At 43.7% G+C, this 121764-nt stretch overlaps 2 protein-coding genes across 4 annotated transcripts; both read right to left on the minus strand.

Annotated features, from left to right (window-relative positions):
- Positions 1–41689: 41689 nt before the first annotated feature.
- On the minus strand, positions 41690–102395 carry IL6ST (interleukin 6 cytokine family signal transducer). Of its 3 annotated transcripts, XM_073343962.1 has the most exons (16): positions 102287–102395; positions 87138–87218; positions 76973–77284; positions 75444–75576; positions 73850–74010; positions 72952–73103; positions 65884–66043; positions 63787–63869; positions 62306–62525; positions 53647–53823; positions 52542–52643; positions 50691–50837; positions 48904–49044; positions 48012–48108; positions 45969–46050; positions 41690–45093 (listed from the first exon to the last, which is right to left on the minus strand). In XM_073343962.1, exons 1-16 carry the CDS (start codon positions 102288–102290, stop codon positions 44362–44364), a joined length of 2784 nt encoding a protein of 927 aa, XP_073200063.1. In that variant the 5' UTR covers positions 102291–102395; the 3' UTR covers positions 41690–44361. The 3 variants fall into 3 exon arrangements, with proteins under 3 accessions (XP_073200063.1, XP_073200064.1, XP_073200065.1); XM_073343963.1 differs by lacking the exon at positions 50691–50837; XM_073343964.1 differs by lacking the exons at positions 63787–63869; positions 72952–73103; positions 73850–74010; ... (2 more) ...; positions 87138–87218; positions 102287–102395 and having other exon boundaries at positions 65884–66027.
- Positions 90021–97697, minus strand: LOC140911700 (uncharacterized). The gene is made up of 3 exons (XM_073345243.1): positions 97665–97697; positions 91558–91849; positions 90021–90579 (listed from the first exon to the last, which is right to left on the minus strand). The coding sequence occupies exons 1-3, from the start codon at positions 97695–97697 to the stop codon at positions 90218–90220; spliced, it is 687 nt and encodes a 228-aa protein (XP_073201344.1). The 3' UTR covers positions 90021–90217.
- Positions 102396–121764: the final 19369 nt, after the last annotated feature.

Consider the following 121764-nt stretch of genomic DNA (forward strand, 5'->3'; position numbering starts at 1 on the left):
ATATGTGCCAGTAGTAAGGCAAAGGAAGCACACTTAATTCTTCTTATCCCTTCCCTTCCAGTTTACTAAAACAAATTTATTTTTACCGTGACAGCATCCATCAGTGCAAGCAGGATGCTGATTTCCTTCTTGACAGTCTCTTCCTGAAGCTGGCTGTTGCTAAGGCAGTGCATGCTTACTCAAACACAGCCAGGATCTTCAAATCCCTTCCTTTCTTCTTTCTTAAAGTTACAAGATATAGAACTTCTCTCTTCCCATTCTTCCTTCCCTTAACTTTTTTTTTCAGTTCTGTTTGTAGTGTTCCTGCTATTTGTCAAATAATTGGAGGCTTCACTGTTCATCTTGCCACTTCAATCGTCTGGTTTGAATGTTCTGTTTCCTGTTTGTGTCTGACAAGATTTTATCTGTGGCCATAGATTTTACTGGATTCTCTGTCATGCTCCTGTTTCCTTTTCTCTTGGTTTTATCTTCTGTATTTTACTCTGTTTTTCATTTCTCCTGTTTGTTTGTCACTCATTGTCACTCCATGTGCCCCATCCTATCATCTTACTCCTTTTGTCACTGTAGTTCTCTCCTGGCCCTCCAGCTGCTTCTCCAGTTGATGCATTGACTTCCTTAACTGAAATGGCTTAATTGAACACAGCCTCTTGTGTAGAAAAGAGCACTGAATCTATATTCAACGCAGTATTTCTCCTCTAATTAAAGGAAAATGCTTAATCGAACTGAGTAGTCAAAGGAGTCCCTGGAAGATTATCACATTAAACCTAGACTTTCTGGAAATTACACTTGGAAATCCTAGAATCTTCTTTGAGTATGCCATCTTTAGAAATGTCTAGGCAAGTAGGACTCAGTCCTGAACTCAATTTTGCACTATATAACTTCATTGAGTTCAGTAGTGTTACTCTTGAAATGAGATCAGAATCAGTCCCATAGAGAATTCTGATAATTTGATGATTTGCAAAAACATTAAAAAATGACCCATCTCAGTTGCTTAATACCCAGATATGCACACTTGTAAGTGGATACTTCAGCACTTAATTCCAATTTCCCTTTGGTTTCTACTGCTTGTTTTTCTACCATCCCCATCTTCCTGTTCTTTGGGATGATTCTGTATGCACTCTGGTGATGTCTCAAATACTATTATTCAGGTTAGGAAGGTCGGTTAATTGTGATTAACTGAGATACAATATCTAACAGTTCTCAACCCCATGAACTGGAAGGAGTTAGTGGCAGATTTCATTTGTGATGGCTCGTTGACTCTAGACTTCCCTCAGCCTCTGCCCCTTGGTCCGATTTATTGACATCCCAAGACATGCTGCAAGGCCTACCTGTCTTTCCAGGCTTTCCCTGAGCAGGTTACTCAAACTGGTCTCAGTGAAATGTTTGAAGGGAAAGAATTTTTTTTGGATGGGTTGCAAATGTTGGAAATAATTCACCTGAATTTTTAAAATGTTTTTATTGTAATATGCCAAGTGTATTAGATGTTTTTGACAAATCAAAGTAAGCAAACCTATTGAGCATGGAAGAGGGAAACTCTTGTGGTTACACCAGAGGCACATTAAAAATCAAGAGAAAAATGTTCATAAGGGGACTGGTTCTTTATAGACCTGAAAAATGGAATCAAAAAGTCAGTTAGAATAAAGGCCAAGCCGCCTTCTGTATTTATATAGATCCAATCACACTGACAGAGCTCAGTAAAAACTATTAAAAGTTAAAATGACAGGTGTTCAAGTCCCCATTCATGGTTTGGGTAGCCAGGCCTAATGAGATACGTGGCTTGTCCATTGATTATTTTCAAGATATTATTAACCATTTTTATTTTCTTTGCATTTTATCCCAATAGCACAACGAAGGTGACTGAGGGTATGTCTACACTGCGGCTAAGTGTGTTCCTCCCAGCCCCCATGGACAGACAGATGTGTGCTAGATCTCCTTGAGCTATCAGGCTAAAAATAGCTGTGTGGATGTAGCGGCATGGGCTAGCTACCTGAGTAAAGATCCAAGCAGTTGGGTGGGCTTATACTCGGGTGGCTGTCCTGTGCGGCAATGTCCACACTGCTATTTTTAGCATGCTAGCTCAAGCAGAGCTAGAGTGTGTGTCTCTACCTGGGCTGGGAGGCATGCTTCCAGCTGCAGTGTAGATAAATTCTAAATGGTGTCAGGGACTGATAATGGGCTATAAAGCCATTAATTTTGAAATCAGTGAATTGAATGTAGCCCACAGAAATTGTTACAATGTGAAAAGGGTTGGGAGACCAATGTGAAATGAATTGTTGGGCTGCTGGCTACCAGAATTTGCATTAATTGGTATCCTAAGACTAGGACTCCTAGGCACTACAGTAATCATCATCATCATCCTTGCTGGCATTCTTCATCTGGGATACTGAATGTGCATGGAGAGTCAACTTAATCCTCTTACTCTTAGGGATGATCCCTCCAAATCAGAGCTGAGGCTGCTTATTGAGACTGTGGGAAAGTGTGCATTGCCTGTTGTGTATAATTAATGGATACTAACATTTACTATTTAAAAAAACTTTGAAAACATATTCCTGCAAACACCAAATTGCCTAGAACTTTGCTCAAACTTATTCAGTGTGAATGCAGAGATTGTCTCCTGGGCCATCTTCCCTCCCATTGACCATCAAATAATATCATTGTGGCATCTGTATCAATTGTTTACATGGGGAAGTGATATGAGGGAGGTATTAATGCAATTTAGCTGCTGGAAATAAGGCGACATAAACATGTGACCAGCTTTCTGAAGACCACCAGTAAGTGCTTCACAGATCAGCATTGGTTCATGGACCAGTTACAGAAAGTGGTCTAAAACGTAGGACACTCTACACTATAATCTTTATTAAATACTGGACTGCATGCATAAATGCATGTACTGCATGAACAAGACCAGTAATCTGTAATCTTTTCCATACAGTCAAATACTTGTGTATAAAAAAGCCAAGTGATTGCAGTCACACAACTGTCATATCTAATGCACTATTTTAATCAGATGTTTCCATTTATTTTTGAATGTATCTGCTCTGTATCAGTTATTTAAAAAATAAATCAGTAAGAGTTTTAAGGTAGTAGTGGGGTTTTTGTGTTTGGTAGGTTGTTTTTACTGCTCGAGCATGTGAATACACACCCTTAAATTTTCTAAGCAATGAGAAGTGAGGAAGGATGGGTTTTGGTGAGAAAGGCATAGGACTGGGAATTAGGACTGGCTCTGTTCCCCTTTCTGTGTAATCTTGGATGACAGGTTTCAGAGTAACAGCCGTGTTAGTCTGTATTCGCAAAAAGAAAAGGAGTACTTGTGGCACCTTAGAGACTAACCAATTTATTTGAGCATGAGCTTTCGTGAGCTACAGCTCACTTCATCGGATGCATACTGTGGAAACTGCAGAAGACATTATATACACACAGAGACCATGAAACAATACCTCCTCCCACCCCACTGTCCTGCTGGTAATAGCTTATCAAAAGTGATCATGAAGTTGGGCCATTTCCAGCACAAATCCAGGTTTTCTCACCCTCCACCCCCCCCCCCCCCACACACACAAACTCACTCTCCTGCTGGTAATAGCCCATCCAAAGTGACAACTCTCTTCACAATGTGTATGATAATCAAGGTGGGCCATTTCCTGCACAAATCCAGGTTCTCTCACCCCCTCACCCCCCTCCAAAAACCACACACATAAACTCACTCTCCTGCTGGTAATAGCTTATCCAAAGTGACCACTCTCCCTACAATGTGCATGATAATCAAGGTGGGCCATTTCCAGCACAAATCCAGGTTTTCTCACCCCCATACACACACACAGACTCACTCTCCTGCTGGTAATAGCTCATCCAAAGTGACCACTCTCCCTACAATGATGGATGAGTCTCTCCATACCTCAGTTTCCTCTTCTGTAAAATGTCTATTTGTCAAATGAGTAGTGAGACTATATTTTAAAGCACATTTTGATCCTTGGATAAAAAGTGCTAAGTCAAATATAAAGTAGCATTAATTTCCAGTGAGAAATGTAGCTGTACTGATGGTTTTTGAGGATCCAGGTTTTAGTGGTGGGACATATAAATTCGAATTAAGTGTCTCTAGTTCCTTCAGTTATTCTGGGAGACCTTACTTAGTCCCTACTGGTTAATGTACCATTCACAGGCCGTCTGGACTGAGGGAAGGGACTTTTTAATTGCAGACTCAGTAGTTGCAGAACGATAGTCAAGTATGCATTTGGCTGTCTGAAAGGGAGATGGTGCCATTTGTGTAATAGGTTGGAAGCAGCAGAAAAAAACATGCCAACCATTATATCACTGTGTTCTGCACAATATTCGTGAGAATATTTGCTCAGTGGTAAGAACAGCAGATGTCCCATTGTAAATGGAAACACAAGGGGAAATATTGTTAGGGATGCCTATTGTGAGTCTCATCCCTGAAAAATCAGCCATTAGCCCGTGGAGGGGGGTTTGGGTTCACTGTGTGCAGTGCTTATAGGTGATGCAAGTGAGGCCTTGTTCAAGTACTTTTTAAAAACTCTGCACATTATTTTAACTTTATTTAAGAGTTTCTGACTTTCATGCAATAATGAGTCATAATGTATGAATTTTAATTTTTTTATTATGAAACAACAGTAATGTAACAGACCAAAAATAAAGTTGTTATAGAAACAATACTAAAACAACTTTTAGTCAAACGTACATTTAACAAAACAATAGTGCAGCTAAAATTGACCATGCAAGGCAGGGCAGAACAACAGTTAAGGGGTGGAGGGCCTGAAAGTCCCAGGGAGTACGTGCTTCGGTTCTGCCTCTTGTTGTTCACGGGACCTCTAGGATTGAGTGGCACAGTGCAAAGTTATCAGGGGTGCTGGGGTCCCCAGTGCAACTGTCCTCTGTGTCCAGAGGTTGACTCTACAAGGAGAATGGCCTCTGGGACCACTGCTGCAGGGGTAGATCGGGGAGGAGTTGCGGGGTGGTCCCAATATTGTATTGTTGAGGGGCTGAAGAACATGGCTGGGTCCCAGTACACAGGGCTGCCGCGCCTGCTGTCCTAGCATCAGCCTGTGATGAAGCCGTGAATTTTGGCTTGATATAGCCTCCATAAACTGCTCTATCTCCCTGTCCATTTCCAAGCTCTCTCTGGCTATGGTAATGCTTTCGCTGGTTACTGCAGTGCTATCCTCGGCCACTGTCACAGTCTTGTTTATGAGCTCCATTTCTTTCTCCCTGTGGGTCCTCAGTACTGCCTCCACTTCTTACCCAGCTTTGATTTGGGGGGAAGGGGGGGACACTGCTATGGGAAGGAAGACACTGCTATGAAGTCTGAAAATGTCTCATCCCGACTTTCTTTTTTGCCCCCCCAGGTTGGCCAGGCACTCCAGGTTGGCCAGGCATTTGATAGAGGCCCTGTCCTTGATGGTCTGGCCATTGCAGGTGCTGTGGCTTTTGGAGTATGAAAAAAAAATCTGATTATTGTTCATTCTCCAGACAGGCCATGATAGCATTTTTGTAATATATGTTTGTGACTTTACCTCCCTGAGATTCTTCCCAGTCTTGGGGAACCTCAGAGATGGTAAGTGCTATGTGCATAGGAAAGGTACTGGTTTGAAAAAAACACCCCGTTTATTATTTTTAGCATGCTTGCTGAGATGAGACCCAGCACAAGTACATCTACACAAGCTGTGAATCACACTCATAGCTCACAGTGTAGATGTAGCCAGAGAGCAGCACCTGTCTTGATAAGAACAATGGCTCTCAACCTTTCCAAACTACTGTACCCCTTTCAGGAGTCTTTGTTTTGCGTAAACCACATTTCACCTCATTTGCTTACAAATTCAGACATAAAACTACAAAAGTGACACAGTACATTATTACTGAAAAATGACTTAATTTCTCATTTTTACCATATAATTATAAAATAAATTGGAATATAAATATTGTACTTACATTTCAGTGTATAGTATATAGAGCCCTATAAACAAGTCATTGTCTATATGAAATTTTGGTTTGTACTGACTTGTGCTTTTTATGTAACTTGCTGTAAAACTAGGCCAATAGGTGAGTTGATGTACCCCCTCCTAGAAGACCTCTGTGTACCCCCAAGGGTATGCATACCCCTGGTTGAGAACAACTGGATTAGAGCACCCTTATTCCCTTGTATAAAGACCAGGGAACTGATGAGCAGCTTGGTTTAAATCCCACTGAAAGTAATGGGAGATGGCCATTATTAACTAAAGGAAGTGTTTTGAGTTTGACTTTAGCAATTATGAGTTCTTGTGAAACTTAAAGCAAACCTCCAAACTGTAATAGAATGCTAAACTGTATTATACTGTTTGGCCAGTAGGTGGCACCCTGTGTAAAATATCTTATTTAAATGAAGCCTGGCCATACCCGGGAGAGCATTCCAGATAGGGTGACCATATTTCCCTATGATGAATAGAGGACACCTGGTAAAATTACTCGTATTCAACCACGTTCAACGGCAATCAATCGTTTAAACTTTCAAATTAACATAAAGTTGACTGAGCCCCTGTTAAAAAGAAATACTGTGTAGTTGGATTCTTCTTATCTTTAGGGTTCACACACAAAACCTACCTTCCCCCCCCCAAACACATGGGGAGAGGTGAGAGACATTTTCTTTCTCTCTCTCTCTCTCTCTCTCTCTCTTTTGTACACCTCTCTCACACACAGGGAATAACTGATTGACCTGACTTTCCCTGTCCAAAGCTGTCCGCCCTCTGTGCCTGGTTGGGCCCCTGGGACAGACCGGCCTCTCCTAGTACCTGGCACCTAAGTTCCCTCTAAGCTGTGTGGCTGCACAGTTGCCTATTAAGCCCCCCTCAGGGCTGTGGCGGGGAGAGGTGCCCCTCCCCGCCATCCCCAGCATGGACCTGCCTCGGCCAGGGGAGGAGCCCCTCCTTTAGCTCGGCCCAGGCCTGCCAGAGCTGCTGGGGAGAGGAACCCCTCCCTGGGCCCAGCCTGTCCCAGCCGAGCCCCGCTGGAGCTTCCGCGGCTGGGGAGAGGCGCCTCTCTCCCAGCCCTGAGCTGCTGCGGTGAGAAAGGGCTGGGGCGGGGAGTCATCTTTCCCCACTACAGCCCCAGGGCAGCCTGCACCCCAAATCCCTCATCCCTGGCCCCACCAAAGAGCCCCCCCCACTCCAACCCTCTGCCCCAGCCCTGATCCCCCGCCCGCACCCCCAGCCAGAGCCCTCATCCCCTCTGCACCTCAACCCTCTGCCCCAGCCCTAAGCCTCCTCCCACACTCCAAACCCCTCAGTCCCACCCCCACCACATGAATTTTATGTGCACCAACATGAAGGTGATGTCCACTATTACCTCCACACTGGTGCACATAAAATTAATTCCGCACATGGACGTAAAAAATTAGAGGAAACACTGCCTGTCACCGCATCTTCCCAAAGCAACACACTGGGGGAAGGGGGCACGTAGGGTCACATGTCCCCCATCCCCAGATTTCTGCCAGGATTCGCACCAGAATGTGGTCAGTAGCAGCCTTTTGGCACTGTGTTGGAAGGAAGGGACAGGAGCTGCTGCAGGGGCAGGGGCGGGAAAGGTGAGGGATGAACTGGCCTGTGTATTTGTAGAGCTCATCTCTTCTTTTCCACCCCCCTCCCCCGGCCCGGGCTGGAATCAGCTTGTCCCTTCCTGTCCACACAGAATCTAAAGGCAGCTAACACCTCCAGGCTGCCGCTGGCCACCAACATAACCCAGCCACCTCCTGTCCCCTGTCTACAGCGTGGGCAGGAAGGGGTTAAGCCCTAAGGATCCATTGTGCACCAGGGCCCAGGGAACGTGACTGCAGGAACTTCAGTGAACCAGGCCAGAGAGGTGGCTCAGCAGATGAGTGTGCCTAGGGGATGGAGCAGCCCCACGCGCCCCGGGGACAGGCCCCAGGGCAGGGGGAGGGAGATGCGGATGAAGAGGGTGCTAAGCCCCTGCTCTGGAGGCTGCTGTGGATCCTGCAGGGTCGGGGTGTGAACAGGCTGGAAATTGCTTCATCTCCTGCCACTCCAGAGCTTAGAGAGGCTTCCCTGTGCCAGTGCTGGGCGGGGCTTTGGGTAATGCAGGGCTTGGCTCTTCCTGGCCAGCACCCGAAGCTGGAGGGTCTTGGGGTTTCCTGGAGCACCAGACTAGCCAGAGAGGCAGTGAGGGAAGGAAGGAGCCTGCCATCCAGGCTGTTAGTGAGCGGAGTGCTCAGAACAGGGGCTGGTTCTCTGCCAATGCTGGGAGCGGGATACATCCTGCCGGAGGGGATATGGAGAAGCAGTGGGGCTGGTGGGGAGAGGCAAAGCAGGGAGTGGGGCGGAGCACATAAAGGGCTGATGGGTGGGCAGCAGAGGTGACACAGAACTGGCTGCCACCTGGTGCCTGCCTGAACTCACCAACCACTGCAGCTCGCAGCCTGTGCTGGCCGGAAATGGGATGCAGGGCAGGGCCCTGCTGGCTGAGAGCCAGCACGCAGCAGGGGCTGTGCTGATGGACCAGCAGGGGGAGCAGCTGGCCCCACACGCTGCATCTTTGCCCCATCACCAGCCTTGCACACCCACCCCCATTGTTGGCCAGTGGACCCACCCACTCACTGCTGGTGGGCAGACTGCTGGCGAACAGAGATCCAGCCAGCAGCAGGACCCACCAGTACTGATGGCACGGAGACAGAAAATACAGGACAATTTGCCCATTTTTAAGAAAAAGTCGGGACACCTGCAGGAGGGCTTAAATACAGAACTGTCCCTTTAAAAACAGGATGTCTGGTCACCCTAATGAAAGGATCTTACCTTATGAGGATCACATCTGCTGTGGATAAGCAAACTCTGAAGTGACTTACAATTGCCTTCAATCCCTCCAAGAGCTGAAGTCACCTGACACAGCTCTGACTTGCCCTGGAGGTACTCTGAACTGCATGGGCCAGTTCACCACAGAAATGACTTACGAAGACAAAAGCTAGGCGTTCAGCGAGCATGTGATCAACAGCCTCCTTGAGCATAGCATGGCAGTCATGATGGGCCTAGTGAGAAAGGGGGAAGAATGCGAGAAGGGATTTGGTGACATTGAACTTTTTGAAAGGAGATCCAGTGCAAATGAACTGAAGAGCCAATGTTGAAAACTATGGGGGTACAAACACACCTGCCAGAGAGATCTTGAAAGACACTAGCTGCAGATTTACACGGATTCAGAGGGCGACATTACCCGGTCGTTGGGGGCTGTTTTCCCAGCTGTATAGCAGTGATGTGTTTGAAAGCCATATTGCACGTTGTTGAGAAACTGAAGCACGTTTTCCCTCCTTTGGTACCTCCCGAACGACTAGTGATGGAGAACGGACCACAATTTGCTGCAGCAGTATTTAAGTCATTCCAAATGAAATAGGGTTTTGATCACATTACTCGTAGCCCACATTACCCATAAGTGAATGGAGAGGCTGAGAGAGCTGTGCAGATAGATACTCCTGCTGTAGGACTTTCTTGGCTATTACCTTATCTTCTGAGTTATGGATCAACACCAACAGCCGCTCTTGGATTTAGTCCAGCAGATTTCCTGATAGAAAGATAATTTAGGCTCTTTTCCAAAGTTGGAACACTAGTTTTCTCTCCCAATTGGCCAGATATGAAGAGAGTAGCCAAATTGGATAAAAACGGTGAAAGAGCTTTTACAACAGACATCACTCAGTTAGAGAACTGTTGGGTCTGGAACCTGGTGAGTGTGTTTGTCAAACTGAATGGAGAAAAGGGATAGACAGTTCCAATTGTTATGAAGAAAAAGAATTCAGCGCCCGGACCATCTGTGATCAAGACTGACAGTGGAGAGTTCAACAGGAACTGTTGGCATCTACAGTTTGTTCCTCAGAAAGAACAATCAACAGAGCAAACTCTACAGCTGGCAGATGCCGAACAAGGTGACTCAAGGATTCCAAACTGATCACAGCCAATCAGGGCTGTCCTTACCCATATGCAAACTATGCAGCTGTGTAGGGCACCAGGAAATTTGGGGCACCAAATTGCCCCAAATTTCCTGGTGCCCTACGCAGCTGCGTGCTGCTCCAGCGGCCAGCCTGATCCCCCGGCCGGCTAAGCCAGCCAAGCCAGCCAGGAAAGCTGCCCCTGCTCCCACGCCAAGCCCACTCCACCCTTTACTCATAGCTCCCACCCCTGCTCCACCCTCATCCTGCCTCTTCCCACCCCTGCTCTGCCCCAGCCCTGCCCCCACTCCACCCCTTCCCCTGAGCTATGTCCTGGGGGACTGCAGCAGGGGTCGGGCAGGCCCTGCACTCACCGGGCGGCGGGAAGTGGATTGACCCTGCCCCAACCCGCTCTGCCCCCCCCACAGACCTTGGGCACAGTCCCTGCCCCACGGAGGCTTGGAGATGCCAGCCCCCCCTCCCATGGGGGCAGTGCATAAGGCACCACAATGTCTAGGGACAGCCCTGCAGCCAATCATTGCAGCTAATGGACGACCAGATGACCAAGTTGTTTCATGTTCAAGTCATGTAATTTGAAATGAGAGACACTTAACAGACTGATACATACTGAACTTCAAAGACAGTGTGATAGCGTAAATATTGTAAACGGCAGGAATGTAGAACTTAACAAGGGAGATGTAACGAAATGCTAAATTGTATTACTGTTCAGCCATTCGGTGGTGCGGTGTGTAAAACACCTCATTTCAGCTAACCTCATCTGCAGCCTGGCAGAGCGTTGAAGGATCTTATGACGAACACATCTGGTGTGTATCAGGAAGCTCTGTAGCCACTCAATACCTGGTACAGGAGCATGACAACACCCACCACCAAATATCATAGGACTTTTAATATAATTGCAGGAGTTAACGACTTTGCATTTGCTGGAGAGACTGATCACCGCTAATTGCTCAACTGTAGGTTTCTTTCAGTGATGGCTGAGAAGCTGCACTGCAGCTGCTGGCTCTGTATGGTGCGTTTATCCCTCAGGGGATGGTCCATTTGTCTGTTTTCCCAGAAAGCTTTTTCCAACACTTCTGTTCTAGTGTAAAGTTTTATTTTTATATAGTTAATGGATTTTGTTTGGCAAAATCAAGCTCATCTACCTCATTCTTTGTGTCTGTGTCTAATTTTCTGAATTATCTTTGTAATCTAGTACCAGCAGGTTCTACCAGTGTTGCCAGCTCTCACAATATAGAGTCTTTCCTTAATGCCCCAGCTCCTGGAGTCAAGTGATTATATAAGAAGTTTTTTCATTTAAAAATTGTATGTTTCTTGTATTGTATGTTTCATTTAAAAATTGTATGCCCCATGGCTGTAATGAAAAGCTTGAAAACATGATCCTACAGATTCAGAAACCAGAAGTCAAAGAAAAAGAATCTAACACTATTTTTAAAAAAATCTTATGACTTCCAAGACAATTTTGTGATTTTTGAAGCCTGACTCAAGGTATTTGAATGGAAATATAGCGTACCATTCCTTTTCTATAGCAGGCTTTGGGTTCTCCCATGGCCCTCCAGCAAGATCTGAAATGCCTAAAATGTCTCATGCTCTAATGTCTCATGGTTTAGTTCCTTGTTCCCGCTAGCCCACTCTCTGGCACAGATGTGATTCCAAAGGAAGTGATCCTAGATTAACTCCTGTATATAAAGATCCTCATATTTCTTTAAGCTGACTTGTTTCCAGAGGGCATCCTGGGGGGTTGCCTTCACCTTCAACACTACAGCACCACTACTGAGCCCCTGTAGCTCTGTAGTGAAGATGCTCCTATGCTGATGGGAAAGCGTAGTTAATTCACCTCCTTGAGAAGTGGTAGCTATGTTGGCAGGAGAAGCTCTCTCACTGACATAGCACTCTCTACGTAGGGGTTTAGGTTGGTATAAGTAGGTTGCACAGGGGTGTGGATTTTTCACACTCCTGAGCAACACAGTTATACCAATATAGCTCTGTAATGTAGACCTGGCTTGGGTTTCTTTTTTTCAGATGACCTTTCCCTCAGATCTTTTCCTTTTGTGCATTGACAAATGCTCTTCAACCACCCAAAGCTCACAATCTACCAGAGCCAAGAGCACTGCTGTGAGGTGACTCAGTACGTCCTGCCATTTCTCTTGTTCTCTTTCATGTACATTTTGGAATGCCAAGTCCGTTGTCTGATGTGCTCCAGGCACGTGGGCAGTGGTTTCTTTTGCTGAGTTGAGGAGAGTTTGGGTTGCTTGCAGCCAGTAGAGTGTCCTTTCTATCTTTTAAAAATAATTTTAAAGTTCTGTCTTTCAAACAAATATTGTGAACCAGAATAGTTAAATGGAAATGAGGTCAAATGAAAAGTTTTGTTGCCTGCAGTGTAAGTTAATATGCATGAAATTAGGAAAGAAAATTGAGACTCAAGTACAAGACACTTCTCTTCTAATTCTGAGAAAAACATATGTTTAGCAAATATCAGGCATTTTTTAGAATTGCTGGTTTCCTTTGGAGTCTGCCTTTCATCCAAACCCAGATTTCTTTGTCCATCAGAATAAGTCTTGTGAATATGTGATTGTTCCAGTTCAATCATAGGACAAAATGTTGGCAGGTTGCCAGCAGTGCACTAGCATTTTTTACATACTACACGTTGCTCCCTTACTTGTTTACTCCACACATAGTACTCTAGACGTACCCTGGATGCCATTGTTCCTGAATACCACAGTTTTCCCTTTGAAAATCTCAGATGTTAGAAATGGAGAAAACAATTAAGTCATTCAGTCCAGATGTTTCTCTAACCTACATTGTTCCCCACAGTAACATTTCTAGTGTCTTTTATCTAATCTAGATGTAAACATCCCAGGTGACTAACCTTTGGAAGATTGTCACAGCTGGATACTTTCACTTCTAGGAAGTTTTCTCTGAGATTGTCTCTCAATTTTTCCTTTCATAATTTCATCTCATTACTCCCATAACACAAAAAGAAAAGGAGTACTTGTGACACCTTAGAGACTAACCAATTTATTTGAGCATAAGCTTTCGTGAACTACAGCTCACTTCATCGGATGCATACTGTGGAAAGTGTAGAAGATCTTTTATACACACAAAGCATGAAAAAATACCTCACCCCACCCCACTCTCCTGCTGGTAATGGCTTATCTAAAGTGATCACTCTCCTTACAATGTGTATGATAATCAAGGTGGGCCATTTCTAGCACAAATCCAGGGTTTAACAAGAACGTCTGAGGAAGGCGGGGGGGTGGGGGAGGTAGGAAAAAACAAGGGGAAATAGGTTACCTTGCATAATGACTTAGCCACTCCCGGTCTCTATTCAAGCCTAAGTTAATTGTATCCAATTTGCAAATGAATTCCAATTCAACAGTTTCTCGCTGGAGTCTGGATTTGAAGTTTTTTTTGTTGTAATATCGCAACTTTCATGTCTGTAATCGCGTGACCAGAGAGATTGAAGTGTTCTCCGACTGGTTTATGAATGTTATAATTCTTGACATCTGATTTGTGTCCATTTATTCTTTTACGTAGAGACTGTCCAGTTTGACCAATGTACATGGCAGAGGGGCATTGCTGGCATATGGTGGCATATATCACATTGGTGGATGTGCAGGTGAACGAACCTCTGATTGTGTGGCTGATGTTATTAGGCCCTGTGATGGTGTCCCCTGAATAGATATGTGGGCACAGTTGGCAACGGGCTTTGTTGCAAGGATAGGTTTCTGGGTTAGTGGTTCTGTTGTGTGGTATGTGGTTGCTGGTGAGTATTTGCTTCAGGTTGGGGGGCTGTCTGTAGGCAAGGACTGGCCTGTCTCCCAAGATTTGTGAGTGTGTTGGGTCATCCTTCAGGATAGGTTGTAGATCCTTAATAATGCGTTGGAGGGGTTTTAGTTGGGGCCAGGCTTAACAAAGAAAATAACAGAACGCCATTAGCCGTCACCTTCAGTCCCCAACTAAAACCTCTCTAGCGCATTATCAAGGATCTACAACCTATCCTGAAGGACGAACCTTCACTCTCACAGATCTTGGGAGACAGGCCAGTCCTTGCCTACAATGTGCATGATAATCAAGGTGGGCCATTTCCAGCACAAATCCAGGCTCTCTCACCCCCCCCCTCCCCCTGGAGAACACACACACACACACACACACACTCTCACTCTCCTGCTGGCAATAGCTCATCTAAACTGACCACTGTCCAAGTTTAAATCCAAGTTTAACCAGAACGTCGGGGGAGGGCGGGGGGGTAGAAAAAAACAAGGGGAAATAGGCTACCTTGCATAATGACTTAGCCACTCCCAGTCTCTATTTAAGCCTAAATTAATAGTATCCAATTTGCAAATGAATTCCAATTTGTGCTGGAAATGGCCCACCTTGATTATCATGCACATTGTAGGGAGAGTGGTCACTTTGGATAAGCTATTACCAGCAGGAGAGTGAGTTTGTGTGTGTGGTTTTTGAAGCGGGGTGAGGGAGTGAGAGAACCTGGATTTGTGCAGGAAATGGCCCACCTTGATTATCATACACATTGTGAAGAGAGTGGTCACTTTGGATGGGCTATTTACCATCAGGAGAGTGAGTTTGTGGGGGGGGGGGGTCGGAGGGTGAGAAAACCTGGATTTGTGCTGGAAATGGCCCAACTTGATGATCACTTTAGATAAGCTATTACCAGCAGGACAGTGGGGTGGGAGGAGGTATTGTTTCATGGTCTCTGCGTGTATATAATGTCTTCTGCAGTTTCCACGGTATGCATCTGATGAAGTGAGCTGTAGCTCACGAAAGCTCATGCTCAAATAAATTGGTTAGTCTCTAAGGTGCCACAAGTACTCCTTTTCTTTTTGGTAACTGTTTATGACTAGATTCCTCAGCTTTTATTGACTCTGGTAAGCACTAACTCATAAGGGTGGCATGACTAGCCTTTAGTTTGTAGCATGGTATCTCTCATAAAGTAGAGATGCACGTTTGTGTGCAGTAGGGGTCTAGGCTGAGTAAAGGATTGGGGATACTCATGGCTTCTATTTCTGGCACGGAGTTTGTGTTACCTTTGGTTAGTAGTTTAAGCTCTCTGTTCTGCAAAACCCGCTTCTCTAACTCCATTTTGCCCCAGTGATGTTGTGAGATGTAATGTACAGTGCTTTGAGGTCTGAAAATTAAAGATGCTATTTACAAATAGTTCACAGTCAACTTTAATTCTCCCCCAAGGGAGACTTAGACTGGGGATCCACCTCAATTACCGCCAGCTTGTAGCTGCACCATTATCACCTCTGCTGTAGACAGGTAAAGCTGCTGTTTGCACTGTGGATCTTACCTTGATTTCAAGCAGCCTGGATAAAAATAAAGATTTAAAAGAATTGGTTTTAATCAATTGATTTATTCACATTTTGCTTGTTCTTTACTACTTATATTCTAGTCTTAAATTAATAATATGGATATTCTGTGTTTGCTGCTTTAATTACTCCCCTAATTGTTAGTAGAATTTCAGATTTTACATAGAGCCTTTTCTCTGCTAGAAAGCCTCACACTTAATGCCCATCTGTACTGAAAAGGCCAGTATCAAGGCCTCAAGGAATCCTCTGGGGTGAGACCAACACAAATGCATATGTGAAACTGATAAGCAACCAGCTCGTGCTATCCTTGTAAGCAATACCACCTTCCAATATACTGAACATCCATAAGTCAAGACAGGTGAAATGCTTTGACCTAGCCACACACCTTCAGAATGTGCACTGGCAGGATGTCATTTGGATTAAATGTTTCAAGAGGAGAAATCTAATGGCCAGAGCCTCAACGGCTGTAAACTGGTGTTGCTCCACAACAGCGGAGAACCTGACCCGGAGTGGTGTGAGACACTGTCCAGGGAGGTGAATGCGTGCGTCGGAGCATAGGTGGGTGGGGTCACATTCACAATGAACCTGTTATGTGCACTACAGTAACTGCAGAGGGAGGAACTGTTTGTGCAACAAGCAGTTACACCCCTGGTCATCTTCATTCATTTGAGATTGTAAACTACTTAGTGTGTAGGCTTTTGGGAGCCGGGTCCATCTTTTTGTTCTGTGTTTGTATAACACCTAGCACAGTGGTTCATGAGGTCCTGGTCTATGACTGGCACTCCTAGGAGCTACCTCAATGCAAACAATAAATAATAACAGTACTAACAATAATAAAATCAGTAGCAATATATTATTTCTCACATCTTTAGTAAATGCCACATGACTAGTTTTTTGCTGAACAATGCAGCCAGTATAGCTAAGCTGAGGAGAGCTTGGCAAGCCAAAAGATTATATGAATGTAATAATGTAGGGCTGTTCTGCACATATTTTATTACTGTCAAAATACAGGAAAGGAAAGAACATCAGCGATCATGTTATCTATGGCCCAAATCCTGTGATGCGATGTACCCAATGTGTTCCATGAAAGTAGTGTTAACTGCTTCTGCTGGAGTTGATTAAGTATTTTAATTATTTGGTTTGGCTAATAGAAACCTATTAAAAGAAACCTCGCAGAAACAGATAAGAATGTAAAAGCTGCCATACTGGGTCAGACCATGGTCCATCTTGCCCAGCATCCTGTCCCCGACAGTGACTAGTACCAGAGCTTCGGGAGCATTTATGGAGTGATGGAACTTCTGGCAGCCAGAGGTTTAGGGTCGCCCCGAGCATGGGATTGTTTTTTGTCACTGACCATCTTGGCTAATAGCCATTGATGGACCTGTCCTCCATAAACTTCTCCAGTTCTTTTTTCAACACAGCTATACTTTTGGTCATCACAACATCCCATGGCAGTGAGTTCAACAGGTTAGATGCGCATGTGGAAAAAGTACTTCCTCTGATTTGTGTTAAACCTGTTGCCTATTAACTTCATTGGGTGACTTCTAGTTTTTATATTGCGTGAAAGGATAAATAACACTTCCTTATTCACTTTTTCCATACCATTCATGATTTTATAGATCTCTATCATTTCCCTCCTTAGCGTCTCCTCCTGTGGAAGTTGTTCCATACCCTGGATCACATTTGTTGCCCTTCTCTGATCCTCTTCCAATTCCATTATATCCCTTTTGAGATGGGGTGATCAGAACTGAACATAGTACTCAAGTTGTGGTTGCATCATGAATTTATATAGTGGCATTATGAAATTTTCTGTTATTTTCTATCCCTTTCTTAATAGTTCCTAACATACTGTTAGTCTTTCTGATTGCTGCTATTCACTGAGTGGAAGTTTTCAAGGAACCATGCATGGTGACTCCAAGATCTCCTTATTTGGTTGTAATAGCTAATTTAGAATCCATCATTATATATGCAGAGTTGGGATTATTTTTTCTGCTGTGCATTACTTTTCATTTAGCAATGTTGAATTTCATCTCTCATTTTGTTGCCCAGTCAGCCAGTTTTGTGAGATCCCTTTAACTCCTCACTGTTGGCTTTGGACATAACTATCTTGAATAATTTTGTATCATCGACACACTTTGCAACTTCACTGTTCACCCCTTTTTTCATATCATTAATGAATATGCTGAACAGCACAGGTCCCACCCAGTACAGATCCTTGGGGGACCCCACTGTTTACCTCTCTCCATTGAAAAAACTGACCTTTGTTTCCTATCTTTCAAGCAGTTACTGATCCACAAGACCTTCCTTCTTACACCATGTCTATTTAGTTTCCTTAACAGCCTTTGGTGAGGGACAGTATCAAAGGCTTTCTGTAAATCCAAGTACACTATATTGATCAGATCACCCTTGTCCATATGCTTGTTGACATCCTCAAAGAATTCTAATAGATTGGTGAGGCATGATTTCCCTTTACAAAAGCCATACTGATTCTTTCCCAACAAATCACCTTTGTCTATATGTCTGATCATTCTGTTCTTTACCATAGTTTCTAACCAATTTGAAGTACTGAAGTTAGGCTTTCTGGCCTGTAATTGCGAGGATCGCCTCTGGAGCCCCTTTTAAAAATCAGGCTTACGTTTGCTACTCCTCCAGTCATCTGGTGTTCTCATACTACATGCCACACTTACACACTATAGTTAGTGTTTCTGAAATTTCATATTTGAGTTCCTGAGTATACTTGGGGGAACACCGTCTGGCCCTGGTGACTTATAACTGTTTAGATGATCAATTTGTTTTAACACCTCTTCTATTGATACATCAATTTGGGACAGTACTTCAGATTTCTCACACAAAGAGAATACTTCTGATGTGGGTATCTTCCCCCACATCCTCTGCAGTGAAGATTGTTGCAAAGGATTCACTAGACTTCCCTGAAATGGTCTGGTCATCTTTGAGTGCTCCTTTAATGTGTAGTGACCCCACTGCCTTTTTGGCAGGCTTCCTGTTTCTGATGTACTTTAAAAAATTCCTGTTCATTTTTGCATCTTTAGCAAGTTGCTTTTCAAATTCTTTCTTGGCCTGCTGCCTTATACTTTTATATTTTACTTGCAAGACTTTGTGCTCCTTCCTATTTTCCTCATTAGGATTAGACTTCCAAATTTTAAAGGATGCCATTTTGCCTCCAATGGCCTTCATTACTTTGCTGTTTAGCCATGGTGTTATTCTTTTGGTCCTCCCATTTCTTTTTGATTTGGGGTATGCATTTAGTCCAAGCCTCTATTACGGTGCTTTTAAATAGTTTCCATGCTGCTTGCAGGCATTTAACTCTTGTGACTGCTCTTTATTATTTCCATCTAACTAGCATCTTCATTCTTGTGTAGTTCCCCTTTTAAAATGTTACTGTGATGGGTTTTTTTTTTGACTCCCTCCTCTCTCCACAAGGATGCTAAATTTAATTACTTTATGGTCTCTATCGATCAGATCACCTATAGTTACTGGTTGGACCAGATCCTCTGCTCTAGTTAGGACTAAATCAAGAATTGCCTCTCCCCTTGTGGATTCCAAGAGTAGCTGCTCCAAGAAGCTGTCAGTACTGGTGGGTAGAAATTTTATCTCTGCATCATGCCCTGCGGTGACATTTACCCAATCAGTATGATGATAGTTGAATTCACCCATTATTATTACATTCAAAGAACTAACTCTGATGCCCTTTCCCCAACATTGTAATTTCGAAAGCATCCTCAAAGAGTTTGAATAATGGGACTCAGTGATAATTGCCATGTGATTTTTGGATCATGGATTATAATTCTTATGTTTTAAAATGTTGCATTACAAAATTAATAATGATATGTTAATAGCACAATGTTTGTGAAATTGTGTATATGAAATGTGAACTATATTAATGTTTTGGAGTGCTAAACTTTTCAGTGTTAACACTGAAGTAATTTTTGGTAATGACAGAGTGTTTGCCACTTTGGATATAGAAGAGAAAACTCATGAATAAAAATACAATTTTATTATATTCCATATTTTGTTCTTTGTCAACAGCACTTTTAGTAAAATTGTAAAATTCAAATAAGCTACTCTACCAGCTCTGACTCTGACGTGAGACATTTTAAAAATATCATTTATAATTTAGTTTGTTATAAATTTTCATAAAGGGTGAAATCCTAGCCCACTGAAGTCCATGGCAAAACACTGGGGGCAGGATTTCATCCAAACAGCCTATGCCACCAATTACACAAGTGTCCTCAGACAGGGTGCTAGTGTATCAATGGAACCATAGTCTGGACCAGGAAACTACAGAATTTACTTTCCTCATCTTTACATGCTAAAATATTACTTCTTATCAGACACATTTATGTATGAAGCCAATTTTAAAAGTGATGAACTGGTTAATATTTGAAAAGCGTGACCCACAAATTATACAGTCCAGTGATTCTCCAGATGTAAGATGACGGTAGCCTGTGGCCAGGATTTTCAACAGTGAATAGGTATTTCCCATTTTTGGTTGCCCAGATTGACACCTGATTATCAGAGGGTGGGCACTGGTACTCTGCACTTTCTGAAAATCAGGCCCCTTTACGAAGTCTCAAGTTGGACGTCCAAAATTAAAGGCAGCCAAAACCAATACTAACTTTTGCACATCTTGGCCATAGGATATAGACTTCTCTAAGCCTTCAAGGGAAATGCCCTGGATCCAAAAATAACACCCTTACCAAGCCAGTATGAAGGGAAGATAGGGAGGCTAGCATCACCCTGGGAGCAGAGTTGAGGCTGTTTGAGCTGAGCTGTGGATTTCCTTACTTTCAAATGTTTGGGACATTTGGAATGATAATCGTAACTTATCTCCTATTGTTTTAATGTTTGCAAGACTAGTGTTCTTTCACGTTTCTTGTAACATTAATGCTGGATTTCCTGGTTTCCTTAGTGTCTCCTGCTTGCTGCCATTTTGTTTGGTCCTTCCTCTTCTTCACTTCTTTGTTAACATTTCAAGATAAAAGTTCCTCATTCTCAGTGGGGCTTTGCAGGTTCTAACACTCCTGTATAATCTTCCATTTCCCAAGAAAATTAGAGTTGCCAGTGTACCTTTCTAATTCCTGGTAACTGGACCCCTGAGGTCCTGCCTTCTTCTCTGCCTCTTCCCCCAGGCCCACCCCTTCTCTTCCTTTTCCCCCCAAGGCCCTGCCCCTGTCATGCACTTCTCTCCCCCATCTCCTCCCCCAATTCCTCGCAGGCTCATGTCAAGGAACCTGCCCTGCTGGTGGGAAGCAACCCTGGCTGAGCAGGGGCTGGTGTGAGTTAATGATCCAGCACCTCCCCCTGCCTCGCAGTAACCAGGTTTTTGGTTCGGGTGCCATTTAGGGTTGCCAGATCCCTGAAAACCGGGCACCTGGTAAATGGCACCCAGACACACAAGCCAAAAACTCCACTGTCTGGGTAAAAAACAGATGGGTGGCAATCCTAAAGAGAACTGTCACACAGACTATTCTCAGTCAGAACTCTGAGTTGTTATCGGAATTCTAATTCTGTACCTTTTTCAGATATTCCTTGTGCTTCCAACTGATTAGTTTGTTGTCTTGGTTCAGCTTATAAAGTAAATATTACCCATTTAATTCCTTTAAGTTACTTGATATCTTTACAATTTGATTACAGAATTTCTATCATGTAGCCAAAGTATACAGAGCTTGTGTGTCTTAAACTTCTGTATTTAAAATTTTAAAACTTATATGAACTTTTCCCATGCTTGTTTGATTATTTTATTTTCTGTTTGTTTACAAGGTTGAAAAGCCAGTGCATTGGCATTTTGCTATTTAATTAAAACCACTGTGTTATGTAAATCTCCCTTGAATCAAACCATGAAAATGAGCTCTGGAAACAGACTTTAAAGGCTCTCCAATAGGAGGGCTGAGAGGAGAAGTTTCCTCTTAGCTGATCCTCTTCTGTAAAGAGACTGTTTTGGAATCTGTTTAATCTCAACATATTGGCTAAAACATATGTGTAAATACATGGTGTAGACAGTTCCCAAAGCTTTACTCTCCAAATTGTATAAAGAATAGAAGCTGAATATGGTACAACTCTTTCCTGGTGTATCTAAAAAAAGCCATGGTCCTTTTCTTGTCTCCCCTTCCTTCATGAATTCTTTACAAAGAGTGTATCTGTGGAAAATACCTGCAAATTAAAGCAAGGTTTGATTAATGTGAATACTAAGGTGAACTGAGTTAAACTTGGTTTAAACACTAGTACCTGAGTGACCTGTGTGTTTCCTTAAGAAAGCCATAACCACATTTTCATAGTGTTGTTCAAACACTAACCAATCAAATTGCACAAAGAGGTCAAAACTTTCAGACTTGGTTGTTTGAAGTCTGCCAGCTAAACACATACTGCCACCCTTAACCAGGCCCCCAAATCAAGATCCTTTGACCCGACACACTGCAATCAATGAGAGTTGCAACTGCTCAGCACCTCTGAACATCAGGCCAATCTTTATTTAGGTGCTGATGTGGCTTTGGGTGCCTGACTTTAGCAACCCAAGTTGGAAAATTTTAGCCTGAGTTCCTATTTGTGAGAACACATTATTTATACTGTAGGTGCCTTCAGTGAGTAGCCTAGGAATCAGATTTCAGAGTAGCAGCCGTGTTAGTCTGTATTCGCAAAAAGAGGAGGAGGACTTGTGGCACCTTAGAGACCAACCAATTTATTTGAGCATAAGCTTTTGTGAGCTACAGCCGATGAAGTGAGCTACAGCCGATGAAGTGAGCTGTAGCTCACGAAAGCTTATGCTCAAATAAATTGGTTAGTCTCTAAGGTGCCACAAGTAGCCTAGGAATGGGGCATTTATGTTAGAGAAACATCTATAGGAGAAACATGACTCTGTGTGAAAGTGTGTGTCTAATGGAGCCTGGGACCATGGTAAAGAATATAAATAACAGTACTATTAATGTGACCTCAGGCCCCATAGGAAAAAAGATTGAAAACATGTGAGAGTGTTCATGGCATTGATTATAAGATTTAAATCAAGGGTCAAAATCTAAAATGATCACTCAGAATATATCCACAACACAAGTGAACCCAGAGTAGCTGTGTATTCAGAAAAGGGGAGTTAGAGCCCTAGCCTGCTGTCCAAGAGAGAGGCAGAGTCTATGCTAGGAAGTTTGACTGGCAAAATTTGCCTTGGGTTTGATACAACCCGGCATGTGTCCATACTTAATTTTGTGTCCTATTGCAACAAACATTCCTCCAACAACAATCCCACAATGCACCTGTCCCTTCAGCTGTGACCTGTCTGGTCAAAGTTTTGAACTCAGCTGCCAGTGTCTGAAAGCCAAGGTCCTATTTGAAATACCTAGCACAGTTGCAGCTACATGTGTTCCTGTAACCAGCTACCTTTCTCACAAATGATGCAAGCATAGCTCCCTCTCATCTTTGTGTTGCTTTGTGGTCTTGGACAGTGGTTCTCCAGCAGGGGTCCTGGGCCCCCTGGGGGCCGTGAGCTGGTTTCAGGGGGTCTGCCAATCTGGGCCAGCTGAAGCCCCACTGCATGAGGCTGAAGCCTGGGGCCCTGAATTCCACTAGCTGGGGTTGAGGCTGAAGCCTGAGCACTGTAGCTCTGCAGGGGCTCCTGTGGTGTGTCCTGCTTGCTACCCCCTCACGCAGGCCCTGGCTTTTATATGTAGAAAACCAGTTGTGACACAGGTGGGCCCTGGAGCTTTTATAGCCTTTTGAGGGAGCCTCAGAAAGAAGAAGGTTGAGAGCCCCTGATCCTGGAGAAAGGGTCTGGATTTTCTCAGCCTGGGGAGAGAGGAGAGCATGTCAGAGAGAAGGGCCGAGGCTGGGCAAAGGGCAAGGAAGAGAGGCTGGCTTACCAAGTCATTCCAAACTCAACCTGACTGCCTCTTGGTGACAACTGCACCATCCCAGGAGGATGGGGATTCTGATGGGTGCAACTTCTCATCACTCCCCTGGTTAAATAAACCAAGGGAGGTGGCTTGGAAACTCAGCATGCCCTTCTTCCACCCCATTCCTTCCACCGCTTCTCCATCAACCCTCCTGCCCTTCCTTCCTCCCTCCCACCCACACCATAGGCCCCGACTCTGTGGGTGCTCCGGGGCTGGAGCACCCATGAAAAAAAAATAGGGGGTGCTCCGTACCCACTGGGATGACCAGCTGTTGGCAGCCAGGGATCAACTGTTTTGTGGGTGCCTTGGCAGCTGAGCTGTTTCCTAGGGGCAGCCTGTGCACAGATGCGATCAGCTGTTTCCCACCTCCCTGCTCCAGCAAGGGCTGAGTGAGTCTCACCAAAAAAAAAAAAAAAAAAGTCCTAGCATTAGGTGTGGGCGGGAGTGCTGGGCTCTCAGCAGCAGCACTGCCAGCCCCTCCTCACCCTCTGCTGCCCCATATCATATCTCTTGGGCTGATGGCCATGTCCTCCACGTGTCTGGTTGCTCCCTGCCAGCCAGGCTCCACTCTGGCCACAGCAGGCACCAGGTGACCCAAGGGACCCCAGCTAGGCTAGGGCTGGGTGCAGTAGTGGATTAGGGGGAGGAAAAGCCTTGGACCCCAGTAGGAGTCTCCCTGAGGGGGAAGGGAGGGAGGAGAAGCCCTAGACACCGGCAGGAGCCATGCTGAGGGGGAGAAGCTCTGGCAGGAGACGTGCTTGCGGGGGAGAGAAGCCCCAGACCCCAGTAGGAGCCGTGCAGGGCTGGGAGAGGAGAAGCCCTGGATCCTGGCAGAACATGTGGGGCTGAAGTCCCCAGCTCGGAGCCCCAGCCACCCTAGTGGCAGAAGTGCAGAGCTGAAGCCCTGACCCTACTCTGTGAGGAGCTGGCCTGAACCCCTCTCTCTTCTATCCCCCCGTGGAGCTGGCTCTCATTCTCTGGCTGTGGAGAAATTCAGCCCAAATCTACCCACCTCGGTATCTCCATTTCCTCCATCATCACAGCCATGAATGGATTTAGCATAGGAGGCAGGGTCAGCATTAGCCCCATTTGGCAGGTGGGATCTAAGAGGTGACTTTCTCAAGGCTAAGCAGGGAGTCTGTGGCAGAGCAGAGAATCAAAGCCAGAACACCTGAGCCCAAGGCCTGTGCATTAACTACTAGGCAACCTTCCCACCCAAGGAGCAGGAACCTCCTCTGCCACTTTGAGTGGGTGGGTGGGAGCAGGCACTAGAGAGAGCTACCAGGAGGTGGGGAGCAGAGAGAGATGGGAAAAGGGACAGAGTGGGAAGCAAAAAGGGGGAAACATCAGGAAGGGGAGCAAGGGCTTAGAGAAGAAACAAGGGAAAGGGGTAGGGAGAGCAAAAGGAAGGGAGAGGAGAAAGGGGCAGGGAGAGGGGAAAGACTTTCCATTGCTTGGCCCTCCCATCCACCTTCTTCCCACAGCCATCAGTGGCCTCAGCTCCCAAACAGGCCCCAAGCAGGTGTGAAGCCCAGAGTGAACATAATGTCTTTAAACAAGGATGTTAGTGAAGACAGCTTGTAGCTGAGTGTAATGTTTTTAATATACTGTAATTCATGATAATGTAATGATATATTTCATTACTATTTTAATAATGATACATTGTTAAGATGCCAATGATAGACACATTCAATGACAGAATATAAAAGAAGTCTATAAATATGCTGAAAATTGCCAGTTTTGGGGGGAGGCTGAGCCCCCCCAACACACACACCTCGACTTCAAGGTGCGGGGGGGGGCAGAAAGGAGTGAGCAGGGGGCAGGAGATGCTCAGGGGAGAAGACCTAAGGGGAGGGGGCAGAGCAGGGGCAGAAAGAGGTGGCGTGGGGCAGATTGGGAGCGGGGCCTTGGGGAAGGGATGGGGCACCCACAGGCAAAACCAAAAGTCAGCACCTATGTCTCACACTCCAGTGAGTGCACTCATCTTTTAAATGCATCCCAACTAAGTGGATGGGAACCTGGGAGGCAGTGACCATGAGATGGTCAAGTTCAGGATCCTGACACAGGGAAGAAAGGAGAGCAGCAGAATACAGACCCTGGACTTCAGAAAAGCAGACTTTGACTCCCCCAGGGAACTGATGGACAGGATCCCCTGGGAGAATAACATGAGGGGGAAAGGAGTCCAGGAGAGCTGGCTGTATTTTAAAGAATTCTTATTGCAGTTAAAGGGACAAACCACCCTGATGTGTAGAAATAGTAAATATGGCAGGCGACCAGCTTGGCTTAACAGTGAAATCCTTGCTGATCTTAAACACAAAAAAGAAGCTTATAAGAAGTGGAAGATTGGACAAATGACCAGGGATGAGTATAAAAATATTGCTCGGGCATGCAGGAGTGAAATCAGGAAGGCCAAATCACACCTGGACGTGCAGCTAGCAAGAGATGTTAAGAGTAACAAGAAGGGTTTCTTCAGGTATGTTAGCAACAAGAAGAAAGTCAAGGAAAGTGTGGGCCCCTTACTGAATGAGGGAGGCCAACCTAGTGACAGAAGATGTGGAAAAAGCTAATGTATTCAATGCTTTTTTTTGCCTCTGTCTTTATGAACAAGGTCAGCTCCGAGACTACTGCACTGGGCAGCACAGCATGGGGAGGAGGTGACCAGCCCTCTGCGGAGAAAGAAGTGGTTCAGGATTGTTGAGAAAAGCTGGACGAGCACAAGACCATGCGGCCGGATGCGCTGCAGCCGAGTGCTAAAGGAGTTGGTGAATGTGATTGCAGAGCCATTGGCCATTATCTTTGAAAACTCATGGCGGTCCGGGGAAGTCCCGGACGACTGGAAAAAGGCTAATGTATTGCCCATCTTTAAAAAAGAGAAGAAGGAGGATCCTGGGAACTACAAGCCAGTCAGCCTCACCTCAGTCTCTGGAAAAATCATGGAGCAGGTCCTCAAGGAATCAATTCTGAAGCACTTAGAGGAGAGGAAAGTGATCAGGAACAGTCAGCATGGATTCACCAAGGGCAAGTCATGCCTGACTAATCTAATTGCCTTCTATGACAAGATAACTGGCTCTGTGGATGAGAGGAACGCAGTGGACGTGTTGTTCCTTGACTTTAGCAAAGCTTTTGACACGGTCTCCCACAGTATTCTTGTCAGCAAGTTAAAGAAGTATGGGCTGGATGGATGCACTACAAGGTGGATAGAAAGTTGGCTAGCTTGTCGGGCTCAACAGGTAGTGATCAATGGCTCCATGTCTAGTTGGCAGCCGGTATCAAGTGGAGTGCCCCAAGGATCGGTCCTCGGGCCGGTTTTGTTCAATATCTTCATAAATGATCTGGAGGATGGTGTGGATTGCACCCTCAGCAAGTTTGCAGATGACATTAAACTGGGAGGAGTGGTAGATATGCTGGAGGGTAGGGATAGGATACAGAGGGACCTAGACAAATTAGAGGATTGGGCCAAAAGAAATCTGATGAGGTTCAACAAGGACAAGTGCAGAGTCCTGCACTTAGGACGGAAGAATCCCATGCACTGCTACAAACTAGGGACCAAATGGCTCAGCAGCAGTTCTGCAGAAAAGGACCTAGGGGTGACAGTGGACGAGAAGCTGGATATGAGTCAACAGTGTGCCCTTGTTGCCAAGAAGGCCAATGGCATTTTGGGCTGTATAAATAGGTGCATTGCCAGCAGATCAAGGGATGTGATCGTTCCCCTCTATTTGACATTGGTGAGGCCTCATCTGGAGTACTGTGTCCAGTTTTGGGCCCCACACTACAAGAAGGATGTGGAAAAATTGGAAAACGTCCAGCGCAGGGCAACAAAAATGATTAGGGGACTGGAACACATGACTTATGAGGAGACGCTGAGGGAACTGGGATTGTTTAGTCTGCAGAAGAGAAGAATGAGGGGGGATTTGATAGCGGCTTTCAGCTATCTGAAAGGGGGTTCCAAAGAGGATGGATCTAGACCGTTCTCAGTGGTAGTAGATGACAGAACGAGGCGTAATGGTCTCAAGTTGCAGTGGGGGAGGTTTAGGTTGGATATTAGGAAGAACTTTTTCACGAGGAGGGTGGTGAAACACTGGAATGCGTTACCTAGGGAGGTGGTGGAATCTCTTTCCTTAGAGGTTTTTAAGGTCAGGCTTGAGAAAACTCTGGCTGGGATGATTTAGTTGGGGATTGGTCCTGCTTTGAGCAGGGGGTTGGACTAGATGACCTCCTGAGGTTCCTTCCAACCCTGATATTCTGTGATTCTATGATTCTAACCTGATTCTCAACATGGTAAACCTGGGCCCTGTTGTGCTGGCTGGGATGGGGGTGAGTGAGCGGTGTCCCATTCAGTGTGTGTGTGTGTGTTTGTGCGTGCGTGTGCTCTAGAGCACTTCACGGGGCCAGCAGCTGCCTGGACAAGGATTTGGAAAACTTTCCAGGTATGTCATTGTTGAGAAGGAGGGCGGGAGATAGGAAGGATGGACAGGTGCCAAGTGGGGGTTGAGTGGATGAGAGGCTGGGAGGGAGCCCAGCTGAGTGAGTGTTAGGCAGGCTAGGTGGGTAGCAGGAGGAGTGGGTGGATAAGAGCCTGAATGGCAGCTGATCAGCTCTGTGATGAGCCTGTTGGGGATACGGGGACTCAATGGTAGCTGGTTGGTGGGTACGGGGAAGGGCTGCAGCTTAGGAGATGGTGGTGTTGGAAAGGAAACAAGAGAAGGTCACTGGGTTGGGGGGAAGTCAGAGGGCTCTGCGTTGGTGGGTAGAAAGGGGGAGTCTTCTGTGTGGGAAGACGGGTTCTGGTGTGTGGTCGGGCCTGTGACTTTGGGCCTGATCCAAAGTCTGGTGCAGGTTGGAGGCTCCTTCACTAGGGAGAACAGGGTGAATTGGAAGGAGTTGCTGGTACTGTGAGTGGCAGGAGGCTCCTGCCCACTCCAGCTCGCTCTCCCGGCACAGCAGCTGCAGTGAGTAGGGCCAGGATCTTAACAGATGGGTATAGTGTCAGTAGCAGCTGCTCAGCACTTGTTAGCCAACACACCACTCAATTAGCTGCATAACTATGACTATTTCAGCCTAAAGCCAGGCTTCTATTTAAAAACACCCACCATGGCTAAGCTGTGCTGTGGGCTGAATTCATTTAGCCACCCTAGCTGGGATTGCAGCACCAGCCTTAAACTCTGAGAGTGCCCCAGACTCCAGGAGGCACGGTCACGTTCTGCAGGGGACTCCCATCCCCTAACAGCTGGTTGGGCAGGAGCCTCTTCCTGTTATCTCAGGAATGGAAGGGACCTCTGGTGGTTGTCTAGTCCAGCCCCCTGCACAGTGCCAGGACCAATTAAACCTAGACCAGCCCTGACAGGTGTTTGTCCGACCCTGTTCTTAAAAACTTTCAAGGACGGGGATTCCACAAGCTCCCTTGGGAGCCTGTTCCAGATATTAACTACCCTTATAGTTAAAAGCTTTTCCCAATATGTAATTTAAATTTCCATCACTGCAGCTTAAACTATGTCTTGTCCTAACTTCAGCCGACATGAAGAACAACTGATCATCGTCATCTTTGTTTCAGTCCTTAACATGTTTGGTGACTGTTATCAGGTCCCCCCATCAATCTTCTTGTTGCATGACTAAACATGACCAGAGGTTTTTTTTAACCTTTCCTCATAGGTCAGGTTTTTTCTAAACTTTGTATCGTTTTTGGTACCCTCCCCTAGACTCTCCCTAATTTGGCCACATCTTTCCTACCTTGTGGCACTCAGAATTGGCCACAACACTGCAGCTGAGGCCGCACCAGTGCCAAGTGCAGGGAACAATTACCTTGCTAATCTTTTTCACAACTGCATCATTTTGTTGGTGCATGTTTAATTTGTGAACCACTATAACCTCCAGATTGTTTTCAGCAGTACTACAGTTAGTCCCCAGTTTGTATTTTTTTCTTCCTAAGGGAAGTACTTTGCACTTGTCTTTATTGGCTTGGCAGCTTGTTATAGCCCCATTCTCCAGTTTATCAAGGTCATTTTGACTGCAAGTCCTGGTCCCCAAAGTGCTTGCAACCCCTCCCAGCTTGTTGTCAGATGCAAATTTTATCTGTCTACAAGCCAGGCCATGCCATTAATGAAAATGTTGGCCAGTACCAGACCCCCGCTGCAAGACCCACTAGCCACACCCACCCAGTTGACAGCAAACCATTGGTAGCCACTCTGAGTATGGTCTTTCAAGCAACGATGCATTCACCTTGTAGTAATTTCATGGAGACCATAGGGCTCTAGTGTGTCAGATGCTATAACACCTGTACAGCTTTCCCTCAGTAACCCTGGCAAAGAAGGAAATGAGGTTGGTTTGCATAATTTGTTCTTGACAACGCCATGTTGAGGTGGGGGTGCACCCGATCGCCTGGCACCTAGCCCTGCCCCCCGCCCCTCCCCAGTGCAAGCCCAGTGAATCATAGCCAGTGTCAGCTTTTACATGCTAAACAACTCACCCTTACTGGGGCTGGGTGGGTCCTAGCCCAAGCCCCACTGTGTTACCTGGCAGCCAAGGATCCCTGTTAGAGGATGACCACTGTACTTGCAAAAAAAACCAAAACTGTGCCTAGCTGCATAATCCCTAACTTTTCTCCCCAGCCTGTTGCAAAGCAACACCTTCCCCCAGCCCTACCCAGGCATGGTGGGCGGGGCCCTGGTCAGAGATGGTAGTGGGGGGGGGTTGTATGTCACCTCCCCCTCCTCCACGTATCTGCAGGTCATGCCTAGTGGGAAATGTGTGACCACAAGGGAAAAAGCTGCAGCCACTTTTGCAGGAAGCGTCTGAGTCCTGCTGCCACAGGCCGGAGCCAAAAAAATGGAGCCTCCACAGCAGGGACCTTGCTCCTTACATGCCTGACAATATTTTCAGCTAGCTACCGCTGCCAGATAATGCTGGCTCATTAGCAATGTCTGAGCCAGCGCTCCATGCTCGCAGCCTCCCAGTATGCGGGTCAGCCCCACCTGCCCCCCCGCTTCCACCTCCCCCCCAGGGCCAGGCAAGGCATGAGCCAGCCTCCTTGAACCAGGCCAACCACTACTGGTGCCACCCAGACCCACACAGAGGGGCCTGGACTGACTTATGCATTCGGGCGGGGGTTGGGGTTTGTGTGAAAGCTCTGACTGCCAGCGAGAGCAATTAATGAAAACAAAGGGAACAAAACACTAAGGGCAAAATGGCTCATTGTTAAATGTAGCGGCTGGGCTAGGCAGGTGCTATGCTGAGTGAACCGCTGCCACCTACTGCCAATGGAGGCAATAGGCACACCAACTCATTGACCAAGGGCACGACCACGCTGCCACCTACTGTGGCTGGTGTTACCAGTACAGAACTGACGTGAAAATTTCTGGTTCCCTAATCTTTGGGTTCAAAACGTAGTTGGGCGGGGCCGCTTGCCCCCCCCCCCTCCCCTGCTCTGACGTCAGTTCACTGCTCCGTAGTGCCTGCCCCCCAGTCTGGCACGCCCAGCATCATCCTGGTGAGCCAGTGCAAGCGAAGGCTTGGGGAACAAATTGAAAAGCTGCTCTGTGACAAAGTGAGCAGGCCCGGGCACGCACACGTGTGGGTTTAGAGATGGCAGTCACGGTGTATATTTGCTCCCGTCTCATTTTATGGTCCCCGGGGGTGGGGCGTGGGGGGGGGGTGCAACCCAGTCAGCGCCCTTGCGTGCTCTATGTAGTAAAGATTTAGGGCTAACTCTATGAAGGCATCGTAGCACCTAACGCCCGGTCACAGAGGGGAATTCCTAGTCAGGAGTTAGGTGCCCAGATGCTCTGTGCTTTGTATGGGGCATGTTCAGGGCATCTCACAAGGCAGCAAGCTGAGCTGGACATTACCCCCACCTAGGCAGCAGTGACGTGAAGAGGAATGGAGCAGGGCTTAGGCCCTGAGCCTCACACTTATTTAGGTGGCTGAAGGACAGGTCAGATAGAGGCTTGGTATGCTCTGCCATGAACCTTTGCCTGATGGTAGGGCTCTGAGCCAGAGCAGCCCTTTCTTATGACAAATGAGAATCCCAATGGCCAGGAGCCCCACAGTCAAAGCTCTGCACTGCCTGATTTGGACCAGAGACTTTTGCATAGATGCCAATACCAGAGGGGACCCTTGTCCTCGTTGAAACTGGCCTCCTACATGATACCAGCTGTAGCACTTCCCCAAAATAATTCCTAGAGCATAATCTTTTAGCCAAAAGACCACGACCCTCGGTAAAGTGTTCCAGCGGTTAATCCCTCTCACTGTTAAAAAGGTAGGACTTATTTCCAAGCTGAATTTGCCTCGCTTCAATTTCTTGCTGTTATAGGACACTCCCACCGCCAGGGGAATGGGCCATAGTATTTGATTTAGAGGCCAAGCTGTCTAATCACTTTGGTAATAAATAGAAGACAAGATTCCCTCCTCTGCAACGATTACAGGATAAAGACAAAAAGAAAAGGAGTACTTGTGGCACCTTAGAGACTAACCAATTTATTTGAGCATCAGCTTTCGTGAGCTGCAGCTCACTTCATCGGATGAGGATAAAGACATCATCGCCACCCCATTCCCTAGCCTCTCCATTTATTTTATTGAAATGTGACCCACATTCTAAGATCCTGGCACTGGCCCTGTGTGGTGCCTCTCATCATGACTTACATGGAGCCATACATGAGAAGCTGCAATATGCCCCTGGAGTTAGAACTCCGCACAGTCCAATTTTGCAAACAATGGGCCTGGACTCAAATTACTTGAGCACTGAACTTCAACCAGACTATTTGCCATCATCTGGTTAAGTGTTTTTACTGGAGCCTGGGAGCACAGCAATGGGGGAGAGGAGGGGTCTGATCCTTCATCTTGGTGAGGGTTAAGTTGCCATCTTGTCTCTTACAAAAGGGTGCATAGAAATGTGTCTCTAGAGCTAGGCACAGGATCTTCATTGCAACCTACAGGTTCTAGGTTGCTTTGTGCTGACAGGAAAAGAGAGAACAGCCCCCACTCAGGGTAATTGTGGTGTCTAGGCTGTTTAATACTCAGCACCACACATAAAACCAAGTGTTGTGTAGTGTTTGTAGGGACAGGTTCTGTATCCATTTGATGTACTGCAAAGTCCAAACAGTGTTTCCCCTGGTAGCCTGAGTCTGCAGAGTGCTGAACAACATCACAGTCGTGGGGAGAGACTGGCAGTAGGCAGGCTCAGTAACATGGAGTAGACCCGGGGAGGTATTCCAAGGCAACTGCTCTCTTTCCTGCTCAGCTGGCAGTAACTGTCTCATCCTCCCATCACGCTGAAGAACAACAGAGCCAGGTTGGCCTGGGATTTGCTAAATGTGCCGACCACTCTTAGGAACCCAGCTCCCCCTGACTTTCAAAGGGAGCTAGGCCTGTAATGCCATCATCTCCTTTGAAAAAAATCTCAACCTTCGAGTTAATTTTCTATACACTATGGGGCTGCTGGCCCAAGCTAGTTCTTGTTTTGTGAACATGAAGGACCAGGGAGTCATTTCGTGTATCACAGTGACTACCTTAAAAAATTATAAACAGTGCATCTATTTAGGAAAAATAAGTAGATAATATTACTGATGGTTTAAGATAAAAACATTCTTTGTGAATACAGCTATTTCAGTACTGGCCTGCTATACCAACTTTGTCCCTTAGAGGAGCTAAGGGTTACCTACTTGTACTTTGCTTGCCTGCTTCCTTTCTTCCACAATTATGTTAATGGAGCCAAATCTGTACTCCCTGAAAGTTGGCATGGTTATACTGTTTTGATGAGTGTTCTACATCAGTATGTATTTCCTGTAGAAAGCAAACCCTTCCCGTCACTCCCCGTTCACTTTCAGTTCTGTGGGTTCCAGTAACTGTTTAAATAAGTAGGTTCAAGTTTCCAGCACTCACTAGCTATTACCCTGTTCATTAAGCTAACTGCTGATCTTGTGCCTATGCAGTCAGAGTGCAGCTGTGTTCATCGTATGTCCAGATGAAGACTAACTGGTTTCACATCCTTCCTAGGAGCTGTAATGCTTCTTGAGAGTGGACGATGCCGATATACAGAATAAAAAGATGCCAGTGCAGCTACTTAAGGAGTCCCAGCTGGAACGAAGGGGTTATCAAGATGACATACTAAAAATACAGCAGCATTTTAAACCTGAAGACTTTCTCAGGAATTATCTATAAAGGGAAAAGGGTCAGAGTCTATTTGAATTATATGCTAATTAACACTGAAGTATAGACTGTGCCCCAATTTATGGTGAACTTTACTTACTGTTCCATTTTATTTTATTTGGTGGTGTAAGACATTTGGGAAATAGAAATAATACAAACTGTGGGGAAAGAGTGGTTTTCATGATTGGACTACATGTAACTCAAGTGTTAAAGATGAGTCAAATTCAGCTCTTGGTAAAACGTTACACGACCCCACTGAAGTCAGCAAATACCCTGCTAGAGAGAAAACTGCCACTTTCTCCCACCCCATACTTGTCCTCAGTTGCCACTCTTGAAAATGAAAGCCACTGACAGCACCTTTTGTCTGAGGATCACAAAATGCTTTGCAAACAATGATTTTAATCTCAGCATAGAAAGTAAGGGACATCCCCTTTTACAGATTGGGGAACTGAGATGTAGAAAGTTTAAGTGATTTACAGAAAGTCATACATCAAGTTGATGGCATAGCTAGGAGCACCCAGACTCCCTTTGTCCCAGTCGTGTATGTTAGCTACCATCTCTCTTCATATAGACTCTTTAGATTACATTCGCCATGTTAACTAAGTCTTAAGATACATTTATTTTGCCTCTAATATAATCCATTGCTTTTTGTTCTGCCCCTAGTTTCCATTCTCATGATATATAAAGCAAAATGTCTACCTGCCATGGCAATAGACACTACCATAGTAAAATACATTTTTTAAGGTTTTATCTTAACGTAAGAGGGTTCCCCCCCCCCAAGAAGCAGAAAAAGTTGTCTAAGAAAGGCAAGCTCAGGTATGCTGAGATTTGATCAGTCTTGAAAAGTCAATAGAATTGCAGCCACAAAGAATTATCTATTTAGTCCCAAATTCTTAGTGGGCAGGTAATTTAAGGAAGGGAAGCCTGTGGTCTTCCATGCATAGATATAAATTTTACAGTTGCAAGGGCTGTAACTGTGATTGCAAAGCAAATGGCTATTTAGTCTGCTTTGTGTGTCTCCATCACTTCATTTGCAGTGAGAGTACAGTAAATGCAGAACAAGTGGGTAAAAGTTTTAGCACATGAACACTGGGTCTAACTTTTTAAGAGCAGAATTTTATGAATAAGTTATTTTCTCGTTATTAGTGTGTTCAATATATTCTCCTCTGTATAAAGAGCTACACTCCTCAGCTCTTTATACTCACTCCCATTCCAGGTATTTTACGTACGTCCTCAACGCTGTTAGAAGTAGTATTTCAGCTTTTCATTTTTTTTCCTTCTCCACTTTATTGCACTCATAGAATCATAGACTTTAAGGTCAGAAGGGACCATTATGATTGTCTAGTCTGACCTCCTGCACAACGCAGGCCACAGAATCTCACCCACCCATTCCTGTAAAACCCCTGACCCATGTCTGAGCTACTGAAGTCCTCAAATCATGGTTTAAAGACTTCAAGGTGCAGAGAATCCTCCAGCAAGTGACCCGTGCCCCATGCTGCAGAGGAAGGCGAAAACCCCCCAGGGCCTCTGCCAATCTGCCCTGGAGGAAAATTCCTTCCCGACCCCAAATATGGCGATCAGCTAAACCCTGAACATGTGGGCAAGACTCACCAGCCAGACACCCAGGAAAAAATTCTCTGTAGTAACTCAGATCCCACCACATCTAGTGTCCCATCACAGTCCATTGGGCATATTTACCGCTAATAGTCAAAGATCAATTAATTGCCAAAATTAGGCTATGCCATCATACCATCCCCTCCATAAACTTATACCACACCCTCCATAAACTCTATTCCACTTCAGTCACCACTTCCCCATATCCGAGACCAACTTCCCTCTAATTTTTGACAGCCCGTGTGCACAAAAAAATTTCTTCTGTGCCAATTTTTGTGTGCGTGGTGTTTTGCTGTGTGCGCGGGGTTTAGGATCTGTGTGTGCGCGCCCAGCTTAGAGGGAACAGCGCCCCAGACCCTTCCTCAAAGGCCTGAGCAAACAACTGAGCTCTGAAAGACAACAGATTCATACAGCACTTAGAAAACCACAACGTGCTAAATCAGGGGTAGGCCACCTGTGGCACGCGAGCTGATTTTCAGTGGCATTCACACTGCTCGGGTCCTGGCCACCGGTCGGGGAGGGTGGGAGGGGAGGCGCCTCTGCATTTTCATTTAATTTTAAATGAAGCTTCTTAAAACATTTTTAAAACCTTATTTACTTTACATACAATAACAGTTTAGTTATATATTATAGACTTATAGAAAGAGACCTTCTAAAAATGTTAAAATGTATGACGGGCACGCGAAACCTTAAATTAGAGTGAATAAATGAAGACTCGGCACACCACTTCTGAAAGGTTGCCGACCCCTGTGCTAAATGTTCTCCACATTCCCTTTTATCAGTGTAGAGTGTCTATATAGTTCATATATAGACATTGTATATATTTGATCAGTTCCTTCACCTCTTGTCTCTGTATGCCACTGTGTTCTAGACTGTGCTTTCCTAGGGGGTATAGAAAAAAAAGGGCCACAATCCTGCCTGAATTAAAGTAGCACCCAGAGGCTACACATTTCAATAATTCACCATAACAGCGACAATTCCCTACCCAATTAAAAAGTAATTGTGGGAACCTATTGGGAGAGCATTTATTGTGAGCAGCACCAGTCATTTATGATGCAACACAAGGAGGCAGAACCTTCCTATGCCCCAAACCACAGTGATTTCACCCCATTTTCTCAGCAACAATTTAGCAGCAGCCCAAGCAGCTCAGACTCCACCAGCCTGGGCCAGGTTGATGCGGAGGATATGAAATATTACCAGACATTAAAGTCAGAGGGCACTCGTCAGGACGAATTAGAGCTCGTTTCCTGGGGCCGAGGCACAGGGCAGGGGAAGGATCTTGGGGTTTTTAAATCGGGTTATTTGCTTAATCACTAAACTTACAAAAAAAACAGTTTTGGCAGCAAGTGTCCCAGTCACTGCCCTGAACGAGCCAGGTCCCTGTGGCCACCCCACACACCTGGGGGGGCGCTGTATAACCGGACAGCGCCCTAAGGGTCCCCTCTCCGCCTCTCTCCACAGCCCCCCACCAGACCATTCGTCCTTGGCCACCTCTCCCAGCCCCCCCGCCCCTTCCCCCAATCGACCCTCCTTCCCCTGACCGACCCCCCTCCCCTTCCCCCTCCCAACAGTTTTGGCAGCAAGTGTCCCAGTCACTGCCCTGAATGAGCCAGGTCCCTGTGGCCACCCCACACACCTGGGGGGCCCTGTATAACCAGACAGCGTCCTAAGGGCCCCCTCTCTGCCTCTCTCCACAGCCCCCCACCAGACCATTCGTCCTTGGCCACCTCCCCCAGCCCCCCCGCCCCTTCCCCCAACCGACCCCCCTCCCCCGACCAACCCCCCCCCAGATCCCGTCCTACTAACCCCCCCTCCCCCCACATACGGTGCCGAGCCCCGGCTCCTCGGGCTGCTCCGAGGCAGAGGCAGCCACAGCCCGCCCGGCCCTGGTGCTGCTACGCAACCCCCTGCCTCGCCGGAAAAACTCTCAATAGGCCACACTCTGTCCTAAATGACAGCCATTTGCGCCCCCACCACATCGTTGGTCATTCATGAAGTCAAGTGTCAGAACACAATTTGGCTGAGGATGCATCGCATGTAGATCAGAACAAGTTAGATTTTACATGGACTATTATAATTCCTCCATGGGAGAAGCCCAACATGCTGGAAAATAAGCATATCTGTCTGTATTACTCAATTAGGGTTGTAGCCTTCCAGTAAAGGCCTGATTTTGACATCTTTACTCCCACTAAACTTAGTCACAAACGACGCTGCCTGGAACTCTATCCTCAAACTTTCAACAAGTTCTCTGCTAACTATCAGACAATGGCATATTCTTTCCTGACAATACCTAGTTTATTACGTGACTTGCCCCCACAGTGTCACATCTAGTCAAGTAAACCCACGAATACAACACAGGTTTTCTGACTCCCAGCCCATGACTCTTTTCACTAGGCTACACTGTCTCCCAGACCAGTTGCCACTGTCACATAGTACCAGAGTGGTAAAAGGCATGACATAAGCAACTAGAAAAGAGTTCAGTGCCCACCAGTCTAGCCGGTGCTCCAATATATACTCACATCCTTTTGCTCAATCTCATGTTAAAGAGACATCTCCACCTCTGGAAAGTTTTTTTGATTTTAGCCTATGGGTACAGTGGCCAAGATGCAATAGTTGCATAACAACTGTAGAAAACCAAAAAAAAGTTCAAACTTCTTTGTCTTCAATGTCAATACATACAGTTAATCTTAGGACAACACTGACAAATGCAAACAGAGTAATGGCAGGTTTGGGATTTTTTTTTTACTTTATAAAATATAGTTATAGAAAAGCAACGTTAAGGTACAATACAATAAAGAGGAGACAGACATTCAAAGTTACAATAAAAATTGTTGACAGCACAATTCACAACACTTACATAACAATAAACATGCAGTAGCTTGCAAAGGGATTAATACTGGAATGTGATTTCAGCATGTTGCTATACAGAGGAGGCTTAAGCAGCACTTATGAGTTTAAATTCTGGTTAAATGAATTATTGAGAGCTGGCATACAAAATCAATATTAGTTTTGCAAGCCATAATTACTCTGAATATATAAACAGTATTAAACTCCATTTGGTATTTACATTCACTGTCAAATGTTACAGAGGTCTTGAAATTGTGTTGGACATTTTCATTAACAAGAAAGCGTCTGTGGCCTATGCCTGAGGTTGTCTAGATGCCTATATAATCACCCACCAGTATTTAAAATTTAGTAGTCTTGCCTCTGGAACCCAATAAGAAAATATTACAGCCCGTTTGTTACTTAGTAACTCATTGCCATATCAATATTTTAGGCTACATTTTTACTGCACTGAGTATAGAGAAGCACAAGTATTGTGCGTGTGCTTTCACACCTAGATTTGAAATGCACTCCCTTCCTATCTACCTGTCAGAGGGCAGACAACATGCTAAAAGGAATAACCTTTAAAAAATCGTTTGATTTGGAACAATGAAGAGCACTAGAGTGGGAAAAAAAATACTTTGCATCCTCAGGTTCACAGTTTCCCCTTTTATTGCATTTTTTCACACATTCAGGAAAATATTTTATAATTAGGAAAATGTGACTGCAAAGTTTTAAGGGGTAGGTGTAGCACCTGTTACTACTTAAAACAAAAAAGAAAACCTCCCCACTAACTTGCACTTTGATAGTGTCCCCTTAAGGAATAAGTTTTGACACGGAAAAGACAAAAAAGAGGTGTGATCTGAAACAAAATAGCAGAGGCTGCTCATTTACTGCTTTAAAAGCCAGCCAGTAAGTTTGTAATTGTCAACAAAGAAATGTAACCATTACAGGTAATGCACTGCCTGGAAGACATCTAAGTCCATAAAACAAGATGGAAGTCAAACTGTTCTACTCATTATCGTTATCACAGCTCTAGTGTTATCTACTTATATTAAATCCATTGCAGAAGAAATGTGTTTCTAAAGTATTGACGCTTTTATTGCATTCCTTACTTGCAAAGATCTCTTTAAAGCAAATGTGAAATTGCTAAGGGCTCCATGCTGAGGAGCTCTCTGCTGTGCTGGCAACTGCGGACGCTAAAGTCAACAGGAGATGAGGCTCAGCACCCATTCGGATTGGGCCCTCACAAAGTATCAGCTTCTCAAGAACAGACATGTTGAAATTACTTTTAGATTAGATTCAATACAATGAAAATGGAGACTCCTTGCTTTCCCTTAAAGAATGGTTTAGTGTGCAAAATCAATGATAAATGAGGAAGCAAATATTGAGAATAGGCTGGTAGAACAATAGCTTCACCTTTTCCCTTACTTTATTTTTTTGAGTCCATAACCAAGATTTATGAATCAAGAGTCTCATGAGTCCCTGGCTTCAAAAACTCTTCTCACCCCTCCCCCACACTCCACAAAGTGCAGTTTTCTGTTTCATGAACCAAGTTTATGAGAAAATGTTAAGTTTCTGCTTGGCCCTTAATTGAAATGGGATGATGCCTAAAATAGAGACTTCAGCAATGCATTTTGTTATATTTAAAATGAATTGCAAGCCTATTATAGCCCAGGGATCGGCAACCTTTGGTACGCGGCCCGTCAGGGAAATCTGCTGGCTGGCTGGGACGGTTTGTTTACCTGCAGCGCCCGCAGGTTCGGCTGATCACGGCTCCCACTGGCTGCGGTTCGCCTCTCCAGGCCGATGGGGGCTGCAGGAAGTGGCGTGGGTGCGGGCCAAAGGCTGCCGATCCCTGTGACAGTCACAGAAAACTGAAATAGCAGCATTTTTAGTGTCAAATTTACTTTTGGTGCAGTAGTAAAGTTAGACGTAAATGGTTAAGACAAGGCTGTCAAAATGTTTGCCCGTTAGGAGGGAGCACATTTTAGCAAAGAGATTGGGAGGAATGGGGGTTCACATGACAGACAGTCCCAATGGTAGCAACTGATTATATGGAAAAATAATATCAGGAAATTTACTTTAGCCTTTTTTAATGCAATTAAATAACTAGAAACAAGGAAGAGCATCCCATGTTCAGTCAGGTCTCCATGGACCATAAACAGCTTGGGAAACTATTTTCGGTTGAGTCAACAGGGTTCAAGCACTGCAATGATGTGAATGATATAAGAACACAGACAATGATTAGGGCTCTGTACCCCCAAAGAGCTGCATGACAGCTACTACTGAAGTCAACAAGAGGGCTTGCAGCAGCAGGCACATGATATTCACACACTAAAAGGCTGATTTAGGTTTCAATCCTCAGCTGTGCTGCTGGTGCAGAAGGATTCTAAACCCAGCCATAGGAGACTCACTTCCACGCAAGCTGCAGTGGGGTCCCCTGGTGCTGAATAACTCATATAATCACCCCGTGCCAACCCTCTCCCAAATGCCAAAATAAGGAATCCCCAGACACACACTCCAATGTCCCAGCCACCCCTGACAATCAACCTTAGTGTGATCCTCAGGCTGCTGTAACTTAAGCCAGGCACCTAGCATGGTGCACAGCCAGCCCAATTCTGAGGAACACAAAGGTGGCTTAAAGTCACTTCTGCTCTGCTGCCCCCAGGCTATGCCTTGCAATCCTTGGCCACTGCCAAGGACTGGGGCTTTGTCTGGGCTGACTATTTAGACATAAAGGATCTCCAACAGATCCCAGCTGCAGCCGGACAGAATATTACCAAGCCATGGTTAAGTATGGTATTAAAAAAACATTTATAGTTGTAGGAATAAAGAGACAAGCAACTAGCTAATTTGCATCACGCAGACATTCGAAGTGTGCTGGTGCACAAAAGATGCTTATTCTTAACTCTCCATGTTCCCTGCTGTTGAACAAATAACATACTTTACAAGATTTCTACTTTCCCATCTGAGGCATGCCAGTCTAGGCAATTAATCAAAATGGGCACACAGCAATGTCAGTGTTAAGTGTAGTTTTATTTTAATAATGCCTTTATTTTTTCTTGAAGTGCACCATAATAAAAAAAAAAGTCTGCCTTTGTGGTGTATAGTAATAGTCAGAAGACTAGGTAGACTGTTAATGCACATCCACATTTAAAAAACTGCTTGCAAGATACAGTGTCCAATATAAAATTAAGTGTAAGGGTATTTTCCAGACTTAAAAGTACAAAACTAAAGTTAACTATTTCAGGTCAAAAGCTGAACACTGCACAGTGTATAATTTTGGCACAGACAAAAATGTCATGAACAGGCTGTAACTGCTCATTACTTTTACCTGTTGTGAATTTTATGAGTACATCTACATAGATGTGGATTTACTACCTTTTCCTTTTATTTCTATCTTCTGCATCAGTCTAAATACTGAAATTTATATAGTAATGAGAAACACAGAGCTTTGTTCCTGGAGGCGGGGTGTGTGTGTGCCTTTCACACAATAGCAAGACAACTACTATTAATCTGTAGTAATGCTGAATATAAGATACCACTAGTACTAGTTCAGAACTATCATTGCTGGGTGCTCCTCTTAAAAATGGGATTCTCTTTTCTTCTGAGATTACATTTAATTTTGGCAGGAGGTGATCTGGGATTTAAAACAATGAGTCTGAAATGGCTTCCATTTACATAAATCAGAGCATGATTGCAATGTTAAGAGTAAATAGTCATCCACTCTCATCCTTCAAAAACACTTTATGTGCTATGAAATAAAGAGCCTGTATCACTGGCTTGAGGAAAGAGCTCCTAAAACTGTATCTGAAGACACTCAGGTCTCTAAACGCTAGTAAAAAGAAAAGGAGGACTTGTGGCACCTTAGAGACTAACAAATTTATTTGAGCATAAGCTTAAAGCTTGTTAGTCTCTAAGGTGCCACAAGTCCTCCTTTTCTTTTGCGAACACAGACTAACACGGCTGCTACTCTGAAACCTAAACACTAGTGTTTGTTGAAAGTCAGAAACCAGCAACCTAATTGGTTAAGTCTCAGTATAAGTTAATGGGACAAGAGCACAAAGGATGCTGAGAATGTGGATGCTGAGGCTCTTAACACACATACTTTCAGGGTTCGTCTGATCCATCTTTTTGGCCAACATGTACTTTACCTAGGGAAACCCTCAAAACAGAATATACAACTTCAATTGCAAGCTTCACAGGACCCTTTGAAATGGGCAATTCTTCTACACATACCAGATGAAGAAGAATTTAGTTCCTAAATTCTAATTTATGTGCTACAAAGATGTATTCTAGTAAAGGGGTACAGTTTGGCCTTTGGAGTACTATGATTCATATTGCAGATTTACATCATCTGGGGAGCTCTAAAGGCTTGTTGGATGCTGTTGGGTCCTCGTCCCCAGAAAAAAAATTCAAGATGGGCAGACCACCCAACTGAAATGCTATGGAGGAGTTTCTGAAAAACAAAACCAGAGTGTGCTGCAACACCAATACTGCAACCCTTACATTTCTGGGTACCAAAGATATGATACATTATTACTGAGAGAAACATGTCAGTAGGATAAGGAATTTTGCAGCACTAAATGAATAAAACAAAAGGTTTTCCAGATATCCTAGTACAGATGTTCTTAAAGTTTCCACAGTGTGGAATGCATCTTAAAGAGAGTCTCAGGGACCATGTCAACACTCTCATTAACATTACTGTGTAACTTCTCTGTGGCAATGATAGCAACTACTTACATGGAGAGTTAGGTAAATTTAAACTTGCCCTTCAACGTGAGTTAGCAGATGGAGATGAGCAAAGTTAAAACTATAGCTCTCCACATCCCACCAGCAAGTACTCCGCAGACCAGTGGTATACGGGCCACAGTTGGGAACCACTGCATTTGAGGACCTACAGGAAGATGAATCTTTATGTACAGAGATCTTGTGAAAAAATAATTATTTTGTTAAATATGAAATGAGGTTTTATTTTTCCAAACACAGCCTGTAGTGTTTCTGAATTACCTGAGAATCAAAGATTTAGAGACGAGCATGACTTATTAATACCAGACTGAAAAACTAAATGGACTAGGTTCAGATATAGTTACAAGAAGATAATGTTGTAAAGCTCATCGGATGGCACCTGGGAAAAATTAAAAAAAAATTCTTTATCAGAGTAACAAGATCTATAAGAAAGGATATCAAGGATTGTTGTCTTCAGGAACTGTATCCTCTCTAGGATGAGAGAATTGGAAAGGAGAAGAATAGAAAAGAGGTAGGTGTCAAGAATTGTAGCAGCAGGATCTAGATATTTTGCTTACAGGCTCATAATGAAAAATGGAAGGATGTTTTTACCTGTTAACTTCCAAGTTCACGGTTCTAGATTTTTCTCGAAGTATCAGCCTTACTTGCGACAGCAAGGTATGGTTTTCCTTATGCCACTTTTGGTTTCAGTGAGCTCATTACACTGTAGCAAGGACAGCGTAGAATCCCAGTATTGGCAGCACAGCAAAAAGGAAGTAGTACTTTTTTTCTAAACCATTTGTAAAAGCTAAACCTACACATGCTAATTCATTTTAGAATATTACATTTTATTACTTCTTGCCTTTCCCTGCCCAAACCTTGTATGGTAAATGGGCAAATTCTAAAACAAAGATATATGGTATGGTTAGTCAGTGATTTGAGATAAACAGATATTCATTTTTAAATAAACACTTCAATTCGCCTACAGGGGAGTTTTTCTTACCTACATTTTCCTTCAAAGTTTTTAATGCTAAATATGAAACTTTAATTGCCAGGCATTTGGCTCAGATTACAAGGTCGGTAGTTTTTATGTCTAGTTTCTATATACGGATGAGTGTGTATATATATATATATATATATATATATATATATGGGGGGGGCAGAATACTGATGACTACACTAGCATTCATAGGGAGTTAAACAGTGATAGCATTTTGATTGCAATTTGTGACAAGTACTTCAGTCCTTTGTTTTACAGTTCTTTATATGAGGCCTAAAATACTTTGAGACATTAGTCTGATGCTATTGCATTACAAATATTGGCCAAATTCACCCCTTCTGTATCTCCGCTGAAGTCAACAGAGTTAGTCAGGGATGAAGGTGGGCCGAAATTGTTTGGTCACTGGATAACTTTTTAAAAATATAGAATACTGTACTTTCATTTTTTCCCTTTGGAGGAACAAACTCTGGTCTAAATCAAGCTTATCCAAAGTAGGCATCTTGATATCATGCACAGCCAGAAGGCTCCTCGTATTTTTCTCTTAGATGCCCCTTCGCCTATGCAACAAAATAAAACTTGCTACTTTCAATCCATCGAGTTTAAATGTGACATTACAAAGACAAACAAACTGCAAGGCAGCACAAAGGCCTGTTCAATTATTCAGACAAATAAGAGAATCTATGTAGTGCTTATAGGAGGACCTCCAGTAATTCTGGACTGGAAATATCCCAATGAAATATAGTACTCATGTACCCTCCATCAAATTCTCTTCACTAAATGAATCTGAATATTTTTATCTGAAATCAGATAAAAATACTTAGCTTAACTCATCAGAAACACAGGGGAAAAAGAAATGGATCAGGCACTAGTGAAGGCCTAACAGAGCCAGTCTCTCTCCTTTCACTGGGGCATATAGCCCCCTTGCCTTACAGTTTGTGGCATGTAACTTTTTGGTACCTCATCAACTGTTGCTGTGTTTATCCCCATCGTTTCCAGTCTCAGAATCTGTCCCTCAGTACTTGGGCTTAATACATCTGCCAAAGCAGATTCAGGTTTATTTTTCTCTTGCCCAGAGCCACACGGCTGTGAACTGTGATCTGATATCTGTAGTTGTGTAAGTCCAACAAGATCCTCCTCGTTTATTGGAGGAGTAACTTGCTTTGCTCTTTCAAAATGTGACCCATCTGTACTGGTTTCATCCTGACTACTATTTTGTTTGAAATACTGCTGCCTTGGAGTTGCACTTTCACCTCCTCCTGGGTTATCTTCTGGCTTCTCTTCTGAATCTAGCAGCGGCTGGGTGGATTCCGACCTTGAAAAGACTTGAACAGAAGGAATTTGGTCTCTGTAGCCATTGAGTACTACAGTTGAATACTGTACAGTGCTTGAAGTGTTTTGAGCAGATTCACTCTCATCACTGTCAGAAACACTTTGCCTAGGAGAAGACATGCATGAGGATCCTCCAATACCACTGCTATGCCCCTCTGAAGTATTTTTTTCCTTTTTAAGCAAGTTGAAGGGTTTTAGATCTTGCTCTGAAAATGACTTCTTGTCATCTGCTTCTATTTCAACCACGCTTACATCAGTAAAGCTGCCTTCTGGATACATCTGATCTTTGGAACTAAAATTATGCTGAAAGAAAAGAAAAAAAAGAAGTTAGGTGTTGCCTATGAGGGAAAAAGAGTCACGGTGTCTCACTTTCTATTCTTTATGCACTTTGAGACTACCACAGGCTCTGCTCACTGCAGAATTTGGCAGTTCCTCTTGAGTATTTGCCATAAGATGGAAAATGTGGTTTACGTTTCCAAGTATCAAAGTCTTAAGTACACAGACTCCCTGGAGCCAGAGTTTCATGAAGGGTCTACCCAAACCCTTAATTTTCTGTGATACTGAGAATAAACTGAGCACCATGCATTACATCCTGCAGAATTATTTCAGATTAACGCCTTACAACAGAAATGCTATCTCCTCTACCTGCATATTAAATATCTCATAGGAATTTTCATTAGAGTTTGTCCTGGTTTCTTGATCAGAATTCCCCCTCCTTCCCCTCCTCCACTACACACTAAAATACTGTGTAGCATGCCAGCTTGTTGCCAACTCCACATACAGATGGGAATATCTGCTGTACCCCTCTCTTTGTATTTATATTTCATTATATTTCCAATTCTCAACTCTCTAACAATTCTATTGATTTCCACATAGTTGCTCATGATTTACACATTTGGGGAAGTGAGAGAAGAATCAAGCCCTGAACCTTAAACCTACGAAACTTAAAATTAGCCCCATATTAACAGAAACCAATTTAGGTTGTGAGCTGCTTGTGACAGGGACCGTATCTGCCTAATGCCGAACACATTGATGGTACTCAAATAAAATTTTCCTCCTATATCTCAGGATTAACAGGTTGAAAATCCAAGTTCTCTTTGAATATCCATTTAGAGGGCTCCTACTGGTCAGTTTATTCTTAAGGTCTTTTATGTACTATCATAAAGATTCACTCTTACCTTAGTTGGAGTTTGAGGGGACCACTGAGCAATGTTACTTTTGGAAGGATCAGGAACATTAGGCCAGATATGCTTTTTAATTCTACAAGAGGATGAAAAAAAAAAAAGAACGGAAAATACATTTCTTGAACCCTCAAAACTTGCAAACATGGTTACAGTTGTGCTTTATATTCTTAATGTACAATTACTGGTCTTTTAAAATATTTGACAGAAGTGTTACAGATGCCGATTTTGTCCTGTCACATTTGACGTCTGATGTGCTCATTTGCAAAGTCATACCTAGAATGCTTCATGCTCACTGCCACTTCATTTCACGGCAAGTTGAGAAGATTGGCTTTATAGCCTAGTTTTGTGACATTTCTATTCGGGGCTCCCCAACCCACATAAAATAAGATGAAATAAAAGCAAAACAGAATAGTAGGGGGTTTGGGAGAGGTCATAAAATAAATCTATAGCACTTTTGAAGGCACAAAGTGACAGTTAAAACTCACTGGATGAGCATTACTCAATATACTGGAAAAAGTAAATATCTTTGGCTCTGTTTTTTTCTCTTTTCTTTTTTTTAGAACACATATATGGACCATGCGGACAGAGATGCTCTGATGCCATGGTGAGGAGCGTCACAAATGTCTAGACAGACTTTGCAATTAAAAATATAAATAAATAGAAAAAAATATAGAAAAAATGCACACACATTTAAAGACAATCCAACTGAAACTGGTTCATGACATTTTTCCTGATGAAATAGCGACAAGCTCCTTAAACATAACCAGCTATCAAAACCCAGTAATTTGTAAAGACCATCAAATATTAAAACAGTTATAGAATACAATGTGATGGCTGCTCCTAGCTGTTTAAACCTCTTTGCTAAAGAAAGGGAAGAGAATATGCCCTGACAAGTAAATAGTTTTAGTTAACAGGCATTGCCAGATAGTCTTTCAGCTAAGGCCCATTGAGAGGCAGCTCTAGGAGGGACAAGTAAAGGTAGATTGGTAGATCCCCATTATGAACATTTAATTTTGTTGGGGATATCTGCAGGGTACTCTTTAGCCAAGTGACCAGGCATAGAGACAGTTTATATATTTCCCCAGCCAAAGGCAACGTGCCAGCAGCCATAGGCGCTGACTCTGCGGGTGCTCTGGGGCTGGAGCACCCACAGGAAAAAAAAAAAAGTGGGTGCTCAGCACCCACTGGCAGGCTCCACTGATCAGCTCCTCTCCCTTACCCGCAGCGCCTCCCGCCCACCAAGGATCAGCTGTTCAGCAGCAGGCAGGAGGCGCTGGGGGGGGGAGAGGGAGGAATGGGGGCAGAAAGAGGCGAAATGAGGGCGGGGTGTGCTTGAGAGAGGGGGCAGAACAGGGCATGAAGAGGTGGGGTGGGAGCGGGGTGGGGCCTGGAATTGGATGGGGAGTCAAGCACCCCCAGGGAACTCAGAAAATCAGTGTCTATCCCAGCAGCTACTACTTGGAGCAGAGTTTTTGAAAGAGATAAAAGACAGGACAGAAAAAGCTACAACGAAGAGAGAGGGAGACATCTTCTAGTGGTGTGGTGCCTTTGCCTCCCCATTCAAAAAAAGCTGGCTTACGTTATTTAACTCATTTTATTACACAGACTGTGAAAAATAGGTTTTTTTGGTGGGATGTAAAGAATTCCTTAATGGTGTATTAACTATATGAAACTCAGGCAATCAAAAATTTCAGTTTATACTGAAAATCAAGAACTAGCAAGGAAAAGCAAGAATTTCCTATCACATTCAGTTAATAGGCTTGAACAATCGTTTTAAAAAGAGCTCTTTGAAGTATTGTTACAGCGTTGTTATAGCAAAAGTCTCCATATCTCGAAGAGGAACACGGAACCAATTCCTGCCCTCCTCCCAAACCTGTTTTAATATGGTGCAGCTTTACTTACTTCAAAGGAGTTTCTCACAGATATAAATCAGTGAGAGATGAGACTCAGGCCCATGATACGTAAATTACAGTGAAATATTACTGTCATGCTCACATATAGTAAAATGTGATAGAAATACATGCTATATGTACTTACAAGTCCCGTTTGTTAAAGCAGAACAATACTCCCAGAAGGATGGACAACAGGAATGCCAGACACACAGGTACAACTATGGCTTCTATTTCTCCTTTTCCTAAAAAAGGGAAAAAAAGCAACTTTAGTTTTTGGAAAAGGTGCTCAGCAGAACTTTCTCTGACAATCATTCCAAAAGGAAAAAACAGACTAGTACATACAGTGTTGTCTTGTCATGAGCCATAAAGCTTACAAGATTATACCCTAGTAGAATTGAACTGAAATATGATCTGTTTTGTTATCTTTAAAGTCTCAGTGAGTCTTTTTATAGCCAACATTCTTAGCTAATTTTGCTTATTGTATCATCCCTGCATACTTTACAAGAACTATGAACTTACATGAGTAGGGGTAACAAAGAAATCCCACTTTTAGCACCTTCTCATTATAGGAACATAGAGCAATATAGCAGTGAAGTGAGTCTGTGATATTTGGGGAGAATCTTCAATTGCAGTTTAGAAGAGTTCATAACATATTTAAAGCACCTAAGAAAGCAGTACTTGACATTTAAGTCACAGATCCAACCATCTGCCTGCAATAGAAAACGACACTATACCTACAAAACTGTGCACACAGCTAGTCTATGAAAAAAAATACCTGCATTACTCTTATGTGATCCTCTCCCCTTCTCAGCACCCCATTTGTTACATATTATTTTAAATTACGAACACAGAACATTTAGGGAAGAATGCCCTTTACTATATTTCTGTAGAACTCATTGTACAAAGAAGCTGTATAGGTTTGGGGCCTTAGGCATTACTAGAAGAAACAAAAATTGTTTGCATAAAATAAGAGAGCAACTGCATGACTAATCCGTTTTAAAATGAGTCCCTATACATTTTATCTGATCACTTCTTACCAAACTTTTGTGTAGTAAATGTAAATACAGGACCACTTGTGCCTCCTTCGTCTGTATGTGCCTCCATCTTCACCATGTATAAAGTGTCACTGGATAAGGAGGAGAGGGTATATTCTGTTTTGGAAGGGTCCACATTCACAGCTAGAAGAGAAAGGTTTATACAGTTATCTGGTACAACCTGTTTAATATCCACAAACATGTTAGACTAAAACACTACTATATATATATGTACGGGAACAAAGTACTCAAGACATAATTTAATGGGAAGTTACACTCTTCCATAGTATTGAAAATGGACTCAAAGACAAAAATTACTGAAATTATTTTCTATATTCCACATGCAAAAGTGTGTATGCCTAAATGCCTAACTCCCATCATTAAATCTTATCTTCCGTAAAGGCACTGAAAAGAAATTAAAATATGTAATAAGTAAGGCTAAGATTTTGTCACAGTTATTTTTAGTAGAAGTTACGGACAAGTCACGGGCAATAAACAAAAATTCACGGAGCCCGTGACCTGTCCGTGACTTTACTAAAAATAACCGGCGCAGGACTAAGTAGGGGGGAGGAATGGGGTTTCATGTGGGGGAGGGGGAACTGACAGTCCCAGATACAGCAGTCGCAGCAGGGAGCACAGCCCCTGCTCCAGAGCTGGCCGCAGCTGCAGGACAGGGGTGGGAGGAGCGCATGGCCCTTGGAAGCTGCGAGGGGGATACACGGCCCCTGTTGCAGCTGCAGGACAGGGGCACACTGTCCCAGCAGCAGCTCCTTGTAGAAGCTGCGGGCGCAGCCACAGGGAGTGCACAGCTCCCTCTCCGCAGCTGACTGCAGCTGCTGGACAGGGGCACACAACCCTGCAGGGTCTTGGTTCCAGCCATCCAGCCCCAGTTGCAGGACAGGGGTGCACAGTCCCGCCACTAGCCCTGACTTCAGCTGCTGACAGCTGAAGCGGAAGAAGTCACGGAATCCGTGACTGCTGTGACTAAATCACAGCCTTAATAATAAGTAGCTATAAAAGAGATCATGAGACAGAATTGGAGAGGTTAGTAGTGATGTTGTGGATAACAAGTCTTCTAATTACCTATATGTCATAAGGTTCAATAGACATTTAAACAAGTGTAGGTCTATAGTGACTGACCCCTCTCCATTTAATAGATTTTAAGGCTATCTGATCATTTAGTGGGACCTCCTGCTTAATACATGCCACCGAATCTTACCTAGAAATTCCTGTATAAAGCCCAATAATCTGTGATTGAACAAGAGCATTTCTTTTAGAAATACATACAGTTATGATTTAAAGACTTCAAGGCAACGGAGAAACCACTTTTGTTCCAAGGGTTAATTATCCTTACTGTTAAGTGTGCACTTATTTTCACGTTGAATGTGTTTAGTTTTGTTGTACCTTTGTCTGCTGGATAAAATAGCTCTCTAGTACCAAAGGTCTTTTCCACATGTAGACAATAAAGACTAGGATCAAGTCACCACTCAATCTTCTTTGATAAACTAAATAAATTGAGCTCCTTAAATCTCATTGTATGACATGTTCTGAACCAGACACTTGGTACTCTTATCAGGGACACTTCTGCTCTCAAATGTAACTAAGCTACAGGGGATCCAATGCAGAATCAAGTATACTTTCTCTCTGTAAAAGGTTTCTCGCTTTAAAAAAAAAAAAAAAAATTCTCTATCTTGCTTTGTGCAGTAGTCAGTAACTCAATATTTCAGAAAGTTAATATTCAAAGAAATACATTTTAATACTAAAAACTGGTATTATCTGGCCTTTGTTACCTGTTTCATTGCCACTGATAGTTCTGTATAATATAGTGTAATATCTGATAAACCCATTTTGCTCATCCACTGCAAGAGGTTTCCATACTAAAACGGCTTCAGCTTTTCCTACTTTTTTTGTCTGAACAGTGGGTCCTTTTTCAGGCACTATAAAAGGAGACCACAATTAAGAGTACATTATAGTCCTGTTAGGAAAAGCAGCATGTTAATACACAACACATTTTAACTCTACATAAAACCATGCTCAAACATTTTAGTGGAATAATATCTTGAAGATGTTATCTGCAAAGTCAGTTATTTCACTTCCAGAAAATACAAAAATATTTGTACAGCAAATTCCTCTAAAAATCTGACTTCTACATGAAAAATAAAGCAACACATTTTGAACAATTAGGACATGAGTAATACCTTAACATAATTCTTATAAAAAGCAAGTAAGGGATTACTTGGAAAATGTAAAACACAAACAAATCAGTGGATCCAGACAAAGTGGATTGGTATAGAAACTTTGTTCAACTGATGAACTTTAGAAGATCGGGGAAGTACCAGATGTTTGATAGATGCAAGGATAATACTAATCTTAAAACAAAATTAAAGAGGAAAGATCTTGGCAATAGCAGCATAATAATTTTAACTTCTATCCTTTGCAAAAAACAACACACTAAAAATATGGGGTGGAAGAGGGGAGAATGGGAATTGTCTCACTTAACTTCTGAGACAATTTAAACACAAGTAGATCTTGCCAAAGAAACTTAGTACCTTTTTTGTTATGGAATGGGTACAAGGAAAATGGCTGATATTTGTACTTCAGTAATAAAACATTTGTTGATAATGTCTCATGAAGTTTTACACTCAATTCAAATAAGCATGGAAAAAGTATAATGTCTTCTGTTTAACCACACTTCACACAAATCTGAGTTCATCTGATGCACGAATGTGTGAAGTATCAAAAGGATCTGCTAGGAGAGATTTTATTTATCATCTTTAAAGTTCTAGGAGGTGGTAAATGCTTTAATGAAATTTGAAGACTATTGCTATTAGTTGCAAGTAAAGAGAAATGGTGAAAGAAACCACAAGGATCTAGAGATAAGAACAGAAACGTGGGTAGAAAGCATTCACTGTGGACAAGTGCAAACTAATATCTGTGAAAGAGTGATCCAAAAATCCATACAGGGATTAACGGGGGAGAGAAAAATATGGGAAGCTGATAGGTTTAGGACCAATAATAGACAAGTTTGGACATGAATTTACCACTGGTGTGCCAAGGAAGAAGATCAATGCAATTGATAGTTGTATATGCAAAGGTATGTCACGCAGCAAGCACGTGAAAGCCCCCCTCTATACAGCTCTAGTGGGAATACTGCTTTTCGTTCTGGACACCTTATTACTAGAAAGATATCGATAAATTGAAGGGAGCTCAGATTCAGATCACCAAAATTATTAGGAAACTGGAGAGAATGATGTATAATGAATGAGACAATGTAACTTGCCTAAGGAATAATGGGAGTACAACATGAAGAGTGGAAATGCTGAGGAAAACCTTTTAGGGCAATGTGTGGGTATTACAAGAAACACTGGAATGAAGTTAAGAAAGGGAAAGTTTAAGCTGAATATCAGGAAATACCTCCTGATATTAAAGACAGGGGAACTGTTTCCCCAAGGAAGGCAGCAAAGTCATTTGAAAATTACAGACGGGATAAAGCCATTAATATAAGAAGTGTACAATAGGGGAAACTGCTGCATGTGCATGGAGATGGGCGACATGACCTAGTCGGTCTCTCTCCCACTTCTATGACTATATTATGTTAGCAAGAAAGGTCAATTGAAATAAGATGTGTATTTTGTACTTACTGCTTTGCTGAAGATATGCCTTTGTAGATTGTCCATTTCCTTGACCATTAGTATACAATGGATAAACAGTTATCAAATAACACTTGAATGGCTTTATATCTCCTAATTCAAAAATTATAAGAAAAAACATTGTTTTAGTAAAGATTTCAGTTAAAATGAAATATTTAGTTCTTTTACTTCAGTTTTGCTAAACAGTTTATCAATGTACCTTACACCTGGAAACACAGTTGAATTTCTTTTTCTGAAGTATTGCCCATCAATCATTCAAAAAGAGACTAGTTAGAGGATCAATTAGATAGTTCAGGTCCAAAATTTTAAAGTTAATGAAACAAAATGTATTTCAATGAATTTATAAAAAGAAGCACAAGCTATTTCCCTGCAATTGTTGTGTACAGGATTGTGCTGCTGTACAAGGATTGTGCTATCACTGAGAACCTGGAGGTGATACCAAGTCTGGATACCAAGTCTAGTTTCACTGTCCAAGCGAACTGAATTGCCAGAGTAAAACAACGAGAACAGACAGTGGACAAATTAGATTTTAAAGTTCTTTCGTTATTTAATAATACCAGATAATATAACATTGTTTTTTTGTCAAGTCTTAATCTGATGGTGTGCCTTTCAAAGCTACAGTTCCCTTCTTGAATTGTTTCAAACCCAAGGATTTATACGCAGTTTTATTCTGAGTTGCCAGTACACAAGATTATACCAACATTCATATTATCATGTGGTAATTTTTAACTTGTTTTAAAAAAAAAATTGAGGTTTTTCAGCAGTTTAAATGCCTGCAAAAGATCCACCTGGCACTTATGTCCTGTAGCAGATACCCACTGAGCATTAGCCACCAGCGGCAGCATGCTGTTTACAATTCAGCACATTTTCTATTTCTTACTGGTTAGCTCTCTGTTTTATAAGAGTATGCATTTCTTCCAGATCCTTTTTATTCACAAAGTGAGTCTGTTGCAAAAGAGCCACTGAAAACTTCCAAAATGTATGAAGGATGATAGGTTTTGACTATTCTAGAAACCTTATTGGGTTTGAAAGGTCTTGAAAGGTCTATAATAATAGGTACAATATTTTTAAATATGATATTGTTTGCTAAATATACCTTTTAAAAATGTGCCTTGAGAAGTACCAAGTTCCTGCTGCCATTCTGTGGTGCAGTCCGAGCTGTCAGACACCATGCACCATTCAATCACATATTTAACAACACTATTGTCAGGAGCCGTCCACTCTACCCAAAGCTTGCCATCTTTGGGATATGCTTTAATATCTTTCACAGAAGCTAGAATGAGAAAAAAGGAATGAGATTCCATTAATACAGAACATCTTCATTAGATAGCTCTCTCCTAGCACAAACGCACCTGAACTTGCTATTCTGTGGAATCATAGTTACTCTTGCTCTAAAGTAAATTAAACCATCAAAATTTCAACATGAGAAAGGTTTAGTGGGTATAGAAAGCCATTTTGATGCAATTCTGTAACATATGAACAGGGAGCAGCAAACAGGGGAGAGGGAGAAAAGGAAATCCCCTCCTGAAGAAGGAGGGGCATAGCGAGCAGATCGAGGGACGTGATCGTTCCCCTCTATTCGACATTGGTGAGGCCTCATCTGGAGTACTGTGTCCAGTTTTGGGCCCCACACTTCAAGAAGGATGTGGATAAATTGGAGAGAGTCCAGCGAAGGGCAACAAAAATGATTAGGGGACTGGAACACATGAGTTATGAGGAGAGGCTGAGGGAGCTGGGATTGTTTAGTCTGCAGAAGAGAAGAATGAGGGGGGATTTGATAGCTGCTTTCAACTACCTGAAAGGGGGTTCCAAAGAGGATGGCTCTAGACTGTTCTCAATGGTAGCAGATGACAGAACGAGGAGTAATGGTCTCAAGTTGCAGTGGGGGAGGTTTAGATTGGATATTAGGAAAAACTTTTTCACTAAGAGGGTGGTGAAACACTGGAATGCGTTACCTAGGGAGGTGGTAGAATCTCCTTCCTTAGAGGTTTTTAAGGTCAGGCTTGACAAAGCCCTGGCTGGGATGATTTAACTGGGAATTGGTCCTGCTTTGAGCAGGGGGTTGGACTAGATGACCTTCTGGGGTCCCTTCCAACCCTGATATTCTATGATTCTATGATTCTAAGGAGCAAGCACTAACTCTTGGGGGTGAGTGAGCTTGTTTGTCTGTTTGGTTTTTCTTTTGGCTTGCTTAAAGCTTACAGTGTAGTCTGTTGGTGATTTTGTATTTGGGAAGACTATGTGGGAGTAGGAGCGAGAGGCCTACTAAGCTGCTAGCTGACTGTTCACTATTAAGGCTCTAGCCTCCTGTCCTTTGATCCTTGTGTGTTACCCTGATCACCCTTCTCTTGTGTGTTAATGAGAGGGGTCGGTTGACCTAGGAGAGATGGGCTTAAAAGCCAGATGCTAAGCGACCAATGGGAGCTAGTGAACAGGGGGGTGCAGACAGGGGAGTTTGAGAGGAAGAAAAAATAAAATCACCATGGTTTGAAAAGGCACACATTGCTAATACCAACACTGCTCCTGACTCCTCCACCTGCACCTCTGTCCAGACAAAGAATCCAACAATGGATTCCTCTACCCAGGTCCTGGTATGGATTTGCAGAGACTGTGGCTTGCATTTCCTGGTCTCCTCACAGGCTGAGGAGACCATCTAGTGAGAGACGTGCCTACTGGTAGACTCTCTTAGGAGGCAGATAGGAGAGCTACAGGAAATGGTGGCTAGGCTGAGGAGCATCTGTGCACATGAGGAATTCATTGAAAATATGCATATGGAGACCTCCATGGTTGAGAAAGCAATCCAGCTGGAGAGGACTGCAGTATCACCACCAAGGGAGGAGGAAACAGCTCCTTCACAGGGAGGAACCTGGCTATTGGCTACTTCTAACAGCAGGCAGCGCTCCACTTCTGCTCCCAGCCCACCATCCATAGAGTGAAAAATTGGTATGGTGCCCTGGCAACAAAGTCTCCCCCAAAAGGTGAAGGAGGAGAAGCTATGTATGAACCAGGCTGGAAGGATCGTGGCCATCACTCCCCAGAGGAAATGAAGGGTGGTGGGTCTGTGATTCCCTTTCAAAGGGAGATGGAGGCATTCATCAGCCATCTGACCTGGCATCCCAGGAGATGTTCTGTCAGGGGCCCATATCTGAAACATTACAGAAGGATTGCAGAGGATCATGTGGCCCTACATTACCCTGTCCAGCTCATTCAAGTGGGCACTAATGATACTGCAAGGTATGATCCTGAGAAGATCAGAAACGACTACAGGGTTCTGGGAATGAGGGTGAGGGAGCTGGGGGGTGCAGGTGGTGTTCTCATTGATCCTTCCAGCCAAAGGTAGGGACCCAGGCAAAGACATCCTGGAGTTGAATGCATGGCTGTGTGGATGGTGTTGCCAGGAGGGCTTCAGCTTCGTTGGTCGTGGGATGCTGTTCTAAGGAGGACTGCTGAGCAGAGATGGGGTTCTACGTGCTAAGGAAAGGGAAGAGTATCTTCGGATACAGACTGGCTAACCTAATAAGGTGGGCTTTAAACTAGGTTTGACAGGGGCAGGAGACAAAAGCCAACAGGTAAGTCCAGAACATGGACACTTGGGGGTAGGGTCGGAATCTGGCAGGAACATGGGCAATCACAGCAGGGACAAGGGAGAGAGAAGAGGGAATAGAGAGAGGAAATCTAATTAACATCTTAGACGTCTGTATACTAATGCAAGTAGTATGGAGAATCAGCAGGAAGAACTAGAAATACTAGTGAATAATCACAATTATGACATAAGTGGCATCACAGAGACTTGGTGGGTCAATTTACATGACTGGAATATTGGTATAAAAAGGTATAGCTTGTTCAGAAAGGACAGGCAGGGAATGAAGGGAGGAGGTGTTGCCTTGTATATCAAAGATGTATACACTTGCACTAAGATTGAGATAGAAGTGGGAGTCAGACCTGTTGAAAGTCTCCACCTAAGGATAAAAGGGGTAAAAAACAAGGCTGATGTCATAGTAGAGGTCTACTATAGACCACTTAACCAGAAAGAAGAGGTGGTTTTTAAACTAACAAAACCATTCAAAGCACAGGACTTGGTGGTGATGGGGGACTTCAACTACCCAGACATCTGTAGGGAAAATAATACAGTAGGGCACAGATTATCAAGTTCTTGGAATACACTTTTTGGAGACAACTTTTTATTACAGAAGATGGAGAAAGCAACCAGAGGAGAGACTGTTCTAGATTTGATTCTGATAAATAGGGAGGAACTGGTTGAGAATTTGAAGGCAGAAGGCAGCTTGAGTGAAAATGATCATGAAATGAAAGAATCTGTTATTCTAAGGAATGATAGGAGGGAAAACAGCAGAAATAAAGATAATGGTATTTCAAGAAGGCAAACTTTAGCAGAACTCAGAACTGAGAGATAAGATCCCGTGGGAAGCAAGTCTAAAATGGGGGAAAAAAAGGCTCAGGAGAGTGGGCAGAGAGACTTTATTAAGGGCACAAGAGCAAGCTATCCTGATGCTTAGGAAGTATGGCAAGAGACCACCCTGGTTTAACCAGGATATCTTCAATGACCTGAAACTCAAAGAAGTTGTACAAAAAGTGGAAACTAGATCAAATCACAAAGGATGAATATAATAAAAAACAAGCATATACGAACAAAATTAGAAAGGCCAAAGCAAAAAAAAAAGAGATTAAACTAGCTAGGGACAAAAATGGTAAGAAGAAAACATTTTACAAATACACTAGAAGCAGGAGGAAGATGCAGGACTCCAGGTAAATTACTCAATGAGGAGGAGAAAATAACAGAAAACGCAGCAATGGTCAAAGTGTTACATGCCTTTTTTGCTTCAGTTTTCACCAAATTGATCAGATGACTAACACAGTGAACATCAGGGTAAATAGGGTAGAAACGGAGGCTTAAAAAACAGGGAAAGAACAAGTTAAGAATTACTTAGACAAGTTACATGTCCAAGTTAGCAGGTCTGGACTAAATACATCTTAGAGGAATACTAAATACATCTTAAGGAACTGGCTGAAGAGATGTTTGAGCCACTAGTAATTATCTTTGACAACTCATGGAGTGGAGAGATCCTAAAGGACTGGAAAAGGACAAATACAGTACCTATCTATAAAAAGGGGAATAAGGACAACCCAGGAAATTATGGACCTATCTGCTTAACTTTAGTACTCAGAAAGATAATGGAGCAAATAATCAAACAATTTGTAAGTACCTAGAAGATAATAACGTGATTAAGTATCAGTCGACATGGATTGGTCAAGAACAAATTGTGTCAAATCAAGCAAATAGCTTTCTTTGACAGGGTAACAAGCCTTGTGGATATGGGGAAGCAATAGGTGTGATGTATCTTGACTTTGGATAAGGCTTTTGATACCGCCTCACAAGACCTTCTCATGAGCAAACTAGGGAAATATAGCCTAGATGAACCTTCTATAGGGTGAATGCAAAACTGGTTAGAAAAGCATACACAGAATAGTATCAATGGTTCACAGTCAAGCTCGAAGGGCATATCAAATGGGGCCCCACAGGGATCTTCCTAGGTCTAGTTCTGTTCAATATCTTCATAAATGATTTGGATAATGGCACAGAGAGTACAGTTATAAAGTTTGCAGATGATACCAAGATAGGGGTAGCAAGAGCTCTGGAGGAGAAGATTAGAATTTAAAATGATCTTGACAAACTGGAGAAATGGTCTAAATAAATAAGATGAAATTCAATAAGGACAAAGGCAAAGTACTACATTTAGGAAGGCATAATTGTTAGGATATAGATATTCAGGCCTGTCTGTAAAGGCCTATACTCTAAGAATTTAGGTGTATTCTTATCACTTGGCTAGTGATAGAGGTATAAAAGAAAGAATCAAAATCACTGTCTGCTGGTGTAAGGGCCTTCTCTTACTGTGACAGTCTGAGGCCCTGTTCTTAGGCTAAGGCCTTTGGCTAAGCAGCAGAGGCAGCCATAAGCTGGGAAGCGAACGGTCACATCCTCACATTCCAAACTAGTCACATTGAAATAAGGTGCTATTGGGCTGTTAGGCACTATCAGGACAGGATTGTATTCCTATCACCTCCAGAGAAAGGGAAGTGCCTAGAAAATGTAAAAGGAAACTTAGTTTGATAGCATCCTGTCTGGCAAGAACTCACTTATCAATAGCTGGGATGTGAAATCCTCACTTCTGTATTGTTTTGTCATTATAGTTCCCACTTTGCTGTTGTTTGTCTGTATAATCTCTGTCTGGTTCTGTGATTGTTCCTGTCTGCTGTATAATTAATTTTGCTGGGTGTAAACTAATTGAGGTGGTGGGATATAATTGGTTACATAATCATGTTACAATATGTTAGGATTGGTTAGTTAAATTTCAGGAAAATGATTGGTTAAGGTATAGCTAAGCAGAACTCAAGTTTTACTATATAATCTGTAGTCAATGAGGAAGTGACGGGGTGTGGGTGGGGGTGGGCATGTGGGTGTGTGAGATGGGAACAGGGAATGGGGGTAAGAAAATTGGAATCATGTTTTGCTAAAGGGGGAGATGGGAACAGGGAACGGGGGTAAGAAAATTGGAATCATGTTTTGCTAAAGGGGGAAATGGGAACAGGGAATGGGAGTAAGGAAGTTGGAATCATGCTTGGCTAAGGGCAGGAATCGGAACAGGGACACAGGTGTAAGGCTCTGTGGTGTCAGAGCTGGGAAGGAGGATACTAAGGAAGGAAACTGGAATCATGCTTGCTGGAAGTTCACCCCAATAAACATCGAATTGTTTGCACCTTTGGACTTCGGGTATTGTTGCTCTCTGTTCATGTGAGAAGGACCAGGGAAGTAAGTGGGTGAAGGAATAAGCCCCCTAACAATAATCAACTGTACAGACAGAAAATGGGAAATGACTGCATATGGAATCAGTACTGCGGAAAAGGATCTGAGGGTTATAGTGGATCACAAACTAAATATGAGTCAACAATGTAATACTGTTGCAATAAAAGCAAACATCATTCTGGGATGCATTAGCTGGGGTGTTGTAAGCAAGATTTGAGAAGTAGTTCTTCCACTCAGCTCAGCACAGATACACCCTCAACTGGGGTACTGTGTCCAATTCTGGACACCACACTTTGGGAAAAATGTAGACTAATTGGAGAAAGTCCACAGGAGAGTGATTAAAGTGATTAAAAGTCTAGAAAACATGAGCTTTGAGGAAAGATTGAAAAAACTGTGTTTCTTTAGTCAGAAAGGGAAGTGTGAGGGGGACACGATAACAGTCTATAATGACCTTTTACATATTTGAAAAGAGGAGGGTGGTAAATTGTTTTCCTTATCCAATGAGGCCAGAACAAGCAGTAATGGGCTTAAATTGCAGCAAGGGAGATTTAGATTAAACATTAAGAAAAACTGCCTATCTATAAGGGTAGTTAAGCACTGGAACAAATTCCCTACTGAGGTTGTGGAATCTCTGTCATTGGAGGTTTTAAAGAACAGGTTAGACAAATAGCTGCCTGAGATGATCGAGATCAGAGGTTCTCAAACAATGGGGCAGGCCTCCAAAGGCAGGTGTGGGAATGTGTCAAGGTGTGTGTGGCTTTTTTTTTTTTTTTTTTTTTCAAAAGAGCTCTGGCCATTAGGCCCGAGTGGCTGGGGCTCCTGCAGAAGGGCTGTGCACACCTGGAGCCCTGCTGGGCTCTCCTTCTCCCTCCCACATTCCCTCAAAGGAGGCAACCCAGGCTCAGGAGGGCTCTCCTTCCTTCTCCTGCCCAATCCCTCAAGCTGGAGGTGGCGGGGCTCTGGCTGTCAGCCCCAGGGCAGCAGCAGCAGCATAGAAGTAAAGGTGACAACGGGGTGCTAAATCTGCTGTGAAAAGTGATATCACTTTTCACACTCCCACCCTTACTTCTGGGCTGCTGCTGGTGCGGCGCTGCCTTCTGAGCTGGGCGCCTGGTCAGCAGCCACTGCTCTGCATTCTGCCTTCAGAGCTGGGTGGCAGGACAAGTACTTGTGGGAGGGGGAGGTTAAACAACTACAGACACAAAGAAAGAACCAATCAAGTAAATTTGAGAACCACTCATCTAGATAATACTTAGTCCTGCATCAGTGCAGGGGACTGGACTAGATGACCTATCAAGGTCCCTTCCAGTCCTACATTTCTACGATTCTATGGACGTATGAGAGAAGACATTGAGAAATCAATGTTTTTCTGAACATTCATTAGAGACCAAAATTAATCTGCAATTTCTTGGTAGGATAAGAACACAATTTAGCATTCTGCACTTCCCCATATTCACAAGCACTTTTCAAATATCAACTAGTAAGTAACCCCATGTTATAAGGTAGTTGAGAAGAGGGAATATTACAAATAATGCAGAGACAGCAGTGTCTTTTTCCTAAAAAGCTAGGATCACAAGGTTGGGAAAATTATTTTTCTTCCTTATGTCCCTCCTCCACTAAGAACCCGAGCTAATATTCGTGTGACTTTCAGAGGAAGATAATCAGATCCTTTTCCCTAATGCTGTACAACAGCAGCAGAAGAATAGAAAACGCAGATGTTTTGCTCCAACCATTACCTTTCAGTTTGCTCAAACCATTACCTTTAATTTAAAGAAGTGGTTTTCAAACAGTGGTCTAGAGACTGCACCTTACCTTACTGATGGTGTGGAGAGAACTGGCAGGTAACATGATGCTGGCTCCACATTTCTAGCTGCTTGTACAGGTGACATCCAGGCTCTTCTATAGAAAGAAGAGTCTGGAGATCTCAATGGTTGGAAAAAGGAGGAACCAGCCATGCTACCTTTATTAGGGGGCATTCCGATACATTAAGAGGAGAGGGAACAGGTACTGGCGTGACCAGTAAATGGAAGGAAATAAGGGAAGCACAGAGAGATTAGATTACAAAATGCCTGGGTAGCATACACAGAGAAAAGGTGATCAGGTAGCACAGAATGATGTGGAAAGGCGATCAGAGAAAGAGTAACAGCATGGATGGGAGTGGAGGATGAAATGGAAGGGTTAAACCAGGGGTAGGCAACCTGCGGCATGCGAGCTGATTTTCAGTGGCATTCACACTGCTTGGGTCCTGGCCACCGGTCCGGGGGGCTAAGCATTTTAACTTAAATTTAAATGAAGTTTCTTAAACATTTTAAAAACCTTATTTACTTTACGTTCAACAATAGTTTAGTTATATATTATAGACTTATAGAGACCTTCTAAAAACATTAAAATGTATTACTCGCACATGAAACCCTAAATTAGAGTGAATAAATGAAGACTCAGCACACTACTTCTGAAAGGTTGCTGACCCTTGGGTTAAACTTTTCCACTAAAAACAAAAAGCTTATCACATTACATATGGCTAAAAATACACAAATAATTTAATATTATGACAGTTAGCACAGGGGATGTTATGCAGGAAGTAGTCTGCACAATCACTATGGGGAAGGGAGACTGATTTGTGGTCAATCAAGATGTGGCCATGCTGTGAAAGAGACAGAGGATCCCCAGTTGGAAGAGACCTATAACAAGGAGTGTTCACATTTATTCTCACAGTTTATAAATATAGTGGTAGTTTAAATACAAAGAAATAATACTGGAAGACCCTCAGTTTTCTATTGCAATTATGAGACTTAAGTTAACTCATTAAAAATAATATCTCAAGAGAGTTACTTTTTTTTTTTTTTTTTTTTTTGAGAATTCTTATTTGGCAGACTTTCCTGATTGTATAATTACAAATACATTTGATTTCTTAAAAATCAAGAAAGAAACTAACCTTTTGAGTTACTTGCTGGAATAAGCAAAACTGATGGGGGAGATCCACCAATCCTGTTATGAGCAGTTACTGTCACATCATATGTTCCATTTGTTAAATTTAAAGTCAGGTTTGTGCTATTAACACTGTATTTTTCAGGTGGACGTGACAGAGATGGTCTTGCTCTGACAGTCACTTCATATCTCAAGATTATTCCATTGGCTTCAGAACGATCCAATTCCTGTTAAAAAGTGGTTTAGTTTTATTTCATGTTTTATTGATGTTGACCTCTATCACCCGTGCCTTTCAAAAATAAAGATTAATTTCTTTACTTAGTCTTAAAAAGTTTGATTTCTTCTGCTGTGTGCATGTGATATTTCTACTCAATTATGAAAAAAGTGTGACAACAGAAACCAAGAGTCCAATCCCATAAAGCACTCTCTCACCAAAAATCCTTACACATGTGAAAAAGGCTTGCATGATTGGGCCTCAGGCTTTAATTGGAATGCAAAATGACATTAAATAGGTTTTCATTAAATGTACTATATATGAGCTAGGTATTATTATTAGTCAGAAAGAAGGAAAAAAGACACTTCTGTCTCTACATTATTTGTAATATTCCCTCTTCTCAGCATCTGAGCACCCTCCCACTTCTCCTTCATCACCACATATGTTCTCTAAATAGAGATAAGGAATCAGCAAATTTCAGTTCTAAATCCTCTTGTTGAGACTAGTGAACACACCCCCTTTGCAGATGTTAGGTAGTTGTGACATAGAGAAGATAATGGAGTAACCGAAGAGCTTTTCCCACCTTCTTTTTCCAGACAGAGCTAGCAACAGATGAGTGTTAAAAAGAAGAACTCTGGGTCTACCTTGTCCCCAGGTTTCTCAAATTTGGACTGATTAGTCCAAATAAGAAAGATAATCTCTTGCAGATGAGAGTATTGTAGGTGACACCATGGTCTTTAGTTTATGTACCAGTTACATTCAGAAGGTCAAATAACACCTCTCACAGTTGTTTCAGGCTATGACATGGGTAACACTGGGAAGGTGATACTTTTCTTTTTTAATGAAAGCTTGTATTTTACAGAAACTGACTCCAGTAAGCAGGCAAATTATGGTCTGTGGGCGGGGAGTCAGAATATGCCTGAACTAAAAAGAATACTCTGTTCACTGGTTATACCTAATATTTACATCATTTAACTTAGTTCCAATACAGTAAGACAGATGATAGCTATTTTTTCTATCCACACTCCAATGCACATGTAAATATTAATGGAAAAACTATTTTTGTTACACAACGTAAGTGTAGAGAACGCAATAGAGCATCATAAAACATGGACTATTTTGATTACATATTTAAGTTTTGTTAGAGATGAAGAAACTGTTTCACTTCCACACACACACAAAAAATAAATCTGATTTTAAAGCGTGCCTATAAACTTTTTCTATTGTGCCTTAAAGACTTGTGCAATCAGGTAATCATTTGTACTACTACTTACCTTCCATATCAGATGCACAGTCCAGGAGTTTGGAGAATGAGATATGTCAATCTTCCTCCACAGAGGTGGTCCCTTAGATGGTTCTGATATGAAAAAAAAAAAATTTAAGAGGGATACAGATTATTTTTTCATTGGTTTTAAATCATAATACTTTAGCATATCATTAGTCTCCTGCATCTCTTTAAAAAAAGTGTATCCAAGCTAGATGATGCTGTGTTTTAGAATTTCCTTGGGAACCCTTCCATACAGATACAAAAAAAATACTTTAAAAATAAAAGATTGTATATAGTGTTGTTATAGGCATGTTGGTCCCAGGATATGAGACACACACAAGGTGGGTGACCTGAAGAAGAGTTCTGTGTAAACTTGAAAGCTTGTCTCTCTCACCCACAGAACATAACAACGGCCATACTGGGTCAGACCAATGGTCCATGTAGCTCAGTATTTTCTGACAGTGGCCAATGCCAGGTGTTTCAGAGGGAATGAACAGAACAGATAATCATCAAATGATTCCCCTCGTCACCCATTCCCAAGTTCTGGCAAACAGAAGTTGGTTTAATAGAAGATATTAGTTCACTCATCTTACCCCTCCCCCCAAAAGAAAAAAAGAGATTGTTAACTGGAATAATACCATGAGCTTTCTTAGAGTAGAGCCAGTATCCTCCTGGTGTATAAGACAGGAGAATGCGCTCAATCTTTTAAAAGACCTTCCACACAGGGGTTACTATCGCTACAGAAATATGACTATTATCTTTGTTTACTATTTCTCCTGGCAGTTGTATTCCTTGGAATCTGAAATCTCACCTACGAATGTTTTAAAATAAAAATCAAAGTGATTAATAAAAAGACCCACAGACCAGTCATGATTTACAACTTTTGGCAGCTTTGCTGCATTTTATGGTTTTATCCAAGGTTCCAAGAACATCAAGGTAGAGGCTCAACAACGGCCACTTTCCGCCTCTCTTGTGGAGTGGAACGAAAACCAAGAGGAAACAATTTGTGGGTGGCAGGAGGAGATTTTTCCTCTTCTGTGCCTTACATTATGTTGTAAGTGAACATTTGGGCAACTGTTAGTAATTTGGAAAGTTTCTGGAAAAAGTGGAGCACAGACCTTTGATCATTAAAAAATACCACACAAATATTGCCATTCATAGACTTTAAGGTCAGAAGGGACCACCATGATCATTCAACCTTCTTATGGAAGAAGCAGAGATTTGGTTCCATTGGGAACCACCAACACATATTGCATTCATGTCACTGCTAGTATCAGACCAATTAGCACAGAGGAGCGACAAGTGAATGAGGTGAGCAAGAGAGAGTTTTTCAATCCCCACTGTACCATTACAGCAGCGAATGTGGAAAAGGAGCCTATTATTTCCCATCAACTAGCAAGACTGCTGCCAGTATTCCTGGACAATAGTATGTCAAATTATACATATTTGCTTTCTTTTAACCCTTAAAAATCAGGTAAGTGTAACTAGCTTGAAGGTGGAATGCACTTTAAGCATTATAAACTTACATCCACTACACTCCCTCTCAAAGAGAAGATTGCTCATGGATAATTACCCTCTGCTAAAAATTCCACGCAAGTCAAACTGTAACATCTACCAAAACTAAGGTACTTCCAGACTATTAACACAAAAAGGATAGCACCAAAGTGCTGCTTTAACTGCACCTTTATACTGCATTGTATTGCACTGCATTGCATTTAATACTGTATTGTTAAAAAAAAACCAACCTGACCCGGTTCTTAGGGTTTGGCTTTATTAACAAGCAAACGAAGATAGAGTTCAACTCAAGCCTTTTCCCCTGGCTTGGCTCCCACTAGGGTTACCACCTTACGCCTACTACTCAGCCCACATCCTAGATCCCCTCAATAAAGCTATTCCCACCATTCTTGAGAGTCACTGGCCACAAGGGGTAATTAGTCATGTGACCCAAGTCAGCAGAACACACTTAAATCTTTCCCAACAAGATCAACACCTGCTAAAAGGGGTAACATTTCAGGCAACCACAGCCAGACATCTGCATGTATTTTGGAGTATCACAATAGTTAACTCCTTAGAAAAATAAACATTAATATCAAATACTACTTACTAGCTTCAGATGTGACCCCACTCTTTTCTTTACTCCAGTCACTCCAGTAGCCCAACCCATCTTTCTTCATACAACGAAGTGAAAACACATACTTTGTATAAGGCTTAAGGGACTGAACAGTGAATGAAGTTCTGTGTGAAGCTGTATCTTCAGGAGGAACCTGCAAAGGTAAAAAAGAGGTCTTGAAAAATGTTACTAGCCATCCAGCAAGATCAGTTAAACCCTTGTACCACTACAATCCTCTTTTGAGTAGACTTTAACACTAGGAGCCCTGTGCCTTGGATTATTGATTTAGCACAGCACTGAATCAAGCCCTGAAACTTCAGTCAACTCTGCATTCTTTGACTTCTAGGAGCTTCATTTCTCAATCAGAGTGGAATTAATATATTTTTTTTGGTGCAGAATATATACATACAGGGTCATGATGTCCATATGAACAGGTGTATGTATTTTGCACTTCACTTGTATTATAATCCATCTCATGCAGGATTATTTTTATTATTCCAAAATTTCTGAGTAGTGTTTAAGTAATTCACATTTTTCGTTGTAATATTCGAAAAACACCTACTGCAGAAATCCCACCCCTGCCTTCTCATACATGCAGTTCCCCCTCCCACTGGTTAAGATTATTCTGATCCCAGCTTCAGAGGTAGGAATATTTGCTCTGGCCCATTCACAACCTTACTGTACAATATACTGCAAGCCATCCATGTTATGAACCCCTCATTCATCCAGTTTAAGAGCTAGGAATCACCCTGTTCCCAATGATGTAAAGTATTTAGGGTTTAGTCATGCTGATTTAGGATACATTTGACCTTAAATCATGACACCACAGTTTTCCATAAAAGCTATTTTTAGAATTTTACACAGAAATTGGCAAACAAAAAATCTAAACATTTTCTCCCTCTAAAGTCTGCACAATAGACTCATGGTAGTATACAAGTTTTTACAAGCAGAGATATTAAAAAATTACCAGAAAACAAGATTTATGTCATATACATGCAGAGAAAGATCAATGTGAAGAGCTATAAAGGTTTTATTCATGCTTGTTTAAGATGGCTCTTCATAACTCACTCATAAGCTTTGCCACTGTGATTAATGTGGCCATTCTAAAAACTCACACTAATCCAAACTTTACACTACATATTGTGTACGTGTTTTAGTTAAGATTTAGAAATGTTGTAGTAGGTAAAGACCTTTCTATAAAAGTGCCTCAGAATTGTCACACACACATTTTAATATTCATACTGTAGCAGTGGCAAACAAAATTAAACAAATTTGTATTTCATCCTGGAAATACAATCCTCAGAATTATCAGATAACAGGCCCAGAACCTCCAGATAAATAAAAGTCACATCTACCCTATGACTATAATATCCTACTATTATAACTTTCAGTCACATTTGTCATAGCAAATCCCTCACATGGCAACAAAAGTGGCTAACAGTTTATCATGCACAGTATTAACACCCTGAGAGTTCAGAGTAAGACCAGTAGAACACCTGACAGAAGACCTCTCAAAGTGCTCATCAGTGGTTTAGTCTTCTGGCTGAAATTCCTCAGAGGAAAAGAAATTAACCCCTCCACCTGAGTACAATGAAATAAATCACCCTGTGCAGTAACTGTAGTTCTTTGAGATGTGTGTTCCACTTTAGGTGCGCATGACCTCCTGCACCTTTGATTGGAGATTTTTGGTAGCAGTGCCCATTCAGCTTCTGCATGTGCTCTACCCATCTTTGTGCCCTATACTGAGGCTACATAAGGCTGCGCGGGTGAACCATCCTCAGCACTTTCTCTACTGCAAAGCCCCACAGAGGCAGCTCCAGAGAAGAAGGGAGGAGGGTTGGCTGTGGAGCACCCACATGGACATACATCCCAAAGAATTCCAGTTGCTGCAGAAAGCATATAACCTCTCCTTCTTTGAGAAAAGTGTCCCTGTGGATGCTCCACTTTAGGTGACTCCCTAGAAGTAACCCCTTAAGGAGGTGGGAGTTTTGGATCAGTCTATCACTGAAGAAAGAACTGTGTTGCCTGCTGCAGCATCTGATCTTGCAGCATGACCTAAGGCACAATGGTCGGAAAACGTGTGCACTGAGGGCTACGTTGCAGCCTTGTACATTTCAGCAACTGGAATAGGGCTGCAGACTAGATTGATCTAGAAGAGTGCATAATCAAATCTATGAGGAGGTGATGCCTCAATGAAACCATAAACAGGCAATAATGAGAGATCCATTTAGAAATTTCTGAGTGGAGACAGATGCTCCCTTAGACCTCTCTGCAACAGACTAAGTCTATGGATCTTCCTGAATGTCCAAGTAAAAGACTAACGCCCCCTTAACATCTAGTGTATGAAAGAGACTCCTACATAAATTGATGTGGCTAAAGAAAAAAAAAAAAAAAAACCTGGAAAGTGAACAGTTTGGTTAACGTGAAATTCAGAAGAAACCTTAGGCAAAATCTTTGGGTGGGACTGTAATGATACCTTCTCCTTGGAGAAGGCAGGAACCCTCATCCTTCCCAACCCTTCCAGCAGAAGTGATGGCCACCAAAAAGGCTTTGTTCATAGTCAGATGTAGCAGCTAGCACGTAGCAAGTGGCTCAGAGGGCTGTTTCACGAGATGGTTAAGAACCAGGTTGAAATCCCAAAGCAATGTAGGGGCCCTAATCTGTAGAGAAAGATTCATAAGGCTTGTTAGGAATTGCATTGTGGTCAGAGGAGTGAAAAATCGAGAAACCTTCTTCTGGCACATGGAATGCTGTTACTGCTGCTAAATGAACCTTGATGGAACTCATACAAAGGCCTGAAGTTTTCAATTCCAATGGGTAATCCAAGATTGTGGAAAGAGACAACTGGATATGAGAAAGATGGTACTGGTTACACCAAAGATTATATCTTCATCGTTTCTGAAGTATGTCTTGTAGATTCTTTTCTGCTATTTTGTACATTTTGTACTTCCAACGAACAGGCAGCTTTTAGTCCAAAGAGCCACTGATGAACCATGCTTGCTTTTGCAGAATGTTCAGACTGGTGTGAAGCATGTGACCTGCATCCTGATACAGCAGTCAAGGTTTGATCAGGAGCTGCCATGGACAAGAGTCAAGTTTGATGAGGTAAGGAAACCAAACTTGTCTTGGCCATGTTGGCGCAATCAAAATGACCTTGGCTTGGTCTGATATTGATAAAGACCTGTCTGATATTCATAAAGACCTTTAAGAGTAATGGAGTTGGAGGATAAGAAAAAAACCTTTTGTCCATTTAATGAGAAAAGCATATTGAAGAGACTGGGAATTCAGTCACTCTCTGGAAGAGAATTTCCTACACTTTGTGTTGAGAACCATGGCAAAAAGAAGGCTAACCTCTGGAAATCTCTAAGCTATGAATATTTTATTTAGGACTTGAGAGTCCAGCTCCCATTCATAATTTAAGGAGAAATGTCTGCTGAGTGTGTCGTATATCCAGGAGGTAAGAAGCCAAGATGACTATGTACCAGTTTCAAAAGATTTATCAGTTTGGCGCAAAGTGAGGGGCAATATGCTGTACCCTGATGACTGATAATACATGCAATCTACATTGTCTGTCATGATCCTGATGGACTTGTTTTTGAGTAACGGAAGAAAATGAAGGCAAGCATTTCTGACCACTCTTAACTCCAACAGATTTATGTGCAAGTGCTGTTCTTCTTGGGATCATCTTTCCTGGACTGTGAGAGGACATAAATGTACTCTCCATCAAAAGAGGGAAGTGTCTAATGTTAACATGACCATAGAGGGATTCTGTCTGAATGGGATTCCTGCACAAATCTTGGATAGATTATTCCACTAGGTGAGTGACTGTCGGACTTGACTGGCTACAGATACCTGCTTGTTCAGACTGTGTTTGCTGGGTACAGAAACTGTTCTGAGCTACCCCTGGAGACATCAAAGGTGCAATCTGGTGTTTTGTGTAATAAAAAATGCAAGATGCCATGTGTCCCAGGTGTTGCAGATGTGTCCTTGCTGCAACTTGAGGGCTGAGCTGCACTCTTTGGATAAGGGCCTTTAGAGCAAGGAAACTGTTGAGAGGGATCAAATCCCTCCATTATCAAATCTAGAAATGCTCCTATAAAGAGAATGTGTTGTGTGGGGGTTAAGATCTATTTCTACATTTATCTGCAGGCCTAGACTTCAGAACGAAGTTGTTGTTTGAACTGCCGACCACATCTGAAATGACTGACCCTAGAGAAGCCAGTCATTAAGGTAGGGAAAGGCACGTAGTCCTAGATGACAGAGGTAGGCAGCTATGACTGCCATGATTTTTGAGAACACCCTTGGGGAGGATGACAAGACAAAGGGTCTATTGTCAGAATATTTAATTATGAAATAAACCTGCAAACTAAACTAAATCTAAAAGTCAAATATTCTCCAGACAAAAGTACATTTAAAGAGCACCAGTTCATACATGTCTAATGAGACATACTGGAAAATCAAGCACAACGCATACATTACCAGGACCAAAGTCACAAATTAATCCTGTGTACAATGTATGTATCTTTGATGGGTGCTCGAGTGACACATTCCACACTGAAGATGAATAACCAGGTTTACATTCAGAGCACGCAAGTAATTAGCCTGAATCAAATTCCATCAGTCCTTAATGTTTGTGGACAAGAACTTTATAGTAAAAATTGTTATTGTCCTTCTCTGATGTTAAAGTAAAAAAGCAAAGTAAGAACCATTCTATTTTAGATTTTCTTGTTGCAATTGTCACTGGATATCATCCAACAAGATGGAAGCAATTAGCAGAAATGTGTTGTTAGAGACTGTCAAACGAAATTCTCTCTCTCTCTCTCTCTCTCACAAAATTTAAACTCCGCAGAAGTGCTGTGGAACGATTTCTAATGAAGGTAGAAGTTCTGAAAGAAAGCATTTGAAACAATATTGCAAGGTAGACTAGCACTGTGAATACCTGAAAGTGAAAATGACAACAGACTGTTTCATTCACATTATCTGAGGCCATGTCTACACTAGTGATCTTACAGTGGCACAGCTGTAGCGATGCAGCTGCGCTGCTGTAAGATCGCTCATGAGAGCTCTCCTGTCAACATAAAAAAAAACCCGCTGCATAAGCAGCGGTCGCTTTGTCGGCGGGAGAAGGTCTCCCACCGACACAGCACTGACCACACTGGTGCATCTGTCAGTGTGACTTACGTCGTTCGGGGTGCGTTTTTTTTCACACTCCTGAGCAACATAAGTTATATCGACAGAAGTGGTAGTGTAGATATAGCCTAAGGGATTGCACAACCTGAACTCCAGTCAATTTTTAAGAAGTGAGTTAAATAGTTTCAGATGCTAGATCAGTTGCCAAATCTCCCAGCCAGTTTTTATTTTGTTCTTTAAAAATGTTGTTCATTCCCTATTGTTGTGAGAAAAAAAAAACATTTACAATAAAGGAGAAAATATATAAAGGGTTCCTGAAGAGGGACAGGGAAGGACGTTAGAAGGGCAGGAAGAAGGTAAATTGGATAACGTAACCCAAAGTAATGGCCTCCAATATCTATTTGTCCATCAAGCCTCCCATGCTTGATGAAAGAGAGAGAGGAGGTGCCCAAAATGAGGAAGGGGAGTTGTGTCATGCAGCTGTGAAAATCTGGTCATTGGGTGACTTGGATTCTTGCTGTCCAAACAACAAAACTGGTGTTTGAACAATGCTGGAGACTAGGATGAAGTAGTCCAGGCAGTTTCAGGTTTTTTCTTTGAAAATCTTGACCTCTTAGCTGGTTTTTCTGGTGGCGTATGGTAGGTAGATAATTGAGCAGAGCAGAATCTTTGTGCCGACTGAGACCTGCTAAACGTCCTCTTTTTTGTAGGGTGTGTATAACCCTAAAGACTGAAGTGTTGTCACAGAGTCCTTCAAAGGTATGAAGCGAGTAGTCTGTGGAATCTGCAAAAAGCTTCTGCCATCGAAAGGTAAATATTCCACTAGGGATTGTGCCTCTTGTGGAAACCCAGACAACTGAAGCCAGGAAGTTCACCTCATCACTACTGTGGTGGAAACAGACCAGGCTTCAGTGTCTGCTGCATTGATTGAAAACTGCAGTGTTTTTGCCGAGAACCGACCCTCCATTATTATGGCGATGTACTGTTCTCGATGTTCCTTTGGCAAATGGTCAATAAAAGCATTGAACTACTCATAGTTCAGGTAGTCATATTTTGACATCAGCGCTTGGTGAGTAGCTATCCTGAACTGTAATGTTGCTGACAAGTAGCACCTACAACCAAAAAGGTCCAGACGTTTCTGGTCCTTCTTATAAGTGGAGGTTTCTGAATATGTTGCTTGCCCCTTTCATCGATTGCATCCATAACTAGAGAATTTGGTGCTGCGTGAGAGAATAAAAACTCAAAAATACTATGTCCCAGCCAGGGCTTCTATTAACCTGCTTTCATGTAGTGGGGGTAGTAGTGGTAGGCTCCAGCTGTTCTTGGCTGACTCTAGGAAGGCTTTATTAATTGGCAGTACCACCATGCTGAGGCAGAGGTGTGCAATATGTCGAGGAGCTTGCGAGGTGAATCCTGTACTTTTTCCAGGGAAATTTGCAAGGTGCCAGTGACCTGCTTCATTAGTTACTGGAATAGCCTAAAGTCATCAGCCAATGATAGCAGTGGTGGCATTATTGCCTTGTCAGGCGACAATGAAATGTTTGTAAAAGGGGGTCACCTCCTTGTCTATCCTTGCCTCTTGTTCCTCAAATGTCTACTCAGGCTCAGAGCTGAGACACCCTTCCCAAGAGCAGTAAAGCAGCGAACTAAATGAGAGGAAGGGTACCAGCAGTCACAGGTATCAATACATAATGGGATGGAACACCCCCCACACTCCCAAGAAACCGTCATTGAAGAGAAATAAGTTATGTAGTGCAGTAAAGCAGTACTTCTGGAGGTGGCAATACAGTGAGGAAAGTATGGCTTATATAGTACCAAGGAAGGGCATTGAAGCAACAGATGAGCTTCTGTTGCTCATGATGGTGAATGGGGACTCTGGATTAGTGTGGCAGAGTGCACAAGAAATCAATAAAACATTTAAAATAAGGTTACCTCCATCCAGTCTGTGCTGTCACTGATCCTGTATCGAATATTAAATTTCAGCTCCATCTCAACAACTATGATTTGGTTCTCCCATGACAGTTTCAAGACAGTGGGTAGTTCTCCCGAACTGACTGTTAAGTTGCGTGGAGGTAGAGGTTTCACTAGAAGAGAATGAGAAAGTACTGAATTTTCCAAGTGCTGTATTGTTTAATTCATATGTATAGCATGAAGTATGGTATTTAATGCACCTGGCATATTTTATTGGTTTACAAGTTCATTTCTCTTTTATATTCTCTAGACTACTCACTGACAGTACCAGATGCCTGAAGAGTGCACTTTCTTTGGAGGAGATGATGTACTGTAGAAAAGCTGAACAATGAGGTCTGTAATTTTCCACCTTTCAGAAATGAAAGGCCAGATTCTAGTCCTGCTTACAGCTGCATAAACCTGGCTGGAGTAGTACTATCCCTGACTAGGTGACTATACTATAGTGGTTCCTATGGCACCCCTCCAGTCCCGGTGTAGATGTGAGACTACTCTGGTGATAACTGGCTGCCAGAAAGGCTTTTTTGGGGTGAGAATTGGTAGGTCCAATAGGTTGCTACACTTTACATTAGAAATTGGCTGGGTAGCAGGCTGCTTCCCCCCCCCCCCAAGATCTGGAGTGAGGTGGAGAGAGAAAAATCAGCATCACCTTTCATATCAAGACTTCTGCCCAGCACTGCTCAGGATCTAGTCCATAGTATACTACTTTTTGGAGCACAGAACTACTGTTGCCAACAGCTTAAAGTATTTTACAATATAGAAACAGCATCTGCACGCTAGTTCAACAATATTCAGAGAGGTAGCAATTCGTTCTATTGCAATTCTCCAGTATTTCAGGATCTTAATTAAAGCATATAGTTACCAATGTCCACAGGATCAAAATTAATGTGCTCAGATTCAGCCTTCCCAAGGGCATTCTTAGCTTCCACCCAGACCTCCAGGTTGACAAAAAACTGAACATTGGAAATCTCACAAGAGTTATTTACGCCTTTTGGTTTGCAGTCAGGCAAGGTTTCTAGTGGCCTAAATTGAGAGTTAAAGAAAAAGCAAGGGTAAAATAAAGCAGTAATTTGCATTTATATAAAGCACTTTCTATCCAAAGATCTCGAAGTGCTTTAAAAAGGAATGAATCTAGCCCTAGTCATACAGTAAATGTGCAGCAAAGTTGGTACTAGAACCCTGGTCTCTCAAATCCAAGTCCCATGCCTTAACAAGAAGCCCAACCATCCTTAGTTATGGAATTAAAATACATAACTTTTTTGTAAAGTGATAAGGTGGGTGAGATAATATCTTTTATTCAACCAATTTCTGTAGGTAAAAGAAAAACTTTTGAGCTACAGAGACCTCTTCCTTCAGGTGAAGTGATAGGTATAACATGAAAGGGACCCAGGCTTCAGACTGGGACACGATATGGAGACAATATTAACAGCTCTAAAGGATGACCTATGGTGTATATTCATTAAAAGCACTGAAGTTTTATGACACTGCTTTACTTCTCTGCAGCTTTCAACACAGCAACAAGGTGCTGCTGACTTGCTTACAGCTGCAATAGACAACACATCACCACAATGGCTTCAATTCTTTTCAAAAGCTACCCAGAATTGGGATGGGAATCTATTCCTCTTCCCTAAAACTGATCAGCTGGGGAGTCTTGCATCCTGTCCATCTCCACCCCAGTAATCTACATGAAATCTCCTGAAGAGGTTGAGACATGTAATGGACCCTGTAGTGAACAATTCATTGATGACACCCTTACCACCAAGCTTTCACCTCATTTTGAACAGATATTACCAGTGCCTTTCTTGTGAAGTTTAGTTACGATTAAAAGAGACAACAACTTTTGGATGCAAAGCGGTTGGCTGGTTCAAACTGAACCTAAGCAACACTGAAGTGACACTAGTGGGAGAGTACAAGCAATCTGAGCAGCTCATAGCTTTCTCACCATAACCAGAATCAAGGTTAAAACAAACAAACAAACAAAAGACAGACACCCAACCAAAAAAGCTGTCTTCAAGGGTAAAGAACATAACCTACTGGACTATCACCATTCAGATTTATTTACCTGTTCAGCATCAGTTACAGTGATGCTTGCCACAGAAATACCCATAACTGATACAGAATCTGGTTCAAGCTGTACAATAGCTTAATACCAATGAGATCTGTACAGGACTCTCTTCCCTAGATTTTCTCTGTCTTGGAAAAAATCATTTTATTTGCTTAAGTTTAAAATCTTAAACTGTAGGACAAACTTGAGTTGTCAAATGTTTTACCCTGACAAACAGGCTACAGCAGCTTCAGAAGTCTAAATTTACAGTCTAACTCAAAATATATTCTTTCAAAATTTTTTTTAACCATCTTAAAATATTGGAAAATTTTATTTAGCCTACATGCAAAACCCTAAAAACGATGAAGACGTGATATATCTGCCTTTTATAAAGTTTAAACAAGATACTTACCATTGAGATTTTAAACAGAAATCAGTGGCTAGGAATGTATCCCTTCCAGGATTCCAGGTACAAGTCATAATAAATTTATTTTTTGACATTTGACGCACAACGCAACTCAAATTTTCAGGCTTCTCTGGGGGCACTGTATGAAAAAAGTTACTGTCTGTAATTTATGTGCACATACATTTGATTCCAATGAAAGCAGCGATGAATACACTGTTGCAAGAGTAATTTAGTTAAAATGAGAAAATTTATTTACTGTTGCATTTAGTAAATGCTAAATATTATGAGATAGAGAACATCTAGTGAAGTGTAATGCATAGATGCCTTGAGAAAAAAAGTGTGTAGTGGTAGGAGTCATCACTGTACAGAAAACATGATCTGGGGATGGAATGAAATTTGGGACAGCGTAAGGCCTAGAAGGCTAGCACAGAATGCACTGGAAAGGAAGGCAGCAGTGATGGCAGCAGATCTGTTTGTGAAGGAAAAGGAAGAAATAAGAGACCACACATTGCTGTAGTATTGATAATATTTCAGGAGTTTTAGCTATGAAGATGTTAACAGATCACAATGGCTTATTATTATAGATAGGTTCTCTCACATACACAAGATACCATGTGTACAGAATGGGTAAAATTCACCCCAATATAGAGAGCCCACACCTAATCCCCAGATATTTTTATTGTCTGGGGCCTAAGCATGGGTTTTCTGCACTACATTTTGTTCTTCACCTTTTTGCAAGTACTAAGACAGACAATACGATACTCCAGGCATGGCTGAGCTAATTAACCTTGGAGTTGGATTTCTCATTTCTATATGTTAGAAATATTCTAGTCTCCTACCACTAACTTCCAGAGGATTGCGATTTTTGTGGTGTTGCAATATAATGTCCCAAGAATACTTCCTTTCTTCAACTAATGCATTCCAATGGTAATATGCGATTTTGACACCTGTGAACCTGATGAAGAGCAGGTCACTTGATAACCCCATCAGAAACTGAACATGAAGTTTTATGAACTTTATTAAAAAGGAAAAACAAACTAAGTTAAAAACCAAACAGATATTGTGAGCATGAGGGACAATCATTAAAAATATGCTTAAGAAAAATCAGACTGTTCAAGAACCATATTCTTTCTATCAAGCCCTTCATTAGCTCAATGATCTCTAAGAGGTACCATTTTAATTGTGACATGTTCGCATTTTCTTCACAGAGCTTCATGCATGTGTAGTTCTTTTGGTACCCTTTTATGTATATGAAATACTTAAAAATGTATTTTCTGCTTTGTGGATCATCTTTTTCAAAGTACTTTCATTTGTTCTGTGTGTTTAGATTTGGGGGATTTTTTTTGTACAATTGTTCGAGAGGAAGAAGGGTTAAGAGGATATGCCAAAATGTCCTTGAAAAACATTTTCTACAAGGCAGAGAAGAAAATGGAACATTCTTGACAACTTTATACAGTATCTCGGTGTACGTAAACATTTAATGGAAAATTTACAATATTCAAAGAAGAAAGAGAGAGGAATAAAAAGCTACTTACAGCCCAGTGTAACTGCAATTCCATAGATATTCTGTTCAATCTGTCCATCTGCTAAAACATTGCATGTCAGAGGAGTAGCTAAAGTAGAGGTGTCTCTAAACGTGACGCTGGAAACAGTTCTGTTTATTACACGGTATTGTTCTTTAGGCACTACAGAACTTTTGATTTTCCAAATAATCTGACTGGCATGTATATTGCCAAAGTCAAGACAACTTTCATTGAGAATGCACAGTGCTGTAAAATTGGAGCCAAGGGTCAACAGTGGAGACTCTGGGATGATGTAACCGCATGACTGCACAAGTCCACCTGAAACTAAAAAGGATAAAATCAATTTGAAATATCACATTTCCATATGAAATCTTTGTATTACTATTGCTACAAATAATCTAACATTCCTGCTATTGAAAGATTAGGAAAAATATTTTTGAAGACTATTTTGTGCATCTGGCTGTATGTGTGTATAGACAGCTACACTTGCCCTGCACAATACAGTGTATTTCTTGTCTAATGCACTAGCACGAGCAAATCACTCCTGCACAGATTTAGGGGAAGTCCATGTGCAAACTCTTCCTCAGGTATTGCAAGAGAATGTTACCAGTAACAACAGAAGAACTGGAATTGAAATGACAGAGACAGAGAAAATGAGGTTAAAGATGGGAAGCTTAAGTATCTTTTTTTTTCTCCTACACTCATCCTCTCCCCACTGCTGGAAAGACCTTTGTAAACAACAACAAAAATACCCATTACAAAAATTCTGTACATGCTATTTTAAAAGGTGCTCTATCAAAAACGAGACTTCTGAAATTATTCAGTCCCGTCCCCCCAAAAAGTTGCTTGAGTAGCAATTATCACAACAATTGTATCTTTAGGAAATTCAGTAAATTTTTCATTTAAAGACTCTCTATCTAGCACAGGGGTGGGCAAAATACGGCCATGACTAACATTTCTGTCCGGCCTCCTCTGCCCGGTCGCGATCTCCGAGTCTGGGCCGCTAAAAGTCCTGTGGCGCAGCAGGGTGCTCAGGCAGGCTGCCTGCCTACCGTGGCCCCACGTCGCTCCCGGAAGTGGCCGGCTGCTGCTGGCACATCTCTGTGCGTCCTTGGTGGGGGGATGGGAGGCGGCTCCAGATGCTGCCCCAATCCCGGTTTCCTTATGGGGCGGTGCTTGAGGGCGTGGGCAGCACACGGAGACCTGCTGCCCCTCTCCCCCAGGGGATGTGCAGAGACATGCCAGCAGCAGCCGGTCACAGCCACTTCTGGGAGCAGCATGGGGCTATGGCAGGCAAGCAGCCTGCCTGACCCCTGCTGCGCTGCCAGCCAGGAGCCACCTGTTGGAAAGCGCCTCCCAGCCAGAGTCTGCACCTCGCACCCCTCCTGCACCCCAACTCCCTGCCCCAGGTCAGAACCCCCTCCTGCACCCAAACTCCCTCCCAGATTCTGCACCCGCTCCTGATCTCCAATCCCCTGCCCCAGCCTGGAGCACCCTCCTGCACCCAAACTCCCTCCCAGACCCCGGACCCTCTCCATTAATATAGTAGAAATGTGTTGCCCGTGACAGCTTGCCAAAATTCACAGAATGGCCCCTCTGTGAAAATTATTGCCCACCACGATCTAGTATATTGAAATGAATGGAATATATATTCATCAAAATAATGAATACAATCCATATCTGTTTAGATTTCCACTCAACAGTTATTTTCCCTACTAAATTCCCCCGGACATGTAATGAACCAAACAAAAGAACTTTTGGTTTTTCTGAGTCAGTCAACTGGTGACCAGCTAGCAAAGCCCAATCATGGGGAATATGCAGGTCATCATATTTCTCACTAGGAAGGCAGTGGATTTCATACAACTAATCACAAAAAAAAAGCCAGTTACCTTGCCTATTCTGTAACTGTTGGTCTTTGAGATGTGGATGCAGACACGTATTCCACTCAGGAATGAGCATGCCCAGTACATTGAAGCCAAAGAACTTTGCCTAGCCATATCCATAGGGTCAGTGCTTGCGTCCTGTGGACATTAGCCCCTCCCCAGGCTATTTAAGAGCAGCATTCTTCTTGGTTCCTTTGCACTGAACATCAAGGGCAAAGACTCTGATGTGCGGGGGGGGGGGGGGTCGTCTCACCTCCAACACCTGAAGTCGTTGTTCATGTGAATTCGAATACAGTTTAGGAAAGAATGCTGGCAAGTAAATCACTTGGTTAGAGGGAAACTGCAAAACAATTTTTGAGAAAAAGTTTGGATGTCACCATAGGGCCACTTTGTCTTTGAAAAACTGAGTACAAGGGGCTCCAACATAAAGCCTGAAGCTCGCTTACTCTCCTTGTAGATATTATTGCAAGAAGAAAGGGTGTCTTCTAGCACAGAGTGACAGAAAATATGTTGCCAGAGGCTTGAATGGAGGCCCCATCAGGGCAAATAAGACTGGATTAAGGTCTCACAAACTGAACCCGTCTTTCCCAGGAATGTGGAGATGAATGACTCCTTTCAAAAATCTCACTACTATGGAGATTGAGAAAATTGACTTCCCTTGGATGGGCAGATGAAACACTGAGATCACTGCAAGTGAACCCTCAATGAACTGATCAAGAGACCAGAAGATTGAAGACATAACAGATATTCCAAAATGTCCTGAATACAGGCCAGTACTGGCTGAATACCCCTGAGCTAGCGACCAAACTGAAATTCACTTCCACTTGGCCAAATGCATAGCCCTAGTAGAGGGCCTCCTACTATTAAGCAACACTTGTCAAACAGCTTCTGAATGTCGTTCCTTCTCTTCATCTAGCCATGCCACATCCACGCCATGAGATGAAGACTGTTCAGTGCTGGAAGCAAAATCCGACTGTGGTGGTGGGTCAGTAGGTCAGGATAAAGAGGTAGACATATGGGCAGACAAATCAATAGACTGAGAACCAACATGGCCTCAGCCAAGCTGGTGCACTGAGAATCAGTCTCAAACTTCAGTCTGAGAATGACCTTTGGGATGACTGGAATCTGAGAGGTTTGGGGGAGGGGGGGGAGGCATACATGAGCACTGATCCCCAGTTCAGGTGGAAGGCGTCTGTCAAGGAGCCTGGACTCAGGTCTGCTTGGGAGCAAAACAGATGGCCCCTATCTTTTGTCGCAAACAGGTCGATAGCCAGAATGCCCCTTTCCCAAAGATGGACCTTAACACACTGTTCAGAGACCACTTGTGATTCTGAGAAAAGACACTGCCAAGGTGATCAGCTGAGCAATTCCACACCTTTGATAGATAAGCTGCTGTGGAATGATATTTTCCTTGACACAGAACTGCCAAAACGTCACTGCCTCCTGACAAAGCTGGCTGGCGTGAGCTCTCTACTGTTCGTTCACACAGTATACCATGGTAGTATTTTTGGTGAGAACGGCTGTGTCTTCTACGTGTAACTGAAAGGGCCAGCACGCACTGTAAATAGTTCATAGCTGCAGGACGCTGATATGAAGGGAAGCTTCCAGATCTGGCCACAGTCCCAGAACTTTCGAAGTCCCCAGATGTACTTCCTAACCTATTGTGGGAGCACCAATCACTCCTGTTATGACTGGTGGAGAATGGCTGAAGGGAACACCCCTGCAAAGATTGATATGGTCTGTCTACCACTCAAGGAACTGCAGAATGGGTGACCACACTTGCACTAGGGAGTCCAATGTCTGACAATTTGGGCAATAGACCCAGTTCGGATGATACAGCTTGAGCCAGGCCTGAAGAGGACAAAGATGCAGTCTCGCATTCTGGACTGCATAAGTACATACAGCCATATGACCTAGCAATTTCAGGCATACTCCAACTGTGGTGGAAGGGTGAGCTTGGAGGGACAGACAGATGATGACTTGTCTGAAATTGCTTCCTTGGCAGAAATGCCCTCACACTCATAGAAGTAGTAGGGCCCAAATTAACTCATTTTTTTGCATTGGTACTAAAGTTGATTTTGCTTTGTTTATGATCAGATCTAAATGATTGGAAAGATACAGAGAGAACAGGACATGGTGGAGGAGTTGGTCTCTGGACTTGACCTTCACCAGTCAATCATCCAGGCAGGGAAATACATTGTATTCCTCTTCCCCAAGAAGTGCAGCTATTACTGCTATGCATTTGGTAAGAGCTTGAGGAGCAGAGAAGCCAAAGGGGAGCACTGATATTAATAATGCTGACCTACGACCACAAAACTTCAGCAGCTTCCTGTGGCTCAGGTAAATCGCCACTTGGAAACAGGCATCATGAACACTGAGGGCAGCAAACCAGTTGTGATTCAAAGCAATAGCTAGGGTAACCATGCAGAATCTCATATACCTCATGTACCTGTTAGGTCTCACTTCTACCTTGCATCTGGCAATCAGGAAATACTGTGAGTAGAATCCTTTTCCCCAGTGCTACAGAGGGATTTCCTCTATGGCTCCCATAGTTCAGACCTGCTGAAGGAGCAGTGACTCATCAGAGGGGCCCCTCAAAAGGGATGGGGTGGGAGCATGGAGAGGACTGAATGACATAACCTAATCCCACAGTGCTTAGGACCCATTTGTTTAAGTTTATAGCTTCCCAAGCACTGTGGAAGTGAGAAAACCTGTCTGCAAATGGCAGAAGGTTTGCAACTGGAATGCTACTCTGACAATCAAAACTGCTGCTTGTCTGAAGCTGAGGGAGGATGGGCTGAATGATTAAAGTTAGAGACCCAGATGGTCTTCTCCTGTGTTATTTATTCCGCTTCTTGGAGTAGTCTCACGGTCTTGCCTAATATGGCTCCTGCCAGAATACTGCTGGGGCTGATATTGCTGTTGCTGCTGCGGCAGGGGTATAAAACCCTAATAAATGGAGACACTCATAAGTTTTTAAAACAAAAATAAAGTCTCATCCATTTTGTCAGAGAACAAAGATGGACCATCAAAAGGTAGGTCTTCTGTGCTCTGCTGGATCTCCAGAACTAAGCTGCAGTTCTGCAACCACAAGGCCCTGATCATCAAACACTGATGCCTTAACTCTGGAAGCAGTGTCCGTTATGTCGAGCACCTACTGGAAAGCCATCTTGGCAACCAGACAGCCTTCTGCAATGAATGCCTTGAACTCTTCTCTAGAGCAGTGATTCTCAACCTTTTTTCTTTCTGAGCCCCCCAACATGCTATAAAAACTCCATGGCCCAGCTGTGCCACAACTGTTTTGCTGAATATAAAAGCCAGGGCCAGCATTAAGGGGTAGCAAGCAGGCCAACTGCCCAGGGCCCCATGCCCCAGGGGGCACCGCAAAGCTATGTTGCTCAGGCTTTGGCTTCAGTCCTGGGTGATGGGGCCCTGGGATGTAGTCCTGCGTGGCGGGGCTTTGGCATTCTGCTCTGGGCCTTAGCAAGTCTAACGCCAGCTATGCTTCACAAACCCCCTGAAACCTGCTCATGGTCCCCCAGGGCCTAGAGGATGCAGTAACTTGTCCTTGAATTTTGCTACAGACTCCCAATACACAGAATCATATTTCAACAGCAGCCTGCGGGTCTGTACTGCACATTTCCAAGGATGAGCTTCTATAAATTTTTCTCCCCATGCAAAGGTGGATTAAGATTTATTGGGGCCATGGGCACAAAGAACATTGGAGCTGCCCACCCCCTGCCACAGCACCCTGTCCCCTTCTTCTCCCTTCGTGCCAAGCCCCACCTACTGACCTCGCCGGAAGCTGGGCTGCTGTGGGGAACCCTGGACCCTCGACCTGCCCTGGGCTGCATGCCCTAGTGGGCAGGGACACAGACTGGGGGCTGCTCTCAGGACTTCCTCCCAAATAAGTCTAGCTTCTTGCCCTCTGTTTTTAGGGGACTGATGCCTGGTGCTCCTGTCCTTCTTTCTCACTGGTTGCCGCCAACACAAGGGAGCCCAGAGGAGAATGATTATATAGGTGCTCAAACCTCCTCTCCACTCTTTTTGCAGTCAGGGCAGGGAAGCTGGGGTCTGCTTGAGGACCTTGGTAGTTTTAAAATGTCATAAACAGGAAGAGCTATTTTAGCTGGGGCCACAGATGCCAAGATGTCCACCAGCCTGTGGGATTTTTCCCAGACCTCCTTCGGGTGGATGTCTAGGGCCATAGCCATCCTCCTCTACAACTCCTGATGAGTCTTAAAATAAATCAGGAGACGGAGAAATAGGTTCCACTACAACTGCTTCATCAGGGGATGATGAAGAGGATGCCTATGTTACCAAGGGCTGGTCCAGTTTCTGCTCCTCTTGTGGCTGCTCACGAGAGGGATCCCAAATCTGTTCGGTGCCAGGCTTGGCACTGACGCTAGGGTGCTTGCAGCATCGATACTAGACAGCCAGTAGATAGACCCAGCTGAGGTAGCTGTAGGGATGCTCTTCATTGAGGGGGGAACTCCCACCAGTTCCAAAAGGGCCACTGTTATGGCCTTGGTTCCCAAAGGTGCCTGGCCCCAAGGTCCTTTCAATAACCCCCTTACTCGTACTGATGCTGAAATCAGGACGGGCAGGTGGTATACCCCAACAGTGGAGCCAGCTAGGTTGGGACGCAGACTTCTGCAGAGTCCAGTGAAGATAATGACTTCCTGCAACCAAGGTGGTGCCGTACCTGTCAATACTCGTGAAGAAGGTTCAGACTATGAAGGGGAACTGGGGAGATCATCTGTGGCTTTCCCCTAGATGGTACCACTTTAATCAATACCCTGATAAGTGAATCAGCTGGAACTGTGCAGTGCAGAGGTAAAGCCACTGACGTTGGTATCTTGGATGCCAGGCAAGTCTTTTGAACTGCTGGTGAAAGTGGCACCGCGAGCTTTAACAACTCTCTTGACACCTCAAATGCTTCAGGAGCAGATGGTACTGGGAAAACAGTCTGTGATACCAGGGCATGAGGGTGTTTTGGGAGCCAGTCTTGCAGACCTGCACTAGGCTCTAAAATCAAATTCCAGCGCTTAGAGGTGTGCTCTGGGAAATGTGTCCGCTTTGAATCCCCTCATGATTCCTTAGAACAGCTTGACCTCTTCACCTCTTTCAATGATCCCAGTACAGAGTCCAGTTTCTTATGCCTCTTCTTTGGTATCAGCAATGCCAATCTGTCCCATGGTACTAGTAACACCAGAGGTGTGCTACAGACCGAAGCCAAGGTGCTCGGTACTCGGCCCTCAGTAGATGTCTCAGATAAGAGGATGTAGTGTCAATTCTAGAAGCATATATTTCAATCTAACTGCCCTGCCCTGGTTTTTTTTTGTAATAGGGCTTAAAGTCCTTACAAATGCCACACTGGTCACTCATGTGAAGCTCCCCCAAGCACTTAAAGCAGCTGTGGTGAAGGTCGCTATTAGGCATTACCTTACCACAAGATGGCAGGGCTTGATACCCAAAGAGTGAGGCATCTCTCTGGTAACAGGGCTGGTACCCAAAACAACATTTTTTTTTAAAACACTAATCAACTAACTAAAACTACACTAACTATACAATGTGTACTATTTACAAGTTCAACTGAAGACTTGCAGATTCAAGGAAAGGGAGCTCCAACAATCATCATGGGAGGTTGTGGGTGGCTCTGCCCTTAACGCCTGCATGCAGTGCGTGAGGCACCAGACGACGCTCATGCCACCCCGGTGGGTACTGCTAAAGGGAAAAACTGACAACCCTGCACTGGAATGAGCACAATGACAGTGGAATTGACATGTGCAATCGCTCAATGTGGCATTTTCGGTTGACTCACATTAATTCCTTTCTTTTGAAGGGAACGCTTCATGACTCTCACAATTGTGAGCCTAAAATAACTAAAATCTCTACTGAAGAGAGAAAAGTACAAACAGTCTGTGTACTGAAATGCAGAACCAATGTAAGAATTACCACACCGGCACAGGATTTATTGATTACATATACTATCGTAGGCCTCAGGTACTAAAGGGAATGAGTTACAAACCCACTTTTTAAAAATCTGTTCAGTTATTCAGTATGCAAATTAAGCATAAATTAATAGATCACTAGTCTAAGAATTACAGATTTAAAGTTGCTACTTAGCCCTTAGTATCCATGAATGACACCAGATTATCCCACTGAAGAGACGTACTAGATATTGCTCTCAATTCTCCTGAAGAGGAAGCGATGGTTATGAGTGAGCCAGCCTGCATGAGAACCACTATGTCACACCTAGTGATCCAGTCTGCAGCTTCACTTTCCTTTGCTGGAAGTATATGGGCAAAGTAGGGAGCAAAGCACACAGAAGTTGTCATAAATATAAAGGGAAGGGTAAACCCCTTTGAAATCCCTCCTGGCCAGGGGAAAGTTCCTCTCACCTGTAAAGGGTTAAGAAGCTAAAGGTAACCTCGCTGGCACCTGACCAAAATGACCAATGAGGAGACAAGATACTTTCAAAAGCTGGGAGGAGGGAGAGAAACAAAGGGTCTGTGTCTGTCTGTATGCTGGTTTCTGCCAGGGATAGATCAGGAATGAAGCCTTAGAACTTTTAGTAAGTAATCTAGCTAGGTATGTGTTAGATTATGATTTCTTTAAATGGCTGAGAAAAGAATTGTGCTGAATAGAATAACTATTTCTGTCTGTGTATCTTTTTTGTAACTTAAGGTTTTGCCTAGAGGGGTTCTCTATGTTTTTGAATCTAATTACCCTGTAAGATATCTACCATCCTGATTTTACAGGGGGGATTTCTTTATTTCTATTTACTTCTATTTTTTATTAAAAGTCTTCTTGTAAAACACTGAATGCTTTTTCATTGTTCTCAGATCCAAGGGTTTGGGTCTGTGGTCACCTATGCAAATTGGTGAGGCTTTTTATCCAACATTTCCCAGGAAAGGGGGGGTGCAAGTGTTGGGAGGATTGTTCATTGTTCTTAAGATCCAAGGGTTTGGGTCTGTGGTCACCTATGCAAATTGGTGAGGCTTTTTATCCAACATTTCCCAGGAAGGGGGGGGGGGTGCAAGTGTTGGGAGGATTGTTCATTGTTCTTAAGATCCAAGGGTCTGGGTCTGTAGTCACCTAGGCAAATTGGTGAGGCTTTTTACCAAACCTTGTCCAGGAAGTGGGGTGCAAGGTTTTGGGAAGTATTTTGGGGGGAAGGACGCGTCCAAACAGCTCTTCCCCAGTAACCAGTATTAGTTTGGTGGTGGTAGCGGCCAGTCCAAGGATAACGGGTGTAATATTTTGTACCTTGGGGAAGTTTTTGACCTAAGCTGGTAAAGATAAGCTTAGGAGGTTTTTCATGCAGGTCCCCACATCTGTACCCTAGAGTTCAGAGTGGGGGAGGAACCTTGACAGAAGTGCTGCAGTAGTGCAGCCAACTAAGCAGGACAGCATTCCTGCATTGGAGGCTGTATTCTAGGGAGATAAAGAAAACACAACATGTGTGTCTGCAAGGTAGGAAAGGGACAGAGAGAAAACAGAAGGACAAAGGAAAGAAAGAAAAAAAAGAGGTGAAACACCAAGCAGAGAGGGAAACAGAAAATTACAGTACGAGACAAAAAAATAAAAATTAATCTAATCAATAACAGCATCTGCTATCGATCAGATAGAAAATGGAAAAAAAAAAGACAAAAATTATAAAAGGAGAAGAAAGCCATATCTTTTGGGATTAAAGTGCTTTCCAGCGGCACCTTTTAAGAGGTATAATTCAAAGAAGGAAGTACCTCCAAAAACTAATTCTCAATCTCTCCTTTATTTCATTCTTAGATGTGTAATTTAAGGTGAGGAATTCTGTATGTATGAATGTTTTACCTAGAATGTTACATATTAAAGAAGACTGCTATAACTGACAATTTTAAGAAACATCTATTTTTCCAGGTTAACTCTGCATTTGACAGCACTGTGCCCAATTTGTTCTAGTGCTACCCCTGTATAGTCAATTTCTGCCTTTTGCTTTGCTCTTCCCACAGCAACAAGGGAGAGATCATAAGAAAATGTGACCACAGAGCTTCAGGTGCAGCACCTGGAACTAATTTTAATTTGTTTTTGTTTTTTTTGAGATCAGCTGGCTAAAAGGACATCAATGCCAGTTGCCATAATTGAGCGAGAACTCTGTCTCTTTGGATTATTTGTTTCTACAAATAGCTAGCACAATGGTGCCCTAATTCCTCATTGGGACCACTAGGCACTACTGCAACATAAACATCAGTAGCAACAGCTTGCTGCTCTAATAAGTCCATGACTTGTCCAACATTTTCATTTAGTCTTACCTCCAAGAGAGCAAATGCTCACGAAAATATATACAGCATTCATCACCCAGCTCCATCGAGAAGACATTTTGCTTACAGTTCCTGTAAAAAACAAAGATGTTATGTAGTTTCCATTTACTGCATTTGTGTGACCACCAGCTTCCCTTTATTGCTGCAACCCTTGATACCCTGCAGAAAGTCAGGATGGGAGAAGGAAAAGAACATCCCTTTTTTCCAATCACTGCAGGAAAAACCAGCAAGCCTACGTGATATAAATAGACGGGTATGGAATTAAAACTGTGCGTCTACGCACTGAACTCAAGTCTGTACACTCAAACTTCTATTTCATATGAGGCAAAGTATGCAAGCAAAGTATTTCATTCTTTAGGAAAGCTGTTGGGTTTCTAGACTTCTGTCTGTCTCCAAGTCTTTCTTTTTTGAGCTTGGAATTCTGGGATCATTAAAACAAAACACTAAGGCTTAGACTAAGGCTTTGTCAACACTACGAAATTAGGTCGAATTTATAGAAGTCGGTTTTGTAGAAAGCATTTTTATATAGTTGATTGTGTGTGTCCCCACACAAATACTTTAAGTACTGAGGCAACCGTCGACTTCCGGAGCGTTGCACTGTGGATAGCTATCCCACATTTCCCGCAATCTCCGCCACCCATTTGAATTCTGGGTAGAAATCATGGGGCTAAAACATTGTCGCGGGTGGTTCTGGGTACATATCGTCAGGTCCCCCATACCTGCCTCCCTCCCTTCCTCCATGAAAGCAACGGCAGACAATCGTTTCGCGCCTTTTATTCTGGGTTACCTGTGCAGACGCCATACCATGGCAAGCATGGAGCCTGCTCAGCTAACCTTCACCGTATGTCTCCTGGGTGTTGGCAGACGTGGTATTGCATTGCTACACAGCAGCAGCTTATTGCCTTTTGGCAGCAGACAGTGCAGCATGACTGGTAGCCGTCGTCGAGCAATTCCTGGGTGCTCTTTTAACCGACCTCGATGAGGTCAGGGGCGCCTGGGCAAACATGGGAGTGACTCAGCCAGGTCATTACCCTTTTAAGTTTCATCTCATGGCGATTCAGTCCTACCAGCAGTCCTACTGCACTGTCTTTTAATGAGCAGCCAGGAGATGACGATGGCCAGCAGCCATACTGCACAGTCTGCTGCCAGCAAGATGTATAAAGATAGATGAAGTGGATCAAAACAAGAAATAGACCAGATTTGTTTTGTATTTATTTTCTCCTCCCTCCCTCTGTGAATCAATGGCCTGCTAAACCCAGTTTTGAGTTCTGTCCTTGAGGTTTTGAGTTCTATCCTTGAGGGGGCCATTCTGTTTCTCACAAAGCCACCCCTTTTGTTGATTTTAATTCCCTGTAAGCCAACCCTGTAAGCCATGTTGTCGGTCGCCCCCCCTCCATCAGAGCAACAGCAAACAATCCTTTCGTGCCCTTTTCCCTGGATTGCCCGAGCAGGAGCAGACGCCATAGCACAGCAAGCACGGAGCCCGTTCAGCTCACAGCAGCAGTTATGACTATTGTAAACACCTCGCACATTAGTGTGCCTTTTACGCAGAACCAGCACCTGAAAAACCAGGCGAGGAGGCGACGGAAGCGCAGTGATGAGGACATGAACACACTTTTCTCTAAAACTGTGTTCCCCTGCAATTTGGAGATCATGGTGTTAATGGGGCAGGCTCATGCCATGGAACGCTGATTCTGGGCTCGGGAAACAAGCACAGACTGGTGGGACCGTATAGTGTTGCGGGTCTGGGATGATTCCCAATGGCTCCGAAACTTTCGTATGCGTAAGGGAACTTTCATGGAACTTTGTGACTTGCTTTCCCCTGCCCTGAAGCGCAAGAATACCAAGATGAGAGCAGCCCTCACAGTTCACAAGCGAGTGGCAATAGCCCTGTGGAAGCTTGCAACGGCAGACAGCTACCGGTCAGTCGGTAATCAATTTGGAGTGGGCAGATCTACTGTGGGGGTTGCTGTGATGCAAGCAGTCAACGCAATCATTGAGCTGCTTCTATCAAAGATAGTGACTCTGGGAAATGTGCAGGTCATACTAGATGGCTTTGCTGCAATGGGATTCCCTAACTGTGGTGGGGCTATAGACGGAACGCATATCCCTATCTTGGGACCGGACCACGAGGGCAGCCAGTACATAAACCGCAAGGGGTACTTTTCAATAGTGCTGCAAGCTCTGGTGGATCACAAGGGACGTTTCACCAATATCAGCGTGGGATGGTCGGGAAAGGTGCATGACACTCGCGTCTTCAGGAACTCTGGTCTGTTTAAATGGCTTCAGGAACGGATTTACTTCCCAGACCAGAAAATAACTGTTGGGGATGTTGAAATGCCTATAGTTATCCTTGGGGACCCAGCCTACCTCTTAATGCTCTGGCTCATGAAGCCGTACACAGGTAGCCTGGACAGTAGTAAGGAGCTGTTCAACTATAGGCTGAGCAAGTGCAGAATGGTGGTAGAGTGTGCATTTGGACGTTTAAAGGGTTGCTGGCGCAGTTTACTGATTCGCTCAGACCGCAGCAAAACCAATATTCCCATTGTTACTGCTGCTTGCTGTGTGCTCCACACTCTCTGTGAGAGTAAGGGGGAGACATTTATGGCGGGGTGGGAGGTTGATGCAAATCGCCTGGCTGCTGAATACACGCAGCCAGACACGAGGGCGGTTAGAAGAGCACAGCAGGAAGTGCTGCGCATAAGAGAAGCTTTGAAAAACAGTTTCATGACTGGCCAGGGTACTGTGTGACACTTCTGTTTGTTTCTCCTTGATGAAAACCCACCCCCTTGGTTGCCTCTAAATTCCCTGTAAACCACCTGCCCTCCCCGCTTCAATCACAGCTTGCTTGCAAAGGAAATAAAGTCACTATCATTTAAAAAACATGTATTCTTTATTAATTGGGAGATAACTCACAAGGTAGCCCAGGTGGGGGTGTGGGAGGAGGGTAGGAGGGAAGGAAAAGGCCACTTTAATACTTGTTGAATGCCAGCCTTCTGTTGCTTGGGCTGTCCACTGGGGTGGAGTGGTTGGGTGCCAGGAGCCTCTCCCCCCCTCCCCCCCCACGTTCTTCAGCATCTCGATGAGGAGGCTATGGAACTTGGGGAGGAGGGAGGGCGGTTAAGCAAGGGCTGCAGCGGCAGTCTGTGATCCTGCTGCCATTCATGAACCTCCACCAGACGCCAGAGCATGTCCGTTTGATCCCGCAGTAGCCCCAGTGTTGCCTCATGCTTCCTCTGATCTTGCCGCCACCTCTCCTCACGTTCATTGGCCACTGTCCTGTACTCTGCTATTGTGTCCCACCATGCAGCTCTGTCAGTGCCGGACGACTGCATTAGCTCAGAGAACATTTCATTGCGTGTGCGTTTTTTTTGCCGCCTTAACTGAGATAGCCTCCTTCCTCCGTCCCAAAGGCTTGAAACATTTTCAGCTGCTGGAGGAAAAACAGGAAGTGAAGTATTTAAAAAGATACATTACAGAACAATGGCTATACTCTTTCACAGTGAACACCACATAGCACATGTGATTTTGGTACAAGGTTGCATTTTGCATCTTATATTGAGTGCCTGCGGCTTTGGTGTTAGAGATCACACACGCAGTGCCAGGCAACAGAATTCGGCTTGCAGGTGGCCATGGTAAGCCACAGTCTTTTGGCTTCTGCAACCTTCATAACAGCAGTACCCTCCTTTCCCATACCAAGCAAAGCCCATTGAGTTGGCCATTTAGTGCTGCGTTTTTTTTGTTACTGTGCAGCAGCGGAAACCAAACTAACCCCCTCCCCCCATCCAATTCTCTGGGATGATCGCTTTTCCCCTCCCCCCACCACCTGGCTGGTATCAGGGAAGATCCCTGCTAGCCAAATGCGAACAGCTCAGCGCCAATGCCATGTCCCCCCTGCCCCCCCCACCGCGTGGCTAACTGCGGGGAGGATTTTTTTTCAGCCACAGGCAAACAACCCAGTAGGAATGGTTACTTCTGAATGTGCCCTTAATTAAATTCCCCTATTTCAACCAGGTTACCATGAACGATATCACTCTCCTGAGGATAACACAGAGAGATAAAGAACGGATGTTGCTTGAATGCCAGCAAACACCGGGACCATACGCTGCCAGGCTTTGTCATGCAATGATACCAGATTACTTGCTACCAGAATGGCATGGTAAAGTGTCCTACCATGGAGGATGGAATAAGGCTGCTCTCCCCAGAAACCTTCTGCAAAGGCTTTTAGAGTACCTCCATGAAGCTCTCCTGGAGATGTCACTGAAGGATTTCTGCTCCATCCCCAGACACGTTAACAGACTTTTCCAGTAGCAGTACTGACCACAAATGCATTCCAAGTCCTCAGGGCTACTTAATCATTAAAAAATGTTTGCTTTTATAACATATATTATATTTAAGAAGGTACACTCACCAGAGGTCCCTTCTCCGGCTTCGTTGGGTTGGGAGGGTATTTCAGTCAGGGTGATAAAAAGATCCTGGCTGTCGGGGAGAATGGTGTGCTGTGTGCTCTCCCCAAGCTCGTTGACCTCCTCATCTTCCCCATCTGCAAAATCCTCAGGTATAGTGGAGAGTACCCCATCATCGGAGTCCACGGACAGGGGTGGGGTAATGGTGGCGGCCCCCCCAAGAATTGCATGCAGCTCAGCGTAGAAGCGGCATGTCTGGGGCTCTGTCCCGGAGCATCCATTTGATTCTTTGGTTTTCTAGTACGCTTGTCTGAGATCCTTAAGTTTCATGTGGCACTGTGTTGCATCCCTGATGTAGCCTCTGTCCCTCATGGCCTCAGAATTTTTGAAATGTTTTGGTATTTAGTCTTTTGGAACGTAGTTCTGATAGCACAGATTCCTCTCCCCACACAGTGATCAGATCCTGTATCTCCCGTTCGGTCCATGCTGGCGTCCTTTTGCGATTCTGGGACTGCATGGTTATCTGTGCTGATGAACTCTGCATGGTCACCTGTGCTGATGAGCTCACCTGGCCAAACAGGAAATGAGATTCAAAAGTTTCCAGGGCTTTTCCTGTACACCTGACCAGTGCATTTGAGTTCAGAGTGCTGTCCAGAGCGGTCACAATGGTGCACTGTGGGATAGCTCCCGGAGGGCAATACCTTTGAATTGCGTCCACACTAACCCTAATTCGAAACAGTGATGTCAATTTCAGCGCTAATCCCCTTGTTGGGGAGGAGTACAGAAATCGGTTTTAAGAGCCCTTTATGTCGAAAAAATGGCTTCGTTGTGTGGATGGGTACAGAGTTAATTCAGATTTAACTCGTATTGTAGACCAGGCCTAAGGTTACCAGAGTTACTTCACTTTTAAAGTAATTGACATTTAAAACCTGTTTTTCAGAGGTGAAGACTCCACTGCAAAACCAAACACCTCCCATTCATGATTAGAATTTAAATTTACCTTTTCATGTTCGGGGGCAAACTTCATATTTAGTGACTAACAGTCTGCTAATTTTCACTGCTAAGTGTTCACAAAAGAGAAACACACTACAAATTGCTTAATAATCTCAAAATATAACAATCATTTTATAGCCTTTGAGTAGACTCGTATTTCATTCCTCCAAGTCTGAAAGTTCTAACCTCTCATGCTCTTCCCTGCTTCCAACCTGCAGCTCCAGATCTAGATTTGGAGACCTGGAAGCATTCCATCGTACGCTTTCCCCTTCATACAGATGGGTTGCAGACCCTTCTCCTTCTTAAGGGGTGGAGCTAGCAGGCCTATTCTGGATTTCTCACTCCGTAATGCAAATGGCAAACCAGCCTAATTACTACAGAGAGTCTTCTCCCCCCATAGTTTGAGGCGCACTACTGAGGGCAGTTCCAGTGTCAGCTGCAGTCAGGGGACATTTGGCCACAAAGCTTCTGCTGATAGGATCTAGACTATTTCACTGGGAAGGGGGAGAGGGGTAGGAAGGGGAACTACTCTCCTATGGGAAAGTAACCAATGTAGGGAAGAATTTAGTCCCGTTTGGTTATAAACCAGGCTGTACTTAAATTCCATGCAGCTTAAACTCAATGGCCACTCATCTCTGCAATCTATAAATAGCATATTCAAACAATCATAGTATGGGAGTGTACAGCAATTAATTTACTGTAGTGTTTACCACAAACTAGGATTCTTACAGTGATTGAAAATACAAGCTATTCTATAAAAGTGCATTTTATTTCTGCAAGGGACCAATGAACTACATTCAGAGCCTCTGTTTACAGTTATTTTTTCCCCTCATGTTCAGTGTTTTCTGGAACAAGTGGAAATGTTAGCCTTAAAAAAGTAAACTCAAAATTAGAAAATGGTATGGAAGGAATAGGAGACTGGCAATGCAATAGGTAAACTTTCGCTACCACATCATTATCACCCTCCCCACATTTCACACTCAGAGAGAAAATTCCACGATAATTATTAAAACAAAAAACCCACTCACATTCTCTCTTTTGGATTTCCCAGTGCACTCCCTTTACTCAGGGAAGGCCTCATCCAACTTCACTTCCCACATTTTATTGGACAAAATTGCACAAAGAATTCTGGGTGAGAAAATAATGGGTGGCTTTAAAAGTCAGACATCACAAGTTCTAGTCTGGCTCTGCCACTGGCTTGCTACATGGCCCACAGCAAATCCCTTAACCCTAGAGCCAGATAATGAGCTGATTCAACTGTAGTGCCCTACTTAAGCAGTGCAAAACACCCTCAATGGAGATTTTCCCAGTGTGAGAAGTAGGCAGATGGAACAGAACTAATGTTAGGCAAGTTCTACAGGACTCTCTAGAGTCCCCCATCATAGACAAAACTACATATTAACAATCCCCAGTTGGTGTATAGCTTCTTGGGGGTCTTTAATGTTCAGAATAATTTAAAGCAGCACTCCTATGCTGGGTACACTTGGAAATCTGGACATGTGTCTAAATTTCCCTACCTGGAAAAAATGGGATTTATTTAGCTACTTCACAAGGTAAAATATTTGGAAGCTTACTTAATATTTGTACAACCCCATGAGGATGAAGCATTAGATAACTGCTGAGTATTGTTAGCAATCTTTTCAATGCAGAAACAAAAAACTACACAAGTTATAGAGAATGTTCCAGGAAAAAAAAAACAATAAAAAAAAATCTTACTACCCCATACATATTAAACACATGTTCAAAGAATAAGTTGGTTCCTTTTCCTAAATTTTCAGTTTTGAGCACTCAAATGCTTTTTACTTTGTCCACTGTTTTCCAACAGCTAGTAAAATATCACCTCTTATACACACTCATCAGAACAATAAATAGTCACATTCTTCATAAATCAGAAAGGAAGTGTCACCTAGAAATTACACATAGCAAAATCTCAAACTTCATATAGCTGGTCACCTTGTCTTCTTTTACATCCTCTCCATAAAACCTGCCTCTGTCATAATGCCTGCAGATTGCTCTCATCTGACACTGGATAGGCAACTGCTAAGTGGAGCTGCCATTTTTGCTACATTCTCTTCAGCATATGGGTCTCTCATCATCCCAATCTGCTCAAGCTCTGTTTGGCTACCCGTTGTCATGTAGATTATGAGGGCGCTAGAGTACGGACTGTCTTCTTTGTCATTTGTCTGTACAGCACCTAGCACAACGGTACCACACAGGTATAATTTTTTGGGAGAAAATACTACTAACTGCTGTTTCTTGAGATTAATATTGTATATGTAAATTGGTGGGAAAGTACAGAATGTTATCAATTTACGATAAAGTTAAGTATGTGCACCTGCATTTGACATTGACCAGTACGTTAACTTAGGTAGACCCCAGTCCTGCAATTTGATATGCAGAGATTAAGGGGTCCCCACAGTTTCTATATTTATTTTTAGAAGGATTTGGGGCCATATTTGTATTTTCAGACTAACGATGAAAGAACTGTATTTATTCTGGACCAGAGTTAATTCTGTGGTGTTCTGAAATATGCATTTTTTTGCACTTGAGAAGTGGCACTCAGATGCTACAGTGGTGAGGGCCTGTACGAAACTCTAAAACAGATAATTTGATTTTGCTGGACAGATAGAGGGACACAAAGATTAGACTGAAAACATGATTAGAAAAAGCTACTTTTAAAGTCTTAATTTTTAAATAAATATTCAAAAATTTCAGAAGGTATTCTAGTTGAAAGTGGGATCTAATCCTAAAGATTTGAAAGCATAAGAATTTCTCTCTTCTTTTTTTCAATTACAAAGGGGTTCAAAAACAGCCTTAAACTATGGAGACCCTACTACTTCTCCAGAATAGACAGCAGGCTGGCTGGGACTTGAAGCCTGGTCTTACAGATGAGAAGAACAAAGAACTCTATTAAAATTCTCTGCTGATCACAGGCAACAGACATATCTTTACAATGTAAGGAGCAAATAGCCATCCAGTAGACATATAGTGGAGAAGTGGGCCCACATTTGCACAAAATGGAGGATTTATCTGTACAGAGTGTGAAGTGGCCAGGGTGGATAAAAATCAATGATTTTTTAAAAAAAAAATAAAAAAAAAAACAGATCTAAATTTAAAATTGGATTTTTTTGATAAAATGCTTTTTGAGTAAAAAACCTAAAGATAAAGATACATTATAGCTCAAAGATATCTCATCATGGAATAGGGATTATAAATTCTAATTCTATAGTATGAGACAATATATTCATGTAATGTTTAAGAAAAGTTTTGTAAATGAGTTCCAATAGTTCATGGATTAGGGACCCAATTTTGTAGGGTTCCAGGGGCTTCTGTATAGATTATTTAGGTTAATCTTTCTATCTACCCTATGGGATTCAGTGCTCAGTCTAGAAGATACCATCAGAGATGCTAAGTTTTGCAGTTCTCAAACTGTGGATTTGTGTTTCCAGAGATAACATGATGGTTAATAGCAAAAATGTTTTTAAATAAATAAATTACAAAATATATAGAGGTGAGAAATAACAGACCTCAACTGTATTGTCCCTCTGCAAATTTGTGTACACAGAGTCAATCCCTTACCTCTCTCTAAAAGTGCAAAGTTTCAAAAAATTCAATGAATAGAAGATTGTTGGGGGTGGAATAGAGCTGGACAAGGAAAAGAAGTCTGGAGATAAATGTGAGAAGGGAGGGGCAGGCAGTAGAAACAAAAGTTAAACTGTTTGAGCAGCATATTCCAGAAGTCTTGATGTCTTTCTCAGTGCAGCCTTTGTTGAATTGAGATCTACCATACCATTCTCTCACTAGAAGGGAAAACCTATAATGGCAGCAGGTGGAAAGACACCCAGTTTGGGAATAAGAACCATTCAAGAAATATGTCTGCTGATGATGTTTCAAAGAAAGTCAGCAATAGCTTCTTCTGCCAGTGTAGAAAGAATATTTTCTTCCTTTGAACTAATTCATTCCAAATTGAGAAACTGTTTGGGACCTGAAAAAGCAGGAAAGCTTGTTTTTCTTTTCCAGATTATGAACAAACAGGAAAATGAAGGTGAAGATGACTGAGTTAGCTACAGAAGACAATATGTTAAGTTTCTCATGTTGACCTGGCTGACACAGTCTATTTAATTTTTGTGGGTTTTTTTAATATTTCATTTAACTATTTTAGTTAAAAACAATTTTAACAAACCCTAACCTGATTTTAAAAAACCTGAATATTTAACTAAACTCAAAAATTCATATGCTTGTTTTGTTAAAATATTATGTTTGCTGTTGAAGAAAAAAAATCCAGAATACATAATGTTGTTGTTTTAGTTAAATAAAACAATGTAAAATGTTTGTCTGGTGATGTTCTCCTCCTAATACAGCATGGCAAGAAAATCCTTCAACTATTAACGATTAACCTGTTGATTTGGAGAGAGTTCACCTCCCAGTGACTTCATAAATATCTTCTTCAGTTACCTTTGGTAAATGAAATAACCAAACAATCAGAAAAGGAATGATATAGCTGTAAAACTAATCTGAAAAGTTTTCAAAATAAATCACTTAAAAAATGTATAGTGTGTACCTTCTAAAAATGAAACCTACATCTATCTCTGAGTTGTGAAGAATACGTATTAAGGTTATACCAACCAACAAGAATGCACTTCTTATGTAGAAATCCATGATTAAATTGACTCTTCCTGACTAGTGATTTAAATCAAATCCACCCTGGAAGGGGCTATAAAACACTACCAAATCAGAACAGTATTGTCTCTCCCCCTCACCCCCCCCACTTGTTTTGCATAAGTGTAAAAAGGCAGTAGAGAAACAGGTCTATCATGATCAGTGCTGCTCTCACTAAAGCGAGCAGCAACCTCCTCATTGATTTCAAAAGGGGTACGATGAGGCCTCAAAGCTAACAAAATTAATAAGTAACATTGCTTCAATTACAACCTATTTTTTTCAAGTATATCTAGTACACACATTTTCAGGTACATTTAACCTTAAGGAAAGTCGTAAATAGTGACAAACTATTTTTGAGGAACATGGAGACAGAAGTTAGTAGTTTCAAATCAGTAGTGAAACAAGCAATTTGTGATTCCACTGGATTACTGCTTCATAATTATAATGACTCAGTGCTTACCTGAATCCAGGCAACTGGCAAGGATTTCTCCATGTCCCCAAAAAGATTCTCCCTCCCATTCATTACCCACAATCTTAGATGTTAAGGCTATCTTCTCTCATGAGAATGGCTGAAATTACTAGCTTCTGCATCAGCAAACCTGTTATAGTAGTCCATGTTAGAATTTTTTAATTTAATTTTTTAAAAATGATTTATTAATGGTCCTCTGAATGTTAAAGTTACATGCCCAAAAAGCAATTTGGCTGCCTTTTTTTTTAAATTAAAAATTAAGTCTTAAAAATAAAGTTGTGTTGAACACTAGACATCTTGTATGTATCTTCCATGGTTGGACTTATGTTTTGTCATTCAGTTCACTTATTACTTGTTACGTACTTTTCTCACCACTTGAAAAACCAAACACCACTCTTGATTCAGAGACCATGCTTTCTTGTTAAAAGACTGGGGTGGAAAGGGAGAAGATGCTTAAGTGAATATGGGTTTGTGATAGAGCCTCTGCTCCAGGATGGGTAAAAAATAAAATCATCAGATTTTTTCCGTTAAAAATTTAAAATAAAACTATTTAATATTAAATTTGAAATTATGACAATCTATGTCAAAGCTTCACCTAACTATAACTACTAAAATAATTTCAAAAGATTAAGTAGTACATGTTTGCTGCCAAGTTTTAAAGAAAGTCAAAGCACTGAACTGGTGGAAGTCACTGGCTAAGCACAAGGAACAAGAGTTTGTTGAAGAGCTAAACCAGCTTTTGACAGCAATAGCCTCTTCTGCCTGTACAAAAAGATTATTTTCTTCATTTCTGCTTATTCCACTAGTACAGCTCAACGACCTGTTTGCTCAAATAAAACCAACTGTGAGTTGAAAACACAGGAAAGATTGTTTTCTTTTTTCCATTCTATGAATAAAAACTAGGTATAAGATAAAATCTATTAGCTCTAAACTCATGGAGGAAACGGTCTTCAGCTCAATTCAAGATGCATAATACTTTTCATTTAATAAATCAATTGTAAATGCAAATCACGTTTTAATAAGAAAAAATATGTATCCAGCGCATTTAAGTTTTATTTAATAAAAAAAGTTTGCTCATTTTTAATTGAATTCCAATTTCCATACAAATAGAGCTTGAACAAAAAAATTAATCTAATAAATAGGAAATGCATCATTCAGCATTATCTAACATAAAAAAGTAAGACAAGAATCTGAATAGATGTATGTTAAGATATATAACTATATAGATAGAGTATCCTCCTGGTTAACAAAAAAGTATTTAGTGTAAAGACTATAATTAGTTCAACGTGTTTTAATGGTTAACAACAGAGAGTCAACCTCTCTAAGAGAATAATCAAAAAGTAGAAATGCAAAACAAGATTAAAGTTTAAATAATTTAAATCAAGGTTTCCTGCTTGCTGATTGAAATCATGGTTAAAATCAGTGATTTAATTTGCTCTGATTAAAATCAATCCATCCTGCTCTGTGGCTTTAAGGCTTTATGCTGGGGATGAGGAGAACAGAGACACTGCTGTTGCTGCCTCTTATCCATAAACTCAATTTGGACAAAAAGAAACATTGGTCTATGTTGTTTCTGGGATTGGTGACGAGAAGCAACCACACAAGCTTCTGATCTGACTTCTACTTACAATTTTGGGTACAATTTTGACTGACTGGTACATCTGAAAAAGACTGACCTTCCACCTTAGTTTCCCCATGTACAATAAATGGCACTGAACAGCAGTTGCTTCCTAATGTGCACTTCACAAGTCAAGGACATACAAAAGTCCAACATGTGCACTCTATAAATAATGTGATACTAGAAAACTCGAGGGAGAATTTAGCAAGTAGAGGGCCCAGTGAACAAAACCTAGGGAAGGCCAGTTTTCATTTTCAGTGTTGAGCAGAACTGATTGGTCAGCAGAGAAACACAGGCGTCTTAAGTGCAGATCAGCAGTGCGTGACAGGAAGCAATTACATTTTGCTTGTCCACAATACATACTAGATTGTCCCAAACTGCTGCACAAAAAGAGATTTCCTAACTTATTTCAGTCAGCCACAAAATGAAAAGAAAGGAAAAGGAAAAAGATATCAAAGAAGTGATGATTCCAAGGGCCTCACAAATTGCTTTCACAGCTCTGTCTGCCTAACAAGCAAGGGATCAAGCTGTTAATGTTACCATTACTAGCCAACTGGTCTATTTTCCTTGTTTGCTCAAATAAGAATGTAAACGTTCTGACAACTTTTCATGAATTCAAATAAGAATATAAATGTCATTTCAACTTTTCTGGACAATCTCCTAAGTGCTACCGCAAAGTTGTTTTTCTATAAATTTTCTTGGTATTATTATAAAGAATATATATTCAAATAGATTGAGTTCACTGATAAATACAGACATACATCCCCCGCCTGCAACACACACACTTGCCTTACACCTCATGGTGGAATCTTAAACCCATTTCACATTGTAAGTATCAAATCAACATGTGGCAAATGTGTATCAAGCAGTGTTTTTGCCTTTTCTACCACAAGATTGTTCTTTAGTTTGTCTCCTTCAGCTCCTTTAAAGGGAACATGCTGTAGTCATCTAACGTTTTCCTATAGTATCTCAGTAGTGACATAATGAAAAAAGTCAGTGATTACCAATACCTTAAAAACTGGTCAAACTGAAGTCAATTACACTAAATTTTTGTTTGCAATAAATTAAGGAACATAATTAAACTACTATTATATCCCTATACTGCAGATCTCAACACTTTTTATGAGATAACATATGTACTATACAGATAACTTTCTGTAAACTGCAGTCACTTTTCAGACTTTAAACTATGTAAAAAACAGCACACGTTTTGAACTTGAAGTCACCAATAGGGATTAATCTATTCAGTTTACAAATAAAAAAATGTTTTCTAACTACCAGCCCTAGATATTCAATCTTGTATTTGAAAGTCAAGTTTGTTCTTTTGGGCTCATCCATCAGCAAACAACAGTTTTATTTATAAGAAGGGGGGCAGAAAAAAAATCAGTTACCTTTCATATGGTGGTACTAGCTCTCCAATGTTAAAAAGAGTAGGTAGTGGTATAATCTTAATTTATTCAAGTAAACATATGACTTAATAGATGTAGGCAGAAGGCTAGCTGATTACAATAGTACCAATTTCACCCAGAGTAGAATCATACAAATTTGTTATCCTTAAGTAGATACAGCATATAGAAGGAAAAACTGTACACCACCTTAGAGAAAAAGCTCTTATTTTCAGATTTGTAGTTAAATAATGAAGCTTTGTTTTTTATTAATAGATTCCTGGAAGGAAAGTATCTCCATTTTCAATTCTGTGCTCTCTTGATTTGGTTAGAGATTTAAAACATTTAAATTTCCATTCTCTCCCCCCAACCTCATCATATAGTGTATTTCAGTTCAGTTACCTATATTAAAAAGTATCATACTTGTCTCTTATCCTTGCACTTTTCCTCTGAAAAGGTCAGAGAGCTTTATAAAGGAAGTCAAAGCACAGCTAATCCCATTTCATATATGGGAAAACAGGTACAAAGAAGCAAACTGATTTACCCAAGGCCACACAGCAGGCAAGCAGCAGAACTGGGAACAGAACCAATGCCTTGCAACTCCCAGGTCAGCTTCCCACTCTACAGGATCACCCTTTCAGAGCACTAAAAAATCCTCTAACCTAATTACACCTTGCATACAATGTGTCCGAGTCGCTTGTAGCATTTTATTATTGGCTGCTATGAAAGCAGTATGAATGCTGGCATTAAGTTATCTTAGAGGGTATTTTGGTGCCAAACTAGGCTGCCATTTCATTTATGTCAGGGATTGGGTTATAAATAGGAGTAGAAGAGGACGTCACAGGCCGCCTCTTTCCAGGCATCACACGTCTGCCTTTCTGAATGTGATGGAAAGACCAGAATAATTAAGAAGTAGTTTGAGGGGACAGGAAAAAAGGGCTGGCAAGCGTGCAGTCATGTCGCCTTTTAAACCCACGCCACGGGGCTGCAGGCTCCGGCTCCCCGTGCAGGCGCGCTGGGGAAGTCAGGACATCGGCAGAGCAAGCGGGAGCACTAGTAAAAACGCCGTTAGCTCAGTTCACCGGGCACCCGCCCGCCGGGGCAGCGCTCCCCAGCTCCGGGCACGATCAGCGGGCGGGACAGCGCGGCGGCCGAGCGGGCGCTTGCCAGACACCTCCTATCCTCCCCCCGCCCGGCCCGGCCCGGGGCTGCCGCTCTGCTCCCGGCTCCGCCGGGGTCACGGGGCCAGTTAACGGACCGTCTCAACGGCCACCGCGGAGGGTCTGCTCGACTGGCTCCTCACCAGCGCGCTCGCCCCACCCAACGCGCGCGCCGCCCCGAGCGGGCCCAGCAGAACCGGCTCGGGGACCCGCACAGAAACACCCGGGGCGGCAAGGGGGGAGTCTGTGGGGCCTGCAGCCCCAACATGTTATCGGGCGGGGGGGGGTGTGTGAAGAGTGTACGAGGAGGGGCCCTGGGGCGAGAGGAGCCGCAAGCAGCCCCAGTCCGGCCCTGACCGACCCCCCACCCAGTTCCTTGACACTCCTGGGGAGCCCCCACCCTCCCCGCCGCCTCCCTCACAGCCCAGCCACGGTACGGGTCCCGCTCACCCATTCGCTAAGTAGCGGCGTCAGCCCAGGCCTGGACCATATTCCCGATCCCGTCCTGTACAGGCAGTACGGTCACTGTCGTCCTCCCAGACCCAACTCGGATACCCATTGGCCCAAGCCCCCCAGGGGGTGACGTCACGAAGAAGGCGGGGCTTCCCGTAACGAGCTTCCGGGATGCCAGAATTCTAGGGTTGCAGGCTCACTGCTAGCAGGAGAGGAGGGAACCAGGGCGATTTCATTGTGCCTGCAGGGCGCTCCTCCCCTCCCCCCGCGGGTGTTTGGAATATTCTGCCTGGCCCTTAAGCGGGTGGAGGGGAATGGTAGGAGTTTACCCCCCCGCATGATGGGGGCAGCGGAAGGTTCTATTCCTTCTTGCACCTGAGGGGTGGTGGAGGGGTTTGGAACGTTCTAATCCGCGGGGATGCGTATGGAATGTTCTGTTCCTCCTGCAGTTCTAGGGGTCTACCTCTGCCTTCTCCCTGCGGGTCAGACCGTGCTGTCGGACCTGTAGCCGCGGGGTCAGAGGCGTTTGTGGCGGGTTCTAACGGGGGTGGCGGTTGGATTATTCTGAGTCTGCCAGCAGACCTCTGTGTGCGGGGGGGGGAGGAGGGGGCAGCTGTTGGACTGTGCTAACCCTCCTGTAGCTAAGGAGGGGGGTTCATAGATTTGTAATCCACTTTCAACCGGAGGGGGTGGGAAAAAGGGTCTTTGGAGCATTCCACTTGAAATCAGGGATGTCTTGTCACACAGAAGAAGAAAAGGAGTACTTATGGCACCTTAGGGTATGTCTACACTACGGAATAAGGTCGAATTTATAGAAGTCGGTTTTTTAGAAATCGGTTTTATACATTCGAGTGTGTGTGTCCCCACAGAAAATGCTCTAAGTGCATTAAGTGCATTAACTCGGCGGAGTGCTTCCACAGTACCGAGACTAGAGTCGACTTCCGGAGCGTTGCACTGTGGGTAGCTATCCCACAGTTCCCGCAGTCTCCGCTGCCCATTGGAATTCTGGGTTGAGATCCCAATGCCTGATGGGGCTAAAACGTTGTCGCGGCTGGTTCTGGGTACATATCGTCAGGCCCCCGTTCCCTCCCTCCCTCCGTGAAAGCAAGGGCAGACAATCGTTTCGCACCTTTTTTCCTGAGTTACCTGTGAAGACGCCATACCACGGCAAGCATAGAGCCCGCTCAGGTAACCGTCACCCTATGTCTCCTGGGTGCTGGCAGACACGGTACGGCATTGCTACACAGTAGCAGCAACCCCTTGCCTTGTGGCAGCAGACGGTACAGTACGACTGGTAGCCGTCATTGTCATGTCCGAGGTGCTCCTGGCCACGTCGGCTGGGAGCGCCTGGGCAGACATGGGCGCAGGGACTAAATTTGGAGTGACTTGACCAGGTCATTCTCTTTAGTCCTGCAGTCAGTCCTATTGAACCGTCTTATGGTGAGTGGGCAGGCGATACGGACTGCTAGCAGTCGTACTGTACCATCTTCTGCCAGGCAGGCAAGAGATGAGGATTGCTAGTAGTCGTATTGTACCATCTTCTGCCAAGCAGGCAAGAGATGAGGATGGCTAGCAGTCGTACTGTACCATCTTCTGCCGAGCAGCCATGAGATGTGGATGGCATGCAGTCCTTCTGCTGCCAGCCAAAGATGTAAAAGATAGATGGAGTGGATCAAAACAAGAAATAGACCAGATTTGTTTTGTACTCATTTGCTTCCCCCCCTCCCCTGTCTAGGGGACTCATTCCTCTAGGTCACACTGCAGTCACTCACAGAGAAGGTGCAGCGAGGTAAATCTAGCCATGTATCAATCAGAGGCCAGGCTAACCTCCTTGTTCCAATAAGAACGATAACTTAGGTGCACCATTTCTTATTGGAACCCTCCGTGAAGTCCTGCCTGAAATACTCCTTGATGTACAGCCACCCCCTTTGTTGATTTTAGCTCCCTGAAGCCAACCCTGTAAGCCGTGTCGTCAGTCGCCCCTCCCTCCGTCAGAGCAACGGCAGACAATCGTTCCGCGCCTTTTTTCTGTGCGGACGCCATACCAAGGCAAGCATGGAGGCCGCTCAGCTCACTTTGGCAATTAGGAGCACATTAAACACCACACGCACTATCCAGCAGTATATGCAGCACCAGTACCTGGCAAAGCGATACCGGGCGAGGAGGCGACGTCAGCGCGGTCCCGTGAGTGATCAGGACATGGACACAGATTTCTCTGAAAGCATGGGCCCTGCCAATGCATGCATCATGGTGCTAATGGGGCAGGTTCATGCTGTGGAACGCCGATTCTGGGCTTGGGAAACAAGCACAGACTGGTGGGACCGCATAGTGTTGCAGGTCTGGGACGATTCCCAGTGGCTGCGAAACTTTCGCATGCATAAGGGCACTTTCATGGAACTTTGTGACTTGCTTTCCCCTGCCCTGAGGCGCATGAATACCAAGATGAGAGCAGCCCTCACAGTTGAGAAGCGAGTGGCGATAGCCCTGTGGAAGCTTGCAATGCCAGACAGCTACCGGTCAGTTGGGAATCAATTTGGAGTGGGCAAATCTACTGTGGGGGCTGCTGTGATGCAAGTAGCCCACGCAATCAAAGATCTGCTGATATCAAGGGTAGTGACCCTGGGAAATGTGCAGGTCATAGTGGATGGCTTTGCTGCAATGGGATTCCCTAACTGTGGTGGGGCTATAGACGGAACGCATATCCCTATCTTGGCACCGGAGCACCAAGCCGCCGAGTACATAAACCGCAAGGGGTACTCTTCGATAGTGCTGCAAGCTCTGGTGGATCACAAGGGACGTTTCACCAACATCAACGTGGGATGGCCGGGAAAGGTGCATGACGCTCGCATCTTCAGGAACTCTGGTCTGTTTCAAAAGCTGCAGGAAGGGACTTTATTCCCAGACCAGAAAATAACTGTTGGGGATGTTGAAATGCCTATATGTATCCTTGGGGACCCAGCCTACCCCTTAATGCCAGGGCTCATGAAGCTGTACACAGGCAGCCTGGACAGTAGTCAGGAGCTGTTCAACTACAGGCTGAGCAAGTGCAGAATGGTGGTAGAATGTGTATTTGGACGTTTAAAGGCGCGCTGGCGCAGTTTACTGACTCGCTTAGACCTCAGCGAAACCAATATTCCCACTGTTATTACTGCTTGCTGTGTGCTCCACAATATCTGTGAGAGTAAGGGGGAGACGTTTATGGCGGGGTGGGAGGTTGAGGCAAATCGCCTGGCTGCTGGTTACGCGCAGCCAGACACCAGGGCGGTTAGAAGAGCACAGGAGGACGCGGTACGCATCAGAGAAGCTTTGAAAACCAGTTTCATGACTGTTCTGTTTGTTTCTCCTTGATGAAACCCCCCGCCCCTTGGTTCACTCTACTTCCCTGTAAGCTAACCACCCGCCCCTCCTCCCTTCAATCACTGCTTGCAGAGGCAATAAAGTCATTGTTGCTTCACATTCATGCATTCTTTATTCATTCATCACACAAATAGGGGGATGACTACCAAGGTAGCCCAGGAGGGGTGGTGGAGGAGGGAAGGAAAATGCCACACAGCACTTTAAGCACAGCATTTTAAAAGTTTACAACTTTAAAATTTATTGAATGACAGCCTTCTTTGTTTCGGGCAATCCTCTGGGGTGGAGTGGCTGGTTGGCCGGAGGCCCCCACACCGCGTTCTTGGGCGTCTGGGTGTGGAGGCTATGGAACTTGGGGAGGAGGGCGGTTGGTTACAGAGGGGCAGCAGTGGCAGTCTGTGCTCCAGCTGCCTTTGCTGCAGCTCAACCATACACTGGAGCATACTGGTTTGGTCCTGCAGCAGCCTCAGCATTGAATCCTGCCTCCTCTCATCACGCTGCCGCCACATTTGAGCTTCAGCCCTGTCTTCAGCCCGCCACCTCTCCTCCCGGTCATTTTGTGCTTTCCTGCACTCTGACATTATTTGCCTCCACGCATTCGTCTGTGCTCTGTCAGTGTGGGAGGACAGCATGAGCTCGGAGAACATTTCATCGCGAGTGCGTTTTTTTTTCTTTCTAAGCTTCACTAGCCTCTGGGAAGGAGAAGATCCTGTGATCATTGAAACACATGCAGCTGGTGGAGAAAAAAAAAAGAAGGGACAGCGGTATTTAAAAAGACATATTTTATAATAAACAGTGGCTACACTCTTTCAGGGTAAACCTTGCTGTTAACATTACATACATAGCACATGTGCTTTCGTTACAAGGTCGCATTTTGCCTCCTCCCACCGCGTGACTACCCCCTCAACCTTCCCCCCTCCCTGTGGCTAACAGTGGGGAACATTTCTGTTTAGCCACAGGCAAACAGCCCAGCAGGAATGGGCTCCTCTGAGTGTCCCCTGAAGAAAAGCACTCTATTTCAACCAGGCGACCATGAATTATATCTCACTCTCCTGAGGATAACACAGAGAGATAAAGAACGGATGTTGTTTGAATGCCAGCAAACATACACTGCAATGCTTTGTTCTACAATGATTCCCGAGTACGTGTTACTGGCCTGGAGTGGTAAAGTGTCCTACCATGAAGGACGCAATAAGGCTGCCCTCCCCAGAAACCTTTTGCAAAGGCTTTAGGACTACATCTAGGAGAACCGCAAATGTCAGGGCAAAAAAATCCTTTCACATGCTTGCTTTTAAACCATGTATAGTATTTTAAAAGGTACACTCACCAGAGGTCCCTTCTCCGCCTGCTGGGTCCAGGAGGCAGCCTTGGGTGGGTTCGGGGGGTACTGGCTCCAGGTCTAGGGTGAGAAACAGTTCCTGGCTGTCGGGAAAACCAGTTTCTCCGCTTGCTTGCTGTGAGCTATCATCTTCTTCGTCCCCAAAACCTGCTTCCGTATTGCCTCCATCTCCATTGAAGGAGTCAAACAACACGGCTGGGGAGAGGTGGCTGAACCCCCTAAAATGGCATGCAGCTCATCATAGAAGCGGCATGTTTGGGGCTCTGACCCAGAGCGGCTGTTCGCCTCTCTGGTTTTCTGGTAGGCTTGCCTCAGCTCCTTCAGTTTCACGCGGCACTGCTTCGGGTCCCTGTTATGGCCTCTGTCCTTCATGCCTGGGAGATTTTCACAAAGGTTTTGGCATTTCGAAAACTGGAACGGAGTTCTGATAGCACGGATTCCTCTCCCCAAACAGCGATCAGATCCCGTACCTCCCGTTCGGTCCATGCTGGAGCTCTTTTGCGATTCTGGGACTCCATCATGGTCACCTGTGCTGATGAGCTCTGCATGGTCACCTGCAGCTTGCCACGCTGGCCAAACAGGAAATGAGATTCAAAAGTTCGCGGTTCTTTTCCTGTCTACCTGGCCAGTGCATCTGAGTTGAGAGTGCTGTCCAGAGCGGTCATAATGGAGCACTCTGGGATAGCTCCCGGAGGCCAATACCATCGAATTCTGTCCACAGTACCCCAAATTCGAGCCGGCAATGTCGATTTAAGCGCTAATCCACTTGTCAGGGGTGGAGTAAGGAAATAGATTTTAAGAGCCCTTTAAGTCAAAATAAAGGGCTTCATTGTGTGGACGGGTGCAGGTTTACGTCGATTTAACGCTGCTAAATTCGACCTAAAGTCCTAGTGTAGACCAGGGCTTAGAGACTAACCAATTTATTTGAGTATAAGCTTTCGTGAACTACAGCTCACTTCATCGGATGCCTAAAGTTTATCATACACATCCTTTCAATGTGTATGATAAACATCTATTTTTTTTCCATGGTCTGTGTGTATATAAATCTCCTCACTGTATTTTCCACTTTATGCATCCGATGAAGTGAGCTGTAGCTCACGAAAGCTTATGCTCAAGTAAATTGGTTAGTCTCTAAGGTGCCACAAGTACTCCTTTTCTTTTTGCGAATACAGACTAACACGGCTGCTACTCTGAAACCTGTCACACAAGGTATGTCTACTTTGCAATCAGCTGGTGAGACTGGAGCTGGCGTCCATAGCAAGCTAGCTTTAACCTAGCTAGCCCAGGCTAACTCCTGAGTACCAGCAACCCCATGAAGGACTCTGGGTGCATACCTGAACTGCTAGGCCATGCCATTGCCACCCAGGCTGCTGTGGGAGGATACTGCTATTTATCAGAGGGGTAGGTGTTAGTCTTTATCCACAAAAACAAGGAGGCCAGTGACACCTTAAAGATTAACAAAATTATTAGGGCATAAGCTTTTGTAGGTAAAAAACTCACTTCTTCAGATGCATGGAGTGAAAATACACATACAGGTGTAAATATACTGGCACATGAAGAGAAGGGAGTTACCTTACAAGTGGAGAACCAGTGCTGACAAGGCCAATTCAGTCAGGGTGGATGTAGTCCACTCCCAATAATTGATGAGGAGGTGTCAACACCAAGAGAGGGAAAACTGCTTTTTGTTGTGAGCCAGCCACTCCCAGTCCCTATTCAAGCCCAAATTAAGGGTGTTAAGTTTGCAAATGAATTATAAGCTTTGCAGTTTCTCCCCCTAAGAGCAGCTGTGCAGGGGAAGAGGAAGTTGTTAGGATATAGATATTCAGGCTTGTCTGCAAAGGCCTGTACTTTAAGTATTTAGGTGTATTCTTATCTCTTGGCTAGTTATAGAGAGATAAAAAAATCAAATCACTGTCTGCTTGTGTAAGGGCCTTCTCTTTCTGTGACAGTCTGAGGCCCTGTTCTTAGGCTAAGGCCTTTGGCTAAGCAGCAGAGGCAGCCATAAGCTGGGAAGCAAAGGGTCACATCCTCACATTCCAACCTAGTCACATTGAGATAAGGTGCTATTAGGCTGTTAGGAATACAATCCTGTCCTGATAGTGCCTATCACCTCCAGAGAAAGGGAAGTGCCTAGAAAATGTAAAAGAAAATTTAGTTTGCTAGCATCCTGTCTGGCAAGAACTCACTTATCAATAGCTGGGATGTGAAATCCTCACTTCTGTATTGTTTTGCCATTATAGTTCCCACTTTGCTATTGTTTGTCTGTATAATCTCTGTCTGGTTCCGTGGTTGTTGCTGTCTGCTGTATAATTAATTTTGCTGGGTGTAAACTAAGGTGGTGGGATATAATTGGTTACATAATCATGTTACAATATGTTAGGATTGGTTAGTTAAATTTCAGGAAAATGATTGGTTAAGGTATAGCTAAGTAGAATTCAAGTTTTACTATATAGTCTGCAGTCAATCAGGCAGTGAGGGGGTGGGTGTGTGGGTGGGGGAGATGGGAACAGGGAATGGGAGTGGGGAAATTGGAATCATGTTTGGTGAAGGGCAGGAATGGGAACAGGGACACAGGTGTAAGGCTCTGTGGTGTCAGAGCTGGAAAGGAGGAAGGAAGGAAACTGGAATCATGCTTGCTGGAAGTTCACCCCAATAAACATCAAATTGTTTGCACCTTTGGACTTTGGGTATTGTTGCTCTCTGTTCATGCGAGAAGATGTAAGTGGGAGAAGGAATAAGCCACCTAACAGAAGTCCTGTCCCTCCCCAGCCTGGCGGAGAGCAGCTGGAGCCCAGTGAATGGTAGGAGCCCCTGGCTGGAGCACCCCTAGCCCTATCCCTCCAATAGCTAGATTTTATGGGGAAGGTCTGATTTCATGGTCTGTGACATGGCCCGTGAATTTGGTAGGGCCATAGCTATCAACCAGGATGGTCAGGGATGCAACCCTATGCTCCAGATGTTTCTAAACCTCTAACTGTCAGAAGCTGGGACTGGATGACAGGGGATGGATCATTGGAAATTGTCTTATTTTCTTCATGCTCTTTGAAGCATCTGGCAATAGCCACTGTCAGACAGAATAGTGGGCTAGATGGACCCATTGGATCCAGCCCTTCTTGCATTGGTTATGCAAAAACCCAGCTTTTTGAAACTACATCCTGAGGAGAGGACCATTGTCTTCTGATTACCTCTAGTGCAGTCTCAAGCTCAAAGGCCCAAAGCTGTATAAAGGAAAGATTCATGGGTGTGCCAGTTCTGAGCTAAGACTGTCACCTATGTGTAACCACAAAAAAACCTGTTTGTGGGGTGTAAAGGACTGAGTCCTACCAGAGCCCTTGTTGGAGTTTGGGTGTATGTTTTCTCGGTAAAGCTTTCACCTTAAGAATAAATGTCTTTGCTTAGGCTATATCTACATTACAGCTAGGATTGATGCTCTGAGATCAATCTACCGGTGGTCGATTTAGCAGGTCTAGTGAAGACCCGCCAACTTGACAGCAGATCGCTCTCCAGTCGACCCCTGTACTCTACCCCCAAAGAGAAGAGTAAGGTAAATCGACGGGAGAAACTCTCCCGTCGACCCCCTACGGTGTAGACCCTGCGATAACTCAACCTAAGGTACATAATTAGAGTTGTATAGCATAGGTCAACTTACCACTGTAGTATAGACATTGCCTAAGATGCTTTGCTTTTTCTCCAGAGGCCACGAACAACTTTAATTGCCAGCAGTTACAAGTTACCATGCAACCCTTTCTGAGGCCGTCTGGCTTGCTGGGAATATCACAGAAAACTGCAGCCTGGAAAAACCCTGGTCAGGAGGGAGAGAGGCACAGTTCTCTACCCAAGAGGTGACAGCTGAGGAGCTGGGAGGCTAGAGTGGTTGCCCTCGGTGGACCATGGAAGGGGAAATACAGGTGCAGTTGCCCTGAACTGTGACAGAGGGTGTGCAGGCCAAATTATTATATTGGTTACACTTCTGCATCCACATCAGAATTGACATACTGGATCAGACTTAAGGTCTATCTACTCCAATGTGTCTCTGTGGAAGAGTTGACTCACAGCTGGCATGTCTCCTCACAGCTTGGTGTGACATATTCAGCTTTCTTCTTCTAGTGCTTCCTGCTGATGGCTACTTCAGTCCTGTGGTGGTCTGCTGCTTCTCAGGACTCAGCTCTTTGACAGGGCATGTTTAGACTGCTCTTTTTGTGGTAACAGGAAGTCCAACAAAAACAAATGACTCATCCCTCTGTCTGGTCTGCCACCCACAATTCTGGACCCAGTGGTCCATACACCCTTTTCTCAGGGCTGCCAGTCGTCCATATCCCTTTCTCAGTGGCTTCATGCCATCTTATCTGTGGCTGGTAAGGGAATCCAGGCCTGCCTGTTGCACTGGGCTCCAGTCTAGGGACCCTATAGCCATCACCCCAGGTCTGCTCCTTAAGACATGGGGCATAGTGAGCAGATCGAGGGATGTGATCGTTTCCCTCTATTCGACATTGGTGAGGCCTCATCTGGAGTACTGTGTCCAGTTTTGGGCCCCACACTTCAAGAAGGATGTGGATAAATTGGAGAGAGTCCAGCGAAGGGCAACAAAAATGATTAGGGGACTGGAACACATGAGTTATGAGGAGAGGCTGAGGGAGCTGGGATTGTTTAGCCTGCAGAAGAGAAGAATGAGGGGGGATTTGATAGCTGCTTTCAACTACCTGAAAGGGGGTTCCAAAGAGGATGGCTCTAGACTGTTCTCAATGGTAGCAGATGACAGAACGAGGAGTAATGGTCTCAAGTTGCAGTGGGGGAGGTTTAGATTGGATATTAGGAAAAACTTTTTCACTAAGAGGGTGGTGAAACACTGGAATGCGTTACCTAGGGAGGTGGTAGAATCTCCTTCCTTAGAGGTTTTTAAGGTCAGGCTTGACAAAGCCCTGGCTGGGATGATTTAACTGGGAATTGGTCCTGCTTTGAGCAGGGGGTTGGACTAGATGACCTTCTGGGGTCCCTTCCAACCCTGATATTCTATGATTCTATGACTCCTTGCTTTTGTCTCCAAGACTCCTTCCTACCATAGCTGGTCAGTAGGCTTCTTCCATAGTTTCTCTAAATTCACCCCTGTTTCAGGGGCAGGTTATCCTCTGGAATCCCCCAACAAATCCCCAAGTGAAGGTATAAACTTACACCAACTTCCGGCCTCCTCAGATTTGAGCTGTCTTTCCTTTTAGGTTTGCCTTGCTCTCTTCCTCCACTGAATGCCTCCCAGGGCTCTCTTCCTGGAAGTCCAAATCCTGCCTTTTTATCAGGGCTCCTCACCACCAGCATCTGCTACACCCCTAGTGACTACTCTGGGTCTCTCCTAGCCTCCTGCTTGACTTCTCTACCTAGGAGAGGATCCCAGGGCCAGCTCTTCCTCTGGACTTCCTCCTTAACTCTCTCAGTCTCTCCACTCTCTAGTCCCAGAGCGTCGGAGTTCTTTTCTCTCCCTGCGGCCTCAAACTTCAATCCAAATGCCTCTTAGGCTTTACCATCACTGGGCTTCGCTTCCTCCTGACTTAGAACAATCAGTCTGGTCCCAGGCTTCGCTACCTCCAGCCCTACTCTCACTAACTTTCTGTTACTGATGTCCTTTCTTTATTGTCATCACCAAGCTTTACCAGCTGGGACTCATCTTTAATGGGGCTGGTCCACCTCCACATGCAGCCACATGGATTAACTGGCCTCTCAGGTTGACATTAATCCTTTCAGAACCAGGATAGGGTATATACTTCATCACAGTCTCCAACAGTGGCCAGCACCAGTTGCATCAGAGGAAAGTATAAGAATCCTGCAGTGGGTAGATATGAAGGGCAGATTATTCCACGTTAGGTCTCATCCTGATCTCTAACAGTTAAAGATGGGCTTAAACCCTGAAGCATGAGGTTTAACATCCCTTCCAAAATTTGTTAGTATCAACTAATAACTCTGGATATTCATCTTATCCATATATATCTCTTCACACCCTTTTTGAATCTTGCTAAATTCTTAGCTTCAATTATTTCATGCAGCCCTGAGTGCCACAATCTATGGATTGTACGAAAAAGTATTTCATCAGTCTTGAATTTGCCACCTTTTAATTGGTGTTCAGATGATGCTTTCAGTGATAGCTATGCAACCACATTGTTTTAGGATTATGCCCTGAGAGATAGCTTGTGTTACCCCATTAGCCATTGGTTTGTTTACACAGGTGACAAAGCATAATCTGAGGCAGGGAGTATGCACAAGGCTATAACTTGGCCTGTAAGCCCTCTAATAATACTGATGTGTGAGATGGAAAGAGCAAACTATTGTGACAACTGTGAGTATCTAGGTGACCAAGGATCTGGTATACACTTCTCTTGTATTCTCTAGTTCTCCTTTGGGTTTCTTCTAATATATCTTTATTTCCTTCTTCTCTCTCCAGTTTCTCACTTCTTCTAGTGCAGGGGTCGGCAACCTTTTAGAAGTGGTGTGCTGAGTCTTCATTTATTCACTTTAAGGTTTTGCGTGCCAATAATACACTAACATTTTTTAGAAAGTCTCTCTCTATAAATCTATATATTATATAACTAAACTATTGTCATATGTAAACAAGGTTTTCAAAATGTTTAAGAAGCTTCATTTAAAGTTAAATTAAAATGCTTACACTGCTGGCCTGCTCCTGGCCTGGGGTTCTGTTCACCTAGGCCGGCAGTGGGCTGAGTGGGGCCTGTGGCGGGGACCCTGGCTGGCAAGGGGCCAGCAGCCAGAACCCCAGACTGACAGTGGGCTGAGCGGGGCTGGCAGCTGGGATCCCAGACCGGCAGTGGGCTGAGCAGCTCAGCCCACTGCCGGTCTGGGGTTCCATCCGCCGGCTCCTGCCAGCCAGGGTCCCGGCTGCCAGCCCCGCTCAGCCCACTGCCGGTCTGGGATCCCAGCCCTGCCCACATACAGTAGGTACCTACCTTCTCCCTGGTTCTAGCCATTCTCTTCCTCTCTCTGCACTGAGATGAGGGGTGGGAGTGCGCTGAGAGCAGGGCTGGGGGTGAAGGAGCAGGCTGGGGGTTGAGGTGCAGGGTCTGGCCAGGAGCTAGAATGAGGGAGGGGGCTCAGGGTTGGGGCAGAAGGTTTGGGTGTAGAGTGCTTACCTGGGCAGCTCCCATTTGGTGTGAGCGGTGCAGGTGGGAATGTGTGGGGGGGTGCAGAAGCTCCCGTTTGGTGCTCAGGGTGGGGATGGGGGGGTGCAAGAGTCAGGGCATGGGGTGTGGGGGGGCTGGGGGTGCAAGGAGGGTGCAGGAGTCAGGGCAGGGGGCTGGGTATGTGGGGGGTGCTGGAGTCAAGGCTGGGATCGTGGGGGGGAGAGGTCAGGGCATGGGGCTGGGATGTGTGGGGGTGCAGGGGTGAGGGCAGAGGGCTGGGTGTGTGTGGGGAAGGCTCAGGGCAGGGGGTGTGTGAGGGTATGCAGGGGGTCAGGAGAGAGGGCTGGAGGTGTGTGCTGGGGTCATGGGGGTGCTCCCAGCTCCCTGCCCTGAATAGCTCACAACAGGGGGCTGGAGGGGATATGCCGATTCCACCCCCTTCCCCAAGGTCCCCGGAGCAGAGAGCCCGCTGCGGCTCCACTTTTCCCTCCGTAGCAAGGGCCATAAGCTGATCGCCCTCAGGGAGGGAGAGGAAGAGGAGCAGGAACCCAGCATGCTCTGGGAAGAGGCCGGGGGAGGGGGAAGCTTGCCTGCCCTGCAAGGAGAGAGTGGTGACCGGGGCGTGGAGAAGAGTGGACCGGGTCGGGCAGGATTTTTAATGGCACACTGCTGTCTGCCATGGTCCCCGGCAGACAGCAGTGTGCCATTAAAAATTGGCTCACGTGCCGTCTTTGGCATGCGTGCCATAGGTTGCCGACCCCTGTTCTAGTGGGTCTATGTCCTATCTATCTTATATAATTGTGCCCTCCCCATTTCTGTTGAATCTGAGCATCTCACAATCTTTAATGCAGTTAGCCCAACAATATAGTATCTCTAATGTAGGAAAGTACTATTATCCCCATTCTACAGATGGGGAAATGAGGCCAAGAAAGGCTGAGTGAGTTGCCCAAGGTCACACAGGAAATTTTGTGGTGGAACATGGCATTGAAGGCTGGTCTTCTGAGTTCTAGGCTGGTGCCCTAATTTCCTTTGCACCTTCCGTCTCCCTTCCCTCTTTGTTCCTCTTATCTCTTAACTCTGGTTTTGATCAAAAACCCACTGAAGTCAATGACAAGACTCATTGATGTCAGTGGGCTTTGGATCAGGTCCTCTGTGCTCCCTTCCTTTCCACAACTGTCACTCCCCCCTTGTTCAATGCTAAGAGTTCCATTGTTGCTGGTTCCCTTTATTCTACCCTGTTCCTTTCTTCCTTCCCCTTGCTTTCCTGTTCTATACCTCTTATAGTGCTTGGGTTCGCTATGGGAATTGTCCTTATGTGTCCCTCACAGCATCCATCTATTCCTACAGTATTGCCTTCTCTTCTACACTCTGCTTGATCCTGCATAAAAGTCATCCAACCTTGGCAAGATTCCAGCGGAGGTATAGCAAAAACAATTTGCGTAGTTTATGTCCCACTTTAGCATGTTTTTTGCTTCCTGCTAACAAAGAATGTTAGATGTGCTACTGAAGACATCCTAAATAGCACATACTCAACTCTCTTTCTACTTAGAAGCAAGAGAGAACCTCCTCTGCTTACTCTCTCATTCAGTAACCTGACAGCCCCTAGCTGCCTCAGAGGCAATTTTTAAAATCAAGATGATTTTTTAGAAAAACATTCATTCTTTAGAAATTATGTTGGGAAAACTCTGGCCTGTGTCATACAGGAGGTCAGACTAGGTGATCACAATGGTCCCTTATGGCTTTGGAATCTATGAAGCAATTTCTGATATGTTTCCAGAGTGGGGTGGAACAAAAAGTCCTCCTCCACCCTAGCACTACATCAGACTGCAATCATATGTTGCATGGGTGGCTCCTGGCTCCCCTGATAAAGAATTGTTATACTTCACAGGCAGTTTAAGGACTCTACAGTAAATTATTTCCATGTCACTGGGTTTGCTCACTGTAAGTGTGCCTCACCTGATCGCTCTGGGGATTAGCTGATTGCAGGTCTGACACCTTTCTGCCTCTCGCTATACACCCTGCCTTCTCTTGCTGGCTCTTAGCCTGGCAAGATACTCTGTGTTCATGGTTTAGCCCTATGACCAAATTACATGTGCCCTCCCCTTCTGGGGCACCAAAATCCCTTCTTACAAACAGGCTCAGGCAGTCTTCCCATTCACTGCCCAGATGGTGCCACTTGCCCAGTGGCTGGTAGGGGAACCCAGGCTTGCCCTCTACTCTGGCTTCCAGTTCAAGGACCCTCTAATCAGCAGAGAAAGCCTGTTCCATTCTGGACCTTACTGCTTCCTCCCTGAGCCTTTCCTAATCTCCTGGCCCCTGCTTCTCTGCATTTGCCAGCCGCAAAACCATGGTGGATAAAATCAATGATTTAAATAAATACATGGGTTTTTTTTAAATTTATATCTGATTTTTTTGATAAAATGCTTTTTGGGAAAAACCTGTCTAAAGATAAAGATACATTATAGCTCAAAGATATCTTATCATGGAATAGGAATTATAAATTCTATAGTATGAGACAATATATTCATGTAATATAATGTAAAGAAAAGCTTTGTAAATGAGTTCCAGTAGTTCATGGATTAGAGACCCAATCTTATGGGGTATCAGGGGCTTCTGTATAGATTTAAGTTAATCTTTCTATCTACCCTATGGGATTCAGTGCTCAGTCTGGAAGATACCATCAGAGATGCTGAGTTTTGCAGTTCTCAAACTATGGATTTGTGTCTCCAGAGATAACATGATGGTTAACAGCAAAAATGTTTTTAAATAATGAAAATCTATAGAGGTGACAAATAACAGACCTCAACCCTATTTGTGTACAGAGTGTCGATCCCTTTGTACCTCTCTCTAAAAGTGCAAAGTTTCAAAAAGTTCAATGAATAGAAGCATAGACGCCAACTCTGTGGGTGTTCCAGGGCCGGAGCACCCACAGGTAAAAATTGGCACCCCCCGGCAGCTCCCTGCCCTGCCCCAGCTCACCTCCGCCTCCTCCCCTGAGTGCGCTTCATGCCCGCTTTTTCCCCCAGCTCCCTGCGCTTGTGCTGCAAAACAGCTGTTTCACATGGCAAGCGCTGGGGAGGAGGGGGAATGCGGCACGCTCAGGGAAGAGGCAGGGCCTGGGCAGGGATTTGGGGACGGGGTTCAATAGGGGCAGGGATGGGGCAGAGACTTTGGGGAAGTGGTTGGAATGGGGGCGGGGAAAGGGTGGAGTCGGGACAGGGCCAGTGGCAGGGGGGCGTGAGCACCCACCAGCACTGGGGAAAGTTGGTGCCTATGAATAGAAAATTGTTGGGGGCAGAATAGATCTGGATAAAGAGAAGAAGTCTGGAGATAAAGGTGAGAAGGGAGGGACAGGCAGTAGAAACAAAAGTGAAACTGTTTGAGCAGCATATTCCAGTAGTCTTGAGGTCTTTCTCAGTGTAAGCTTCATTGAATTGAGATCTACCATACCATTCTCTCATTAGAAGGGAAAACCTATAATGACCCAGTTTGGAAATAAGAACCATTCAAGGAATATATGTTTGCTGATGATGTTTTGAACTGGTGGAAGTCACTTAAGCACTTGGATTCAGACTGTTGAAGTGACAATCTCACTTTTAACAGCAGTAGCTTCTGCCAGTGTAGAAAGAATATTTTCTTCCTTTGGATTAATTCATTCCAAATTGAGAAATCATTTGGGACCTGAAAAAGCAGGAAAGCTGGCTTTTCTTTTCCAGATTATGAACAAACAGGAAAATGAAGGTGAAGATGATGAGTTAGCTGCAGAAGCCAATATTTTAAGTTTCTCATGTTGACCTGGCTGACAGTCAATTTAATTTTTTTTTTAAAAAATATTTCATTTAACTATTTTAGTTAAAATTGTTTAACAAAACCAAACCTGATTTTAAAAAAACCTGAATGTTTAACTAAATTCAAAAATTCATATGCTTGTTTTGTTAAAATATTATGCTTGCTGTTGAAGAAAAAAATCCAGAATATATAATGCTGTTGTTTTAGTTAACTAAAACAATGTAAATGTTTGTCTGGTGATGTTCTCCTCCTAATACAGCATGGCAAGAAAATCCTTCAACTATTAATGATTAACCTGTTGATTTGGAGATAGTTCACCTCCCAATGACTTCATAAATATCTTCAATTACCTTTGGTAAATGAAATAACCAAACAATCATTCCTTTTCTGATATAGCTGTAAAACTAATCTGAAAAGTTTTCAAAATAAATCACTTTAAAAATGTACAGCGTGTACCTTCTAAAAATGAAACCTACATCTATCTCTGAGTTGTGAAGAATACGTATTAAGGTTATACCAACCAACAAGAATGCACTTTTTATGTAGAAATCCATGATTAAATCGAGTCTTCCTGACTAGAGATTTAAATCAAATCCACCCTGCCCAAAACATCTTCCTCCCAGAGAGTAACTATAGGCTACTTTGGCTCTGTAGCCCCCAAGCAGACCCCCCCCCCCCATCCTTTCTTCCAAAGAGTGACTGCAGACTACTTCACTACAGCGCCCTGACTTCCTATCTGGTTAATTGGCCCCCTTCTTAGTTTACATTAACCCCTTCAGGGCAAGTCTGGGGGTGAACATCCTATCACACCATGTACTTGTATTAGTTACTCAGAAGAATAGAACAAATTCTTCATGATTAAGACTAATTTTTCTGTCTTCACATGACTTTTCATTCATGTGGTTGTAACGGAGCTGCCCTATCACTGTGCACTGCTTACTGGCTGTACTATCTTTTCTGAAGATTTTCCATGGGTCTGGAGTAGGGATGATGTGTCCCTTCCAGTTCACACAGTCTCATCCCCCACGCTTGTGCAGGGCTTGGATATGTGGAAAGGTATCTGGAGGGTCTGTGTGGGCAGTGGTGGTATGAAAGTGGCTGAACCCCACTTCCATACGGAAACAGGGATATCAGTACATGGAGGGTCTTCACGATTCACTACTCAGGGCCGGGGTACAATCCTGCTGTGTGACCATCAAGACAGTAATATTGAGTGAGGGCTACTATTTTATTTTACATATACTGAATACTCAGGAGAAACACATAATTTGAAATTCATGTTGCAAATGAAAGTAAAAGAAATAAGATGTGGCTGCTTGTCTCAAATGAGTAACATCAACCCAACAATGTGGTAGAGATTCATTCTTTTACAGGTAAATTGAATAACTTTGGTGCAATAATGATGCATCCTACAACGTGAGTAAGTTTTGTTTTCATTCATATGAAATGTTTTTTTAGTAGGTCAGGACAGTTGCAAATGTTAGTATAAGTTCCAGTCCTGTACCAGATCTTCCCTAGTTTTAATTGCTTCATTTTGAATCTTATTAGTGAAAATGAAACTTACACCTATGGTTATAGATTCTGGGCCAAATTCTCTGTTGGTATAAATGGTGCAATTCAGTAGAGTTGCCTCAACTAACATCTATCTGTAGGACTCCCACACCTAACAAACCTGTCCTGTTCCCCGTCCCCTGACCGCCCCATCCAACTGCTCCCTGACTGACCCCTGCAACCTCCTGCCCCTTATCCAACCCCCCACTCCCTTACCATGCTGCTCAGAGCAGCAGGACTGGCACCGGTGCTACCCAACCGGAGCCAGCCACGCTGCTGCGCTGGCCGGCAGGAGCTCGCAGCCCTGCCGCCCAGAGTGCTGACAGCACAGTGAGCTGAGGCTGAGGGGGAACAGTAGAGGAGGGGTCAGGGGCTAGCCTCCCCAGTTGGATGTGGCCTGCAGACCGTAGTTTGCCCACCTCTGCTTTAGGGAGTACTTGGCTCACATTTTAAGGGTCTTCTCCACAACCAGGAAGCTCAGAAATCTTTTTTTTTTTTTAAAAAAGAAAAGAGCCTCACCTTATCAAATTAATGCAAGAGCTGGGGCTTTAAGACAAACATCAAATATGCTGAGATGCCCATCTACCCAGCCCTTCAGAGGTGGGGCAGGAAATAGAGCAAGGGCTGGTGCTGTGAGAGATCAGAGCCAATTGGAGGCATAGGGCATACATGAAGATGGCTCTGGCCTCTTGCAGATCCCAGAACTTCATAGCCTATTGCACAGGTTGTGCAAACCCAGCCCCCAATGGAATGACAGAGGAGGAACTCCACAATAGGATTCTTGAGGAGTTTTCCTCCTACAGAGTTCCCTCAGAGAGTGTTTTCCACTCGAGCAGAAGATCCAGTCCTATGATATCTTGTTCACTGTGGAATAGTCTCTGAAGAGAAATAATGGAAGCCCCATTGCTTGGGTTTTTTAAAATATATTGTAAGGAACTTTTGGTGTTTCTGGGTAGGGGAGAGGATGGACTCAAAGTCCCCCCCCCCTCCCTAATTTCTGTAATTATATGTTAGTTAGTCTTGACTTGCTTATAACCTGTAACAGCATGGCACCCACCTCTCACAAACACCCCTTCTGGTTAGGTGTGTCTGCAGTCTAAATAGTCTGCGCCCTGGTATTGGGCTGTACCCCCAGGGCTTCCTTCCTGCAGGCAATGGTTTTGCCCTCTTGGTTCCTTCTGTCCCCAGCTGGGCCGCTAAGTAGTTCAGTTTCCCCATGGGCCCAGTCTTCGCCAAAGTTTCACTCTTACCTCAGGGCTCATCTAAGTTCAGGCCCAGCAGCCAACCAGGAGCTCTGCCTCACCACCTCAGTCCCTGCCAGCACTAAGCTATCCCTTTGGCCAGCCAAGAGCACCATCTGCATTCCTCTGGCTCCAGCAAGGAATTGACTACCTCTGGTTCTGCAGCTCCTTTTATATGGCCCACCCTGGGCCCTGACTGGCTGCTCCCTGCAGCCACTGTAGGCTGCTTGGAGGAATCCTCTGCTGCTCCTTTCCTGGGACAGGTATGGCAGGACACTGAGGCCTCCAGCAAGGGCCTAGTCCACTCTGTCACACCACCACATAGCACTTCCTCTAAATTCACACATGGTTTTGACATCTCTTATTTGTTGTATTGCAGCATGTTATGTTGTACAAGGCTGCATTAAGCAGAAACTTGTTCCACTAGGAAACATGGGCTGCCAGATAACACAACTTGTGATTTCTCCCTACTGTGTGGTCAAGGCTTCTTAAAAAGCACTGTATATGAAGCCCATAGTTCACAGGTTTAAAAATATATTGAGGAGAAAAACTGCTACCATCAAATTTCCAACAAACCCTTCCAATGATATGTTTCTTTGTAGTAACTGTAGGTGTACATAAACCAACAGATGATTTCCAGGAAGACAGACACTATACAATGTACCTATTGTTATATAATTACCTACTTCATTTTGAGAGAGGTTAAAATAGAAGTTTCGCCTGCATAAGATTGCTGCATCTGAGCCATTAAAAAAAAATGAAGGTCCACTCTTGACACTACAAAGACTGTGGAATTTACAAGGGAGCAAGGGGGAGGAATCTTCATCCCTAAAACTGAAACCAAGTTGCTTGCACCTACACAGCTGGTTAATTACCATCAACAGATAGGCAGGAGGAGAGAAGCAGACATAGCCCATTATTGCCCGAATTCTTAAGCTTTTGGTTACATTGATCCATGCTGTTCAGAGCAGGTAAGACTATTTAAAATTCTGTGTTCAGTTCTGTGTACCAGAAAGATATTGAAAAAGGGGAGTAAATTCAGAAAAAGCAACATTATTTGCCAAGGGATGGCGAGAATAA

The sequence above is a fragment of the Lepidochelys kempii genome, chromosome 5 (genome assembly GCF_965140265.1).
Source record: "Lepidochelys kempii isolate rLepKem1 chromosome 5, rLepKem1.hap2, whole genome shotgun sequence".
NCBI lineage: Eukaryota > Metazoa > Chordata > Testudines > Cheloniidae > Lepidochelys > Lepidochelys kempii.

Bases quoted from the DNA above. Each gene is read 5' to 3' on its own strand.
- LOC140911700 (XM_073345243.1), bottom strand. From the start codon at position 97,697: ATGGAGAAATCCTTGCCAGTTGCCTGGATTCAG. The intron at 91,850-97,664 runs GTAAGCACTGAG...CAAGCGTACTAG, and splicing joins TGCCAGTTGCCTGGATTCAG to AAAACCAAAGAATCAAATGG. The intron at 90,580-91,557 runs GTGAGTGTACCT...TTTTTCCTCCAG, and splicing joins AGCCGGAGAAGGGACCTCTG to CAGCTGAAAATGTTTCAAGC.
- IL6ST (XM_073343962.1), bottom strand. The intron at 50,838-52,541 runs GTAAGTACAAAA...CTCCTTTTATAG, and splicing joins GGCATATCTTCAGCAAAGCA to TGCCTGAAAAAGGACCCACT. The intron at 45,094-45,968 runs GTAAGAGTGAAT...CTTTTCTTTCAG, and splicing joins CCCCTCAAACTCCAACTAAG to CATAATTTTAGTTCCAAAGA.